The sequence below is a fragment of the Peromyscus leucopus genome, unplaced genomic scaffold, assembly GCF_004664715.2.
Source record: "Peromyscus leucopus breed LL Stock unplaced genomic scaffold, UCI_PerLeu_2.1 scaffold_132, whole genome shotgun sequence".
Classification (NCBI taxonomy): Eukaryota; Metazoa; Chordata; class Mammalia; order Rodentia; family Cricetidae; genus Peromyscus; species Peromyscus leucopus.
In genome coordinates, this window is record NW_023504468.1 from 318,531 (window position 1) to 462,709 (window position 144,179).

The following is a 144,179-nucleotide window of genomic DNA, read 5'->3' on the forward strand; positions in this document are numbered from 1 at the left end:
CCAAACCCATCTAGTTCCCAGATCATCCCATGCACAGGTCTCTGCCTCCTAAGGATATAAGATGTGAAGCTCTTTCTCAGCCCCAGGGCTTTGCACAGACACAAAAAAATGTGTGAGCCAAGTAGTATTCTTGGTCCTGCTATAAATTTCAAGGCAAGGTTCCTGGGAACTTTGGAGCTCTGAGTCAGGAAATGCTGGTGTAGGTTAATGAATGGTCTCCTCAGATACACAGAACAGATATTTGACCTCAATGGTCTGTTCGAAAAATTGACTTCTTCTTCGGGCTCTTTTGTAATCACCACCGTCCATGTGGGAAAGAATAGCTAGCCATAACCAGGGCCTCAATCATGGGCCCAACTCTTTCCAGGGTAAAGATGCCACACTCAGCCCCTCTGCAGCTGGTGTAGAGTGCGTTGCTTTATATTGAGCTACACTTGCATGAGTGAGGGTGGTGTCTTTCCATCCTGCCCTCCTATATCCCTTTGGCCACCTGTGTGTTTCACTGTGGGACACCTTGGTGCCTCAGGATGAGGGTTAGAGATAGGGAGTGCATTTGTTTCATCACGTGAAAATGCTAATGTCCTAACATGTGTCTTGTCTTTCCTTTTCCTTTCTCCTTTCTTTCTTTGGTAGGATCCCACTATGGAGCTTAGGCCTCCATCTCTCGAGTGATAGGATTTATAGGCCTGTGCCAACACACTTAATTCAGGGAACATTCCTTGGTTTTTCCCAAGCATTTCTCTCATATTTCTTTTGTGGCATCATGATGCAGGTTGGAGGTCTGAGGAGGAGACCTCCATGCACTCTGCACTTAAGATTCCACAAGGAATCCGTGGGCAAGCCAAGTCGGGACTTGAGAGTTTCACACGAACAGCCAAAAGTGACTCTCGGCATCATCGCCCCAGAAAGTGCTTTGGGGCAGCCCCAGAGTCCTATCCCAGATTGTTGGCCATTTTCTTCTTCTCTGTTTGATAAGCTATCCATGGGTTGACTCTGAGGCCTTAAATCCTTTGAACAGAAGTCTTCCCTGAGATTTATAGTAATTAATAAAAGGCACTATTGCTGATTTTAAAACAAGGCTCATGCCCATTCAAAGACAAACCAAAATACTTGTTTGCACTTGTGGGAGATTATCAGAGACCCCCGTAGTTCCCTTCCACTTCACCACGTGGTTCTTGGATGGCACTGGCTTCACTGTTTTTATGGGTTATGGCTATTTTACATTCCATTGGTCATCTTTGTTTTTTCTGGAGGCTTTAGTTTTCCTCTTCCTGTCTTTGGCCAGAAATCGCACCAGTGTATCCCCACAAAAATACTGACCTTTGGAATACATAACAAATTTTGGTAGTTAAATCTGGAGGGGGGACAAAAAAAGCTCACAGACACACAGTTCTCCAAAGCAATGGCTTTGTTTCTGAGTGACTCTTAAATCTTACAGGCGAGTGATTGCTGCTGGCATACCTGTATAGTCAATTGCTTCGAAAGACATTTCACTTATTTCTTTATTTATTTATAGACAAGTTCTCACTATGTAGCCTAGGCTGATCTCTAATTTCGTGATTTTTTTTTTTCCCTGCCTCAGTCTACTGAGTATTGGAATTGCAGGATTGCAGTGTGCTATCATGCCTGCCCGCCTAATTTTTTTTTAAGTATATTTGTTGGCTGAGATATTGGTGATGAATATGCATGAAACTATCCTATCTGATCTGCATGGTGATCTGCATGCTATGCTGTATAGCTGGGGCAGAACTTCCCAGCAAGTGCGAGCTCCCGTGGGCACTGAGAGACAGATGAAGGAGAGAGCCGTTCAGCTTCCTGCTTCAGAAAAAGCATGCGTCTCAGAGAAGGGTGGACTTGGCTGCTAGATAACAGATGAATTATTTTCCTTTGAAAAGCATCATTAAAGGTCTGTTTTGGCCTTGACCCTGAAGACCAGGAAACCTAGTGAATCCAAGTGAGGTATCCTTGTCTTTACCCATTCTCTCAGGCATCAGAAGTCAGGGTCAGGCCTGAACATGTCCTCTGTCCATTCTTGGTTGGCAGAGGAAATGAAAATGGGTGTACATCTTTAAGCCATCAAAGGTGGCTCCACAGTTCAGATGAGGCAGAACTTCGTTTCTGAAAAATGACGTTGAGACGTTGATGATTTCCCGTGCACCCTTGGCTTTCTTTGATGGTTCCTCCCTTCCCATGTGGAAGTTTATCTTATGTCTTAGCTCATTCAAGCCTGAAACAGTCTCAGAAAACTTGGTGAAGTGAGAGCTACAGGGGTTTATTTAAAGCCCATCAAACCTTGCAAAAAAAAAAAAAGTAACCTGTTTTGATTGTTTGTTTGAAACAAGCATTAACTATCCTGGGACTCTATGTAGACAAGGCTGTCCTAGAGCCTATAAATCAATACCTACCTCTGGCTCCTGAGTGCTGGAGTGCCACCACACTCAGCTTAAAACTTGATTGTTTATATTGAGTTTTAATAACTTTTGCAAAGGGAGATATTCCCTTTTTATCTATCCATCTTGTAAATACTGGAGAAAAGTTCATGCAAAAGACTTAAGGACTAGAGATAGGAGGTTAGCTCACTTAACAAGTGAGCATACTGTTCTTGAAGAGGACCCAAGTTTAGTTCCCAGCACCCATGTTAAGTAAGGACTTCACAACACCTGTAACTCCAGTTCTCAGGGACCAACACTCTGCAGGTACCTGCACTCATGTACCATACCTACCCACAGACACACATATACACATAATTAAAAATAAAAATCTTTTTTTTTTTTTAAGAGAGAGAGCAGACACTTAGGACTGACTAGGAAGGCAGGCCTAATGTCAGGCTTGTATTCTAGCTTTGGAGGTAGTTCACTTTAAGAAGTAGAAGCTAATGTGCTTAGCTCTGTGTCTTCAGAAATCAGATCGGTTTCTATAGCTAGAAATAGTCTAAACTGGTTTTACTTTTATTTCCTACATTGTAACAACTACTGGGTAATGCTATTTACCATGTTTTTGCTGTCAATTTCGAAGCTTTCCTAAGCTACCAATACCATATGGGATAGTCACTGAATGTTACTTGAATAGGAGATTTTGATCCTCACCTACTGGATCCATCTATCCTATATCCAAGTGTCTTCCCTTAACACAGGTATTACTGTTAGATAATAATATGACCATGCATTTACTTCAGGCTCAGTAGGAGTTAGATCATTTTTCACAGTTTTATAACTGCCACCCTGATGGACCCCCAGCCTCCATGTGATAAAGACCAGGCAGGTGGTATAATCTCATTTTTTTCAGATACAGAATCCTCAAGACACAAATGAGGTTGAGCTACCTAAGACCATAGGATTGGCTAGTGAGGAGCCAAGGCCAAAATGTTAATTTCTGAGCTCCAGTTCTCCAGGGATGGTGTGCCTAACCCAGGGTAATGTTTTGCCTCGTGGTTTCTGATCTTTGACTTGTGATCATTATCCTTGGTTTCTAAGACAAAGACTCAAGTCCTACAGCAGTTATTGTGTGATAGTGGTTTATTGAGAGCTTATAAGCCCCAGCCCTAGCAAACTTTCAAATGCCAGAAAGGGATTTCAGAGTTAACAAATGTATTAAGCATCCTTGATACCTTTCACAGTGATTCTTCACCATGAGAGTGGTCTATGTTTATGCCTATGACAGGGTTGGAAAATAGCAGTGGATGACTTATAAAAAGCTGCAAGGTATCCAGACTATGACAGACTCTTGTTCAGCAGAGATAAGTTTAACAAAGCAGTGGTTGAAGGCTAGAGCATCAGAAGCATGTCAGGCTAGGTGTGGGGCACCAAGTAGTATGTATGACTTGCCAAGTTATGTAACTTCTTGGAAGCTCTGTTTCTTCGTCTGTAGAGATAATAATGGCACCTACCCATGGGGTAGCTGAGGATGAATGGAGACAGTGTATATCACATACTTGGGCAATGCCTGTCAAATTGGCATACTTCCATTGCTGTTGACTACTATGTAACTTACAGAAAGGGTCCCCAGGAAGTGGTAAAATCTCAATCACAGGTCCATAGCCATTGCCATTGCTTTGTTCCATTGGGGAAGGCAGAAATTTAGTTAAGATGCCCCCCAAGTCCAGAGCTAGTGCTAAAAAGAGTAAAGCAAAGAGGAAAGGTAAACGCTTCACCAGCTCTTGGACACACCATCATTAGCTCACTGCTCAGCCACATTTCTCAAGTTCTCGGACTCAGCCCAAGGACTTAATTCATTCTGCAGCAGATAAATGAGCCATGCCGAGTATACAACGTCATGGCTATATCAGTCAGGGTCATGTCTTGTGAAGCAATCAAGTAGGGGAAAATATCTCACTTTCTGGGTTTTCTCAGGGTCTGCTTTGAGTGTTTCTAGAAGGTGGCACCACTGGGTACAAATGTCTTTCTTTGGAGAAGGATCAAAGTCCCACCACCACCCTGGCCCTAGGCTGCTCCTATGAGGAGACATTCTGGATCACAGGCATCTCCACTTCCTTCTGTCCCCCTGTCCTGTAGCTGAGATGCCCACAGAGAGGCCCCTCCAAATTGAGCAGCCCAGTGCCTGGGCAGGTACAAGCACATAGCTCACTTTCCAGGGAGTACCATGTGAAAAGCCTGCCATTCTTCTGAGTTCTGAGCGCTGGAGCCTCCTTTTGCCGAGAAGACCTCTGCCTCCTCTTCACTTATTTTCCTGGCTATATGTCCAGGTTATAGGAAGGGCCTCTATCTGCTGTGATGGTTTTCTCCAAAACCTCAGGCCCATGGTTTAATTAGGGATGTCACCTCTTATCCTTAAAAAAGTTCCCAGCACACTCCAGATATCTTCCTGCTTTCTGCAGGGTGCTTCTACTCTCTGCTGGACCCTAACCTCAGGGTACCTCTTGTCATAAAATAAGCCAAGCTGCATTTCTTTGTAAGGTCTCGTGTGGAGGTAGCAGGTGGCCAACAGGCTAATTAAGTAGTAGTTATTTTCAAGATGGACCAAAATAGCAGGTAATGGTATTATTCTTTTATTTGAGACCTGTTTCGTTCAGTTCATTAGCACCTATCACACTCAGCCCAAGATGGGAAAACTCTCCCCAAGCAGTGATCATAGAATAGGAGTGCCAGCTCAGACTCTCTTACCACAAGCATTTGTGGGCCTGAAGAACCAAACTGAGCAACATCTTAGTTGGGTTTCTATTGCTGCGATAAATACCATGACCAAGAACAACTTGGGGAGGAAAGGGTCTATTTCATCTTACACTTCCAGGTCATAGTCTCTCACTGAGGGAAGTCAGGACGGGAACCTAGTGGCAGAAACTGAAGCAGAAGCCATGGAGGAATGTTCCTTACTGGCTTACTCTGTTTGCTTTCTTATACAACCCAGTACCAGCTTCCCGGGGTGGCACCACCCGCTATGGGATAGGCCTTCCCACATCAATCAAGAAAATGCCCCCATAAGCTTGCCTCCAGGCCAAAGTGATGGAGGCATTTTCTCGGCTGAGTTTCCCTATTTGGTGACTCTAGCTTGGGTCAAGCTGACAAGAAAATAACCAAGACAGGCAGTTAAGGAGACAAAGGACTTCTTTGATGTTTACAAAATCCTTTGCCTGTGTGAGCCTCAGTTTTCTCATTTGTGTAATGTGAAGGGGTAGCCAAATGGGTATTTTGTAAATGTAGTGAGTTAGTTTCAAGAGGAGTTTAGGTGGTTTTGATGCCATCTCAAAGGGATCCTTTATGCCTGCCTCTCTTATATAAGGTGTCTTCTCACAAGACAGTACATTCTCTCTCTTTTGTTTTGTTTTGTGCCTTGGCTGATAATGGCTGTCCTCGTCCCTACCCCCCCCCCACCGCTGCCTGGAGATGGCTGGGGCCAGCAGCCACTTCCTTACCCTCCCCTGACCCCACTTCCTTCCCTCAAGCATGTCACGTGCAAACCTGCCATACCTCGCGTGTCGCAGCTTGGCAGTGAGCATCTGCCCCTCAACAAGCCCGGTTTCCTCTGTTTTTCCAGCCTCTGCTCATGTCTGCCCACCAAGGCTATCTTCCTGTTGGGCAGAGGGAGAGAGTTTTCTGTGGCTCTGCCACAAGCCTCTGACCTCCCCTGACCCGAGCGCGCCTGTGTGCAGTGTGCTGGGTTTATGAACGATGCTATCTGTCTTGGCGATCTCCTCAGAGACTGATGAGGCAGCATCTATGAACAGGGTTTTGGCATCCAGTGTGATTTGGAGATAACAGAAGAAGGGTGAGGACAGGTCAGTGAAGGGCAGGCAGATGGCGTTCCCTCGGGTGGCCAGGGATGTGCTGAAAGTGGCCCCATCTGTATAGATTACCGAAGTTAGTTCCCTTGCATTCTGGAACCAAAACAGGCTTTTCTCTTCAGTGTGGTACAATTTTTACCCATGGTAATATGTACAGATTTGAAGAGTGGAACTTGATTAGATTTTTTTTTTTTAATGTTTTTATACTTACTGTATGGCAACAGTAACAGATGAGCACAAATCTAGAGGCTTTGGGTTACCGAATTCATTGTCTCACAAGTTCAACATGAGTCTTTCTAGATTATAATTCAGGTGCCAGCAAGACCATGTTCCCACATAGAGGCTCCAGGGACACTCCCCTTCCTGGCTGTTTGCAGCTCCTACAAGATGATTATACTTCTTAGCTAGGCTCCCAGCTTCCCCCTTTAAACACACAGCAATACCACTGCTCCCCGCCTACCTCCTGGCTGCCTTCCCCCATGATGAAGGACCCTAGTGATGACAGCGGGCCCCTGTGGTGATCCGGGTTGTCTTATTGTTGACAGTTGGATGATTAGCAGTCATTTCATCTGCCGCATTCATGTCTAGTATAAGGTACAGTGCACATTGGCAGGATACGGGGATGAGGATGTGGATGTCTCCAAGAATACCCCTTGTTTGCTACATCTGTGCAACTGCCATGCTGATCACTCTGCTTCCTTCACTCCAGAACTTTCTCTTACTGCCCTTTATAGTACTTCCCATCACTACTCAGAGACAGCCGCCATTTTGATTCCTGTTGCCATCTAGTGTTTCTTGCCCTGGGATAGATTTGCATCGAAGGATTCCCTTGACATCTACCAGCTGGTATGGAGGAAAAGACTCAGAAAAAAAGTAAAATCTCCATGTGACAGCTCTTGGCCTGGGGGAAGAGGCAATTCACTGAAATAGGTTCAGGGGAGAAAGTGGACATGAGGCCAGGTAGGACTAGGTCTTTGGGGCTGTGGACCTGTTTGCTCTGGTCCTCAGCCCCACGTGGTGTGACAAAGCCATACCTTCTCTCCCTTCTTAGCACCATGGACAGGTTACCTCAGAAAGAGTTTAATGAGATAGCGAGCAGACCTGTGAGGAGTGAGAAGGGCCAGTCTCTTAATGTCTGGATCTCACCAGGGAGAAGGCAAGTGAATGGCGCTAGCTGACTCTGCCAGGTTGTCCCAGAGCCCTGAGTGGCTCCACATCTGTCCTCTCCACATGGCGCACCTCGTTGTGTGGTCGAAGGCCCACTTCTTCGCTCTCTCTGCCGTCAGTATCACTTCCCTTCTTACAGAAGATGCCACCACTTCCTTTGAGAGACCGGAAGTCTTCTTCCAGCTGTCTTTGTGTAGCTTGGTCTTTCCGAGAGCCTGAGCCTGTGCTCCGTTATGCCCTAAACCATTCCATCTGGCTGTTCCGCTGAGGTCACGGTCTTCCTAATTGTGTCGGGGGCGTGTAACATATTAACATGTGTTGTCTTTTAGGGTCCTGAGAATTAACACTCGTCAGGTCCTTGGTTAAGATGCTCCACAAAGGGCTCTTCCTGGTGCCTGGTGAAGAGGCCAGTGACCTTGACCTCCTGTGAGAGTGACTCTGATCCTCTCTCTGGACTTCAAGACCACCATACTATTACTCTACTCATTTTGCAGATGAGGAGAGCAAGACATCAGAGACCGTTATTTTCTAGGGTGACCCTGGGTAGAGGAGCTAAAGCCAGGCAGTGGGCCTGGGCTGTGCATCCACGTACAGTGGCAGCCCTTTCACGGGGTAGAGCAGCGGGAGTGTCTGAGGGACCTGGAATTGAGACCCACACCTTGGAAGAGCTTCCTTCAAGGCACTGATTGCACTTCTCTTTTTGATGAGAAAATGCGTAGCTGAAAGGGGGTAGGCTGGGGGCGGGGAGGATACACATCTCTCACCTTCTTCAGTCACTGTTTTTTCTTATTCTCTTCATAAAGCTGCTTCAGGTCCATGAGGAGCTGACCGAGGATTGGTATAAATAATGCAGAATAACAGAGTGGCCAGTTGCAGACTTAACACAGAAGCCCTTGCCCTTCTCTCCTTTCAAGAGAGCTTCCCTTACCCTGGAAGTATCAGCTAACATCGGCTGGGTTACCCCCCTGGATGCCGAGCCCCGTGCTTTGCAGCAGGCTGGCTGTGTGCCACCACTCACTGTCGGGGAAGACAGATGACAGGCTTCGTTTGCTTATATATTTTCTTACTTGAAGTACTTTTTTTTTCTCTCTCGAATGACCAGATTGTCCCCAAATACTTTTAAAGTTGCCCCCACGCTGGAATGGTAACTGCACGAATCGTCCTGAGGGCTTGCCTTCAAATGAGTCCCAGGAATCTCCCTTGAACAGCCTCTCCTGTGAGCCTGAGTGTGGGGAGGTGTTCTATGGCCTGTGTCCATGGGAAGGCCAGTCCAGGAATTAAGCAGCTGTGGTTTGGTTCTTCATCCTCTCGTGGCTCATTTTATTTGTGGACGTGTTGGCTCCAGCGAGGGAGAACCATTAGAACTTGGTTTTTGATATTTAAGCAGTTTTTCAGAATTTATTTATTGGATAGCATTTATTTTTCTCAAGTTTGCTGAATGAAAGAGGAAGCCACTGAGGGGAACTAGTCAAAAGAAGAAATAGAACATTAGGTTCATGGCATTCTTCTGTCAGATGTCTATGGAGTGCCTACTCTAGGCTGAGCCTCATCAAGGTGCTTGTGAGCTGGCTGCCGGTCACGGGGCTAAGACACCTGCCTTCACAGAGCTTACGCTTCTGCACAAGCCAGTGAGCAGGTGGACAGTAAACACAACAGAGAGATTTCAGAGCATCTAGCTCCAGGGAGAACAGAACTGGGCCTTTGAAAAGAAGCAGTTGACCTGGGCTTTGTTTAGGGTGCCTTCATTAAGAAAGGAAGTAACCCAAGTGGTGAGATCAAAAGATGAGGAGGGCCTAGCTATGGAAAGATCTGGCACTGGAATCGTCTGCCGCAGAGCTTTCTTCCAGGAGACCCTTGGATCTCGTTCCTCGGGACAAAGGATAAGCCTTCAAGTGGTCATTGGGGTGGTACTTGAATTACTGTTTCCTTTCCTCATCCAGTTTCATGGTGGGTGGTATTGGGTTCACTCCTGTTCCTCATGTACTTGACACATTGCCCAGCTCATGACAGGGTCACAGTAGCAGGTGGGCGACTGGATGACATAAGAAGAAACCAGAAAGGGATCAAAAGGCAGCAAAGGACAGTGGAGGACACTCCAGGTGTGAACTTGGTTGAAGAGGCAGGGCCATAGAGGATTCAGTGACCACACGGTCCAGGGGTAGAGATGGGGCTGGCCACGCAGGAATGCTTGGAAGGGAAAAGTCAGAATCCGAGAGTATACAGAGGAGGGGCTGATCCTGTGTTGTATACAAGAATGAACCAGAAATCAAGAACAAGGAGCAAGGAGAAGAGGACTCGAGCAAGAAAGCACATTGGACAGATGTTGGTCACTATGGTTTGTCAGTGGCCAGAAGAGCCAGGGTAACTGCAACCACCTGGTGGCAGATGGGAACCCTGTGGCTCTGTGGGATGCTTTGCCGAGTTGGGAATTGGGGATATACACGTAAGAGCTAGAGGAGTTAGGGGGTCTTCGGGGCTGAAATAGTGCTTTCCAGCATTGGAAGCCTAGGGCTCCCCTGTGTGGGAACTTCCATCTTGCCAGAATCAGGTATGAAACAGACAGAAAGAGCTCCTGAGAGGAGGAAATACATTGTCTGGAGCTGTGTCTCATTCCTTTGGAAACGAACGTATTGTATTTTATGTAAATAACTCACAACAGCGCGGTTCTTGCAAGGGGGTGAAAACGAGCACTCGTAAATGAAGGAGAGACACCATATTGTGTTTTCCCATCAACAATATACACTATTGCTTGCAATGGGGCCAAAAACAAATGCACATCCGAGAGGCAGGCTACCTGGTAATTCTGAACATCGTCGAGCTGCTCCTTCCGATCCTGCGAGGCCTTATTTGAAACTCGCTTTTTTCCTTGAAGATTTCAGGCTGCTCCACCCACTGTCACCCTCCTCTGAGTTCCCGCCATGTCATTGCATACCTTCCTGAGCACTTGACTCACACAGCGCAGTCTGGCCTGTGGACTCCTCCAGGTCATCCTTCCCTATGAATAAGCCCTATGGAGCAGACGGCGTGTTTCCGTCCGTTGTTTGTAGGGATGTGCACAGGGGTATGGAGAAGACCTTGGACAGGTGACCTCGGTGCCGTGGTCACTGAAACCCCCTCTCTGTTGTTTGTGGAGTTGCCGTATGTGTTGGGGAGCCGTGAGAGGAGTGGTTGCTCGCTGGCTGAATCACAGCCTGGGGAGGCTGCTCCACGTGCAGCAGCTTTTTGGAAGGTCCCACGTTGAAAAGCTCAGGCCTTAAACCCCAGAGGATGAATATGTATGTGGTGGTATTTAGCCCCCATCCAGTCCTCAGTCATTTGTAAGGCGCGTGACTGCCTAGGATCCCCATTTAACTGGGAGGGTCTTAAATGAGTTCGTCTCACAGGCCTGTCAGGGTGTTGAGAATCTGTCGTTTCTCCACGGCAGCACTCCTTTTTCTGCCGGTTGACGGAAGATAAGAAATCAGAGAGGTTCTTCAAGGTCTTTTATGACCGAATGAAGGTGGCCCAGCAGGAAATCAAGGCAACAGTGACCGTGAACACCAGCGACTTGGGAAACAAAAAGAAAGACGATGAAGTGGACAGGGATGCCCCATCCCGGAAGAAAGGTAATACTGTTCGTGGGGTGGTGGGACCGGAGCCTGCCCTTTGTTCTGCTGCGTGCTTTTCATGACTTCCAGGGATGCATTCTGACCAGGGCTTTTAGAAAAAAAGCCACCACTCTGGTTATGATGTCTCATTCTAAGTCGCCAAGACAAAGCCCGACACCTGGGAAGGTCTTTCATGCTTAATCAGTTCATGAATATTCCTATATATGCACAGTTTTAATTTGTATGGGTTGTGTTAGCTACTTTGGTTATTTCTGTGGCAAAAGCAGCCTGAGGCAGAAAACCATGATTTGAGTTTGTAGTCCATCGTGATGGAAGCAGGGCAGCAGGAGTGGGAAGCAGCCGGTCACATGGCACCCACCGTCAGGAAGCAGGGCAGGCGAAGCGTCTCTCCCCTTCAGTCAGTTCTCCACACCAGCCAAGGAAATGGTGCCACTCACATCTGGGACTCTTCTTCATACATCAGTTAACCTAATCTAGAAACTCCCTCACAGACAAGCTCAAAGGTGTGTTTCCATGGCAACTCTAAATCCTCTCAAGTTGGCAGTCACAGTTAAGATCCATGAATAACTTTTTTACTGTGTGCTTTTCTGCTTATTGTTAGCGAAAGTTGAGGAAATACATAGATGTCAGGTGACCTCTCTTTATTTTTCCAAACTGTATGTAAACTTTTCCTCTATAATCTCCCTTGCAAAAAATGGGATGAGGTGGGGGGGCAGGGGTGGTGGAGGAGTGATAACCCTAAGTTTAGGGGTCAAACAGCCACAAGCAAATTAATTAACCACTCTGAGCTTTACTTCTCAAGGCTAGTACTAGAGATGTCAATCAAGTACCAGTTGACATTTGGAGAATGTCCCTTGTAGAGGCTATAGGATGTTGAGCAATGTTTGTGACCTCTGCCTGTTAGATGCCATTAGCACACGCGCACTCCTAACCAAAAATGTCTCCAGGCATTTCCAATTAGCTGCTGGGTAGAGTTAAGGACCCCCCCCTCCCGCCAAAAAAAATACCACTCTATTTGAGAACCACTAGTGGAATAAAGAGGATAAAGAGGATAAACAAACAAACAAAAAACTACCAAGTCCTGCTGAGTACTGAGTGTGAACCAGGCATGCACTAACCAGTGTTCTGTTGCTGTAACAAATACCTGCGCATATAAACTTAGGACCAGGAAACGTCTGTCTGAGTAACTGAGGTCTCAGTCTGGTGACTTTGGGACCTTCCTCAGAGCAGCACATAACCAACAGAGCACATAGCAGAGGTTAAAACTAGTCCCCTCATGGCAGAGAACCAGAAGAAACCAGAAAAGACGAGAAAGTCAAACATCCTCTCCAGGGACACTCCCTTCCTTCTAACCGCTGACTACCAAGCCTCACCGCTTACAGGTTCTATCCGTTCCCATACCACTGCGGACTGGGCCTAAGCCTTTAACACACACAGGTCTCTGGAAGCCATTCCTAGATCCAGAGTGTAGCCAAGCGTTGTTCAAAGTTCTTTACCTCTGTGTCAGTTCATATAAAGCTCAAGTTATCCCTGTACTTAGATAAAACGATTATCTCTATTTTACAGATAAGGAAAATGAGGCACAGGTACAGTTGTAAACTACCGAGCCAGTGTCAGAACCCATGCAGTCTGTTTCTCCATCTGTGATGCCAGAGTCATCTCATAGGGTCATTCAGACCAGATAAGATAATACGCACAGATGCTTACTCATGGTATCTTGGCGTTTGGCAAGGAGTCAATCAGTTGTCCTTCCAGTAACATTAATTGCTGTTCTGATTAGTATTACATCAAGTCTCCAGGAGCCTTCTAGAAGTCACCAATGTACTCCTATTTTATGAAGGAAGAAGCTGAGGTTCAGAGCCTTAGGTTATGAGGTCAGCAATGCCTGTACTAAAGCTGTTGCTCTGTAGCACAGCACAAGCCTAAATGACATCTCAAAAGCACTATCAAGTTGTTCTTGCCAATCTTACAGATCCCTAGCAAATGCAGGAACCTGGGTTTCTGACTGTCCTCCGGAGTATAGAAAATAGAACTTCTGTGGATGTAGCAGTATTGACTGTCACAAGTTTGCCTTTTAGCCAAAGAGCCCACAACACAGATAACAGAAGAGGTCCGGGATCAGCTCCTGGAAGCATCTGCTGCCACCAGGAAAGCCTTCACACCTTCCGGAGGGAGGCCGACCCTGATGACCATTACCAGTCTGGGGAGGGCACCCAGGCTACAACCGACAAAACCAAGGATGACCTAGAGATGAGTGCGGTCATCACCATCATGCAGCCCATCCTGCGCTTCCTGCAGCTCCTGTGTGAAAACCACAACCGAGATCTGCAGGTGAGAGACTGAGCTGTGGTAGCCCTGAGACCTAGAGAGAGACCAGGCTGTGGGGAATTAGGGACCTTCAAGAGAAGTCCTGTGCAGAGCACCCAAATACCTCCAGGTGTAAAGCCAGACTACGGGGACCCTGTGGCCTTCAGGAGAGGGCTCTGGGTTGGGGAATCCAACTCCTGCAGGTGAGAGCCTTGGGTTGGAGGACCCTAAGGTCTGTAAGTGATTGGTAGCACAGGAAGTTCCAACATTTGTAGGCAAGGTCCCTGGAGACCTCGACACCTATAGTTGGGAGTGTGGGGTAGATTCCACCATGGTGTCCCACTTCTCATGGTTCAGCTCCTCTCACTTAGACCACCTTGTGTGAGTTGGAGATCCAGCATTACTGACTTTTTGGTTGACTGATAATGAAAATATGAATGGATGATCTGTCCCTTCCTGTCTTCACAGTGTCTCCACAAGGTCAGAAACAAAAGCCTCATTGATTAGGGATGTTGAATCCATATGTAGTTAGTATGCATCAGTATCTGTGTGTGTATGTCTTATAGCCTGCCACTCTTTGCACCAGTGCCAATAGATGTTCAGGTAATAATTGGATAGATATGGACTATTAAGTATATTATAGTTGTGTGCTGCATAATGGACAGTATAGTGTTTGGAAGATGATATATATACATATGTATATATATATATATCAGTGTGTACTACATGTTCTAGAAGTTTAGTAAGCTGGACTTGAACTTAGACATTTGGAGCTAGAGCTTATGATACTAACCAGACTCTCAGACAGAGACAAGGTGTTATCTCCCTTTGCAGTTTCTTGTTACAAAGATTGTTTAGAAAGGGCGGAGGGGTGTGCTCCAGAGATCCGCCTCTTTGTTCCCAATCTCTACCCAGGAGAAGCATCCTGGAGCATGTGGTCCTTGGTGTCCTGCCTGGCTTTCCTGTCAACTCTTGAACCTGGGGTGCCTGCCCCTCCTTGCTTGAGAGCTGTTAGGAGGGAAAGGAAAAGTGCATCAGCACAACTCTTCAATGGGATGGCTCTTCCTAAGGCAAACAAGTCTGTATTGATAGTTCTGTGTGCTTCAGTGGTGATGATGTGAGAGGAATTGACACAGGCCAGATCTAGCAAGAGGAAGGTCCCACCTTTAAATGTTTACATTGCTGACTTTATCCACCAAGGGACTATGGCTGGACCCTTTCTTGTTGCCCAGCCAACCTCCATTATAAAGAAAGGACATTGTTGAAGAGTGATACAGAACAACGAAATGAACTAGGAGAAATTTTTAACATTAACACCTCTGATTGTTTTTATTTTTATCTAATTGGTCTAAAGACCCTGAACTTTGAAAAGTGTCTAGGTTCTAATGGGTCATCAACTGGCTAATTGGGAACCAGACCAAAAAATGAAGGAACTCCCCATAAGACCTACATTTGGCCATGCTGACCCATTGTATGTCAAGGTATACGTGGTAGTCAGTGGTCCACTTTGGATTTGACATTCTGGGTGTGACCTTGTCACCATGTGGTGTGGGACTCTGGCTGACCCTTGACTCGACTGTGGCTCAAGCTTTACTGCTTCAGACCCCTGAGGCCCAGATCTACTAGCCGAGACTTGACTGGAGTAGAACAAAGCATTCCTTTCCCCAAAGCTCCAGAGCCTGGGTATTGTCTCTTTGGAGGTTATCCCTACATCTCATGGTGGTGTCAATTGTCCCTCTGTCTCCCTTCCAACCTGCCTCATTCATTGGACATGGGGGAGATCACCTAAGGAAGACTGAGTGATCCCTAGGAATCTAGGTCCAGGCAGCTCAGCGGTAGCATCTTTGTGACTAGGGGTCCCACTGTGCTGCTAAGCATAGGGATCGGTGCTCTGTACTGTTCTTCCGTATGGTGTCGCTGGCCACCACCACCTTCAGGCTCCACGGGAGAAATGGGTGCTGCAGCTCATATGCATGTGTGGTCACACGTCGCTTATACTGGAGAACACCTGTTCAGCACCCAGCACTAATGGTGACCAGACCTCCCTCATCCCTCAGATCTCAGTGTCTGGAACAGGAGCCACTTGTGCCAACCAGAGATTGCAATACAACGTGCTAAGTGCTGTAAGGGTCTGCACAGCTCAGATTTGCCGAGTCCCCAGCCCACCCACTGAGGCTGCCCTGAGTAGAACCCTCTCTGCATGTCACGGGACAGTGCTGATAGGTGGGTTCTGAGCTGGCTTCTTGTTTCATGGACTTGACTGTCTCCCACCTTCCTCCCTCCCTCCTTCTCCCCCATGCCTGTGTTCCTTGAGTGGGAGAACAGAACCAGGCTTTAACTGCACAAGTTCACCATTTCTTACTGGAAGTCTTCAGAATTATAGGCCTACACTTCTTCTTTTCATATAACTCTCCTCCACCTTATGCCCTAAAGATCCCTGGGAAAAGTAGCTTTTAATGAGGTCCTTATACTGCTCTGGGGGAAACAGCATGTGTGTGTGTGTGTGTGAGTGTGTGAGTGTGTGCGTGCGTGCATGCCTGTGTACGGCACATGTTCACATATTTTAAAAAGACCTAGCAAATCACCATTTGAAGGTACATAAGGACTTTCCAATTAGGCGATTCTAGACACCTTTTTATTAGCCACTGAATCCTTTGTTTGAAGAGAACTTGTGAAGAAATGGACTATGCTGAGCAGAACAGAGCAAAACTGCCCTGTTGAAACTAGAGTGTCCCAGAGCCTTCCTCCCCCAGCCCTCATCTTATAGGAGCCCTAGAGGGCATGGGGGTGTCATTCCTGGGAACCTTAGGTGTCTGCAGGGCCCTGTGGCACTCCTGGATCAGTGCTTTGATGGGGTAGGGTAGGTGAGAATCATCGTTTAAAAAACTCCTACGATATGTATGAAAGTGCTGTAATGAAACTCCTCTCAGTGTGGTCATTTGAAAATCAGTTTTAAAAAAATGGTCAGAAGAAGAGGCGTAGTTCCCCACAAATCAGGGGAAAACCTGCTCCACTGGCATTGTGTTTGTGAGAAAGCAGTTCTCAAAATGGCATGAAGTGGGATGTACCTCCTCAGAATGCCACCCGTTGGCAGAGTCCCTGGGCAGATGGTAGGGCCCTGGCAATTTCTCTTACGGCTGCCAGGCAGGAGTGGTCGACTCCCTTGTGCAAGGAAATACAGAGCTGCTCAGAGAGAGGAAGCCCCAGCCTTCTGAGACAGCGGTCTCTGGGCTCGTGCCAGCTTCTTGTATTTATAACCTTGACTTTCCTGTTGGTAGATGTTCAGTGCAGAGAAAGCTACTGAATTCGGACCCGCCAAATGGGCCACTGCTGCCTTGAGCAAGCCCTGCTTACTCAGAAACCTGATGGAGGACTGCCCTTTCACCAGTTTGGGTGGTTTTGAGTGTTTGCTGAGCCTCGGCCGGAGCTTCCCCTTCCTCAGGTTAAAGGCCAGAGGCTACTCGCACACAGGCCTGAAATCTTTCCCTTCCTCACCCATCTTCACCCACCCTTTGTCCTCCTGAAAAGACCAGGCTTTCTTCATGCTGACCGGACAAAGTGGTGTGTGCTAAAGGTGGACTGACAAAGCTTCCCTGGGCCGCTCAGTGAAAAGTATCTGTCTGTTTTTGTAGAAGACAGGAAGAAATAGATCTGAGTTAGGAGGGGGAAAGTTCAGGTAGACATTCGCAAAAACCATTAGAGATGGCATTCAGTGGGACCCCATAAACTGATAATTTTGATCATTTTTCTTTGTTCTTTTTTTCTATTGACTCACTTGAATTCAGATTATTGCAACCAGTTTTGATAAAGCACTTATTAGTCACCAGCCATGTAAGCTGCCTACAACTCTGAGCTGTGGCTGTGGTTCTCAGTGGTGCCAAGGGATCTCTCTAGTGTGGAGTCTGAACGGCCCACCTGGTGCATAGAGACCAGAAAGGCATCCTTCTAGGCTCCTGTCTCCTAAGATAGGGTTGCCTCAGAGGCAGGCAGGACTTCCTGGACAAAGTGACTTTATACTACATCCTGAAGGAAAAGGAGTCAGAGGAGAGGCCAGGAGAGTGTGTCAGACAGAGGAAATACTGTTTAGGGGCCCCAAGGCACCAAAGTAGAGTGCTTAAAGAATGAGTTAATTGCCGCTGCCAGAGAACGCTGTGGCAGGAGCAGTAACATCATGCAGCAAAGAGGACTATACCGGGAACAGTGATGTCACCGTATGGGCCTCAGAGGGGATGCTGTGAGTTCGCATCTTAAGCAGCCATGTCTTTTTGATGCCTAGGCTGAGGCCCCTCTACCCCTGCACATTAAGGGCCCTGCCAGGCCCTCAGACAGACAGCACTTTACTTTTCATAGCAAGGGAGAAACTGGGTGAAACCCTCCACTGGCTTCCTGTAGCCCTTTAAAAAATAGTCACTTAGCCGGGAGGCGGTGGCACATACCTTTAATCCCAGCACTTGGGAGGCAGAGCCAGGTGGATCTCTGTGAGTTCGAGGCCAGCCTGGTCTAAAGAACGAGATCCAGGACAGGCACTAAAACTATACTGAGAAACCCTGTCTCGAAAAAACCAAAAAACAAAACAAAAAACAAAAACAAACAAAATAGTCACTTACCCACAGAGTAGGACTCCTAAGTAATCTGTCCTTCCTCTGTATCCTACCAGAAGTAGAACACATGTTATTGAGTAAAAAGGACTGAGGTTAAATGGGGGATGGGGGCAGGGTGGGCTGATGAATCAGCCCTCTGTCTACGTACCCACTTTTAACCTGTGTGTTCGTGGTGCTTCTGTTGCTAAAGTCACATGAATAAGTCCTCTTCCTAAGTGTTCTAATGACGGTAAGTATTTAAATGAAAGAGTGGTGTCTCTTCCATCCACAGAGAGCTGTTCCCCGCCTTCCTTACTCTGTTTAGGAACCTTTGGTACAAATTTGAATATGTATTTCACAGTAATCTGCATGATTATAAATCTGCTTTTTGTAACCTACAGTATGACCTAGAGATCTTTCCACGTTGGCATGCCAAGACCTACTCAATGTTTCTTACTCATAACATAGAATCTTATGGGTATAATATATATTTAGCTGCTCCCCGGTTGGTGGGCATTTAGGTTGCTTCTGTTTTCTGCTGTTGTAAACATTGTTCTCATGAGTGTCCAGTCCATACTTTGTGGACAAAAGTGGAATTGCCACTTCAAAGCTTATGTCCACTTTGCCTTTCTATCTATTTACTTCCCAACTTCTAGTGTAACCATTGCCCACTTTCTAATTCTGAGATAAAGAATACTGTAGTCGATTTGTGCCTCACTACAGGAGTCTCAGACACGTGCCCTTCATCAAAACCCCCAACTTTACAGGGTTACTCGGGTTGCTTTCCGTAATTTGTTGAGGAAGGCTCTTGCTATGTGTCTCTTGGAGAATACAGTCAGGCACATGTGCATGAACACGCACATGCGTGTAGACACACACATGCACACATATTTACTCATTCTCACCCTTATTTAGTAGTGGAAATGATCAAACAAGCTAATCCAGGTTTTCTTCCTGGGGCCTATCTGCAGCCAAACTCTGTGTGGGTGGGTGTGGGTGGGTGGGTGTGGGTGTGGTGTGGGTGGGTGTGGGTGGGTATAGAGGAGGTGAGGTGGAGGTGCTTGTTTTCAGTACCAATGGTAGAACCAGGGACCTTCTGCACCTAGGCAAGCTCTCTGTCCCTGAGCTAAGCTCCAAGCCCTAACGCCAGCTCTAACCTCTCATTTTGTGGTGAACTGTACTTGTACTAGTTTGTGTGTTCAGCACACGCTCCACTCTGTCATCCTTAAATAGAACCACAACCCGCTAACCACCCAGGAAGAAGGTGGTGGGCAAGGGTAGAGGAGAAATAAGCGGAGGGGGGGACTTGGCTCAGCTGGTAAAACGCTTGTCATGCAACTGTGAAGACCAGGGTGCAGATCGATAGCACTCATGTAAGAAGCTAGGCATAGCAGTGCATGCCCGTAATCCCAGCACACAAAAGTTCCTGGTGCTCCTTGGGTAGCCAGCCTGGCTAAACTGGTGAACTCCAGGCCCAGTGAAGGACTCTGCCTCAATCAAGTGGAGAGCAGTCAAGGAAGATACCCACCATTGACCACTGGCCACCGTACACAAATATATACATGTTCACGTGCACCCATATGCGTGCACGCATGCATGCATACACACACATGAACATGCCCACCACATGTACATATATACCCAGATTAATTTTGTTAAAAGGACAAATGGAAATATGAGAATTCACATCTAAAGAACCTGAAGTGGGTTTCCAAGAGAATCCCCCCGCCCCTTTCCCTGTATCTCATACAGACACATTGGAGAAAAAGCCACAGGGTTATTGCCGTAGACCAGGGCCACAGGTTGACCATCCCTGGGCCATGGAGACTCTTCAGTCCCATATTGTACCTGTCCTCATAGCTTATTAGAGACAATCCAAGTAGCAGGATGGATGACCTTTGCCCTCTTCTCTTTGCCTTTGTCCTCGCATGCCCCGTTGCAGAATTTCCTTCGTTGCCAAAATAACAAGACCAACTACAACTTGGTGTGTGAGACACTGCAGTTTCTGGACTGCATCTGTGGGAGCACAACCGGGGGCCTTGGTCTCCTCGGACTCTACATCAACGAGAAGAACGTAGCTCTTATCAACCAGACCCTGGAGAGTCTGACTGAGTACTGCCAAGGGCCTTGCCACGAGAACCAGGTAATTCTGTTCAGACTCTGCGGTGAGAGGAAGGCACACTTACTATTTGGAAAAGTTATGCTATGCATAACATATACGTGTTATACAGAGACGCATTCAGAAAACACAGAACAACTACCCGTCAATTTTAGGGAGCGCCTAGGACAGGAGGCCCTTCTCCAGCAGTGGAGAAGTCTCCATGGTGTTTTCTTATAATCCAGAACTTTACCCAGTGAATGAGTGGGCTTGACTGTGTCGTGGCTTGGTTCAGTCTGGTTTGATTTGGTTTAAATATCCAATCATATCTTGGATATTTAGGGGCAAGTAATAAAGTGGGAATTAAATTACCACCTGAGAATAGTGACCTATTCTAAAAACCAGAAAAGATCAAAAAGTGATTCCTTGAAACTCCTTGAAACCTAGTTAGAGAGAAAGCACTTGCTTCCTGTGAAAATTTGGAAGCAAGAAGAGAACATTTGTAGTTGAGATTTAATATCATGGACTTCTGGGAAAGGAAAGACCAGCCAGTGTTGACTGACCTCCCAAGAAGTGTAATTTTGGAGTGGAGCCCAATGTTTTTTTTTTTTTTTCTTAAGTAGAATCATTGCTCATTCATGGCATCTGGAAGATTCTGTGAGCTTGCATTTCAGGACTAGAATGACTGTGATTTCTAATTCCAGATAGTAGTTCCTTCCTGGCTTGAAACGGTTAGTTCTAAGCCCCAAGGCCAGGGAAAGTATGAAGTGTTGAGCTAGTTGAGGCGGGCAGGACATTCGCTGCAATGAAAGCAGTTGAAAGTAGACAGCTCACCATCTGTGAAAACCCTGATCGTAGTGTGAGGACATTTTGGTAGATCCACTTCCTTCTCTTGGTTCTCCAGTGAAGGAGATGGTACAGTTCTAGCTATGAGAAAGAACAAAGAAACGCAAGGGTTCTGGAGCTATGGATGTAAGACCTCAAGTTTACTTTCCTGCACACCAAGGCCGATTGAAAGGAACAGACTAGGGTAGTTTGATCTGCAGTCAGGGATCCTACTTGAGGAAAGCTGGTCCATTTTGACACCACGCACACTGAGCAGAAGCTTGCTCTCCAAGCTTAAGCCTTAAGCAGAAGTACCAGATTCACAAGATGAGTGACAGAGAGAGAGCGGAACACAGTTTTAAAGGGGAAAGGGGCTCAGATCCTGGTATCAGTCACACACCATATTTTCCTATAAGAACAAAGCCGATTATTGTACGGCGCTATTTGGATTAGACTCAGCCAATTTATCAGTTAGGGTGTATGGGGACTTTCCTACTGTTTACTGTTAATTCTGAAACTAGAGATCTTCATCTGTCTTTTATTTTTACCACTTTCTCACGGAAAATTGCACTCTCCCCAGATGACATTATGGGAGTGGTGAGCATTGTGTTGAAATAGCAGTTTAGCCTGTTGCCCTTTGCCGTCTGATTTATGGCCAGCGTTTGTGTAAATGCCTGTGTATGTCTGTCTGTTTACCCAGAACTGCATCGCCACCCACGAGTCCAATGGCATCGATATCATCACAGCCCTCATCCTCAATGACATCAACCCTCTGGGAAAGAAGCGGATGGACCTTGTGTTAGAACTGAAGGCAAGTGGAGACTGAGAGCCAGAGGTGGCGGCCTTTGGGAAGAGTCAGTTTATGCTTTGCCTGGCATGTGACCCAGTCGGTGTTGTGAAACGAAATACCAAAGACAGTTCTGCTTAACTGAACAGATGACCCACATTGCACGTTCTGACCTAAAATGCAGAACTTCACTCTTTCCAGAGAAGGGCCTGGGGAGAGGGGACCAGTTTTTCAGTCAGGTCACCTGGGGGATGCAGTGCTGTCACCAGAACTGAGAAACTCAAAAAGCATCCAAGAAGGAAAAGCCTGAAATCTGACATCCAGTGCGGGTTGGGAGGGAGAAGAGAAACACCATTCCTCTGTAGTTTCTGATCTTGCTGCTTTGGGGGGAAGGGAACAGCTGAAGAATAGTACAACTAAGCCCTTCCGATGTCACCAGAATCACTTTTTACTTTGTCAGGAGACACCTTTTTCTGTTCTGCCATTGACTAGGCAGCTGATAATGTTGTCTTAAAATAAGAATGTGCCTGTACAATCCTCTATAAGTTCTTTGAATTGTTATTAATGCAGACTGTAGCTGCCAACCCTGAAGTAGCCCTAACATTTAATGCCCTATAAAAATAGTCCTGGAGTTAAATAGTGACTTCAAGGTGCTTGCTCTGTGGGGTTTACTAATTGACAGACCATTCCTGGGGGTCTATGAGCCAGTCCCCAATCTCTTGCCCCTGTTTGGGGTTTCCAGAGGTTGTCAAAGACTCAAATACCCAGTTCTGAGAACTGAACTTGCAGCCCACCCTGTTGTGTGATGCTGTTTGGGATGCTGTGTTAGCAGCTCTGAGCATGCTTCCTCTTCTGCGGTCCCATGTTAGGGCGTGTTGAGATCCATGTTCTCTCCTACCCACAGGCCAGAGTAAGTGCCCTCTCATGACTGTGAAATAGTCTTGAACTACAGAGGTCAGCTGAGAAGCTCATCTGCGTTTACTGCATGCAGGGCAACAGATGAAAGCAAGGCCTTTAGGAAGATACTAACACACTCCCCAGAAGCTGCATGGTTAATTTTATTTTTCCTTTAGTATTTAGAACTGAGAGTCCAAATCATGGTTGATTTGAGCATATGGTTTAAATGGAATTTTTTAACACTGTTTTTTCCTTCTGATAAATACTTTATGCTTGACTTGAATATCATTCAAGCTCTCGTATGGCTACCATTTATCAGAAAGTACACGATGAACGTCTGAAATAGACTGAGACGTCCATGTGTTCCTGGTTGGCATTTCAGTGCCTTTTTCAATGAATTCAGCAGTCTGGGGATTATGATAGAAATAGGTGAAAGCTCAGCCACTGGACTGAATGAATTTCTGTGACCCAAGCTGGGGAGGAAGAATGTCTATATTTCCAGTCCCAGAAGGAAAACACAAACTTTTGAGACCCATATACAAGGGAATATGTAAATTGAAGACCTGGGGCCTCAAATGAGATTAAGTCAAGAAATGCCAGGTATGGACACGTGGACATTGTTAATGTAATGGGAAAATTATGTCTTGGCGGATGGGAAGTGTTCCTCTGGGCCACTTTTACTAATAGCACATGTACTCACGATATTAGGAGATATGAAAGCTGATGGATTTTAAGACAGGGAGAAATTACGTTTATTGCCTGTCATCTCTGGCCCACAATATCCAATAACAAAATATTTAAGGGGAAAAAAATTGTACTAAACATGTATATATCTTTTACATTTTTCTTACTCCCCAAATAATGTAGTGTGAATGTTGACACAGCACTTACACCATATCAGGTCTTACATATAATATATAGATGAAGTAGACAAAAAAAAAAGATACATAGATTATATGTAAATGCTATTCCATTTTATATGAGGCTTGAGCATCTGAGATTCTGGAGACTGTGGGGTCCCCTGTGGATACAGAGCGAAGACCACACCACCAACACCCATGTGTAAAATGTCTATTTCTACTAGAACTGTTGTGGGATTTACTAGCTGACAGTCCATTCCTGAGGGGAGTGTCTTTAGTGCACTTCTGCCCAATCTCACCCCTGTTCTGGGGTTCCAGAGGTTGTCAAAGTTTCCAAAATGAAAATGCATGTCCTAACAAATACAGGCCTCTTAGACCCAAGTCAGACTCTCCACACGCTCCTAAGGTCCCAAGGAGCACACCCTCTGCCTGTTGAAGATACTCCGGAATGTACTCAGCCATGGGATGGATCTGTCTGTCAGCCAAGATGCACACTCGTGTCAGCAGCTACACACACATGTCCAGGCGGCTGCCCAGGCAGCTCCTCCATATTTCTTTCCCTGCTTCTCTCCATCTAGAACAATGCTTCGAAGCTACTCCTGGCCATCATGGAAAGCAGACACGATAGTGAAAACGCAGAGAGGATTCTGTACAACATGAGGCCCAAGGAGCTGGTGAGTTGTGACTGATCACCTGCCAGTGGCATCAAAGAACGTTAGAGCAAAAAATTGAGACAGAATGAAGGACCTGCTTCTTTGAGCTCCTGAAAAACATTCCCCAAATCAAAAGTATCAAGGATCATTTAATCCCGGCCTGTGGCTGGGTAGAGAAGTATGCCAATGTACATGGGGTGCCTCGCCTTGTCCTGTCAGCACAGACCATATAGAAGGCTCCCCCCTCCCGCTTTGCTCCCTCACGGAGAACAGTGTGCAGTGGGTGAGTCTGGGTTCGTGGCCATGGCTCAGTGCTTTGACTGTGTCACCTCAGGTAGCTCTTTGAGCTCTCTGAGCTGCAATGTCCTGACCTATAGAAGAGAAGGTAGATGACTTACATTGAAGGGCTATTTTCAAGTCTACAACACGAGTCACATCAACACCTTTAGCACAGTACCCAGCATGTAGTCCTTTATGAGTTGAGAGCCATTTTCTTCTCTTTGTTCATTATTAGTGAATGGCAGTGTCTACCATTGAGTACATACCAGCTCTTGTTTTTGAGTAGGAGGTTGAGACACAGTCCCATGTAGTTCAGGCTGGCCTCAAACTTACTGACGGTATAGCTGAGGCTGTCCCTGAACTCTGGGTCCTCTACCATCACCTCCCAAGTATTGGGGTCATGGGTTATGCACCACCTTTCCCTGACAGCCTTGGGTGTTTGAAATGATGACTTGCTTTAACCCAGCTGGCCTTAATCTCACAATCACTTTACTTCACACAGTGGGATTACAGGTGAGTGCCACCACACATAGCCCCCTGCCACATCTTTTTAGGACTTACAAGTTCACATCTGTCCTTGGTGCCAGTAATCTAAACAACAGAAGAATCTATTTTCAATGTTGATGTTAGTTTTTTGTTTTCTTAAAACATGACCTGGTTTATTTTCAAAGAGCAATGTTTGTGATGGGTTGTGACGTCCATGTTGGGAGTTGGTGTTGCGAACTCTGAAAGGAGCTGTCTTCAAGGATGGGTGATACGAGTTGAGTCTGTTTGGACTGTGCCCCATGCAAATAAACTGTAACTGACAGATTTAAATGAGGGCATTAAAACATTTCTGCCTCCCAGTGACCTGAATGTGCACTAGAGACCAGACCAAAGTCCCTTTATGTATTCCTTCAAATAAAAGTTCACAGCAGCCTGGCTCTTTGATCCCTGAGGTCAGCAATGAGTTCTCAGGAGAGACAGGAGTCTCTGCAAGTTTACATAACAGCTTATGTAACTGGGGTAACTGGGTAGCTAAGGGTCGTCATTATTTAGTATAGTCCGTGTGGCCTTTGTATAGAACCCATTCCGCTGTTAGGAACCAAGAATGTGCCCTGGCTCTTCAAGACTGTCTCCAGTAGAGGAAATGCTACAACCCCTTGCTATGGCTGCTACCAACTCCTGGGTTTCCCCCTTGTGGTTAGAGAACATTATTCTGGATCATAGAAAGGGTCAAATCTTCTTAGAGTAAACAGGGTTCTAAGAAGACAAATAGAAAGAATGTTTGGATATCCAGAACACATCCGTGTGTGCACATGATTGCATGCATATGTGTGCATGCACCTGTCCGTGACCTTAACATATGTAACAAGCTGGGTTTGGTTTTAGAACTGCTGGGAAAACAAACTCAGGGAGCGAGGTCTCATCTCCAAAGTGACATCTAGCAGCTGACCCACTGTCAGGACAGAAGATGTGGCTCTCTGCAGGCTTCACCTTGGATAATAAGAAAGTCCCCAATAATGGCTAGTGGCAATGAAGAAGATACCCCCAGGCTGACATACCTTCTGAATCATCAAGGAAATGACTAATTCTTAGTATAACTGACCATATTTATTCTTAGTGTTTGAATTAATAAATTCTGAACGATACGTTTACTTAGGGAAGCTTGGCAGGGCCACCTCTGTGTATGGTGCTGATTGCCAAGGGATAGCTTCAGATGTAAGCAGCTCCAGCCCCTGCACCCTGGGAACCACAGTGAGTGAGAACAGTCAACAGGTAGTAAAATGCTCTAAGTATACTACTAGGTTATGAGGAGTCCTAGAGTCAGGCAGGCAGCTGTGAAGGGTAGTGGCCAAGTTCAAATCCTAGCTCATTAACCATGACCTTAGCAATGTTCTTTTATCTCTTTATTTCCACCTCTGTAAAGGAGTGGAAGTTTCTGAGACCTCATAAAATGTTTGTGAGCATTGTACTTTAACAGACATTAGCACACTGAACACAGTGTTTGACAGAGCACAGGTTTTCAGGGGTGATGCTGGTTCATGAAGTTACCTTCCCATGGGGTAGGGTCTGGGAGACTTGGACTTAGAAAGTAATTTTACTACTTACCTAAAAGTTACACTGTAGAGGGTCTCTTTTTCCACTGTGGGTTCCAGGATTCAGACTCAGGTCTTCAGGCTTGCATGGCAAAACCCTTTTAGCGAGTGAACCATATCACACACACACACACACACACACACACACACACACCGTCAAGGTGTTTTTATAACTTCCGTCAGCTTCTAAAGCAGAAGGATATGAACCAGCCACTGAATGTTGGTTGGTCCAAGTGGAGTGAGTGAACTTCTCTTGTCGGTGAAGGCTGACTGATACTCACTGCCAGCATCATTATCACTGAGGAGTCAGGGGCCGTATCCAAGCCTGAGAGGCTGAGATACAGTCCTTGGTGAGCAGTGTCTGCTCCATGAGTAGGGACTGCTAAGTGCTATAAATGCCAGTCCTGCATGGGTCACCCCTGAGTCAGGAAATGTCTTCCCTTGTCCCTTCTCAAAGGTGGAGGTGATCAAGAAAGCCTACATGCAAGGTGAAGTGAATTTGAGGATGGGGAAAATGGTGAGGATGGAGCTGCCTCCCCCAGGAATGTGGGCCACAACATCTACATACTCGCTCACCAGGTACAGCCCTCCCTCTCTTGCTTTTCTAGACACCATCAGCATTCTAAGTTGCCCCACCCCGGGGGGGGGGGGGACTGGCTCTTCCTGGAAAGCTTTCTCCTAGCACTGTTTGTACCCATGTGAATATGGCTCGCAGGTGTGTTTGGCCACCTGCCTCGAGGGGCTGACTTCCAGGACGCTGCCATTTTCCAGTGTGGTAGGTCAGGGACTTGGAAATCCCCATGCTCTGTACGTGCATCTCCCCTGGAGCAGTAACACTGGGTACTTTGTCTGGAGCCATTGAAAAGGAGTCCTAGGCATTTTATAAATACTAATGAATCCCTCTTAACAACGTGAAGAAATAAACTTAAGCCTCCTTGCCTATCACATTTGGGGATCTGTGGGAACCTGTCCCTAGAGTTTCCTTTTGTTTGTCTTTCTGGGCAATACTTTCTGCCTTGACACCAGAATGCCAGATTTCATAATCTCTTCCCAAGTGGCTTGGTTTTTGAAGTTACTTCTTCTTTGGGTATACTGGTGTGCCTTCAGCTTTTGGGTGGGGATGGACAAGCTGTAGCCCAGCTGGAGGCTGACATGTCCCATTCTTAGCCCCTTTTAAACTTTAAATACAGTACCTGGGTATGACACAATGAAGGCAAGAGGACTGCAGCTGCCGGGTCCCTGCCCCTGCATATCTACTGCAGAATTTTAAACGCTCCCCTGTCCCACATCACCCCCATACTCAGCATCTAGTATCCAAAAGCATCTGAATAGTCCCAGAGTGGAGGCTTAATGGGGTGCACAGAAAACCTCATGTCCCTCCTGCCTGGTTTAAGAAATCAGAGAAAAGGGGGACCCTGCATGGGCATGAGCAGTCCATTCTTTTATGCCAGACTCCCAAAATAGCCTCTTTGCAGAGCAGAGCTGAGCAGAAGGGAGTAAGCCTCTCAGTACTGTGGCCTTTGGCTGACTGCTGGTCATTTTGCATTTTTAACTCAGAGTCAGAAAGGCTGTGGGTATAGCTCAGTTGGTAGGATGCTTGCCTGGAATGTACAGAGGCCTGGTTGTGGTGGTGTTCACCAGTAAAGCCAGAACTTAGGAGAGAAGGGCAGGAAAATCAAATGCTTAAGGTCATCCTCAGCTACGTTGCATGCTCAAGGTCAGCCTGAGATACTTGAGACCCTGCCTCAAAGAAATAAACCTCGAGTTTAAAAGTAGCTCTTTGAATCCTTGACCCCAAATTTCTCTTTGCCTGTGTTCTAGTTGGCTCGGCATAACAAAGAACTTCAAACCATGCTGAAACCTGGAGGACAGGTGGATGGTGATGAAGCTTTAGAGTTCTATGCAAAGCACACGGCACAAATTGAGGTAAAACCAAAAACACAGTCAAGGCCTGAACAGGGAGAGCTCAGGCAACAAGCCTGGACCTTGAGTGGATGGTACCCTGTATCAGGGTTGGCATGTTCTCTCTGCTCTCAGCAATAAAAATGTTGGGAGTGCTTCCTGGTTACTAGGTTCCTCTATTAGGTACTCGATGTCCAGGGGTGGCCAAAAATATCATGATTACTGCTTAGGGTCCAGATGGGGGAGACACACACTAATCAGATCCATGTGGATTTAATTACAAATTCTAGCCAGCACCTAAAACAAGTGGGTAGGGCTAAGGAGATAGTTCAGTTGCTAAAGCATTTGTCATGCAAGTGCAAGGACCCACTTCACCTTCCAGAACCCACATAAAAAATTCAGGTGTAGTATCATGCACTCTAATCCCAGTGCTGGGAAGACAGAGTTAGGCAAGTGACTGGGCTTTCTTGGCCTACTTGAAGAACTATTGGTCAATAAGAGACCCTGCCTCCAAAAAAAGAGGGGGAATGGACAGGGGGGGAAGTATCTGATAAATGATACTCAAGTTGACTCTGGCATATATTTATCAGCACACACCTGCACATGTGAACATTTATACACCGAAAGTCTAGCAGAGGGACCTGCTGTAGATTAGAGTGACCCAGGAGGTCTGTTCTGAAGAAATAGCATCCAAATAAATAGGGTGCAAGAACACAGGGCTGAAATGGGCAGTGCCCAGAGGGAGGAGTTTTTCTGATCTCCACAAGGAAGACCGCAGGTAAGGGGTGCAGCTGAAGAAGGCGTGTGTGGCTGGAAATCAGTGAGTCAAGAGGAGAATGGCGCAAGATCAGGAGAGGAGGCAATCCAGAGCATCTGAAGCTTACACACTCCTGGGAAGAAGTCTACACTTTATCCAGAGAGCATTGGAACGGCTAGCATTTCACCCATGGAGCTCCACCATCCACCATGCATTTTACACAGGACAAAACTCTGACTGACCTTCTGAAGTGTGTGGCATCACATCTGTAGCAAATGGAGGAGCTCTTCCGTAAGGCTCCGTGAGGATGCACCCTTCCCAGTTGTCAGTGTCTCTGCTGGAGTTTTAGTCCAGGCTGTATGACTCCTGAGTATGGGGTGCACTTCAGATCACCTGCATTGACTCTTAGCATCTGAAAGGAAACATGTCTGGCTCCAGGATCTAGGTAGTCAGCATGTTGTACCTTGTTTTGCTAATGAATTTAGTATCAGTATCCAAAGAGAGATTTGGAAGATCTAAGAGACTCGTTGGACAGAACAACACGTTCAGAACGTGACTGCTCGGAGTCTGTTCTTACCTGCTGTCTCAGCTCTCCAGGCCGTCCCCATGAAATGCTTCACGGACCAACTCAGCAGCCATGCTGAATGTATGTGACCACATAGTCCTCCTTTGTTGATCGTGGCCAGAAGCTTGGCCAGCTTTGTCCTCTGCATTTAGGAGACACGCTTGGCAGTACAGAATGTTAAAGATGAATAGAATCTGGAGGTGTCGTCCAACTCTTAGGTCCAGTTGGGAGAAGCCTGGAGTCTGATGAATTCTCTTACTACTAGCGGTAGAGAAGGAATGCTGTTCTGTTTCCTGAGTCCACTGCTAAATCTGCTTAAACAATGAAAATTGTAAAACTGTGACTAGCCTCCAAATCCTGCCTCAGCTGGCCAGGACCCTCCCTTTGATTCCATCGAGGGTTATGTATGCAGATCTGGGGTACTGTGTCATATAGCTGCTTGGGGCTGGACAAGCAGACTCTGGAGCCTTCACGATTCAGCCATAGAATGGAATTCTAGCCAGAGGTCTTCCTCTGCTCTCCTTTGCCTCCTGATGTTGTCTCTGTGAAGCGGATGGCCACTTCCTAGCACGTGTTTGGAACAGGTCCTTGAGCCTATGTCCCTGGCAGGTTCTAGGTGCTGCTACAGACTATACTTCCAGTCCAACCAGGTTGCTTTGAACCAAAAACCATTCTGACAACAGAATAATTCCAAAGCCCCCCAAACCTAAGCTCCACCTAGACTCAGGAGGCGCTGTTGCTGTGTTCTTACTGAGTCAGAGCTGTGAGAGACCGGCCTGACCTCCAGAAGTTTCCCACCACAACTGGGCCTGAGTCACCTCTCTTGCCCCATCAGGGAACAAAGGTATTGAGAGAAGGAGCAAGCTCTTCTGTCAAGGGCGTCAGCCTGGGCTTCACCTGACCTCAGTCTCTGGGGAAGAATAAAAGAAGGCCACGAGGCCATGTCTCTGGTGTACTGCAGCCCATGGCCCTTTAGAACTCTATCCTTGAAACTGTGACTAATTGGAACCGGACTGCTCTGGAGATGAGGCCCAACGAGGAAGAGAATGGCGGAAACCTGCAGGCATCCACCCCTGGAGCCCCCCGAAGCCAGTTTAAGGAACACTGATATCCTCCCAGACACAGTGGGCATATTGGTTCACGTATCACACATTCTGGACATTATGACAAGATGTAGGAGGTCGTTACAAATGTGGTATAAAAGCAAAGGTCTGTTCTAAAACTCCCTGTGTAGGGATAACCCAGGTTTTGCTAGCTGAGAAAAGATAGTGAGTTGAGGCTTATACTATGACCCAACATTGCTTTATCTAGTATGCTAACCATCAAGCATGCCTATTAAATCAAAATTAGTTGCAAATAATTATTCTGTTGCTAATTTTCAGGAACTATATGTGCCTAGTACTCAGTGGCCTCTGTGACTAGTGGCTGTCCTCTTGGACACATGAAGAACAGCCCGATCACTGTAAAAAGTTCCATTGTATAGTACCAGCCTCAGCAGAATGTCCTAACAAAACACAGGATAAATTTTTCCAGATGAACACTGATCATATTTAAAGGAAAAGGAAGAATGGAGTTCCCATCTGTTCATTTTCATCAACTAATTTTTATGCCATACAGTGTCAATGTCAGTTGCTACTGGGTGTTTTAACCAGGCTGAACTGGTTAGCTTGTGAAATTGTGCTGGTTATCTTTAAGCTTATCAGTTGTTTGTCCAGACAGACACTTGGGCAGTGTCTAGTCAAGGTTGTACATTGTTCATCTACAGTCTCAAAACAGAATCATTTTAAAGTGCCTTGGGAGTGTGCAGAGTGTAACTATTACAGTTTTATGATTCTAGTGATTTAAAAAAAAAAAAGATAAATATTCCACGTTACAGTCACAAAATTAAAACCAGTATTTTAAAGTGGAGAAGTATTAAGATTATAAGAGGAAAGTCAATAGTATTTAAATGAGTGGAGTATGAGGTTAGACAAATTCTTACGGACTTAACAAAACTTTTATGTCTGGTATGTGCATGCAGGAAAGCACACACACACAGAGAGAGAGAGAGAGAGAGACAGACAGACAGACAGACAGACAGACAGACATCCCAACCAGGGCTTTCAAATCAGACAGATTCACATTATCCTGAGCCTCGAACCCTGAATTCACTGCCAATAGCAAAGCAAAAGAGTCTTGGTAAAAAGCTCTGGGAATAACTGCTTACCCTCCACATATTTTAACCCTAGATTGTCAGACTGGACCGAACAATGGAACAGATTGTCTTCCCCGTGCCCAGCATCTGTGAATTCCTGACTAAGGAATCCAAACTGCGAATATATTACACCACAGAGCGGGATGAGCAAGGCAGCAAGATCAATGACTTCTTCCTGCGCTCCGAGGACCTCTTCAATGAAATGAACTGGCAGAAGAAACTTCGAGGTGAGCTATAGTACCTGGACATGCTCTAGAAACCTGCAGCTCTGGGGCTCACGCTTGGCCTGGGTAGAAGCCATTCAGGGGTGGTTGGTGATGTTCCCATCTGAATACAGACAATTTTGGTATTTCAGTGTATGGGCCTGATCTAAAGGCTCTAAATGGGCTGTGTTCGTGCAGCATTTGATTTGATGGGCCCAGGGAGCTTCATGGATGACTTGGAGTGCCTGTTTGGGTGTTTCCCTGTGGAAACTTAACTAGACACAGAAAAGGCCAGGCCCTTTCCTTCACAGGCTGGTTCCCTTGGGCTGAGAATGCAGACAGGCACACCTGTTCCTGAGACTCTTCTGTTTTCCGTCTGATGGAGCAGCTCAGGTTCAAAACTCCCAGGCATTTTACAGGCGTTGTAATTGTTTGCCGAGTAAGATGCAGCATTGCTCACCAGCAGGTCCCGTGGTAAAGCCCAGCCAAGTCAGATGGAGATTACTCTACTCGTCTAAAGCACATTTATAGCTCCCCCCGCCCCACCTCCTCAGGGCTTCGGGCTCCCAGTTTTCATTAGGTTTTAATGTGATCCTTCAGTACCAGCAGCCTGCTTGGCATCAGCTGTTGTGACCAACTTTGAAAGGATCATGCTTTATTTGTGTGTGTGAGTTGGAGCCAGGTTTTGTTTTTTGGTTTTTGTTTTGGTTTTGTTTTATTCAAAACTCTGAAGTCAAGCTCCAATTGAGATCTTGAAGGCTCTTTGCAGGGTGCGGCTGGAATAGGGGAGAGCTGTGTCAGAGATCGGTTTCCGGGACTTGTGCTATCTCTGGTCCCTGCCAGTCTGAGCAGAGCCAGGCCTGCTTTCCTTACCAGGCTTGCCTTGTGCACCTTCCTCCCCATTTCCTCCACTCCCAGAGTCACACAAAAGTTGTGCAATCCAGGGTAGTAGTGGGTCCTCAGCCCCAAGGTGAGGGAGGAGAGCAGGCAGACTAACTGTTCCAGAAGACCCTCAACCATCCGGTAGACAGTCGTAGCTGGAGTTTTCTCTCCGGGTCCTGCCAAGCCCCAGCAATCCGACAGCCCACTTATAAAATAGACACACAGACGCTTATATTATTTACAAACTGTATGGCCGTGGCAGGCTTCTTGCTAACTGTTCTTCTATCTTCAATTAGCCCATTTCTATAAATCTATACCTTGGCCACGTGGCTCATGGCCATGGCATAGTAGTGCCTTCTCTCATTTCACTGCCCTTCTGTTTTTGAAAAATAGTGTTTGTTTAGGAAGTTTAAGAACAACTAGGCTTGTCATCTGAAAAAATTTTAATTGGCTTCAAAGCTATCTACTAAGACAAAAATGGAAAATAATAAGTGAGTTAAACATTCCAAGTGCTTAGGAAGGGAAGAGATGCTCTCATTAGAAGCTGTGTTAAAATGGAACACACTTCTCTTCACTAAGTCGCTGACTTCTCTTCTACCAAGTGTGCCCGGGAGATTGTTCTGTCGTGTTTGTGAGGCTGGCTTACCTTTGGCTGAAGTTACGAAGGTTGTGACTGTGTGATAGGAAATCAGTAGCCAGTTCACCCTCAGTGTCTCTTTGGCTACTGATATGAGTGTTTCATAGTGTTAAGAAATCAGTCTGGGACTGGAGAGATGGGTCAGCGGTTAAGAGCACTGGCTGCTCTTGCAGAGGAGCTGAGTTCACTTCCTGGCACCTGCCTGGCCACTCACAGCCCCCTGTAACTCCAGTTCCAGGAATTGACAGCCTGGCCTCTGTGAGTACCAGGCACATACACACATGCAAGATAAATACTCGTATGCTTAAAATAAAGATAAATAAATCCTTTTTAGTAGAAATTAGTTTTATCTTCTTTAAGAATTTCTCGCCACAAACCCTTTCCTGCTTTATTCTTGAAACACACACACACACACACACACACACACACACACACACACACACACTCCTGTGTACACGTTCTTCTTGGCCATCCCTTTCTGCCATCTGAAGATCATTTCTGGTGAGAGAAGATTCTGGGCTGTGGTAACTAGAAAGAAGACAGAGCAGAGAGGAGCTCAGATAAAGTTGCTTATGCTGACCCTTTCTTGCTGGGAATTGTCCCTCATGCTTATCACATTAGAGGTGGAAATGCTGTTTGTGTGGAGTCTTAAGTCATCCAGAAAAGCCCAGTTTCTTTAAAAAAACAACCAGGAACCAGTGTGACAAGACATGCCCTGGATGCGGTTATTTCAATAGCTTTGGCTGTCTTGGGTGCTGGCATTCTACCTTCCTGCCGTTGCGCAGCAAGTATATCAATCCGGCTAAATTACAGTCCTTAGTAAAAGCAAACACACTGCAAGATGCAGTGGGGTTTTAGCAGTGTTCATATTTCTTCCTGTGGGAACTAACGAGCTGTAAGGAGACAGACAGCACATGCATATTTTTAAGTGGCTACAATACAAAGCTGATTACGACCAGGGCTATAATCAAGCAATGACAGGTTACAGACGTATGGGAAATAAAGACCTGAAAGAAGAAGAGGATGATGGTGACATCTAGCAGGGGCGGATGACACAGCCTAAAAGATGGGTGCAGGGTGGGGGGGGGGTTATGTTCCATTGCCTACTGCTGCTATAACACACTGCCACAAGCCCAGTGCTTACAGCAATGTACGTGTGCTATCTGGAAGGCAGAAGTCTGGTGAGGTTCGCACAGAGTTAAAACTCCAGGCATGGGCAGGATGTGTTTCGTGTGTCCTCCAGCGCTTTAAGACTCCTAAAAGCTGCCTGTATTTCTGGGTGATGAGCTTTTCTCCGTCTTCAAGCCAGCGATGCCGAGGAGAGCCTTTTCCAGGCTGTATCCCTCTGGGTCTTCTGCCTCCTCCTTCACTTAAAAGACTTTGTGAGTCTCTTTTGTCACGTAACATATCACATTCACAAGCTGAAGATTCAGGTTTGCGACATTTGATTGGGCATCATTTTGCTTACCATAGAAAGTCTATTGATTGCTTTAATCATTCCCAAAACAGTGGCTTACAAGAACAACTACTCATTGTCCTGTAGTTTCCTGTGGTCAAGAATTGGAGAGTAGCTTAGCTGGATAGTTATGGCTTAGTGCCTTTCATTAGGTGGCCACTGAGATGCCATCCAGGACTGTTGTCATCTGAGCACTGGGTGAGTACACTCCTCACTGCTCTCCAGCAGCTCTGGAATCAGGAATTCCTTTCTTCTGCACATAGACCTTTCCAGGAGTCCCGTGTCCTCACGACACAGCAGTTGCTTTCCTTAGAGTAAATGATTGAAGCGTGAGTGTGAGCAGAAAGCCACGGTTTTTACGATCTGCTCTGTGAAACCTCATGCCAGCACCTGCCGTACCTTCCACGTATGAGAAAGCACAGCACTGATACAGCCATGCTCGGGACAACAATTAGCTGACCCCCTTAGGGTGTTCCATCAAAGCTTTCTTTGATGTTACAGCAAAAGTGGAGGCATGTGTCTATATCACAACGGGGGGGAGGGGGTGCATGGGAGCTGAACAGTGTGTTCAGGGAGCTACCATCAGGTTGGGATGTAGAAGCAAAGTATGTGGGGTAGGGAAGTGGGGGGAAGGTTTGGAGAAGGAGGGGACATAGCTGCATGTACCACGGGAAGTGTAAAGGTATTGTAGGTCTCTAACCATCTCCTTGCCCTGGATAAATAACTGTTTGAGCTACAGAGTGAATATTTTTTGTTCGGAATCGAAATGACAGATAAAAAATGTTACTTTGGGAAATTGGATGTATTCGTACACTGTATGCCCTAAAGGCCGTTATTGCAGTTGTACTGAAGGGTACAATATTCCATGCGGGGAATTCTGGCTCCCATGGACCATCACAGATTTCTACTAGCTTTCTTATATCCTTCCTGGACTTCTCATGAGCTCTTGATGAATACATAAAGATGCTGTCAGTTCCCTGAACTCGTCACTCAAATTCAGCAGTTATCAGCTTTCTGCCATTAATCTCTCCAGTTCTTTTCCTATTTTTTTTTTTTATGTATACCAGAAGTGGACATCAGTCCCCAAAGAAGTGCCAATGGCTATTCCAGGCTATTCCAGGCAGAGCAGATGAAGTCTCATTTCTAGTTTGCTTCAGCAGAGGAAGGATGTGGCTCAGTTATTCAGTGCTTGCATAATGTGCATGAAGCTCTGGGTTTGGTCCTCAGCACCACATAAAACTAGGCATGGTGGTGCACAACAATAGTGAAGAAGAGGCAGAGAATAAAGTGTGAGGACATCCTAAGCTGCAGAACTGGGTTGAGGCTAGCCTAGACTACATGAGAGACCCTAGCTCAAAAAGTATGTTCTTTTTGTTTCAGCAATTAACTTACGAAATATTAAATTGCTACCTGGAAGTTGACTGGAGTCAGTCAGCTCTACTGAATGGTGACATTGCCCATCTGTCTTTACCCCTTTCACTGGCTCCAGATGATCACTAACTTGGGGAAATGAATTCGACAATACTTCCTCCAATTTCTGGCATTGGTTTCTCTTATTTTTTCAAAATGAAGAATTTCAAACTAGATGATTGCTCATAGCTCTGTAAATCAACGGTTTTGAAACATTGCCTGTGACCAAGTTCCAACATGATATCAACAATTAGTAAATTACACAGAGACCTCTTTAATTGGTCCATAACTTTCTTTGGATGGAAGTTTCCAGAGACTTGCTGCCGTGGCAGGCATCGTTATAGGATCATTGGATTTGTCATTGGCTGCTGTCCTAAAGTTAAGTGAAGATTTCATTGGTAGGGGTGGTTCACGATAGAGATCCTGGCTCACAAACCCAGTGCTTTGCTCTAGGGGGCGTGATGTCTAATGAGAACTAGCTTGTGGAAGCTGTCCCCTCCATGGCTGCCTCCATGGCCACTTCACTTCCTTCTATGACTTCTGTGGTGTAGAATCATCATCAGAAGCAATGGCTTAAGAAGGTGGCAATGTGCCAAGTGTCCCCTGCCCCTTTGTGATAGCTTTACCACATACCCTTTCTCTCCTGGAGCCTTTGGAAATGTGAACTCCGCCGCTGACCATGGTCAGCCACCTGCCGTCCCCAGTTCCTTGGTTTGAGATCAACTGTGCCATTGGAGGAAATGGCACATGACTCAGTGGTGAGAAAGGGGTAACTGTCCTGCACTGGGGAATTAATGGAGTGTTTTAAGCCAAGAAAAAGGTACCAGGCTTAGTCAGAGGCTCAGCTGGGCCAACTCTGAATGTTCTGTCTCACTGACATTTCTAAAAGGCTAATTGAATTCTTGGGTCTCTCTGAGCATCTCCTCTGGTACTGGAGGTCTGGGGAGAACCAGAACCATAGTGTGTGAACTCTGGATAACCCTCAGATTCCATAACTGGTGGAGCTGATTGGGGCATGCCGGACCTTGAGCTGGCCCAGCCTTTGCCCTTCTCTTCTTTCCTTGTACCCCAATGCATCTTCTGTTAGTGAGTTCTCCAGTGACCCGATGTCATTGTCACTGTGTGCCAGCTTTGAAACAAGTTATCGCTCTTACTGTTGTGGTCCAAACTGGAACAAAAGTGGACTTGTGGGGGGTCTGGGAGGAGGAAGGGCCCTGCCAAGCTCTAGCACTCCGACTTGTCATCATCAACAACCTCACAGACTCCGTTTGTTCCCCAGCCCAGCCTGTCTTGTACTGGTGTGCCCGAAACATGTCCTTCTGGAGCAGCATCTCCTTCAACCTGGCCGTCCTAATGAACCTGCTGGTGGCATTTTTCTACCCATTTAAAGGAGTGCGGGGAGGTAACCGTATCTTTCTCTATTCTTCAGAGGCGCAGTCTTGCTGTATAGTACAAGCTAGCCTGGAACCCAGGATGCTCCTCTCCTCTTCAGCCTTCTGGTGACAGGCTGCCTTAGTGAAGATTTCTGTTGCTGGGATAAAACAGTAGGACCCATAGCAACTTGGAGAGGAAAGGTTTATGTCAGCTTGCACTTTCACATGACGGTCCAACATCAAAGGAATCAGGGCAGGAACCTGGAGGCAGGAACCGAATGAAGCAGAGGCCATGGAAGGGTGCTGCCTACTGTCTTGCTCCTCTTGGCTTGCTCAGCCTATTTTTTGATTTTGCTAACAGAACTTTTGGGGAGAAACACAGACTTGTACTACATGTTGAGATATTCTTTTCTTAAGTAAATTAAATACTAGGTAATCCCACTGGCCTCCAGGTTAAAAATAAAATATTATTAAAATCTTATTTATAAAAAGAAGGGGAAAAAATACCCTAAAGTCTGAGAATTCTAATTCTGCACATCCAGTCAGAGATGGTTCCCTCTTCCCAAATGATTCTAGCTTGGGTCACATTGACATAAAACTAGCCAGCACACAGGTATACTCTACCATGCCTGACTCAGTATCTTTAGTTTCAAGGAAACAGCTGGTGACAGCAGGAAGGCTATGACTTGGGTCCTAGCTTCTATCACTGAAACCATTGATGCCATTTAGGACCCTAGTTACCCATTTCCAGATAAGAGGAAATAGTAGCTTTTAACCAAGATTTGGCTTTAAGTCAAACTTAAAATAGTGTTTAAAAAAAAAAAGAAGAAGAAGAAGAGAAGCTATGGAGCCTGTCAGAAATTGTCTAAAGCCCCATGTCTTACATATGGGGAAAGCATGTGTCTGAGAAGTTGAGAGAGACAGTGTGCCAAGCTAGTTAGTGGAGAGCTGATCTTACAGCATAGACATTTTGTAATCAATCCACTGTGTGTTTTCCCATACCACACTTCTGGAATGGTTTTCAGCCTAGAGACTATAAGAAACCTCTGGAATCTACTTTTCCTTTTGCAAGTCAGGGCTGAGGCAGGTCTTGAGACTGTGGCCAGTACTCCTTGAATGTTTAGACTGTGGAGAGCTGCCTGCTACCATTCATGGATTTCCCCCACCCACCACCTCCTTCCAGTCATCCGCATGAGCCCTCCACATGTTTTGATGAGAAAAGGCAAACAGGACAACATTTTTCTATTGGGGGACCCTCAGCTTGATAACTGGTGTCTGAGAGGCCCTGGCCTTATGGGGAATTGTTCCTCTTCTATTAGAGATTCTCATCCTCTTTCTTCTCACCACATTAAGGATACAATCTAAGGCCTCATACATGCTTGGCAAATGCTCTAGCGTGGAGCCATGCTTCCAGTCCCATGCATCCCAGTCTCCAGGGAGGTCCAGTTTTTAGCTAAATTTTTCATCAGAGCTTTTTGGCATACCACTTTGCCTTTAAGTAAAACAACCTGCCACCAGCATCCTGTATGAAACTTAATGGATAAAGAAGCCCCGAGTCAGACCCAGAAAAACACTGAGAATATTTGAGCTGAATATTATAGTTGTAGATTTAAGCAGCATATGCACAATAAAAGTGTATTTAAGGAACAACTTTAAAGTGATGATATGTTGTGTAATGCTACATATCCTTTCAAGGACTTAACTTTTCTGTTTTCTGTTGAAGGCATCATTTAAAGGGTCACTCCTCCCCAAAAGCATGATCTAAAAGGCCAGGGGCATTTTTTTCTTTAAATAAATGCTGAATTAAGCAACATGAGTATTTATGTTTGAAAAGATTTGATTGGAACACAGGGTTACAGTTTTCCTCTGGGGAGGTGTCTCCCTTAACCAAGATGTTAATCGGTGGAGTTAAGAGCTGTAAGGGAGCCAGTACAGACCTCCATTGATGATTTCCCAGGTCTCTTTCCAACTCAGGGAAGTTACTGTGTTCATCCAGCAGATTACCCAGCCTTTTCTTTGCATGTGCTTTTATGTGCCCTCCATCCCTCTAAAACTGATATTTCAAACAGATTTTAATGATTCACCCAACTGTTTTCTTCACTGGTTGTTGGTACCAGCATCCAGGTCAGTGTCTGGGGACAGTGAGTTGACATTCTCCCCCCCCCCCATGCTTCAGTATTAGCCTTCATACTGTGGAATTCTAGACAGGGGTTTGTTGGCCACTGGTCATATGACTCTGTATATGCCTCTTTTGTTACTCCATGATATTCCCTATATTACTAGATGCTGACACATAGTCAGGATGCTGAGGCTTTGGTGTGGCTTCAGACATGCCTAGAAGGTTCTTACAAAATAGTTGTAGAAGGCTGAACCCTTAACAGTCAAATCTGAGACTCCTTGAATGAGGTGATGGTTGAGATCCTCCCAACTCTATGGTGGTGCACTCTGGTATGGTACCACCTTCATTAGCCTGAAGGAGACAAGGTTTCCTTGTCTGATTGTGAGTCATGGATTTAGAACTTCATGCCAATGGATTAACTGGAAAGCAGTATCAGAGATCCTGGGAATAAAAGGAGGCTGATTCAACCTACAAATCCCCTTTCATGGTATGGAGACTGACATTACCTTGGAAACAGCAGTTCACCTTCAGAGTGAATTCTTCCATTTGTAACACGTGCCATGGGAATTTTCTGTGCTAAACACCAACTGTTTTTAGGAAAACGGTTGCATTCATACTGCTCAGAAAATAGATAAACCAAAATGCTCACGTGAGATTAGTGTATATTAGACTCTGTAGGTGCAGCTCAGTAGTAGGATGTTTGCCAAGCATGACCAAGGCCAGTGTTTGATCTCCAGCATTTCCAAAATAAAATTTTCTATGTATGTTTACATCACAATTTCTTACATCCTAAAAACAGGATTACTAAATATACCTCTTAGATGAGCATAATGACCTTATTTTGTACAGTGTTGTGGTTCTGTGGCTTATGAGACCTTAGCAGCCCAAGGGCAGCGGTGGCCTTAAAAGCTCCTTTTCAAAAGCATCTATCTCCCAAGCCTGCTAAGCCACATATAGGAAGCACAGTACTGGTACAGAGTCAGATACTGCTTAGTCTGTGAGCATGCCACCATGGCTCAAGTAAAGAGAGTGTGGCTCCTTCAACTTTCTAATGATTGGAATATTTTAACTTACTGTGAGTGGAAGGAAAGCATGACAAACTGCCATGTACATCAGCCCAGCTTGAACAATTAGCATTTTGCTAAACTTGTTTCCTCTAGCCCCCTGCTATATTTTTGAAACATTTTAGAAAAGTTTAGACATTTTGTTGTTTTGACCATAAATATTTCAGTGAAAACTTATAAGCATATTTTAAAATATATATAACCACCATGCCATTATCATATGTAACAAAACTAACAGTAAATCCTATAATAGTCCAAATTCACATTTCTCCAGCTGCGTCCAAGATTTCTTTCTAGACCAAGTCTCTTGGAGTCTAGCACTAGTTTTCAGTACCATTTAATAAGGAGAAGAGAGCAAGTTCTTACATTGGCCTCTTCAGGACTTGGGTGCAAGTGTTGTACTAGCCACATTTATGGTTAAGACATTAAGAATCTATTGAAGGCCAGGCTTGCTTGTATGGGCTTTTTAATCCCAGCATATGGAAGGCAGAGTCAGGCAGATCTCTGTGAATTCAAGCCCAAAATGTTTAGGCCAGCCAGAGCAACATAGTGACCTTGCCTTTGGCAAAAAAAAGGAAGGAAGGAAGGAAGGAAGGAAGGAAGGAAGGAAGGAAGGAAGGAAGAAGGAAAATAAAGAAAAGTAAGTAATCTGTTTTTAAAATGGTTTTAAACATTTATGAAAATGAAAGGTAAGTCAGAGAATGGGAGAAAATATTTCCAAAGAATATATCTGAATATATCAGGATTTTTATGCAGAATATGAACACATAAAACACTGTAATAGAAAGGATGCCCTAGTAAAAGAATGGGCAAGGTACTTGTTCAAATAAATAACAAAAGAAGATCTAAGAATGACCAATAGGTACATGAAAAGATAGCCCACATCATGAGTTGTCAGTAAATTACAATTACAACAACAGTGATATATTTCTACAAAAGACGGTCAACATTCAAGGGCTAATGAAAGGCAAAAGGGTGCAATCTCTTTGGAAAGCAATATGGCAGTGTCTCCCAAAGTTGGACATTATACATAAGAGCCAACAGTCTACTTCCCTGTTTTATCCAAAAGAAACAACAGTGTCAATTCCACTCCAAGGTTAGCACTTGAATGTTCTAGTAGCATCATTCTGAATATCTCCACACTGGGATGACCACAAATATCCATTCATTATTGAGTGAATAAATAAATTGTGGTACATCCATAGTAACTCAGCAATAAAAACAGTGAAGTAGGAGTAACCAGCCTGATTCTTAAACACTAATTAGTCATACACGAAAGACTACCTGCTAATACAGTTCTTTCTCCATTTTTATGAGAAACGCAAGATTATAGTAACAGAAAACACACTCATGGTAGCCTCGGGTAGGGATGGGGCAACACATAAACTGCAGAGAGCTCCAGGAAATCTGTCAGGGTACTCATGTTTGTCAGGGTAAGCACGTTCTGGGTCTTGATTGTGGTGAGAACATCCTATGATGGTCATATAACTATAAACTGCCAAAATTCTCGATCTGTGCTTACAGTGAATTCTTTTTTTTAATAGTAGCTAAAGACTATTAACATTAGAGGCATGTAACTTCTGGCCATTTGCTACTATCACTTTGGAGAAAATACATAAAAACTGGATTCCCTTTAAAGTAGAGATACTGCACCAACCCATAGGTTGACAGAGGGGCCGAGATAAATGATAATTGATGAGAACAGGAGAGAGAATATGATGTGTGACAGTTGTGAAATGTGCACAAAATGGTACATATGCCCCCAGAATCCACATTTTGAATTTGCATAAACTTTACGTGCCTTTGTGCCCATTTCTTTTTCTTTTATTTTTTAATTTTCTGTGTGTGTGGTGTGTGTGGTCACACGTGTGAGCACATGTGTATATGTATGCGTGTAGGGGCCCAAGATTAACATTGCATGTCTTCCTTGATCATTCTCCACTTTGTATATTGAGGCAAGGTCTCTCACTTGAGCCCAGCTTGTCTACCCAGTGAGCTTGCTTGGAGGATTCCCTGTCTCCGCCTCCCACTCACTGGGTTTACAGGAGAGCCACACCCACCCAACATTAACATGGATCCTGGAGATCTGAACTGCCCTCTTTGTGCCCGTTGTTAACCAGTTTTTCCTTCTCAAGGATACCGAAAGTGAAAAAAGGGCAAGTGGCTGGCTCTAGGGGGACAGTTGTTGAAGAGAAAATGCCTCTGGTAGATGGAACTGAGCTGGAAAAAGAGCAGCCACCTGCTTAGTTACCTCTTCTTGGACTGTGCTGTATGGCTGGCCATTCTAAAGAGGAAAAGCTCCTTTACATAAGTGTCCTGAATCATGTGGCACTGCTTGTTTACATCCGAGGGAGACTCAAAATGTGACAGCATTTGCAATAGGGGTGTTTTCTTTTTTTAATGAGTGTTTTACAGAACTGTATTTTTAGCCATGTTGGCTCGTGTTATGTAACCAAGACATCTCGTGGGACACTCTAAATAGAACCTGAAATAGCAAGAGATGACAAAAACTGGTAGAAGCTCCTTGACTGCAGGGGTAATCTAACCGGAGATGATGCCCAAGAGCCAGAAGTTGCCTTCCCCTTCCCTTGCGGAAATCAAGTTCAGCCATGGAATCTGTAGTTTTCCTTTGCATGTTTTTAATAGAAAGCAAGCAAAGGCTTCCAGTCTCTCCGTCCCCAGAAGTAAATTATGACCCGTGGGTCATTTTTATTTGTTGAATAAGTATCTGGTCTCTCCTCTGTGCCAGGTACTTTTCTCAAGAAACTTGGAGTCTAAACCGAAAACTGACAGACAAGTAAAACGATGGTTAGAAAATAGCAGCATTTGGGGCTCGGAGCATGCTGACTGCTCTTCCAGAGGACTCGGGTTCAATTCCCAGAACCCACATAGCAGTTTACAACTGCCTGTAATCCAGAGCCAAATAATTTGATACCCTCACACAGACAGACATACATGCAGGCAAAATACCAGTGCACATAAAATAACTAAATTTTAAAAAAAAGAAGGAAGGAAGAAAGAAAAGAAAAGAAATGAGCAGCATGTGAGCCAGGAATGTAGCTCGGTGGATAGAAAGCTGCCCTAGCATACCAGGCCTACAGGAATGACCAGGACGTATGGGGAGGAGAACACTTTGCCTGCTCTTTTTTGACTAGGAATGACTTGTCAAGATTGGTAATATCTCAACTAACCCAAGAGACACAGGAGGAGCCGAGAATTTTCCAGGCAGAAGGGACATGTATGATGGCTTGGAAGTCTAGAAACCTTGAAACTTTGAGAATTTGAAGTGAAAATCAGAACAACATAGTTTAGAGAGGAGACTGAAGAAAATCTCGTCAGACCTGCCTTCAGCTGTCACCTACATGCCATGAAAGCACACATTCCAAAGAACTCTGTTTTGTCTTTCCAGGAACGTTAGAGCCACACTGGTCAGGCCTCCTGTGGACAGCCATGCTCATCTCTCTGGCAATCGTCATTGCTCTGCCCAAGCCCCATGGCATTCGGGCCTTAATCGCTTCCACAATCCTACGATTGATATTTTCTGTTGGGTTACAGCCTACACTGTTTCTTCTGGGAGCTTTCAATGTAAGTATGAATTGCTTTATAGCGCAATTCTTGTTTGTGAATTAATAGGAATGTTTTCCATTTGGTCCCAATCATCTTGGTCTGTGTTTTTCAGTCCAGAAAAAAATAAATAAATAATGTTGTTAGATTGGCATCTTCCTTTGACCTCTTCAGAGTAAATTGAGTCTCCAAGGGCATCATTTGGGCCTCAACAAGCTCTTTCCTTGGAAGTAGCCTCTCAAGAGCTAGACAGTAATAGTAGCAGCAAAGGAAGTTCAAGTTGGTTTGACCAGTCAGGCCAAAGGTTTGTTTGGGCTGTAGGTTTTTAGCCAGTAAGTCAAATGATCAAATATTAACATAGCCCTCACTTCTCAAAGGCTCACATAGAAAAGAGGGGAGAGGTTATAGGAGATGTTAAAAAAATAAAAAATAAAAAAAAAATAAAAAAAAATTTAAAAAAAAAAAACAAACGGAGGAGGTGGGGAGAAGAAGAAGAGAATTCAGGATCGCTATTAGCTGTCAGTGGGAACACATGGGAATGTGGTCATTATAGTTGAAGGATTCCAAGGGTCCTTAGGAAATGGTGGTGGCTGAGGGAAGGCTGTAGGTGGCACAGGGCTGTTGGTGGAGGACAAGAAAAATTCAGACATGAAAGGGATTATGGGAATCTAAAAGCACCTTCCTTTGGTTTGGGTTTCTATTCTAAGCATATAAGAAAAGCTGAGGTGGCTGTACAAATCATGGAAGTGTCAGAAAAATAAAGGGTAGTACATAACCATGTCATGGGGGTTCATACAAAGCAAAAGCAGCAGGATTCTGGCAAGATCAAACTCAGAGAAAGCAATCAGGGTTGAAAAGTGTTTTGTTGCTTTGCTTTCGGCTTTGAGACAATCTTGCTGTGTAGCAAGGTTAGTCTATGTAGCCCAGCTGGTCTTAAATTCACTACGTAGCCTGTGCTGCCTTAAACTCATGATCATCCTGCCTCATCCTTCCAGAGTGATAAAGATTAACAGTGTCTGCCACCCACACCACTATGAAGTTGTGCCTTAAAGAATAGGAAAGAGTGAGGAAGGAAGTGCCAGACTCAGAAAAGCATCTTGCTATCTTAGGCCTCTAAGACTGAACTGGAACAACAGACTGGAGGCCTGTGTTTCGGTGGGGACTAAACCCTGGATGGGATTCCTAGAAATCCATCTAGGACCACCTCATCACTTCCAGGTCTACATTTATTTCCAAAACAATCCAATCCATGAGGGAAATGTTAGGTGTGAAATTTAAAAAAAAAAAAAAGGTTCAATGGCAAAATCATACAGGAAGTACTGGGTTCAGCAAAATCAAAAAAGTGTTGTGATTTTTAGGATTTGTCAGGGACCTACAGAAATGATCAACGAATCCTCTGAGAGAGAGAGACCTGCATAGACGTGTTTCCAAAATGCTTTAATCCATAGTTTTTGTAGATGTGTCAGTTGGGAATAATTTTATATGGAAAAAATATGCTGGGAGACTCTGTTCACCTTGGAGGAAGTGCTTGCGGTGTTTGGACAAGGTTGATTTGTACAAGGCATTCTAGAAAATTCATTCATCCGTGTTCTGTAGAACTGGGGTGGGAGGTACTGTAGGCAGGGAGGCCTTTTGGGGCTCTGCGGTGCTTTGATCAGGTGTGGTAAGTCTGAGTCATCGTGCAGACATAAGAAACAAGGTAGAGGTATCACGGGTGAAGGAAAGAACATCACAGGGTAGGCAAAAAAGGCAAGAGCCATATCCTTAACAAACTGTGGCAAAGTCTTTTTCTTTAAGCAAGAGAAGCATTGCCGTCTTCCGATTGGTGTGGGTCAATAAAAGGGACAGGTTTATTAATGGGTATTAATTGCCTTTCAGCTGCTGTGACAAAAACCATAACTAAGGCAACTTATAGAGCCTTTAATTGGGCTTAAGGATCTCAGGAATTGAGTATCCATTGATGGCAGAGCAAAGGTATGCGGCAGAGGAACCGCTGAGAGCCCACAAATTGAATCCCCAAGGAGGAGAGCAGAGAAGGCCAAGCGGGAATGGCCTAGTCTTTGGAAATCTCAAATCCTCTCCCACTCCCATCCCCTGCCCTGAGATGGTTGGATGGGATGGATGGAACTGACAGATGGATGGACCTCAAGAAATTGCCTACCCGTATACTGTAGTAGTTTTTTTTTTTTGCTCTGTCCTTAAATCATTCCACAGAACAACACGTCTTTAACACAAAACGCACTTGCAAGGAATCCTCAAGTTAGACAGTTAATTACCATTTTGTAATGCATTAGCTGTGGAGGCCAGGACAGCTATCATAAATAACCACTTAGAGGTTTGTTTTTTATATATTTTTATTATTATTATTATTATTTTTAGCAAGAGACACCACCTATACTATATGAGGAGAAGGAGAGAGTAGCTGAACAGACAGAAGAAGGCGGAGGAGGAGGCTAGGTGATATCAAAGGTAGAGCACCAAGGTTAAGGTTAGGACCAGGTGATGAGTCTTATGCTGAAAGAAGCTCAGATAGATGCGCTCAGAGCATAAGCGAAGATGTGAGATATATGGGCAGAATCCCTTGGAGATGGAGGAGAAGCTAGATCAAAAGCTGGTCAGCAGCCGGGGCGTGTGGTAGAACTGCATCATCAATTTAGCCGCAGCACTCAGGAGGCAAGAGCCAGGACAAGATCTGCTGTGAGTTCGAAGGGTCTAGCCTGGTAACACCAAAGAGAAGCGAGATTCCAGAACAGGCAGGCACGCTCCCAAAGGCTTCACAGAGAAACCCTGTCTCAGAAAGACAAAGAAAAAAAAAAAAGCTGGTCAAGCAGAGTCAATATGGAGTAGGGCAATGGCTGAGTCCATGAGCAGGAGATACTTACTGGGGAAGCAGTGAACGATGTTAAAGAGAAGAGTGGGGTGATGTGGATTGTCGGCCTCTCAGATTTTCTTTTCTTCTTTTTTTTTTTTTTTTTATTTATGAGTTTTTTGAGACCGGGTTTCTCCTGTGTAGCTTTGCGCCTTATCCTGAACTCACTTGGTAGCCCAGGCTGGCTCAGAACTCGACAGAGATCCGCCTGGCTCTGTCCCGAATGCGGGATTAAAGCGTGCACCACACCCCCACACATACCTCCACACACCCCACCCCGGCCCTCTTCAGATTTTTAAAACGTGGTATGTTGGAGGTTCTGTGACATGAACTGGATTATGATTGTCCCTCGTCTCTCCAAACCCCCCCTCTAAAACTCCATCCAGAGTCAGCCATGCTTGGCTACCCTCTGAAGACTCTTACCCACAGGGTTAGAACTCAGGGCAAACCTGGCCTATTGTATTTGAGCCTGCTTGAGAAAGCCAGAGGTTCTCTGTGTGGGCTGGCGTCCTCACGTATCTGGTTGTCAGGGAAGCTCACTTACACTGGCCTACAGATTAGCTGGCAGGATAGCTGTGCACCTGGTGCCAGCGGAGCTAGAGTAGACGGAAGACGGCTCTCTCGCGAGTGCATTCGAAGAGCTTTCCTCCTCAGCCTTTTCTGTCAACATGTTACTAGAGATGGACTTCCAGGCACGGGGTTTCTACCCAAATACAAGTGTCTTAGCCAGTAGCTAAGTCGGGGTCCCTGCAAGTAGTCGGTGTCAGGAAGCCCATGCTAGCTGAAGCAGAGGGTGCAAATGCATTGGTTCCTTTGGTCGTAGAAATCAAGGGCCTGGCTTCAGCGTAGCTGAATATGGGGCTTGGGTAATGGCATCAGGGCCTAGTTCCTGTGTCCCTTGGTTCGGTTCTGTGTTCTCTGTACTGTTCTGGTTTCATGACTGTGTGGTACAGTAAGAAGAGGCCAGCAGCCCCAAGCTCATATGCCTTTTCAAGGTCAAGGTAAGTAGAAAAAACAAAATTGTCTTTTACTATAAGCCCAGGGTAATGCCCCTGGGTGTTCGTTGGCTTCATTTGGTCATGTAACTACCTTGAACAGTCGTCATACCAGAAGAATAGAACATTGTGATTGGCCAGGATGAAAGCTGCTTCTTGGAAAGAGTGGATCCCCATGGGAACATCAGAAGTCTTCCCAGAAAGAAGTCCAAGAGAAAGAGCTCATCCTGGCAAACCTTATTTTTGTTTCTCAGAAAACGCTCGTCTTACTTGTGAACATGTCAGGGAAAAAAAAAAAAAAAAAAAGATGAGAATTGTCCACTTCTCATTAAGTTCCACCTCTGTAATGTCTGGAATGGAGCTGGCTTAGACAATACACGGTATCATGCTGATCACTGAGTTCATGGATAGAGGCAACTTCTGTGTTGACTGACTCATATAGGAACGCTAGAAATGGTTCATTTCGAAGAACGGTCATTCAGTATGTGTTAATTTTGTTTTTGCTGTACACAAGTGCTGCTTGATTACTGGTGCACATGAAATGACCTGAACTACCACGTGACTTGTAGTATGCCTGGAAAGCAAAGGGATGGGAAATGACTTAGAGTATTAGGACAGTTGTGAGTGGCATGGCGGGCACACGGCGGTGAAGCCCCTCTCAGGTTCTCACGCACAGCTGAGCATGGTCTGCACCTTCTGACTCTTCCCTCCACCCCTTTCTCAGGTCTGCAATAAAATCATCTCCTGATGAGCTTTGTGGGCAACTGTGGGACGTTCACCAGAGGCTACAGCCATGGTTCTGGATGTGGAGTTCCTCTATCATCTGCTGTACCTGCTGATCTGGTGCCATGGGCCTCTTGTACACGATTCTTCTATAGTTTGCTGTGAGTGTATGCTGGTGTTCACGTATTTCTCACATGGAGAGCTTATCTTCTCTATCACAGCCCCCACACTGTCTAATACAGCTAGTGTGCCTGGTCCTGTAACGTCAGAGCCCAACTTGCATCCGGTCTTGGAGGATCTGAAAGAAAAATGACATAGGGAATCGAGGCAGTCTCCTGGGATCCTGATAGTACATCTATCTATGTGTCCTGTGTGTGGCACATCTGTAGTGTTCCACTCCCTGAAGAGGTGGCGCATGAGCGCTAAGATGTTTTTATTATATTGTCTGCTTCTCTGACTCAGGTAAGCACTTGCGCGACAGATGTGGAGATTGAGTAACTGAGCGGATCCACTACACAATCATACCACACTGTGAGGGTAGCTGAGTCTTGAAAACGATTCTATACACGATTAAATCAATGTGCGAAGAGAAAATATATTAGGGAGCATCATGCAAATCGCGCAAAGAGCGGCAGCATGGGGACAAGAACCTTCCTGAGTCTAGAGAAGAAAATATAGATTTGTTACCATGCGAGAGAGTCAAAGTGCTAAGCGAGAGTCAGTCGTTGGAAGGTTGTTCTTGTACCCCCCTTTGCTCGAATCATGAGGTTCACCTTACAGAACCATGAATATGAGTTAATGACAACTTTACGCAGAGGAATTAACCTAGAGAATCTCAAAATATGGACTTGTCGTTGATTGTCAATAATAATATTTATACATGCGTCTAACCGAACAATAAACACGGCAATGAAACCAACTAAACGTGACGACACTCATTGAACATACTACAAAAAGTAAAAGAAAAAAATACTGAAGTAATTCAAAAAGTCAATTGGCTCACTCAGTACTCTTGCGCTAAGCATCATGGAGGAGCGAGAAGGGGATGAGGGAAGGTAGGAAGAACGGAAGAAGGGGAGGAGTACGCGCGAGGGAATAGGAGGCGATGCAGAAGCGATTATATAGAAAAAGTATATAGATAAGCATCACAGAAGGACATATGCGGAAACATTGTTCAAGCAGTGCACACACTTCTATGGCGAGTGCTATCCTGCTGCTCGATGCTCGCCTCAGTTACATCACTCACCGAATAGAGTAAGGTCTGTAGAACCTGCGAAGAGTTCAGACCTCACTGTAATCAGTACACAATAGGTCAAATCACGATGGCCTACTAACCTCTGAGCCACCTCTCTTCTGCTCACATGCAAACTAGCGCACATGATGAGAGGACTATATCACCCAGACTCATCCAATTAGTAGGTTGTTTTGACAGACACTAAACAGATATTTGCTATTTCTTCCTAGTTCAGAACCTCGGTCGAGCGGAAACATTCTTGCAGGTAATAGCGCATCAGGTTCGGCAGCACATTCTTACTCGTGATGTCCGCATTACTGTCACTGATCTATATGATATTTCCACATTTTAAGAAATCTCTAGTAGCCCCCGTATTATAAGTTCCGGAATGCGTCTTTCCTGTGTTCCTTGGCACAACATACGGCCGGTCTGAAACAAGAAGCTATCGCCCTTGTGATCCGTAAGGTAGAACACCCACATAATGCAGCCGAGTCACCAGCAAAATCACTCACTGTCACATTCATATTAGCCGGGCATATAGCAGGTAGAAAACAGAGACACAGGTGTGGCTCCTCATGGACGATTCGCCATAGGCGGTGGTGTTGGTGAGAGTCGCTCTCCAGAAAGGGACAGCAACACTAGCACTCCCTGGGAGCCCGAGCGATGCTGCGCAGTGTGGCTGCCACTTGTCTGGTCCCCCTCTGCAGATTATCTTTAGGTTCCATTCTATACTAGCACACAATTAAGCATACCAATAGTACTGTCCGCAGTACCGAGCTGAGTACTCAGCCAAAGGCCATTGCGAAATGCGGCACACATGAGCAGGATGAGGGAATACAGAATAAGCCTACTTATACCGATCATACCCTTCACATTCACCATTCTGAAGGGCAGGTAACTGCTCTAGGCGCTGATCCTGTGAGTTCAAGCTGCACAAGATACGTACGGTTATACCACGCCGGACACACACGCTGAGCTTTGAGTGAGTAGCATCCACACCTTCTAAGTTCACCTACGCTACGATTCATGTAGATAGCACTACGATTAAAAGGTGAGAGAAACTTCTGCCCCTAGAAATCACAATCTAGTAAAAACATGAGCAATATCCCGGACACAGACAATGAGGTCCCAGAGACTCATTCATGGCAATGGGAGAAGCAATGCATAGCTCCGGGTGCCCTTCATGAAGCGCAAGCTAATACGAGCAGGTATACACAATAGCGTTTCCAAACAGCTCACATTACGTAGGCTCATAGGAAGCATCAGTGGCGCATAGATCATTACCAAGATATGAAATACTTTCTCCTGGTGCTCGGGAGAGCCTACCAGCTGACCTTGGGCTGTCGCCGCGCGCACTTGGGGTTTTTGACCCCCTCGAGGTTCCCGTGCTCCTCTCTTTATTTCCCTATTTTTTTTTGTTCTCTCAATGAATCTAAACAAGGTAAAAAAAAAAAAAATACAAAGCCTCCACATGAGAAACCCAAAACCATAATACTCTGTGGAAATCGTTCAATTATATATCCCACATAGAGAAAGCTAAACGCAACTCCATGTTCAAAACACAATACCTGGGTTATGTCGTAAACACACCAAAAAGACTTCCAGCAGATGAAAGAGACTTCAATGTGAGCCGCACGATCGTACAGAGCTTCCTACATCTCATAGACAACCCAGGAAGCGGAGAAGAGCAAAGGGAGCAAGAGATCCCTTGCCTAATTAAAGTGCCATCCCCCCCCCCCCCCGGAAGAGCGTAAGTCCTGACCCTATGCCGCTCAAGCCTAGCAATCTCGAATTGTCTGACATGCGTATAAAGCTCTAAAACGAACTATGAGCAGTCAGATCTACAAGCCTCATACATTGCGGAGCTGAGGGCGACGATGCACTACTCCAGATTGTCTAGCGAATATAATCTGACTAAAGACGACATGCTACCAGTGGCACATTCTATCTTTCCAACAAATTCTCCATTCCCTAAGCAAGCCAACATCCTACGACAAGACTCATATAACAGCACTGAGGGCGCAATTTTAATAACTTGTTCACTTATGAAAGGACTCAACCACAAGGTTAAAAAATCAATCAATAATCCTGTCTGGTGGCCAGAGTGACACAAATGTTATAGATTTTATTTATAAATTGATACAGCATGCTGAATGGCAATAGGAACTCACACTTGAGTTTCTGCCTACAAAATTAGACAAGCCATAACATTAGGTGGCCAGCTCAGTGCAGATACAAAGAGGAGCATATCACACATAAACTACATCACACAGATGTGATAACACATTATTGGATAACACATCTATATGGCTATAATAAAAAAGGAATTATATGGGTCAAGTACACCTATTTGTTAATCGACAATACGTAAGTGAGACAAAATTCAGTGCATGGATACATCATTTTGATCACATGACACCACAAAGGGGTCCGAAATATTGCGTCAAGAGAGTGCACATGATCAAGTGTGACATTAACAGACAATCACTATCTCTAATATCTATACATTACATTTTTTCAAAAGGAGTAACAATAATAATTGATGTCTGTAAGTGATGAAATTATTAGGTTTTTTTTTCTTTGACTGTTTCTTTCTAAATTTTCTACTTTAAACATGGGTCAATTTGTTGGTTGTTTAATTAAAAGGTTTCCTTTTATAAATAGTAATGTTTTAATGTTAAAATTCAAAATTATTTAAAAATAAAACCATAATATTCTTCTCTCACCGTTAATCTGTTGTGTCTTCTGGACCCCCACCCCCGCAGAAGACGCAGTACCCTTTGTTCATTTGTGACATGCCTCTTAGTACGAGACAGGGGGCTCAAGTACGGCAGATTTAGAGAGTCACTAGAACAAGCTCACTTAAACGCACCGTCTAATGGAGGACCAGTCGTCTTGTCATTTTGTTGGATTAAGTGTCTACCCCATCAGAGTCCAAGCTTACTTGTTTTATTATTATTTAAGGCTCGACTAGCGATTACCTCATTGCGGCAATCACGAGCACGAAAGTACAGGACACAGATAAAGGCACTTAGGCAGAGGGGAGAAAAATAGTTATATTGAGCGAGCGAGAAAATATAGACCCTCAAAGGGATTATAACACAATTGCGAAAGCATAGTATAAGACACGATGAGATAGGCAGGGCCATTCCCTAGCACGTCATTTACGAGGAGGGTACCGCAGACGAGCAGTCCTGAAGGCTCAGTCAGCATCTTGTTGTAAATCCAAAAGATACAGAGGTCTCAAGAGACAGCCAGATACTATCACCATGAAACAGTGCAGGGCGGACTGCAGAGCGAGTATTATCGCATGGGAACACAAAAAAACCAGTAAGAATTGACCAAACCTTGTAGGGCTGTCCTAACATAGGACAGGGGGCACACTGATATACAAATAATCACCCACAAAACTGCTCTAGCTCTTTCATCCATGCCACACGTACAGCAATAAGTGCCTATCAAATCCCAGACACATCACAGAAAGCGAGACGACAGGAGAGGTAATACAAGCAATATCATACGGGCCCCAACATTGGTCAACATCCAAGAGAGATGGCTACTCAACCTTAAAGATAATACTACTAATAAAGGTTTTAAGTCCAGGGAGTTACTCCATGAGCGCTGCTCTAGTGCTTCTCCACCACAAAATAGTTACATATCTAAGACAATACAATAGTCAACGTCTAATGCCCATACATAGAATTGTTCAAGGATCCTGTCCTCCTCATGAAGAGAGAATTCTCTTAGGGGTCAGCCCAATGTATGAACCACAGTGACCTCAAAGTTCCTCCTTAACAGGGAGGAGATTAAGGAGGGTTAGGCCCTCCTGGTAGTCATCAAGTGATATCCTTAGCAAGAACTATGTGACTCTGCTCCCATGTCTCTTCATTACGTAGAGGGTAATATGAAGTTGCCTTTTAAACGAGTACTTGGGTTGAGCACAACATAAAGGAACGCATTTTGATAAGCGTACTCGGACTATATCCGAGCCTCGTTTTACTTCTTATGCGGACGAGTTCTTCCATCCTCTGCAGTCCTCTAAAAAGACGAAAAGCACGAGAACTCCAGGCAGCGTTGACACAGTAAGCAAGGAAGCCCAAGACCTTAAGTGGCAATTAGCATAGCTATTAGACAGTAAGGGGAGAAAAGTGATACTAGAGGTGAGCATCAGCAGCCCGAGAGATATTCAATCCTCTGCACTAGCATGTAACATGCATATGCCTGTCAGCCACTGATAAATACTTTGCAACTAAAAAATCGCTGCGACGGAACAGAATAAGACCAAAGATGATGACTCGGTCCCTTGGGATCAAGCTCAGAGGAAGGAGATATTCAAAGATAAAAATGTGCACCAATATCCATAAATCCATCCTCCACCTGCCCTAACTCCCAGTTCCTAGTGCGGAAAAACACCAGCAACACAATACCAGTGTCCATCTGTCTTTCCGCGTCTCTTAGATGGCAAGGTACTGGATACCACCTGAAACTCCAGAGTCCCTCTCCATGTTTATTTCCCATCTCAGTTCTCCACTGGGACCGACAGAGCAACTATAGAAATGAGGCGTTGTTAAAATATTAGAGATCATCCTGACATTTCCAAAGAGAGGTAAAACTGAATGCCGTTGCTATTCAGACTGGAAGCGCTACTAATAATAGATTAACCTAAAACAGCGAAGGAGAAGTAAAGAGAGGTTCCAAAGTTTTGGCGAGCTGAGCTATGTGGAAAAGCTTAAGATAGAGGGCAAGAACTCAGAGAAGAGAACTATTGCTCACTCGTCATCCAACGAGAGTACCCTAACCCCACGAAATGAGACTCGGCCCATCCCTCAAACTATGATCGTACAGAACAGTGCACGCATACAGAGAGATCCCTGGTTGAGGCCTGATAATAAAATAGTAGGAGTCACAAACATTTTACATCTATCTGTCTTCTCAAGGATTGATCTTAGTGCTAGAGAAAGTTACCACCAGCTGCCACATATTTGAAACATGCTTTCCACTGGAGTTGGAGGAGCGAGGAAGTACCCGCCTTCGTTTAGTTAAATGCTAACAGGATTATGATGGACTAGAAGTAAAGATACAATGAGCTCTCAGCAGAAGACAGAGATGACGGCAACACTAAATGGAAGGAGTGAATATTAGGATCATTTTTCAATGTGATAGACTCAAAAGAGCGATAGCCTAAGTACTACATAGGTTGTAATATAGGGGAACAGTGATACATAAGGTACTTCATTGACACTGTTGTTCTGGTACACACAATCACTGGAAGATAACATTCTATCACAGGAGGTCTGAAGACTTTGGAGCAGAATTAGAAAGCGGTCGCGAAAGCACGAAACCACAACACGGATAAGAGGCTCTCTAGCGAGCGAGCGAGACGAGAGACATATAAATGAGATAACTCTCATTAGAGATAGCACGATCAATTCATTCAATCAAGGGGTATGGTTAAACACACTATGTCTCACAAAGCATTAGACTGCTCAGATGTAATAGACAGTACACCTGAGGCGAGAAGCGAGCGTTCCTAATTTATACTATGCGTGATAGGACACAACCTGCTACAGTGTGTGAGACCATAAAAACAGTACATGCAACACAGACGCATCTCACGAGAGTTGGAGCCATACTTACATACTACAACCTCCACATAACACACCTCGCGCAGCTGGGACGAGGCCGCACACCTGTGAGGGGCTAGCGCGACACACACAAAGGGCTATCGATTCGAGAGAGCGCGTTTCTTACGGGAGCGATGAAACACTGAAGAATATAGTAACATGACAACACACACAGAGAGAATTAAAGTCGTCAACAAGTAAAGGAATTGCAGGAAGTTCTTAAATATTGAAAACTTTTCTAATTCTGTTTCTCTTCGCAATGGAGTCCTATGATATGTGTGAGGGACAAGATGTCGTTATGTCTGCATGGAAAAGAATTGCTGCCTAAGTAAAGCCTGCGAGCTGAGATAGGCCATATAGAGATAATGGACTTGAGCACTCTGCGTTCATTCCTGTACTACTACAACACTTCTCTTCAGAGAGTGCTCTGAGAATTAACTAGTGCACTAACTCTCAGCCGTGACTTGATCTATATATTAATAAAATGTCACACAACACACCCACCAAACAACGCAATCCTATGCATATCTCTACATCACGGCTTTCATTGTTAAGTGTTAAGATTCTCACAAGTGAAGAGACGCGTGTATTAGTATAACAAAACGGAACACTGAATCTAGTGTCTCATTATGCAAATGACAAACAATGATCAATAGTTAAATGACTTGCCTAGCGTTCTCCTTCTCCCCAAAGTATATAAAAGCGAGTACAATGACTAAGTCTCCAAAGTCAGGCTTTAGCGACAAGAAGAGCGACCCTCAGTTAAAGCCTGAGAAGGTCCAGCAGGAACTGTCACTGAGCTCTCACTGGGAGACTAAACAGAACGAGCAGCTCCCCAGAAAGAAGCAGCAAAACATCACTGCTTGCGCTCGTCCTATCAAGAAACCACAAATACTATGTGTATCTTGACAGGGGACTTCAGCTTTGATGCTTGAATACAAGTGTGCATCTTCAAACACAAAGTGCGACTCCATATATCGGACGCCCAATTGCGGGGTGCCACTGCCTATCACATCTCACAATGATAAGAATACGCTTTCAGGCATGATCCAAATCATGCCGGATAATCGTAGACAGGCAGTCAAAGTATCGGTCCTCTCACTTCGATTCTCAGCGTGCTTTATGTCTCACAATAAAGTCAGAGAGGTGTATTTAAGTTCTTGTGATACAGGGCTTTCCCGTTAGTAAGCCTCAAAGATAAGCTTTGTGACATTGTCGCGCTTGTCCTCTTTCCCATCCAGCTCCACTACTAAATAAAAAGTGGTAAATTGCACTGTGCTTATGAAATTTATATGCAGAAATTGGAGGGTGTGGACCGGGGAGGTAGCTCCAAATGATGTGGAGATTGAACGAGGCAGGCTGTCCCGGATTCCATAACTCGGTGGAGCGGTCAAACCTACGATTATAAGCCATAAATGGTCTCGGCAGAATCGTATCACTATATTCCTGAAGGCAACTCATCTACAAATCTACCCTACTACTATACTCCCAATGTGAGAGAGCGGCACCGAAGATGTCGGACTTTTGAGCGATGTATCCTGTAGTGTACAACGTCTGCATGGAGTGGAGACGGCGAAGATGAGTCTTCGAGTATTCTTCCCTGCTAGCTCACAAAGTAAGCATAGGACTAGTTGAATCCAGGATCGCTTCAAGCATCTCCCACAGTGAGAGATTAACTACCTCTTGGCAAGCGTGAGCATGCGAGGTGTCTGGAGACGAATGAGAGAGAGAGACACACAGAAATACTTGGCGTGTATGATGTGCAAAATACATAATACTTGCATCCGGAAGAAGAGAACAGCAGCAGGTAAGAGACGATGAGAAAAGTGAAGTGAGAGATGGGGGAGAGAAATGAACAAGTATATCATGAAACCAAATATGCTATATAAGAAACTAAGCTGTCACTGAATTCTGATGTGCTCACTTGTGGACATACGCCCACTGTAAGTTGATCTGTTAAGGAGAACCTTAAGCTAATGTGAGCCAGAGGGAGAGGGACTAAATTAAATAGAGGGTAAAATGGAACCAAATGCTGCTTTCTGTACAAGGATTATTAATCTACGAGACTGATGGCAGCCGAGCCAGAGTATTTGAGGAAAGGTGCCACAGGGTTATACATTAATCAGGGAACATCGAATAACCAAGAGAGTTCTCAGGCAAGGAGGGGAGGGGGGTATTCACAAAGTCTAATGGTAAAACTTCTCCAAAGAGATAATGGCCATGTGCAAGGGAAGCAGCAAGAGATGATTCCAGAAAGACCCTCGATAGATCTTATGGCAAGCTACATGGGTGAAATGTTAAAGGATGCCCAGAGCTACAATCGGGTGCTGCTGGCGATTCACCTCAGTGGGAGAGCACTGGCTTACCGTGTGTGAGGTCCTGCCTGGATTCAGTCTCCAGTAGTACAAAATAAATAAACAAAAATGACAGAATAAGAAAGAGGTCTGTGTTTCAGCAGTGCAGTGAAAAGGAAGCAGAGCAGACTGCAAAGCGGGATAAACAGGCTCTAATGTACAGCCATGGATGCTGTGGCCCCACTGTGAGATCCAGCCATGCGTCTGTCCTCTGAGCATGCGCAGTTGGGAACCTGGCAGATAACTCACCTGAGAAGCGAGACGCCTTCTTCTTAGTTTAGGCCAAAGGCTGTTGTTTTGCAAGGAGGACTACAGTGTACCATCTTCAAACAATAGGGGATGTGTGAAGCTCCGTAGAGCAAGGACAGTACTGACATAGCTTGAGAAGTTAGCAGGGCTGTGTAGTGGGAAGAGCGCTGTTCGAATTCTGACAGCACACGTCTGACTCTTAATTCCTTAGTTTTATTTCTCGGGCCTGCCGGCTAGAGAGAGATGGCATTTGGAAAACATCATTGTAGGATCGCAGTGTCTCTTTCCCCTCCTGTCCTAACTGTGTTGTGACTCGCCTGCTCACAGAGCTGCTCCCTGCAGAAGAAACGGAACAGGACAAGGAGCACACGTGTGAGACGCTGCTCATGTGCATCGTCACTGTCTGAGTCACGGGCTGCGAAGTGGGGTGGAGTAGGAGATGTGCTCAGGAAGCCATCCAAAGAGGTAAACGGATCCCAAGGGAAAGAAAGGGCACAGGGGTGTGCGCGGGGGCAGGCAGTGGGGGTGCACTGTGGTGGTGCTGAGTGTAAACTGTCAGTGTGGAGGATGAGCTGGGAGTGTGACAAGCCACTGTGCAAAAGCTAGTCAGTGCCCCTCCCCTCCCACACATGCCCACTAAAGCATGTTAAGGCTCCACGACCGCTTCATGTTTCCCTACTCCCTTGACATAGGTCTGCTTTAATAGTAGACCTGGCCACCCCAACACACTTACAGAACCTTCCTGGTTGTGTCCTCCAGCACCTGGAGAATTCACAGTACAGACCAAGGAGATCAAAAAGACATTGTTGGTTTTAAAGTTTGATGCCCAATGTAACCCCTGCCTAGTGGACAGCTGTCCAGCTGGGGCTGGAGCTGACCTCTTCAGAGCGAAGGGCAGTGAGGGCCCTGCCTGAGTGTGCCATCTCATCTGCAGGAGCCTCTGTTTGCCGCAAGGGTGATCTACGACCTGCTGTTCTTCTTCATGGTCATCATCATCGTCTAACCTGATTTTTGGGGTCATCATCGACACCTTTGCTGACCTGAGGAGTGAGAAACAGAAGAAAGAAGAGATCTTAAAGACCACATGCTTCATCTGTGGTGAGTATCCACCCCACTCAGGCAAGCATGCCACCGCTAGCCTGGCTGAGCATGGTGACACATGGCGACGGAGTGGGTACATAACAGACTCTGGGCTGGGACAGTCACTTTATTCTGTCCCATCTCTGCCGTCTCTTGGCAAACAGTAGAGTTCTGTTAGGCCTCTCTTCTGCTGGGGAGTCTCTGGAAAGCCAATAAATTCTGTGCAGTCGTTCCCAGTTTGCCTTAAGGAATTAAGTTCCGGAGAGTAGAAATGTATGCCATGTTCTTTCTGTATCCAGGCATCCTGAGAGTCCCCTGGTCCAGTTCTAAATCAACTAGAAAAGGAGAACTGTAGTCCAGCTGCAGCCTGAGAATGTCTTCTCTCCTGGCAGGACCAGGCTTCAGTGGAAAAATACCATCAGAGCTGGGCATGTTGTCACCTGCCTGTCATCATGACACTTGGGAAGCTGAGGCAGGATGGTTGCTGTGAGTTCAGTGCTAGCTTGACCTCACTGCAACTTCCAGGTCGACTGAGACTACCTAGTAAAATCGTGTCTTGCACATAACTTGAATTCAACTCCCAGCATCCAAATCAGGCAGTGGCTCATACGAACTTGTAACTTCAGCTTCGGGGATCCAATACATCTGGTCTCCATGGACACCTGAACTCATATCCACATACATATAAGCAACACCTATAGACTCAGTAGGTTGTGCCTATATATTTTATCATATATGGATATGATGTGTGTGTATGTGTGTGATAAGAGCCGTGAGTTTGAGGGATGGTGTAATTTTATTTGAATCCTAGCACTCAGGAGGCAGAGGCAGGCAAGCCTCTGTAAATTTGAGGCTAGCCTGGTCTACATAGCCAGTGAGACCCTGTCTCAAAATAAATAATTAAATTAATTTAATTAATTTTTTTAAAATTAATTTAATTAATTTTTAAAAGGAAGGAAAGAAGAAAAAAGGTCTCTTATAGTCAGGTGAAAGTTAAAGGCTTGGACTTGGTGTGTCATACCTGGCTCTCACCCAGGCTCAGCAGCCGACTGGCCATGCACCTGTGTCCCATAGTTCCATAGTTCACACAAAGTGGGTGGTGTTCCCATGCACTTCTCTGTGTCACTGTGAGAATCAGGAGGGAGGCCTTGGATAGGCTCCTGGCATAGCCCCCGTCACGCTGCCGGCTAAGTAGGGGACTGCTACATGAAACAATTGCTCACACCTGTAATTCCAGCACTCGGGAGGAGGCCGAGCCAGGAGGGTCATGGGTTCAAGGCCAGCCTGAGCTATATGAGACCCTTTCTCAAAAATAAAATAACATAAAATAAAAATAGGTTCCTGGGCACCAAAAATGTCACTAAAATTATAACTACGGGGAAATATATGGAAATGCAAACTAATCATGTGGGAATCTAGAAGCTGAGTAATTTCAGGATTATTCATAATATAGTTACTAAATTTATGAATTCCTTCCAGATATATATACCAAAAAAAAATGAACATTTTTTTCTTTTGAACATTTAAATTATTTAATTTTTAGCCTCTTTAAGACCTATTTTTTAAGCTTTTTATTTTAATATAATTTTAGTTACAGAAAAGTCATAAAACTAGTACAAAGAATTTCTCCCTGCTCTTAAGATTCCCCAAATGTTAGCACTAGTTCTCCTTAGCTTTTTTCACACACACACAGCACACACTCACACACAAGCCAACCCCCACATGCACTCGGGGGCACACACACACACACACACACACACACACACAGTTTTTCTGAGTCATTTCAATGTCAATGGCTGGCACAAATGTTCCCAAACATTTCAGTATGTATTGCTAAGGACAAGAACCTTTTCATACATGGCTGCAATGTGGTTACTAAAACTAGGAAATTAAAATAGAGACAAATCTGCCTATCTAATTTAAAAACTTCACCCTTCATTCTAGTATCCTTGGAAAGCCCCAGGACCTGTATGGCTTTCTGCCTTCAGAACCCCTCTTAACTCAGGGACATTTCTGAGGACTCTAAGGCACTTACTTTATAGGATGTCCCTTGATTTGGGTTTCTTGGAAGCTCCTTGTGGTAGAGCTGAGCTTATGCATTTTTATGCGACTATCAAAGACATGCTCTTCTATCCCTCTCAGTATGCCAGACCAGGGACACATTGAGCTGTTCCTCTTAGTGCTGCTGATACTCACTTTGATCTCTTGGCTAAGGACATAATTGGCATATTTCCTAGTCAGAAAGTCACTGTGTGGCAGGATGCTTGGAAACTTTGTAACTAACCTCAGTATTCCACACATTGGACTTTCAGCCCAGCTTTAGTATCCAGTGATGAGTCCTGCATTGTGTATTTATTTTGCTATTATTTATTCAATTCATTGGTTTTGAGATAGCATCTTACTATGTAGCCTAGGTTGGCCTTGAACTTGTGGTCCTCCTGCCTCACCCTCCCAACTATTGTGATTACAGGTAGGTGCCATGTACCTGACTCTATTTTGATGCTCCATTTACCTGGATTTGGCCAATGAGAACCATTCAGGCTGGCTTCTGTGTTCTGTCATGTCATATTTTTTGTACATTTTATATTTTCTGGCAGCTCCAGAATTTCTGGTCTCAGACCTGTGCTTTCCCTGACCCAGCCATACAATCAGCCATTTCTCCATATGCCCCGTTGTTCATAGTAAAATGGGCATTTAGTAGTCATGTCGGAGTCCTCATTCCCATTGGTGGCCACTGCTCCAGGCCTAAGCTATAGATCTATATGGGCTAGGGTATATGTATACCTTGGTGTGTGTGTATAGAGACACATGGAAACAGATCTGCACACACACCTGCATCTGTTTCTTTAGTTTCATATATATATAACAAAAAGATGGCTACCTCTAATTCTAATTCAGCATTACAGTGTTTATAGCATCCTCCTTACTCTGTATATATGTTCCCTTCTTTTAACATGAGGAATCCAAATCCCACTAATGGCCTGAAATATATTTCTTTATTTCCCCAACTCTAATTTCATGATGGCTAACCTAGACCTCTGCAAAATATAATTGCCATCCAGCATCTGAAATTGCCTTAAAGTTCCTTTGCCCTGTCTGCATTTTAATATTTTCCTGGGAGAAAGGAGAAATTCACTGATCTCCTCTGTCTGAGCCCCAGGTTCTTGTCCCATGTCCTCACCCTGGAACCTGGAAGGCAGGTTTCCCATGCACCAGTGAGGCAGCCACGCCACCTGAAAGTTGCCAGTTCAGTAGCCAGTAGCAAACGTAGAAGGGGTTTTCAGACCCAGCTGGGATCCTCACATGGTATTGCCTATGTGTAAATCCAGCACTTGCAAGTTTGAAAGCAGGAAAACCAGGAGTTCAAGGTTATCCTCTGGCTACATAGTGCATTTGAGGCCAGCCTGGGCTACATGAGACCCTGTCTCAAACAAAACAAAGAAAAATAAGCCCTGGTGAGTCAGATCATAGCCTGGGTCCTTGTACTATGATGAAAGTGCCCTTCAAAGCCAACAGACTCCAACTCGGCATGCAGATAAATCAAGACAACTGGCTGTATTGACTTTCCTGTACCATGACTGCTCAGTTGCGATCTGGGATGTTCTGTCTCCTGTGCAGGCTTAGAAAGAGACAAGTTTGACAATAAGACTGTCACCTTTGAAGAGCACATCAAAGAAGAACACAACATGTGGCACTATCTGTGCTTCATCGTGCTGGTGAAAGTGAAAGACTCCACAGAATACACCGGACCAGAGAGCTACGTGGCCGAGATGATCAGGGTGAGTGAAAAGATGCCCTGAAGGGCCCTGAAAGCAGGGCAGCCATGGCAACCACTGCTCTGTCTTCTTAGCTCACAGTATGGTTCTGGCACCTGTAGACAAACACATACCCAAGACCTATTGACTGAGATGTCAGCACTCTGTACAGCCATGTTCTCCGAGGCTCACCCCGAGCTAACCATGGTCCATCTGTTCCCAAGGAGGAGACGCTGAGACTTGAAGAAAATCAGCTCGGGGCTGTCTAACACTGGGCTGGGGTCTCAACCCACCTCCTGTCCCACCTCCCAGCTTAGTATCTGTCAGTCTGCCTCTCTTCTTGATATTATTAGAGTGTCTTACACGCCTAATGATGGGGAGGTATAGTTTTCAACATGACTTGTTTGGGCTCAACCTAGCCTTCTCGGAAGTGCTCTGCTAATTATCTGGGAGGGATCATATGAGGGAAAGAATCTGAGCCGCCAATGAATCTTCCTGCTGATAGGAAGTGTGTATTTCTGTGTCCAACAAGGCAGAAAAGTGGCAGCTGCAGGTTTTTAGACCACTCTTCTCCAGCAGGGCTCTGAGGAGTCACCAGATGTGTGCTATGAGTCCCCAGCCAGCTGTCCTTTATGACATGTGCTTTCCAGATTCATTAGAATGTGCAGGGGTATGTGACAAAGTGTGGAGGCATGAACTGTGAAAGCAGGTGACCCTTTGTGGATGAGCCTGCGCTCACGCAGGAAAGGGGCCTTGTTGGGGCGTTGGCTCTTGAAGAGGCTCCAGGGTTGGTTGCCCTCCCAGTTGCCAAGGACTGGAGTGCTCTGCCTGACAGTGAATTTCCCTGACCGAGCTCTGCTGTGGTTTCTGTGTGTGTGTGTGTGTGACGTTCAGGCTTTCCATAGAATGATGTTCAAATCAGTCTGTCCCAGTAAGCAGCGGCACTCACACACTAGCGGTGGTGAGGGTTTGAGCCGTACTGCGTGAAGTGCCACAGTCACTTGGTAATACTTCCTGTATCCCAAGCCTTACAAGCGCCAAGGCTTCTTGGAGCGGGAACTGCCATATGCACCTTAACATCCTTAGGGTCTGAATTAGTTACTCCGTTCGTGACTGATACCAAATACCTGAAAAGCAGCAGCTTCAGGGAGGAAGGAGTTCTTTTGGCTTACAGTCCTTCATGACAGAGAAGGCATGAAGACAGGAGTGAGAGGCGACTGGTCACATTGTACCCACAGTCATGAATGCTGATCTCTGCTTGCTTTCTCCTTTTTTTATTCCATCCAGGACTTCAGCCTGGTGGAGTAGTGCCACCCACATTTAGAGTGGGTCCTCTGACCTCATTTAACCAAGTTTAGAAACTCACTCACAGGTCTGTCTTCAAGGTGATCTTAGATCCTGTAGTTGACAGTCAGTATTAACCACCACAGGGTGTAATCCACGTTTCGTAAATTTTAATGCACTTAGAAATCTTCTGGGGGTACAGTTATAATCCCAGTTCTGACTCAGCAGTCACTGCCACGATTTTTAACCTCTACCACCAGCCTTCCTGGGGCCAGCACTGGAAGTCTGTGACTCACCCTTTGAGTAGTGAGACTCTAGCAGAAAACAGAAAAACACTGATGTAAGCAGTTACCATCGGAGGGCTCGGGAATTGGCTCAGCGTGCAAAGTGCTTGCCGTACTGGGTTCCTGAGCCCAAGTTCAGGCCCAAGCACCTGTGGAGAAGCCAAACCTGGCAGCCCCAGCCTGTGAACCCAGACAGGCAGATCCCTGGTGCTCCCTGGCCAGCCAGTCTAGGTAACCAGTGACATCTGCACTGAAGAAGAGCCTGTGTCTCAAAACCTCGTGCAGATGCTGGCAAGATGGCTCCGTGGGGAAAGCCACCTGCCACCGGGGTGGATGACCCGAGTTTACTTCTCAGACCAACGTGGTTGGAGGAGAGCTGATTCACATGCCATGTGCACACACAAAGTAACTAAACAACTAAATGGTAAATGCATGTTTTTAAGTAAGAGATGAGGGGCTGGAAGAGATGGATCTATAGTTAAGAACACTTGCTACTTTGACCTGTAACTCCAGTACCCGGTGGGGATGGATCCAGTGTCCACTTCTGGCCTCGAGTACCAGGTGGGTGCTCAGACAGACGTGCAGGCAAAGCAGTCATACACATAAAAAGGAAGAAAAAGAAAGTAAAGGATGGAGAGCAATAGAAGGTACTTGATGTTAACCTCTGACCTGTATATGCACACACACGTGCGCACACAGAGACGACAATTGAGGCAGCCCATGTGACTGCTGAAGGAAAACCTCGCCCATGCTTTCTGTGTGCAGCTCTCACCATTTGTAAGGTTCTCGCACGTCTAGCATTGGATCTGGTCACTATAACTACCCTGCATGCGGCACTGGGGTGGGGACTGGTCTGGGGTGGGAAGAGGGGGAAAAAGCAGCAGAGCATGTTTCTGAAAAGGAGGAAAGTTAAGGAGAGAGGAGCCCTGGGTGAGCAGAGGGAAGGGACGAGCCCAGGAGTGAGGGTTGGTGTGGCTCGTTCTGTCTGTCCTCTCAGTAACACATGCCTGCTAAAGAGCCGAAGAAGGGGTTTGTTTGGGCTCCATTTCAGGTGCTTTGGTCCATGGCGGCGAGCTGGCTCTCTTGTTTCTGAGTTGTGGTGGAGCAGAGCGTTGTGGGGGAAGGGTATAGCAGAGCAAAGTTGCTCACCCTGTCCCCTCGGAGGCCAGAGGACAGAAAGAGATGCCATCTTTTAAAGGCCAATTCCGGGCCCGGAAGGTAGCTCAGTGAGGAGAGTGCTTACTGTGCGAGCCTGAGGACCTGAGTTCAGATCCCGGCACCCACATTAAAAGCCAGGCTCGGTGGGGCGCACCTGTAACCCCAGGGCTGGGCCACCGAGACAAGCACCTCGCTGGCGCTTGCTGGCCGGATGGGCTAGACAATGATGAGCAGCAGGGTCCATGAGAGACCCTGGCTCAAAAAAAAAAAAAAAAAAAGTGTGGAGAGCGGTAGGGGACACCGTCCCGTTGTCTTTCTGCCAGCACAGACAAAGGGGAGGGCTTCTCCGGCTTACACTTTCAGATCAGTCCGTCATTGAGGAAATCAAGGGTCGGAACTCCAGCAAGAACTTGAAACAGAAACGAGAGAGAAATAAGTGCTGCTTGCCGCTTTCCTCAAGGCTCAGACTTAACTAGCTGTCTTAGAGCCCAGGACTACAAGCCAGGAATGGGTGCTGCTGAGACCTCCTACATAAATTAGCAAGCAAAGAAAATGCCAACTGGACCTGAGCAGTTCCTCGATTGGGACTTCCTTCTCAGGTGACTCTCGGCTGTGCCAAAGTTGGCAGCTAGAGCTAGCTATGGCCACACCATTGACAACCTTCAGCCTCCATGTGTACATGCCCAGGTGAGTTCACATGGGCAAACACACACACATAAGAGAGAGAGAGAGACAAAAAATACAGTGAAATTTCCAGTGACCTACTTCCTCCAACTAGGCCCTACCTCTGGAAGTTTCGACCTTTAAACGATGCCATCCAAAGGATTGATCCATTGATTAAGATAGTGCTCCTAACTGCAGCCACTTCTCAATGATTAGATGTTTGCAATTGGGGAACAAGTCTTTAGCACACGAGCCTTTGGGTGGCACTTCATTGGTACTAGAACCAGGACAGATGTAGACGAAAGTAAGGCTGGGGTCAGTGCCTGCCCACACCTAGCTTAGAAGGTGTTAAGGCAGGTTTCAGAAATCACCTCCTGTAGCACTTGGGTGGGAGGCTGCTGGCAGAGTGCTGGTGAGACCTGGTCAGGTGGGAGCAGACAGACTCAGAGCCAGTTCCCACAGGGTCAGGAACTCTAATGGGACATCAGCCCTCTGATTCTCTTCCTGCAGTGGTTGACACTGGCAAATAAGCCCATGTTTTATCAGCCTGCTCATTGCCACATGCATGCATGGTGACCTGGGCTTTTCTTTCAAGTATCTGGCTGTGTTCGGTCTTTACGTCTTTCCAGGGCTGATTGTGAAACTTTCTGTTAATTACCTTAGAGTATGGTCATAGAAAAGTCTGGGGCCCTTTGGGCTTCTGTCTCAATCATGGAGACTTACTGACGTCTTGTGAGTAGTCACTTGACTGGGATTAAAAGCCAGAGTGACTCCTTGGCTGCCACACAGCCTGGTCAGAGTCCTCTGCATTTAATGCTCGGAGGACCGGGGCATGCATTGTGCTTTCTGTCTGCACCATGCTTTGTCTTGTCAGAAAGCATCAATCTAGCGCGTCCAAGGGTTCTTAACTCTGAATGTCAGCACAGCCGGGGAGCCTGTTGTTTTGGCTCTAAAGATGGCACAGAAGAGTGTTAGAGCCCCCAGCCAAAGCCTTTTGCCAGTGCTGTTTGTAGTGGTGATCAGCTTGGTGCCACATGAATTCCCTGACGTGGAGAGTTAGACATAGCAGGACAGGATCCGAGAGAGCTCAGCTTCACCAGACCGGGGTGTCAGTCTCCTGGGCCCTCAGAGCTATAGTGCAGCAGGTCATAGGCCTGTGTTGTAACCCCATGAGCTCATGCTATGTGGAAGCTGCTTCAGTCAGGAGGATAGGCTTCCCCAGCGTCTCCTCTGAGGCAAGCCTCCTACTCACTGATCCTGGGCGGGAAAACCAAGCTGTGTGACAGGTCAACCCTTGGACGCTGTTGTTACTGCAGAGGAAAGGACAGAAAGGGGACTGCTGTCAGAGATGGAAGGTAAAGCCTGGCAGGGCCACTCCCTTCTGTACACTGCATGTCTTTGAAGGAATCCTTGAAAAAGGCTCTGTAGTGGTATGTGGTCAGCAAGAAGGACACCACTTGCTGATACGGGAAGATGATGTTTAAATCTTCCTGCTCTCCTTTAGCCTACTGGTTAAGATTCCAGAGCTTCTGGAAGATCTGCTCAGTCACAGCTGCTAAAAGGCCATGCAGGAGACCAAGTGGAAGTCTCAGGTGGACATTCAGAAGGTAAGAACTTCCGGTACCTCAAGGACTGCACCTTTCAGACAGAGGCAACAGACCTAGAAAGGGAGCCTCGTCTCCCAAAGCTAGCATCTGGTTAGTGGGGTATGATTTAGGGAGAAGGAGAGTTGACTAGCCATGAACGAACATGGATGGGTAGGATGAGGAAGTTGCCTAAGTGCGGGCATAGGACCCCTCTGCCTACATGCGTGTCCCAAAGGCACACATTTCTCTTTGGTAATAGCCAACCTGCATAAAAAGTCAGCTAGGCATGTGGTGGCTCACACCTGTAATCCAAGCCCTCAGGATGTGGGAGCCAAGATTTCAGGAGTTCGAGGCCAGCCTGGGCTACATGAGACCTTTTCTCAAAATAGACAATCCCCCAGGAGACAGGCTCACTGTGTCAGCTCTGTCACCTTTTCTAGTTCAGTCAAGAAACGGCCCACAGTCAAGGTAACAAGACCTGTCCTGTCCATCAGGAGCAATTGTGCATTTCTTGCTATCCCTAGGGGAAAAGAAACAACTCTATCTTGCAGTTGAGAAGTTCCCAGCCATTCAGCCATAAATTAAATGTCACTCGGGCATCACATGACATAGGTCCTCATCTCCCTCCTTTTAGTCATCAGTTCTCCCTCTCTTGTTGCATGAGTGCTATTCCCACAAAGCCATCCCTCCCCAAGGATTGGATCTGGGGACGGAAGCTCCTGGTTTGAGTGCCAGCTCTGCTGCTTCATAGGCATGTAATCCCCAACACGTCACTGGACCTCAGTGCCCCATTGAGCACCTGGTACATAAATTCATTGATGCCACCTCGCACATCCATCTGGGGCTGGACAGATAAGGCCAGAAGGGTGGCAGGAGGGTGTGGAGGGCAACAGCTGGCGGGCAGGCCTAAGCACAGCAGCCAGCAAACAGAGGGAAGGCCACAGGGTGACAGACAGAGGAGCTGCCAGGAGCGTTCTTGTAGTCCCATCCGTGTGGGAGATGCTTGGCTGCCGCCTTCGTTGTCATAAGCCATGTTGATTTTCATAACGCCCTATGTGGAAAGACCCCTGTGCCTTTCCCTTCTCCAGTGTCGGTGGGGCTTCTGTGGATTCAGAGAACAGTCCACGGATTCTGGGATTGAGTCCTGGGATCACTCTTGGTTCACCAGTAGACCTGACCCTTGGTTACAGCCCTGTGGGAAGGCGGTGCTGTGACTCCAGGGGCTGGAGAAACTTACTTTCTTCTGTCCCGGGCCCCCTATGATGCAGATGCAGCTTAATATATAGAAATGATGTCGCCTCCATCACCTCCGTTCCCAGGCAAGCTGTGACTGCAGAGTGACCTCACATAGCCCCTGGCTGCTCAGATGAAAAATAAATAAAATAAAATAAATAAATAAGGTTGCCTTTTCTCCCAGGAACTCCCAGTCATGGTGATGCCTAAGGAGTTTGATTAATCTTGGTCTATGCATTTCCACAGTCATACACATGCTACCTGCCCTTTTGTGTAATTTTTACATCAGTGCTTTGTTCTGGGCCTATTGAACCGAGGATCCGTGCTTGTCTGTAGATGTTAAGTTGAAAGGCGGTGACATTGGATAGGAATCCACTCTGAACTATCTGCCCAGGAGGATTTAAACACTACATAAATGGGAGCATTACAGGTAAGAGATAAAATACATGATTCCCAGAAAGACGCAGTAGCCCATTTTTCTACTGTATTCAAGAAAGAAGCCTGAATTCTTCTTGAATGTTAGAAGCACAAGAAACATTAAAAGGAAGAGTGCTTTTTAAAATAAATGGATTTGTTTTGCTAGCTAAACATAGATTTCACTTATGTGTCTTGAAATTCCGCCTCGTAGTCTTGGTTTTTTTTTTTTTTTTTTTCCAGAAGTGTTTCTGAGTGAACTAAGTACAAGTGGGGTGACTGGGTAGAGTATCCTGGGATGTTCTGAGTGCTTCTCTCTCTCGTGATAGATGGCATGGTCCAGGACCCGGAAGTGGCTGAGGAGGATGTGTTTCGCCAGGTGTCTTGAATGGCTGGAGCACACTGATGCTGCTGGAAGGGATGCTCTGCCCTGGCAAAGGCAGGGCTGACTGGCTAGCCATTGCCTGTCCTAGGTTATCACTAATCAACTTGTGTGAGACGCACACTCTGTATCCCCCATCTTGTTCATCCTTTGCCAGCAAGATGTAAACGGTTCACACCTGGGAACCTAAAAGCTTGTACAGGTAAACCAGCCTCTGCAGGGTCCCAACGACTGGACCAGAGATGCTGAGCCACAGTTCAGCCTCCGGTTGCCCCAGGCCACACGTCCAGGGACACTTGCAGGTAGGATTGTGCGTGCACCTGCACACGGCCCTGGGGGTCAGGAGCCGACAGCCTTTGTCACCGGGGCTTCCTCATCTCCCTAACACATGGAATTAATCATTTTTAAAAGAGGCAGAAACAGCCCCATGGGGGATAGGGAAGAGAGCCTGAAAGAGGATCTCCTAGGTAATTGCTGGCTGGCTAGTGCATAAATCAGCAGGCCTAGAGCTTGTGGTTAGATTGGGGTTTAAGTCTCCAAGCTGTGGACAGCCAGCTACGGCTCCCAGGTGACCACCTGAAAGTGCCAGAGAGTGCGGAGATGACAAGAGGTTGGGCAGAGAGCATACAGCTCCTGTGAAAAATTCACTGGGAATCTATGCTCACAACCTCTACCCTCGCTTCCACTTGACATGGAAGAATATTCCTTGGTGGCCAAATCTGGTGGAGAGAGAGAGTGGATTGTAAAGACAAAACCTCGCGACCACCAGGCAGACAGCTTTCCACACCCAGGTGACTCACGCCAGGAGCTTCACTCTAGTGACAATTAAACAGGAGAATGTCTCATCTGACATCCCTTAGCCCCACGCTGACTCTTTCTCACAGCTGTGGACTCTTCTCTGGTAATCCCCTCTCAGGTATGGAGTGCTTCTGCCCGGCAGGGGAGGGGCTGGTAGCTTTGCGTTCTTGGAAAATGCTTCCTTAAAAGCCTAATGCAATTTGTATCCAAAAAGCAGGGTGAGGATCTGGGTTTTGTTTTTTTTGTTTGTTTTGTTTGTTTTTTTGTTTTTCTTTCTTTCTTTCTTTTCCCCTGAAAAGTGTCTGCTCCTTGAATGTTGCAAGCAAATAAATTGTATTTAGCAAAGTAATGCGGCATGAAAGGTCTCTGAGGGACCGCGGTGAGATAACGCGTGAGGAGAGCCGGGCCCCTGCTTGTTTGTCTGTAGCTGATAAGAAGACACAGGAAGTAAACAGTCAGAAGGCAACTGCTAGCAAGGTTAAAAGATGAGAATGGGAAGTGAGTGTCAGTCACTCCTTGGCTTGGAAAGCAGAAGTGGCCGAGGCTTGCACTCTGCTTGACCTGAGAGAGTGGGATGCTCTATAATCGGCCGACGGGCACTCTTCAGTACAGGACAGTAACTTTCTGCCAAGGGGAGTCCAAGGGCTGGCATGGAGGCCTTTTGTGGATCCTAGCTAGGTAAAGATCAAGCTTCTGGATGTCTGGAGGAAGGGCTGCCCAGCATAAGGATATGTGTAATAAAATGTCACAGCATCCAGGAAAGACTCCCTTAGGGAAATCAGAATTAGAGTGCTTAATAGTGGAGCCCCTGCTAGCCATGGAGAGGGAGCAGAGCCTGAGGAGCTTGCAGCCAGCTTCACCCTGACCTGTGGTGCCTGCGTTTTCCCCAGCTCTGTTTGTCTGGCATTGGTAAGGTGGCATTGAAACCGCATTGCTCATTTCAGGCATACAGTAACAGGTTTGGACTTTGATTCTGGAAATCAAGGGAGGATGCTCGGAGGAAGAGAGTGCCTTGATAAATTCCTGGGCAGCAGTATCAATGTTTCGGGATCCCAGTGCCATAGCAACAGTTTGGTGCCTAACCTGGGAGGCCATAAGCGTTGTTGGAAGCCCTTTAGATGCGTCAGTGAGGAGACAGCTTGTGCCGCCCTCTAAATACGATTCCAGAACGCCTCCCGGGGTTAGCTGACACCATGGCCATGTTCAAAGAATATCAGGGTGAGAGAGAAGTGGAGAGGGATTTGGCACCGACTCCCCGTGGCTGGAAACTGTGTGTCAGCACCACTGAGTGGGCCTCCCAGCCAGCCAGCTAGGCTCTCACCCCACCCTCTGCGCCTGAGCTGGGGTTCCTGTTGGTGGCAACTTCACAAAGCCCTTGCTGAGCTTAAGTTCCCCCACCTAACTTTCCTAACGTGTTCTGTCATCTGGGGTCGAGGGGGTGGGGCCACCGCCTCCCTCCTGTGCATTTTATGGACACCTTTCTGTGTGTTGGGAAGCACGTGGCGTCCGGCCTGCAGTTCTGTAGGCAGCTCAGCGATGCCCTGGATTTTCCATAGTCTGTGTGCGCTCGATGGTTTCTGACAGAAAAGGGAGCAGAACCATCCTCTGCCCTAAAGGATATGGAATGTGCAGGGGAGCTGGGGATGGGGACCACCTGACTGAGACTCTGCTTCCAGGCTGCAGAAGTGGGGAGTTGTGCCAGCAAAACGTTCGATAGAGCTGTGGAGAGAGTGTTTCACCACCAGAGAGTGACTGCTTATATGCCTACAATCGGTATTCATACACACATAATCACCCAACAAGACAGAGCTAATGAAGCTCCAAAAATGGACTCAGCCACCCTCTGCTCGCTCTCAGCAAACAGTCCACAAGGCTGTCGCTCATCCTAGCTGCTTTGTAACTCATTCTTGAGGATTATAGTACTGACTTTGGCTGCTAGAACCAGGCAGTAGTGTCGTTGCTTACCATGGGTGTGTTAGCCATTTAAAAAACAAAAACAAAAAAGTCTATAAAGAGGTATAAAAGCTCCACTGAAAAATTGCTGCGAAGTGGATTGTCTTTCTCTAGTGCATACACTGACAGACCTTTAAGACCTGTCTTTGTACAGTGACGCTTCCTGGAATGCCTGCAGAGATGCTCATGGGAAGGTGGAAGGACATGTGCAGAGATGGATTATACAGGTGGATGGGACTCTTGAGTTGTCACCTTCACGGACCTTCCCGCTAGTGTCTGTTCCATAAAGAAGAAAAAAATGGCGGTGGCGCTGGGGGTGGGGTGGGGTGGTGTTCTTATGTGGTACTTGTTTTACCTTCTGAAACTCCATAATGTAATTATAAAGCTGCTGTCAGAGACAACCTGTATGGATCAAGCTTGTGACTCTGGAGGTTGGGAATATGCATCGGATAGGTGAGCTTGGCATTCTTCAGAGGGGGCACCTATCTTTGCAAACCACTTTTGGGTCAGTAGAACACACAGCTTCCTTGAGAACTCTGTGGGCAGTAATAATGGTAGCACGTTCCTTCGCCTGCCCTCAAAGTATCAACAAAGCATGACCCTAGACAGAGCTTAAGTCTTTAGTTTTCTGTTCTGTAAACCCAGTTGAAAGAGCTCCGAAAGAACACCATTGTTCTATTAGCTGGGTGTGTGTGTGTGTGTTGTGTGTGTGTGTTGTGTGTGTGTGTGTGGTTGTGTGTGTGTGTGTTGAGACGCAGGTCTCACTATGTAGCCCCAGCTGGCCCAGAACTCACTATGTTAGACCAAGCTGTCCTTGAACTCACAGAGACCTGCCTGCCTCTGCTTCCAAGTGCCAAGATTAAAGGCATGCACCACCACACCCAACTGTGTGTGCTGTTCAAATGCAATATAGAAGCGTGTCTTTCCCCTGAAACAAAGCAAAGGATTTTTAGGAAGTTAGTTATCACTGTAGGCATAAACAAAACAAGAAAACACTGGATTCAGCTAACTATGTCAAAACTGAAAACTCATAGACCCTTGAAAGAATGTGAAAATTGCCATGATCTCTATATACAAACTATAGGAATGTTCTAGTCAGTTCTCAGCTAGTGGAAAATGCAGGGAAGCTGCCTGAGTAGCATTTCAGAAGCAGCTGGATGCTGGATTCAGGAAAAGGGAATTTTGCCAGATCGTTTCTTATTAAGTCTCAAAAGGGCAGCCCTGCTTGCCTGGCACAGGCAGCTGGCCCCCCTCCCTCTCTCGCTCTGACTCTGGTTTTTGCTCAATACGTGTGCAGCCTGGGTGCTCAGGAGTGTCACTCCAGTGGTGAACTCTGCCTTCTCCAGTCCCCTGGTGCCAGGGAGCCCTTCACCTGTGGCCCCAGATTGACTGAAAGGGTGATTGCAGTGGCTTGCTGTCGGTAGGGATTTCATCAGAAATGGGTGCGGTTCTCTCTGCTGGCACGAGCTGTCTTTGTTGTGCTGTATCATCCAAGAACAACTCTTGACTGAGTTAGGAAGGGTAATAGGTCACCACAGCCAGCTGAGGATTATATAAGTGCTAGTCTTGGCAATGTCACTCTGAGCTCAGAAGCAGACAGACTGACACTCACCTGGTGAGCAGCTGGGACAGCCCTCCTGATAAAAGAGAAAACAGGGTCTCTGAAACCTTATCCAAAGAAAGGAAGTAATTTAGGTGGGAGTCAAGTTGTTATCTAGGTTACAGCTTTGGCCTCCAAGGGAGCTTCGTGACCTTGGGTAAATGGCATTATGATTTATAATGATTTTGCACAATACTGGATAGTTTAGGGACACATTCACAGCCACTTTTTCTTGTAGTCACCAAGTACAGTAGCTGGTGATCTGTTTTTAAAAAAAGAAAGGGAGAAGAGAGAGAGAGAGAGAGAGAGAGAGAGAGAGAGAGAGAGAGAGAGAGAGAGAAAACCATGAGTTAAATGAGCTAGCTCACTCTGTGCTGTGTGCGTGGAGAAAGTCATCTGTATCTCTGCCTACGTTCTGATCCAGTCCATTGTTCTTCCTACAGTTACAGACCTGTGGTAGAAGTGTTTAGAAACTATGAAAGAGCAATGTCAGTGTGGTTTGGGTTGACTCAATTCTTATTGGTAGCTTATTTGGGGTAGCAATTGAAATTCCAGGTAGAAGGTCAATTTTGTTTTTCAGTTAACAAACTTTATTTATTTATTTATTTTTGAGCAATCTTAGGTTTACAGAGAAATGGAGCAGGAAGTGCATTTTCCCATGTATCACTTCTCACCTCCTCTCTTTCTCTTCCTTCATTCCCTTCCTTCCTTCTTCTCTCCAGTTAGCCAGTTACCAGTGTGTGCTCCTGAGGCACACATGTGGCAGCTGACATACAAATACTAGACACTGTTGTGAAAGTCACGGTTTGCATCAGGAGCACTCTTGGTGTACACACCAGCCAGTGTGTTTAGACAAATTGTGGTTTGTAATCACAGAGTCAAACAAACTACTTCACCGTCCTAAAAACCTCCGTGCCTCATCGGCCTCTCCCTTCTGAGCCTGTAGCGTCCACTAATGTTACCAGCACCAAGTTGGAGTGTACCTTTTAGGGGTTTTTAATATATAAATTCCAAAGTCACCAAGCATTAAGAGAAATGCACTCTAAAGAGTAGTTACTTTCTTCTTCAGTATAAACGACCCAGCCTTGCTCACCAAGGGGCAACTGATCCCAGGTCTGCTGGGCACCCTACATGTCTGCTTTGGCAAAATCATTCCCTCAGTCTCCCTCCTCTCTAAGCAGCCTGAGGGGGTGAAGACTGAACTCCATCCTGGCCCCCATACCTTCTTTTAATCATGTCATTCCTCTTGTGTGGTAAAATACATAGAGATGCAGCTGCATCTGGGTTGAAGAGATAGCCTTTGCATCTAGAATCTTCCCAGACGGGTTACTTGGGAGTAAAGCAACAGTTCCATTTTCTAGAACTTGTCCTCTCTTCCATGACCCATGTGCTGACCTTCATCCCCGCCTCCCCCCGCCCCCATCATGTTGTAATCTTTCTATAAAAGAACGAAGAGTTTGGGAAGTAACCTTCCTTGTTTAGTCAGTAAACAGAATTCTCTACCTGAGCAGGCTCCCTCTGAGGAGGTGATGGATTCTCTGGAGTCTTTCTCAGAACAGCATCTTCACTTGAACCTGGAAAGAAACACTGCTTCTCAGAACAGTTAGCATCTGCAACACACAGTCCATCCTCCTGCACTCCCGACTCTGCCTTCCTCTCCCTGGCTCTGCTCCCACCCCCATACACACACACACACTCTCTCCCTCTTTCCAGTCAAGGACGTGTTGAAGTGGCCGGTCAGTGCCACCCCGTGTCTAAAACTTCAGTATTTCTTCTTGCAGGGACTTTTCCAACTTTACCTAGAAAAGAACTAAGCAGAGCCTGAGCACTTGTGGTCAGCCCGCTTCCGGCTGTGGCTTCAGTTAGTCTGTGTTCTCTGACGGAGGAAGTATTTGCAATGATGGGAACTGCCTGACTGGATTGTGGGAGGACCAGGGCAGACGGTGCCTCATAGCTTTGGCATGCGAGATGCCAGCAGCAAGCCGAGTGAGGAGAGCAGAGAGGGATAGATCAGACCCAGAGTGGCAGATGCTGTGTGCTACCCCCACCCAACTACATACATTCCCAAAATTCAAATTTATTTATAAACTGAGTGTCTTGGCCAAAATGGCTTTCCCAGAAATGCAAGCAAAAGCAAGACAATGGCATGTTTTAGATCCTGAGTAGACTTCGGGTCGAGAATCTGCAAACAGGGATGTATAGACCTTCACACACTGGCTGGAGAGTTGTGAGTGACAGGAGTTGTGGATGACAAGCTAGTAATGACATAAAAAGTCTCAGGATTCAAATTCGCCATCATCACCACCCACTTACTCCCCCGCCCACACACCCCACCACACACACCACACACACACACACACACAGCACCTTCACTGTGATTGGAATATCCTGAACATTTTCTTTTCAGGATATGATTCTTCATGTAGATCAGAACCCTCCTGGTGAGAAACTCTACCCCAGCAGGAGCTTGCCCTGCTGAGCCACATGCAAAACCACCTGGAAATTGAGAAAGAGTTTGGCTAGAATTGCTAATTAATTTTAACTACTGCGTAATTGGAGATTTGGCCTAACAGCCAGGTGATTAATTAAAATACTGGGGATACCAAAGATCTCACATTTGAGGATCTGTCCATTTCAGTGCAGAACAGAACAAGGTCTGCCCACCGTGGAACTCGGATTCTGTTCCACTGAGCTTGTCTTGTGTGAGTTAGAATTTTAGTGGGGTTCCTCCTCAAGTTTCATATTACAAATTTAAGGAAGCACCAAAGGAGAATTTACAGTGAAGAGGTCTATCCCAGAAAACTTTTCATGCTTTTCCCTGCTCTTGTTTGGAAGACCTCCTAAAGAAATGGAGAGTGAATGTTATTCCAGGGTCAGAACACCTGACCCATAGTAGCCCACAGCAGATGCATGGCCTCTCGTGCCACCTAAGTTTGAAAGAGTGTTCCACAGCACTCTTTCAGTTTACTGTGGTTTAAAGATGCATTGTCTCTGTGGGTGGGTGGCTTTATGGACTCTTGAGTAGGGCCTTCATGTCCCAGGGTCACAGGTGTTCCATGTATGGAGCAGGAAAAAGGAGGTGGGGAGGGAGTAAAAGTTCAGTCAAGGATTCTTAGGTGGAAAAAGTGTGCATTTTGCATGTGTTCAGAGACCTTCCTGCAGTCACAGCTGGAACTGGGAGGAACGTGGGAGTTTGCTGTAGCACAATCTCATTGTAATCTGTCATTGTCCAGTCAGGTGTTACTGTTCCCTAAATCCAAAGCTGTGTGCACACCTGTGCATAGATCTTCCGGAGTCTTTTGAACACCTCATTTACATGGACTCTTTGGAAATTTGTCTTCTGTTTTTATAGAAGGCTTGCTAAGCAGATGACCAGATGGGGGATTTGAGAGTGTGGCTTAGATGAGCTCACTACCAGTTTGGCCTTGGAGCATCTATTTGCTCAGCAGTAATAAGTTAATCACAGATGAGCCTGTGACAACTCACTGTGCATGCCCCCATCTGATAAGATGGAGTCTCTTCTCTCACATCTCCTTCCCTTTTTTTTCCTTCATTTCCTGCTCCACACTCTTCCTATTCCAGACCTCCCCTTGTGCCACTGGACCGCTACAGTCCAAGCTACCTTGCCTGTCTGCCCTCATCTCCTTCTCCAGCCACACTTACGATCCATTACACCTGTGCCCTGTTCTAGTGAGGACATCTTCATGCATGCTCCCTTCAGAGTCTGACTGGACTCCTTTAGACCTCCTGTGCAGAGCATTCTCACCAGCTGGTCCTGTGGCAGACTTTTCTGTCCCCATCAACTGCTCCCCAAATAACCACACAGAGACTTATTATAATAATTATAAATGCTTGGCCAAGCTTAGGCTTATCTCCAGCCAGCTCTTACAACTTAAATTAACCCATTCTATTAATCTATTGTACTCCCCAAAGCTCATTTACCGCATCTGTGAACTTCCTATGTTGTTTCCTCCTGTGTGCTTGTGACTCTTGGATTCCACCCTTCTTCTTCCCAGCGTCTTCCTAGTCTGGCTTTCCCACCCAACTCTTCCTGTCCAGCTATAGGCCAGTCATCTTTTTATTAAGTAATGAGAATAATACATATTTACAGTGTACAAATATTGTTCCACAGAAGGTTCTGTTCTCAATATTTCTCTCTGCTGCTCATTTGGCTCAGCACAGCCTGCTCTTTCTTGCCTAGACATCTCCTCTCTTCATTTTCATTACAGGAACCTGGCAGTGAAAGCCCTGCTCCCTACTTAGGTGTCCAAAGCAAATATGTCTACTTTTAAAGAGGTCCCATGATCCAGATGCAGTGTCCATATCTGTGTGGCCACTGAACCACCGTCAGTGCCAAGCTTGTGAAATAAGGGCTCCTACAGTCTATGTTGAATTTGTTAGACTTTTAAAATACTTTGAATGCTTTTACATACTTGAGCTCCAATAACTATAAGGTGCCCCCATATACTCAGTTACAATGACACGCAATTTGTAAATACAAGTTAATTCTTAACATCTTATTTGACAAATGGGATTTAATCCTGTCTCCTACACCCAAGTCAGAACTTGAGTTGCTCACATATGTGGTGGTGAGATCTGTAAACCTCCCACCCCCAGCCCAGCTGACGGTGTATCCGTGCATCATTCTTCAGAGCTTGAAAATGACAGCAGGATTTGAGATCTTTGTTCTCCTTCTCTGGGATCATTCTGCAAACATGTAAGGTAGTGAGGCTGTTATCTGGGGCTTGGGCTAAGCGGGACTTCTGTGGGCTCCCTGTGTCCTTCACAGGCTGGTTGGCACTGGTGAGAGAAAGTTCACTACCCAGCAGCCCCATGCTGCTGTCTTCTGCAACATGGGCTTCGCTTCTCCCTCAGCACTGCAGCCCTTGATTGTGAGCTGCGTCCTTGGTAGGAACACGGAGCTCTGTGTCTAAATGATGGACACAGGTATAGAATCTCATCAATGGCAGGCCACTGAAGCTCTTTGTGGAAGACTGATTACTGGCAGAGAAACTCCTGATTTTCATGCTAGTGGCTTGAAATGGTGTGTTTTATGGCTTTGATTTTTACCTGTTGAGAAATTGATTAAAATAAATATAGGGTGCATGAATGTTTATCATGGGGTATGGCAGGGTAGACACTGCCATTTTTCTCTCTCAGCAGAAAAGAATAATTGAAGCTCATGTGAGTAGAGTCCATGAAGGATCACTCCATCCTCCCAAACATTGGCTGTCTCCGGTGGTCTAGTCACTTTAGAGCTGTTGCCAGCCCTCACCTTACAGAGTAGTGAGTTCCTGGATTCCTCTGGTGTCTTGGGGTGTGACTGAGCAGGGGTGTAGCTCAGTTGGTAGAATGCTTGCCCAGAGCCACCTGGACATGGCGGTACATATGTATTCTTCTAACAGTCAGGAGGTAGAGGCAGGAGGATCATGAGTTCAGGGTCACTTAGCCACACTGTGAGTTTCAGCCCCACCCCACCCCGTCCCCGTCCCCAAAATAAAGGTGTGCTAGCATGTGTTTGCCTTCTTTAGTCTACCCCTGGTCCTTGCATGACTCCTCCTGCAAGATCACCTTAGAGGAAGACACTTGAATGGTCTCCGTTGATGTGTCGTGTCTAGATGTGAGTCTCACAGAGGATTGAGTTCTTTATTGGAAGCGTACTAACACCCTCTATTGTGTACAACAGAGGTTGGCCAACACAAGTCCAAAGTCCAAACCCAGTGAGCCACCAACATTTGGAAATAACATTTTATTGGCATACAGCTGCATTTTTCTTTTGCATAATGTCTATAGCTGTCTGGGGACGTGGGCAAGGGTAGTTAGAGCAGAGACCATATGGTTTAAAGACAAAAATAATCAGTATTGGAAAAGACTGACTCCCAGAAAAATGCTGAGAGCCAGTAGTAGATCAAAGCAACAACAGTACATTGTTCTTTCCGTGGCAGGGGTGTTTTGAAAAGTGTATGCAGTGTACACTGATAAGATCAAAGTGGTAGGGAGAATGACACTGGCTAGATCCGAAATGAGTCAGTTCCCCTGGATCTCGCCCTTCATTCCTGCCCCTCTGATCAGAACCTGAGTATGAGGCGTGCTATTCAGGAGAAAGGCATCATGGGCAGAAGGAAGTGGGGTGAGCGAAGGAAAAGTCCCTCTTTGCTAACCAGAGGTGAGAAAGACCATTCACATGCACAAGCTGTAACATCAAAAGGATAGGGTTGGGTGGGGCCGATGGCCCTGCCTTGTACAGTGAGCAGCATCCAGCTGGAAGGGGCGCAGAGACACCTTCCTTCCATAAGCTAACAACCTGGAAATGGATTGAGGAGCCCATTCCTCATCCTCAGTCTGTTAACAGTCCCTTTCCCCAAACAGATTCACACATCTGTCCATTCCAATGCCAGAACAGGTGAGAACTTAACATTTGTTTCACTTTTAGAGGATTGAAGATGGTTTTGATTTTCCAGTGTAATTCTCACGGAGCACAATGTGAGGTACCTAGAGCAGTCAAAGGCTCAGAGACAGACAGAACTAGATGGTGGCTTCAAGGGGTGGGGTGGGATTTCAGTTGGGCAAATGAAACATTCTAGTATAGGCTTATGCAGCATGTGAATTAGTCAGTACCCGAGTGCATGTAACTTAAATTACTCAAGTTTGTTAGGCGTGTTTTGCCCCAATCTGAAACCAAGCTTGTCAGCCATATAATTTGTAGAGACATGGACTATGGTGACAACATCAGGAGCCACAGTAACAAAGACAGAAGCCATAGTGGCGGTGTCCATTGCTGTGGTTAGGACTTGACATTGGAAGCCTACTTTCTGCTAATATTTAATTTTACAGCAATTTCCTCTTGTAAGAATTAAGAGTTCCGTTGTGTTCATTACAGCTTTTCCAGGCTAGGGAGTTGCTCAACCAGTAAAGCGCTTGCCACACAAGCGTGAGGACCTGGGTTTGGATCCCCAGACAAGGTGGCACATACCCATAATCCCAGAGACGTGGGGAATCCCTAGGGCTGGCTGGCCAGAGAGTCTAGCCAAGTTGGTGAGCTCACATGCAGTGAGACATTTTTTTCTCATTATAATAATCTCAGCATTTGTGAATCAGAGGAAACCAGATCTCTGTGAGTTCAAGGCCAGCCTGGTCTACCCAGTGACTTTCGGGCCAGTAAATACTAATGAGGCCTGTCTCAAAGAAAGGGGGTGGAGCAAACAAGGAAGACTCCTGACATCAACCTCTGGCCCCACATACCCCAACTGTTATTAGTTCTGTCTACCACAGGCAGAGCTGGCAGCATGAGAGAAGGTCCGTGGGAAGGATGCCTTGAAAAGATGACTCTCCTTGTTTCTACTTTTCGAAGTAACTCCCACTTTTTTTCCAATGTGGATCCTAGGAAAGAAACCTCGATTGGTTCCCCAGGATGAGAGCCATGTCCCTGGTCAGCAGTGATTCTGAAGGGGAGCAGAACGAGCTGAGGAACCTGCAGGAGAAGCTGGAGTCCACCATGAAGCTGGTCACCAATCTTTCTGGCCAACTGTCGGAACTAAAGGACCAGGTAAAGGAGGGAAGCGCCACCCCCGGGCCCGACCTGTACACATTCCGCTCACTGTCACACACCCCAGGGCTGGTGGGACGATGGGCCGTGTTCACGTACAGCGCTGGAGCACTTCACCCCTGCGCTGCTGTGTCACAGTTTCTGCGCTGCCGAGGGTGCAACGTGAACACGTAACCGGCGTCAGTGAGGCACTGAGCGACAAAGACGACACTCTGCATAAAGCTGTACCCTTAGGGCTTGACTCATGGACGAGAGAGTCTGCGCTTAGTTCCCCTATGGCTTCTTGGCCCCGTGATTTCTCAAGTGTTCACCCAGGGTTTTCAAACTCTGCATCCTGAGAGAAGCCGCCAGTCTTAGGAAGCCTTTCTAGTCCTCTCTCAGAAACCAGCTCCCACTCTGCCCCTTGGAACACACAAGGTGTGTTGACAAGAGGTGACGGATTTACACCACCAAACCTAGCATATTGTCCTACCACACACACACACACACACACACACACACACACACAACACTTTGATGCCTTAAGAACACAGCAGTCATAGGTGATGTAGTAATAGGTGCCGCTCTGGGTCAAGGCCTTGAGCCAGGGAGAGTGAGCAGCCTCACTGGGATAACCACACACAACTGCTACAGCTCAGTGTCTTAGGTTTCTGAAGGCATTTCAATCAGCACGTAGATAAGATGGTATGTTTTTCACAGCAGTGGGTACCAGACAAGCCCTGCCTGTAGGTAAGGGGCAAGGTGTGTCCACAGATGACTTAGTACTTGTATATACTTCATAACTAGAGAAGAGTAAACATTGCTTGAAGACAGTTTAGAGAACATTTTTAATAATTCTGCTTTCAATTATATTTCTTGGCCAGTTGAATTTTGACCATCTATCCCTAAGATACCATTTGGCCTCAGGTTCTTTTCTTTCAAATGCACTAAGATACAGATAATAAAGGACCAATATGAAGACGTGGCCTTATTGATGAGAGCAGTGTACAACACAGAGCTTGGCAACCACCTAAAATGAATAATCATCTAAATAAGTGAACTAGTGAAGATTTAACGAAAACACGTGGCTTTTATTAACTGCTCACCCTGCTGCGAGACATCTAACAGGTGTTTTACAGGACTGAGCTGACTCATGACCTCCTCAAGGGCTGTGTCTGCCTCTGTCCCTCCAGCCCCTGAGAGCTCTAGCAAGCTTTTTTCCTTCCACGTGGGATAGCTGTGGCATGAAGGGGCACCGTCACATCAGATGTTCAAAACTAGATACAAAAAAACAAATCTTAGGTGCCAATGTAAGACACTGAGACACAGGAGCTAACCGTGATGCCTGGGCCATTTTTCAGAGTTTTCTTGGCCCTCATGCCCAGGGTATCAGAACTGTTACTGCTGAGGCCACCTAGCTCTGCAGGGCACCTACCTCTCATCTCATTTCCTCCTAACTCTTTCTCATTATCATCCTTGGAAGCTCTGTAAGGCCTGCTCTGTTAATGCGAACACCTGGGTGGTTCCAGTTGGCCGGGGAGTTCCTTAAAATACGTCTGAAACAAAACTGTTGTGTTTCTGAGCATCCTGTGGTGGTCAAATCAAGTCAGCCCTTCCCTTCGGGCTCCGTTGAGAACCCTTGTCCAGACAGTGCTGACTCTGCCATTCTCCAGTTATCACCGAGGGTGACTCAGAAGCCGCTTCAAGCCCAGCCCCACTTCACAAACCAATGAACCATGTCCAAGGTGTGAGCTGGGCTGAGGAAACACAGCAAGAATGGCAGGCGTAGGGAGAGCCTCGGGAAAGCATGGGTCATCGTACAGTTCCTGTTTACCAGTTCCTGGTTTTCTTGATGAGGACGTAAAAGAGCACAGAAGGCCCTTGGGAAATTTATCCCCCGGCACATCACAGCATGAGGGTGTGAAGCCCTAACCCTCCAGTTTTGTTGGCCTGCTTTGATGTGATTGAGTAGTTTGGTTTTGAGTTTGTTTGCTCTGTTTTGTGTTCAGTTTGCCTTCTTGTGATTGACTTTTTAGATTTCCTTTCCCTTTCTTTCTTTCTTTCTTTTCTTTCTTTTTTCTTTTTCTTTTTAAAGGAAGAACCTTAATATTTTCTGGTACTGAGGATGCGTTCACTGTCGTGCGCAGCTGAGCACAGGAGGAGCTCAGGTTTTGAAATCTTGGGTCAGGGTAGAGCTAGTCCTGTTGAACAAACATTTCACCAAACCTAGACTAAGATTCGCGAACTCACCTCAGACCCTGTGTGGTTTCAGCTGTTCAATTCCCTGCCCTTCTTGTGTTATTTTTCAGTTTTCAAGTTGGCAGTTGGAACCACTCTTTAGAAAGCCCTTCCCTGTGAGTGATTCTGAAATCGAACCATTTTTTTTTCTTGGAAAGTGTTATAGGCTACAAAGAAGCATGGGAACGCAGTAGCACATTTTGAAGTTCTTCTACCAGGATTAAACTGTTCGAGTTTCGAGATGCTGAAATACAGGGAGAGAAAAATAGACCATAGTAGCTTTGGGGGTAGGGAGGGATTGTTTCATTCCAAAGGAGGTAGAAATTGCTTCCTTCATCTGACTTCGAACAAGCCTGTGATGCATCATCTCAGAACCAACCTGAAGAGTTTGAATGTTACTAGGTTTGGTGTTAGGAGAATTTTAAACATTTTTTAAGCTCTTGTGTGTAAGAACTCAACAGTGGCATATTACAGATTTGGTCTGGTCATTGTAAGAATTCCTGCCCACAAAAGGCAACAAAATGGATTAAAACCTAAAAGCCCCACAAATGATTCAAGAACAAGAAACTGTCCCAGACATTTTTTACGACAGCCATGAAAGACTGCCAATTTACTGGACAATCCATAAATTGCCTCATCCCTTAGCTGTTCTGTAGGTGGTCTGACCCAGAAACCAGCAGCAGAGAGATGGCCATTTCAGTTAGGGATGAGTTTAGGTTTTAATCGTGGACTTTAATAATGGACTCAGGTCTTTGCTGGTTGTTTTTTCTAAACTACCCACTGGGGGAGAAGGTCCTTGTGAGGATATAGTAGTGAAAACATGATTAGTGGTGTCAGGTGTTCAGTCTGACTGGATTGCTATTCTAAGAATTACTGATGCATCTCATCTCCAAGCTTCCCCTCCCAAGAGATTCTGAATACTAAATATGATTCTCTTACATCCTTATTCCAAGGAGGAAGACTAATGTAAGAACTTCATAATTATTTTTTTTGCATGTTTCCTTCATAATGCAAAAGAGCAAATACTAAGCAAAAGGTTAATTTTCTTGAAAATGTGACTGGCTTCTATAAGGCAGCGACCTTATCTGTCATGCTAGGAATGTAAAAAGTGCTTGAACATCTAAATTACATTAGCATGTTGCCTTTCTCATGAAAGAGAGCCAAGACATCTGCCTTCTGGGACCCTGGGTTTAGCAAGAAACAAAGAGAAGGCAGGAATGAAGTTCCAAGGAACACAGGGGGAGCGGGCCCACCAGTAGCTTACAGTGAGAAGGGGTGTAGCGTCTGTAACCATCCAAGCAGGTGGCTTCTGGGCTGGCAGAGAACTCCAGGAGCGGCCCTTCCAAGAGGGGACGCAGCATGGGCAAACGCATGACAGCGCATGGCATGCTCGAGGAATGGCAGTAACATTCCGGTGTACCCGACTCCTCATTTCAACCAACACTCGGAGGCCACGGAGGCCCACACAGCACTAGATACCCAGGATACAGAGGCAGAAAGGACCTAGTGTCCGCCTTCTAGAACTAGCTGTCTCCCGCCGAGACAACAAGCAGGTGAATGACACTGGAACACAGTGTGGTGCAGAATTCTCAACTGGTTTCTGTGGGAATGGACAAGGGCAGTGAGGCTTTCCTCACAGTGACCTAGAGGAAAGATTTCAGTCATTGCCCCGGGGCTATTCAGTCTTCCTTCAGAGCTTGAGAACGTTTGCTAGTGAGATAGGACTAAACAGGTTACGGGGGGCCCTCTAAGGGGCCGAGCAATAATATACAAGCAGTATAATCGCATTCAGCAGACACTGTGTTTTGGAGGTTTTGTTTTTGAGGGGTTTTTGTTTTGGTTTTGTTTGTTTTAACTTCTGAGTGTTTGGGGCTCATCATTTGAGCCTGGCTGACTCTACCAGAACCATAGGAAGGAATTCTGCTTACTCGACCTCACTGGCTATTTGGAACCTCAGTAACTAGAATGCTTCTCCATGTGTAACTAGAGGCTTTTCAGAGAGTGTTATGATCTGTTGAGCCTGACTAAGGTATCAGTGCACTGTTGTGAGACTCCTCCCTATGCCAACTTTTAATCACTTCATGATCCATCCGTGCTGTGTCTAGTGTTCTCAGGCAAGGTCTTTTTGATGTTGCTTCCATCTGATTTATAAAGCCATTGACGAAAGCCAAAAGACAGCACAGAGACATTCGGGGTGATTTCTGTATTTGTATACCTGTGAAGCACAGCATTGTGTCAGCTGTCCAGCTAAGTGGAGACTCTCAGAATTTTTAATGTTCTACAACTAGGACATTTTCCATGACGCGGGTACTTGAGGTAGGCATCTGATGGAGACTTTTATCAGGAATCCATTTTGCTTTGGATATCCAGTGAGTACAGTGTGTGAGATTGGGATAGATTTTGGTCATGTTTATATTTTCTGACACAATAATGGTTACACATAGTGAGTGGGTGCCTCATGGTAAGATAGGCAGACAGGTTGTATATGTGAAAAGTGTGAATGGAGCTAGTAAAGACAGAAACTATTTGAAAACAGGCAGGAATGGTAGGAAAGCTAGGTAGCCAATACTGTTGGCCTTGGTTCCTTTCCAATCAGATTTAGTCCTTAGCTGTTTTATGGCTTTTTGGGGGGATTGTTTGGTTTTCGTTTTGTTCTTTCTTTAACTCCTTTCTAGTTGTTACTGAGTGATAGCCAATTCTTCCAGTGGCATTGGTTAGACGGCTTCCTCCTGTCTAAAAGGCTAAGGCTGATGCAGATCACAGTCGAAAGGTATGCTATTGTATATGTAGTTGCAGAGAATCCTCTCTATGACCTGTCTTCGTGTAAGAAAAAGGAAGCAGTGAAGTATATGAAAACATGTTCAAAATGTACATGCCCAGCTCTTCAAAAACAGGCCAGCAACATCTTCAACATCCAAGAACTTGTTAGAAATGCATATTCCCAAGCCCCCCACAACAGACCTGATAATACCAAACTGTTTGTGGTCCCTTTTGTCCATATTTTTATGTTTTTTACTGGGTGGTTTTGGTGCTGAACCATTTATAAACCACTCTTATGGAAACAATCAAAAATCATATACATATGTATTAGGTACTTGAACTGATAAGGGTTTAAAGAATTGGCCACCAACCTACAACACTGTGGACCTTTATGGTTTATGAGGGAGCGAACATGATGTGCCAGCCAGCTTGAAAGAAACAAAAGGAAGCATGGACCAAGAGGGAGGGAGCCGTTCATGTCTCTCAGTGAAGGCAAACAGTCACTTGCTAAATGGCAGAAAGCTTACAAGTTGTGAGTTGAAGACAAAGATGGAATAACGGACTTACTGAGCAGGGGTGAGGCCGGTGTTGTGTAGAGTTTCTCTCTGGTCCCAGCAGTTACCGAAAGCGTTGTGGAGAAGGTTGTATGGGCCAGCTTTGAGCTGGAAGATGTCAGCAGCTTCCCGTGGATGTTTTAGGAAGTACCCTTTCATAGGTGGTGAGCATGCCAAGATTTCTAAATCCATTTAAATACTTGAAATGATCAAGATTACGAGTAGATTCCCTCAAAAGACTGCTGTCTAGAGAGCCGTTGAGGAGAACAAACCCGAGCTACCATAACTGAATTCTCAATCAGTAAGATGAGCAGGTAACTAGCTTGTTAACCTAACAATGAATGCATTCCATGGGCCATGTGAAACGCCTCCTTCCTGAGATGAACTTGTGGATGTAAGCTTTGGAGACTGGCTAGAATATTTTCATTCAGCTCCTTACAAAACTTTCACTTAAAACTGCCACATGGAAGTGCTAAATCTTAGTTCATCTTTTCGTCTAAATTATAATCAAGTATTTTCCATAGGAGCCCCAAAAAGTAATATCTTGGCTTAAACTGTTAAGTGCTCTGCTTTGAGAAAGAAAAATATAACCACTTTAAATTTGAACTAAAGGAAGTGTACTAGGTATGCACCGGAAATCAGTTGAGGTGAAAACTGAAACTTAAGCATCCTGTATGTGACACTGTACTGAGACATCTACATATGTGCCCTTAGCTGTCTCCCCACCAGACAGGAATTACTTCATTACACAGACTGATGAACAAATTGGCAGAAGATAAATAACATTTTAGATTAAGTTAAATGGCTGTCTGATTCCAAAGTTTATATTTTTTACTATTCTACCCTAAGCTTATGCTAGTTGCCATAATTTCATCTAGTATGTGTTCATACAGCCTTTTATCTTGGTGAACGTGTGAGCCTCAAGTCCAGAAGTAGTCCTACATTGCTAAGAAAACTCTCAAGGCAGAGAACTGGGTCCTAAAATACCCAGGAGGAAGCTGGAGGCCCAAAGTGAGAGCTCAGCCGCACAGCCGAAAGAAATTCTGTCTCTCACTTTGGCTGTGAATGCATTTTTTCACAGGACCCCACACTGAGAAATGGTCTCTCCTGTTGAGATCCGAAATCCAGTGCTGTTCACAGACTGGTAGCCAGATCACAGCTTATATAGCGTTAGTTACCCCTGCATCTTGGGGATCTGAGGATCTCTCATCTTTCCTAGAAGAACCAGGTAACTTTTTTCTGACCTTTGCAAAAACACTGAGGAGAGGAACCCAAGACCCTGAAGAGTGTGGGCACAAAGTGTCAAACCCAGGAATTCTAAAAACACCGCTTTTCTATATAGTGATGTGTTGTAAATCAAAGCAAGCTACCATTTTCCAATGAGTGTGTACATCATTTGGAAATGGTTTTCAGAAATAATCCCGAAGCCTGTGCTCTTCTCTCTTTTGTTTCTGTATGAAACAAGTATCAAGCAGTACTTCTGGTGAATGTCACCTGCATGATGGGCCACAGAATTAATTCCCTGCTCTGTGGAGGAAGATGCCCTCTTTGAAGCTCGCTCTCTCTCTCTCTCTCTCCTCTCTCTCTCTCTCTCTCTCTCTCTCTCTCTCTCTCTCTCTCTCTCTCTCTCTCTTCTCTCTCTCTCTCTCTCTCTCAGTACACTATTTGTAGAAAGTGGGTTTCAGTATAACCCATAACCACAGAGGTAAATAAATCTATGGCTCGTTGTGTGACCTGACGTACAGGAAGTGTCTGAGTGTAATGATGAAACTTTGTAACTTCCAGATGACAGAGCAGAGGAAGCAGAAGCAAAGAATCGGCCTTCTAGGACATCCTCCTCACATGAATGTCAACCCACAGCAGCCAGCCTAAAGCCAACAAGACGGAGGGACTGTACTCACCTTTCTAAATTATTATCGGCGTGGGTATGGCTCATTAGTTCTCATTCACCCACTAAGGTTACATGTGCGCTTAGTAACATTTGTAAATACTCAGTTTTGTATTGTATGTATATGATTGCTACTCTCAGAGGTTTGGACTTAACGTATTGTAATTAGCTCTGTTGGCATGGTGACCTGTCACTGGGGCCAAAAATGTTAAAAAATGCCTTTTTTGGAAGGACTCCAGAAAGTACCTGATTTGCACTTGAACCAGATTATAGATTTAAAAGTATATGACATGTATTTTGTATTTAAAGCTAGAATAGCCAGTATTTATGTTTTTATAAAAACTGTGCAATACAAATTATGCAATCACCATAACTTTGTAACTCCTGGTGTCCTCAAGGAGTGCGCGTCTCTGAAGCTGATATGTTAATACTGATGTAATAAATGGTTAAATATCGAATGATGCTGCTGCCAAATTATATTATTAGCGAGTTTCTGGCCCTCTGGGCAACTTTGTACCTTGTAATTATCCTACAGTTATGCTGTTTCTTCGTTGCTAATGGCATTGGTGCCCCTGTCTCCTAGTGATAACTCTAGGTCTGTGAACTGTTCAAACAGCATCCATTTAAGAAAAAGCAACTTTAGTTTCAAGGAGACGTTTAAGCTTCAAATTAATCATTTAAGGTATTTCTTTAAGAGAGCCACGTTAAGCTTCAAATTAATCATTTAAGGTATTTCTTTAAGAGAGCCACGTTAGAGGCTAATTATAGGTTGCAAAGAAATCGATGAATTTTTTAAGGGAACTTTTTACATGACGTTGGAATAACAGCACATTGCTGGCTAGTAACTGTCATTTCCCTGGTGAATTTTGATGTCACATTATGGTCAAATGAGTTAGCTGATGGTTTCTAGACTTTCTTCATCTGAACCCACATGATACACTAGGTAAGAGGTTATTACAAATTATATATATATATATATATATATATATATATATATATATATATTATATACACATACATACATACATGTAAGACAGAGTAGGAGCTGCCCCTTAGGATGCTTAGCTGCCCCTTAGGGGGCATAGTTGAACACTGACCAATGCTGTCCTTCTGAAAGAGCACGTTTGGGTTTTCTTTCTTCGTCACGTGCTTTCTTTTCTGGTGGTGCAAAGTATAACAGGAGAAGTTTTCTACCTGTTGCCTCGTTTTTGTACCTGGTCTCGTTTACTAGGCCATCTCTGCACAAAAGTTTAAAAAACTGAACTGATAGCAGAGTTTTGGAGCAAGTCAAGTTTGTAAATGCATACATAAATATTTAATAAATGATGCAGAATACTACATGGCGACTGGCTGGTAGCTTTCATTTGGCATTTCTTTGTGACTTAGGAGCGATTCCAGAGTTAGACTCTTCTTCCCATTAGGACAGAGTTAAAACTACAACTGGTTTGGTTACCAGATTAATTCAGGAACTGCTGACCTGATTTTAGAAAAAAACAATGGTTTATATTCAGTGGGAAACGGATAGAACAAATATTGGAGGGTACTGCATACAGAATTCATTCTTCAGGTGACTGAGTGCCACCAGGCTGTCCCAGACACCTGGCAGGCTGTGACAAGATCCAGGGTGCTCTGTTTAGTGTGGGGATCTTTAACTGGGCCTCTACCAGGTAGAAGTATCAGTAACCGTTGGAGTTTGTTTGGACCCACTCCCCAGGTCAGGGTCCCGTCATAGACCGTTTATGATGTTGGCTTTGCTGCCTTACTCGTCTAACCAAATGTAGAAGAACTTGTCCCCTCCTGAAGCAAAGCTGGCTTTGGCTGCTCTTTTTCGATGCTGATCTTCTCTGTGCTTTAGTAAACAGGACTAATTCCCACCCAGCTCGGAGAACTGGGTCGGGATGAAATTCCAATTTAATGGGTAGTTTCATAACTTCTACATATAAACTGGGTAACTTAAATCAATTTTCCAGTCAGTTTAAATTTTTCCATCATATGGTAAGCCTTCAAGAGACACGTGCTTTTTGTCTGAAACCAAAATGGCCCCTGTACTCCGTCTCCCAGTACCGCACAGCAGCAAGGACTTGTTCATTCCCTTGGGCTTTGCCTTTGATCTCCCGAGCTGCCCAACACCCAAGGCTGGCGGCGTGTGGTGTGCCTCCCCAAGTCCCATCCAGTTCACTGGAAGTTCTGCATTGACATGTTTAGGTGGCAGCTTTTACAGGTTTGTCGTGTCTCATTTGAATCCTGTCACCAAGATAGAAATCTTCATTCAGCTTGCCAGCTTCAGCAGAAAATAAAGGAAACTAGAATGTCACTCTGCTTACATGCGGCAGGTCCTACCCTGGGAATGTGGGTGTCAACGCCAAAGCTCCTGTAGCTACAACAGAATGTGCAGGTGAAGCTCCGGGGGGCTTGGCTAGGTCGCTGTTTGTGCTGACTTCTCCACACACGATTTGTGGCACCTCTATTTCAGGGATCAAGGTCCAGGTCACCTTTAAAGTTACCTCCGCAGATGAATAAGGAACATAGCCAGACTAAGTAGGAAGTATGGCAGTCCCGTGCTCGTGTGCAAGAAAGCCATTGGGGCTTCCTGGGCTTAAACACCTGCCACCCAACCAAAGCCAGGTTTGGCTTTGTTGTGGGGGGGGGGGTGGCAGTTGTTAGTTGGTTGGTTGGTTTGGCTGGTTGGTTGTTGAGACAGGGTCTCACTTGAAAGACAACATGCTCCATCTACCAAACCACACAGCAGGAATGAAACTTAAACAATGAGACCTGGAGACTCAACAGGGAGAGTCAATTCCTGAGCACTTGCTCCAGAATAAACAGACATCTCCTGACTTCTGCAAGACAGAGCGAGTTCTTCCCAAGTCAGGTGCTTCCTGCCTTCCAGAACAGGGCTAGCCTATTTTAGCAGTCATCCCCTTCCCACCCTTATTCCTGCCTGGGAAACACTGCCCATTGATCTTATTTTCAAATCTCTTTCATAAGAGGGTATAAGCTAGAAAGGACAAAATGTGGATACTGTGTCAAGACCGAAAACCCTGTGGCAAAGATAAGCAACAGGTAAACAGACCTATCTGCCTTTCACACTAGACGGCTAGTACCATACCTCTTGCTTTGCCACATCTTTCAGAAGCAGGGCCAATCTCCAGCAATCAAAGCAGCTCCCTCCAGATGACGGTACTCACATGCGCTGCTGTCCCATCCTGTCCCAGAAGTCAGTGTTTAGGCACTCCGCTTAGGTCTCGTTCGCTCCGCTGATCACTTGCTAACCAACCGGGATGTCGGAAAACCCCCATGAAGATTTCGATTTTACAGAAAGTACCCAAAATTCCACTGATTTTGCATCACAAAGTGGTGGTTAGAGTTGAGTTTTGAGTAAAACGCCATGTGTGTGGTTTTTGTGGGTGGCTTCAGCTAAGCATGACTATCAGAGCTCAATTACCTGAGGGGAGAGAGCTGTGACGGCAATTATAATTAAGACAGTTACGATCATAACAAACACTTTTCCACCCTTAGCAATGGAAGCCATGTGTAGCATCCCACAGCCAATTCAGGAACATAACCAGCTTTCAGCTCCACATCCCCAAACCTAACAACATGGAGAATTTAAAAGGACAACACTGGCTTGTACACACCACAGCTCAGACCGTAAGATGAACTCCCTTAATGCTGGTTCTCTGAACTCAGATGTAAAATTACTGGAGGTATGACTTGAAAAAATAGTTAGCAAGTAGGCTACCTGAAACCCTTGAAGGTCAGGCTAAGCCAGCGTGGAAGAGAACCCTAACACCTAGAAGTGAAACTGCATCATCCACCCAGCCTGGAAAGAAAAAAAAGAACTAGAAAACCACCAGAGAGCAAGAAGGCAGCGCTTGAGAAACCCTAAGGTGAATTCTGAACAACAACAAAAGAGTCCCACAACATAGTGCGTGCTGTATACAGGAACCACTGGTGGAAAGAATTCGCCAGCACTTCTGTAATCACCTCATAAGAGAGAGAAAGAGAGGCGGCCCGTGTTGATGGAACTTGAGACATATAGTCCATCCACAGTGGGATCCAGGAATTTAACTCTCTCGTTATTGGATATTCCCAGTCATTCCATCCCCTTTCCATGTATTCATCACTTACAGTAAGTAGCTCAGAAAGCCTCTTCAGACACTTTCTGTAAAAGCTGTCTGGAAGATTTGGTGAGATGCTGGGCAAGAAGACTGGAACACACAAGGCTTGCAGTGGTCATCAGCTTCCTAATTCTGTGACCCTTTAATACACTTCTTCATGTTAGGGTGACCCCCCAGCCATAAAATTATTTGCTACTTCATGACTGTAATTCTGTTAGTGTTATGAATTGCAAGGTAAATATCTGTGTTTTCTATAGGTCTTAGGTGACCCCCGTGAAAGGGTCATTTGCTCCCCCATGGGGTCACAACCCACAGGTTGAAATCACTGGCTTAGAGGCTAAAGGTTACCTGATCCCCCCCCACACACACACAAAATAGTGCAGGGTCCTTGACAATGAGAATCTTCATGCTAGCTCAGCCACCTACATTTTTTGACTCTGAGAACGTCACTTATTTCAGCTTTTCATTCTCCCCATTCTAAGGTAAAGATCCTTCCATTTCCCCCCACAGGGGTAATGATCACGAAGATGCTATACGCCAAGGGTCTGCTCTGTCCACTCCATCCATATTGCCCATGCCTTATGCCTGACATTTTCTTCTCACCTACTTACACTCTCAGCTAACTATTGCGCAACCAAGCCACTTTCTGTTCCTACGAAATTGCTCTGCTGTTGTTACCGTGGATCTTAAATCTTTATGTCTTCACATGACATGTTTGGGTCACATCCAGTCATTTTATTTTAACTATGTTGTAACTATCAGTTTGAACTGAATAATTCATTTAAAAAAAAACTTAGTCATAAAGCTCCCAACTTCCGGATAATCACTTGCATATTTGTGCTTAGTGTTGAATTTAAAATCTGAATTCTTTTTTGAAAAATATCTGAAGATATTAACATGTGAGATGTGTGTTTCTTTAGTTTATGAAGTATTTTTCATTTAGATTAGCATTTGAACCTCCCAGCCCTACTAATGATACATTTCTCTTGCATCTGGATCATCCTCAGTTTTACTGTCTTTCACTTGACATTTCAATATAATTCTATGCCATACTACATGTAACTGTGGAGACCCAGAATTTTCCGTAATGCTTTCAAAGAGCCTGAGAAAGTGTTTACACTCTCTTGATGACCCTTGCCACTTAGATCTGAAATCCTGACTCCTATTCTAATGGTGCCTGTGGCTCCTATGCTGAGGGGGTACCCGTGATGTTGGGGTTGAGCCACACACATTTTTTGCTTGGTTGTCTTTGGGAAGAGGGTCTTGCTATGTAGCCTAGGCAGGCTTCACACTTGGAATTCTCCCATCTCCATCTCCCTTAGTCTGAAATTCCCAGAGTGCACCACCACGCCTGACCTACTTTTAATCTTTTTTAGCAATATTAAATGTGCACACTTTTTAACTACTTCAGAGTTGAGAACAAGAACCAAAAGACTTCTTGCTAGAGAATCCAGTAGGATTGTCAATGAACTGCAGGGAGGGAAAGTAGGAGGGAGGGAGGGAGGGGAAGGAGGGAGTGAGAGGAAGGGAAAGAAGGAAGAGAAAAGAAGAAAAGCTGTGCTCTTATTTCAATTTTTGTAATTGTTTTTTTTAAATCCTTGCAAATGTATTTTACGATAATTTCCTCCTGTAACAAATGACCAAATAAAATAGAGGCTAAGATACTATGGTAGTTTGAATAAGAATGGCCCCCATAGGCTCATATATTTAAACGCTTAGTCACCAGGGAGTGGAACTGTTTGAAAAGATTAGAAGGGTTAGGTGGTGTGGCCTTGTTGGAGTAGGTATGGCCTTGAAGGATGTCATTGGGAGTGAGCTTTGAGGTTTCAAAAGCCCATGACAAGCCCAGTCTCTCTCAACCAACAGATCAAAATGTAGCTCTCAGCTACTGCTCCAGCATTGTGCTCCTCTCCATGATGGTCATGGACTAATCCTCTAAAACTCTAAGCAAGCCCCAAATTAAATGTTTTGTTTTATAAGAATTGCCTTGGTCAAGGTGTCTCTTCACAGCAACAGAATCCTAACTTTATTATTATTATGTCAATATGTTATCTCACAATCTGGCTGTTAAGACTCTCCTGGAGGTTCTAGGAAGAAAACCCATTCTCTGGCTTTTAACCAACTTCTATAAGAGTCCTTGGTTTGGATTCTGCTTCTAATTAAAGGCAGACATGGCCAGTTGAGTCTTTGGCACAATGTATCACGGACTCTACTGTTCATCTCTTTCATCTTTCATGACCCTGCTCCCCTCACCAGATAACTCAGGAGATCTCTGCATCCCAAGCCTTACTTCAATTCCATCTGCAAATCCCCTTTCACCATATGTGGTAACATATCCAACATATCCACAGGGCTCTAGGATTAGGACGCAGATGTCTTAGAGCGGCCACTATTGTGCCTACCACATTTGACTGAGCAAAGTCTAGGCAAGTTATTTTTCAGACAGAAGAAGAAAATCATGTGTGTTTTCAACTTCTAAGAGATCTGAATGCAACTGGAACATCACATTTTCTTATGGTCCAAACAAGCTGAACAAGTCAGGTCATAAAATAATCTCAGAAACGGACAAAGCTATAGACACCTGAGTAAGAATCAGTCAATTCCTTTTACATTCATTATTGATATTGAAAAACTAGGGAGAGAGAGAGAGAAGAGAGAGAGAGAGAGAGAGAGGAGAGAGAGAGAGAGAGAGCACAGATTTCTCCCCCTTGGGTGGTTTTATTTGTGAGGATTAACATTTTAAAAATAAGTAAGACTGAGGCAGTTGCTGACAGATCTCCTGCTGAGCCTGCCCATTTCTGAGTTCTAAGTCAATATCATCACCTTTCCTTTCCCACTTCTTCTCTCTCTCTTAGCATCCTGGCCCAAATCCTAAGCATGCTTGCCCTGCCCCTCTGGACATCCACATCTTTCTCTGAACTCCCCTCCCCTCCACGCAGTGCTGGCTAAGCACCACTGCTGAACCTGCCTTCTCTCTTGAGCCCTGACTCAGTTGAAGACACATCTTGATGTCTCTCGTTATCTCAGTCTCCTCCGGCAGCTGCTAAGCTTTACAACTTGTTGGCTTTGTTATTTCTCCCAAACTCTAATACAATTATTCTCAAGCTTTAACAAAAGTAATATTGGATAAAGAAACCGCATGACAGAGTGTTGTTTGGTCTTTCGTCTTTTGGGGGGGCCACCACCTAGCTCCCAGATAAGCCACACACAGAGACTTATACTTAATTATGAATGTCCAGCCTTAGCTTGGCTTGTTTCTTGCCAGCTTTTCTTGACTTGCCCCATCTAACTTTTGACTCTGGGCTTTTTCCGTTCTTACTCTTACTCTGTAGCTTGCTGTGTGGCTAGGTGACTGGCCTCTGAAGTCCTCCTCCTTCTCTGGCTACTTCTTTTTTTCTTCCAGGTTTCTCCTTCTCTGTATTCTCTCTGCCTGCCAGCCCCACCTATCCTTTCCTGCCTTGCTTGGCTGCTGCTCAGTTCTTTATTAGACCGTGAGTTGTTTCCGACAGGCACAGTAACACAGCTTCACAGAGTTAAACAAATGCAACATAAACAAAAGTAACACGCCTTAAAATAATGTTCTACAACAACACAGAGAGAACCAAGAAGCAGGACTGGGCATTCACAGAGTACTAATTATTTCAGAACCCTGGTTTTTAAAAAAAAAAAAAAAAAAAAAAAAAAAAATCAGCCCAACAGAACACAGATGCTTTGATCGTCCCAAATGATTCCACATGAGCTTGATACCACAGGACCCAGCTGGTCTCACATCTTTGATGAATATAGTGTCCCTGGTGAGTCCTAGCCACACCCCTTGAGTAACATGGGTGAACTCTGCATGCCCTTGACACCATAGGATCTAGCCAATTCTGCAGTATCAAAGGAGCATCAAGAACGACTGTGTTTACCCACAAACATCATGAAGAGCTTGAGGCTGCATTCAGTCTGATAAAAACCTGCAGAAGGCGCTGCCTTTGAAACTCAGCCTAAGGGAGATTACTGAGGGTTGGCTCCAAGACACGTGGGTCAAACTGATTAAGCAGCAACAATAACAGTCAAGAACGGAACCATCCCGGATCGTTCAGCCCCAAATACGCCCATGTCATCCAGAATGTCCACCCATTCTTTTCCCCTGCGGCTTCGAACTTTCGTCCCTCCCTCCATCACAGCCTTCAGACTCTCCAATGGTCAGGGGACGCTATCTTCACAGAGAGTCCCATCAGTGATCTCAAAACGCAAACAGGATGGCACGCCTGCTGCCTGGTGCTCTGGTGCCTAGGATGCAGCCCATGTCATAGAACTTTTCAGTCTTCCTGATGAGGGTGAGATGCTCTGCTCTCCCTCTCACTGCCAGTAACAGGACCTTTCACTATAAAGTCTCCCGCTGGGACAGTGCCCTTCAGCCCCTGTGCTGGCCCCAGTGTAGGGCTATGTAACCTGATCAGCATGACAAACCAAGGCTTTGCAGTTTGTAGTCTAAGAGAAGCCTTGGATCCTAAGATAGATTTTGCATTTGTCTGGCCAACGTACTAATACATGCCAGATCCTTTAGTGGGGAAAAAAGAAGGTACATCAGCTAGTGGGGAGCTGAATAGGAGAATGCTTACCCAACATCGGTGAGGCCCTGGGTTTGATCCCTTGTGCACACATACGTGTACACACACACACACACACACACACACACACACACACACATCCTGGAAGAAAGCATACAGGAACAGTTTATGACTTTGCCTTCTCAGTTAATTCTTCAGCATGGCATTAGAAGCTGATGTAACCAAAGCAAAAACAGACAAGTGAGTGTGCATCAGAATTAAAAAACCTTCTACACCACAATGAAACAGCAAACTACAGAATGGGGAAAAAAACATTTGCACACCAAAAATCTCATAAGGGGCTAATATTCAAAGGTATAAAGAATTCCAATAATTTAACTACCAATAAAAAACATGAACAAACCTTCAGGATGGACGAAAGCATGCAGAGACATCTTTTCCATTAACAATACACAAATGGCCAGTGGGTGTGTGGAAAACTCAGTATGATCGCTAATCATGGTGAAAATGTGAATGAAAGTCACAGTGAGAGAACACCTCACACCTATTAGGTGAACTATAAAAACAGTGACAGAGACAGAAAACAGGAAATAGCAATTATAGGCGAGGACAAAAGTCCTTCTGTACCATGTGTAATAATGCAGGCACAACCAAAATACAGAGGTGCCTCAAAAACTTGAAAACAGAGGCTGTGGTGATGGCTCAATGCGTACAGGTATTTCTTGTGCAGGTCTGAGGACCTGAGTTCAAATTCCAGCACCCTCATTTAAAAAAGCTGGGTATAGCTGCAAGCACACCTATAACCTTATTGCTGTGGGGTGGGGGTGGGGTGGAGACAGGAGGATTCCTGAGACTTGCTGACTGCCAGGACAGCTCTAATTTCAGTGAAATACCCAATATCCTCTGACCTCCACCTGTATGCACATGGGCATGAACACCAGTATACATATATGCTATACACACATACAACACACACACACACACACACACACACACACACACACACACACCCTAAAAGCAAAACTACTTAAAATACAGCTAACATATGATGCAAAAATCAGACTTCCAACTTATTTATCCAAAAGTACTAAAGTCAGGATTTCCGAAAGAAACGTACACTCTCACAATTATTGTAGCATTCTTCACAATGATCATGATGTAGAAACAGCCTCTATGTCCACTGATGGGTGATAACATAAATAAAGATGAATATTGCATATGTGAGTACTACGCAACCATGAAAAGGAAGGAAATCCTGTCAATGTACTGCAGCATGGATGAACCACGAAAGCATTCCACTAGACAAAAGAACCTAGTCACAGGAGAACAACAACTACAGGACCCTACTTACATAAAGTATCTAACACCTCAAACTCATAAAGAGCAGAAAGTTCAATAGTGACTTGTAGGGCTAGGGGGGGGTTCCTGGTCAAGGCATAAAAATATTCAGTCATGTAAGGTGAGAAGGGTTCTAAACAGGTAGTATTTATGTTGCTTTTTTGTTGCTTTTAAATGTGTGTGTGTGTGTGTGTGTGTGTGTGTGTGTGCCATGTATACACGTGGTGCCCATGGAAGCCAGAAGAGGGTATAGGATCCCTTGGAGCTGGAGTCATAGGCCATTGTGAGCCACCCAATGTGGTGCTAGAAATTCAGGTCCTCTGTAAGAGCAGCAAGCACCACCACCACCACCCCGCCCCAACACACACACACACACACACACACACACACCGTAAAACAGGGTTTCTCTGTAAGCCATGGCTGCCCTGGAGCTCTCTCTGTAGACCAGGCTGGCCTTGAATTTAGAGATCCGCCTGCCTCCCCCTCCTGGGATTAAATGTGTGCACCACCATGGTCCAGATGCAGTAGCAAGTGTTCTTAACTGCACCTGTGGCTTGGCCAGACTCTGTGGCTCAGCGGAGCTCCCTGGTCTCGATAGCTGCAGGCTTAGAGCAGCTGGAGCCGCTCCAAGAGATCGCTCCTGTACAGCCCGCATATTGAAATTTACATCTGCTTCCTCTTTTCCCCTCTTAAGCCTGTCTACACGTTTATGAACATTATCTTTCAAATACCAGCTTTTGGTTTTAGTAACTTTTCCTGCTTTTCATGTCAATTCTACTTCTGCTCTGCTGGGGTGGGGTTTTAATTTGCTCTCCTTTTTCTTTTCTTACGGTGCTGCCTTAAACATTGGTCTAAGACCTTTTTCTTCTCTAATCCAGCATTTCATGCCGCACGTGATTCTCTAAGTCCTAGAGTCGAGGCTCTGCTGTGGCTTAGTTCCACACGCTTTAATGTAGTGTGTTGTCATTGACATTCCAACTCAAGAGAGTCTTGATTTTCTTGTATTCCTTTCTCTGACTCATGAATTATTCAGAAACATGGTACTTCATTTCCAAATATTTTAAAGCTATCCAAACATCACTGCTGATTTCTAGTGTGATCCTTTGTGATCGGAGAACATAGTTTGACATTTATTTATTTATTTATTTATTTATTTATTTATTTATTTTAGTAGGGGGAGGGGCAAGCACATGCTACAATGCCTGGGAGGTCAGAGGCTAACTTGTCAGAATCAGTTTTTCCATCCATTATGTGGGTCCTAGGGACCAAAAGCCAGACTGTCTGTCAGGTTTGGGTGCAGGCACTTTTAACCACTGAGCTATCTCCCCAGTCCAGGGATCATAGTCGAAATGTTCCCAATTATTCACATTTGTTGATGTCTGAATATGGATCTAACTTGAAAAGGAGATGTATTCTGCTGGGTGTTTGGATTCTACCCTTGAAAGAGTGTATTTTGCTGGGTGTTTGTTTGTTTGTTTATGTGAACATTCTCCAAAAAAAAACACTCAGGGAAAGCTGATAGTTAAGGATACTTAGGGGTTTCTGTATTTCTGCGGATTTTCTGCCTGCTCATTCTGTGAATAATCAAAGAGAGGTTGACCACTTCAATTAAAGGGTTTATCTCTTGAATGGGCACTTGCCAGTGTGCTAGCGCATTCAGAGTTAGGACTGTCATGACGTCATGATTTAATTGATCCTTATTGATTTTGCAAAGTCCTTTGATTCTTTCTTCATTATCCTTATCTCTCACCACTTCCTCTTTCACGAGGCCACTGTCCCCAACATGTGCTCTTACACGCACACACTTGCCCGCATGCACACACACCCACACACCCACCCTTGTAATAACCAGCACTGTTTACCTCCCAGTCCCGGGACAAGGAGCATTCTTTCACCAGATGTCTTTCACTTGCTGTTTTTTCTTAGAACATCCACCTCCCTCCTTTACCAACTTTGACTTTTCCTCTAGGTCTGTTCCAGTCACTTTTCTCTCAGAAATGTCACATAATTCCCCCCTTTTCTCTCCATCCCCCCACTGCACTCTACTCTCCAAGAGCACTGGGGCTGCCCTCCTCCTCTGTCTTCTTAGCACTGAATTCATCATTGCTAAATTCAGTCATCTCTCTAGCTTATGCAGAGAAAAAATTGCAGCAGGAAGAAGTCAATGGAAAAGCAGGATTCTCCTTCTGCCCTCCTGACTCTCAGCCCACTGCAATGGCCGTGGCTCCTTCCAGAGTGTGCCTAGTGATCGAAATGCCTTCCTGTTGTGTAGGACACTCTAGACCTAGACTCAGAAAGGTATCGATGTTTCTCTTCACCCTGTCACCGTTTTTTTTTTTTTTTTTTTTTCTCATTTCTTAAGGATTAAGCATATATTCAAAATCAAAACAATTCAGGAGAACTAGATGGAGACTGACCAGAGGAATTAAATTTTGTAATCTGAGCAACGATACCCAACATAACTACACACATATCATTAAACCTTGGTGCTAAAAGTCACTGTCAGACCATTTTAGCAAAACCCTACTTAATGTCTCTCACCACCAGTTCTTCATGTTAATGTAACTTCCTGTACTTCCAAAATTTACTTATAGCACAGGACAAGCCCAAAATTACCATTCCTTTTCTGAAATCTAAAGCCCCCTTATTTAAAAAACCAGCATCATCTTGATACCAACAGCTTCTCAGTAGTTGTTAGGCTTTAAATTTAAATTCTTCCACCCTCAGTCAAGCGGTTGTGGCACATGTCTTTAATCCCAGAACTCAGGAGGCACAGACACATGGATCTCTGTGAGTTCGAGGCCAGCCTGGTGTACAGAGTGAGTTCCAGGACAGCCAGGGCTATGAAGAGATACCCTTTCTTGAAAAAACAAAAATATTCTCCATTCTTTTTACTCAAATGAAATTTAATGGTTTTTGTAAAACACTGTCAAATTTTCTTTAAAGAAAAAAACAACAATAACAAAAAGAAACAATTGTGTTTCTTAAAACATTATAATTACCAGACTTTATAACACAATTTAAAAAGTAGAAGTCACTGGAGATGTACTCAATGACAGAGTTGTTGCCAGCAAAGCCCCGGCCCCCCCCCCCCCCCCCCCCCCCGCCTTTATACCCAACACAAGGTGGGGTGGGAGGTAGCATAACTTTACTGGAATAATCTTTTAGATACAGTAATGGGCTAGCAGTGATGGTTCAGCAGTAGGCTATTAGCCTAGTGAATACAAGGTCCTGGGTTCAATCCCCAATACTACAGAAAGCAGGGAGGTGGGTAAACAATGCCATAATGCTTAAGGAGTGATTGACACTATATATAGATATAGCCATTATGCACATACATCACACACTAAATGGAATGATGTATTATCAAATATTCACCTCACACACACACACACACATATATATGTATATATATATATACAGTAAGTGTATATATGAACATTCTTAGTGAATATAATAATAATGCCATGCTGATGTAGCATAGTATATACTTCCTGTTAAAAAAAAAATGTATGGTAAACTGAAATGAGACCAGAGACAGACAGCTGGCTCTTTATATCTATCTTAAGAGCCCAAAACATTAGCAACTAAACTCACTTTTAAAAAGATTGAAATAAAAAAATATGCTAAATGAAAATGTTGAACCCCAAATTCTCCGTGTTTTAGTTATTTTTAAGTTATTATTCATACATAACATTAACCAAATAGCTACTGTTTTCTAACAAGGAACTGTTAATATGTGTGACCAGACCATTGAGTTCAACAAACGTGAGGATCAACGGGTGGGTCTCATGTATTTTAGATGTGAGGCATTACACAGTGTATTGTCACCACCCTAGACTTAGGGAAGCTAGTCACGTCCTGGCCAAATAGGTTGCATGATAAACAGATCTTAAACAGAAACGGCCACTGGCAGTCAGACGCAAAAGCCAGCTGGCTTTCTTTAGCCCCATCCCAGTTTCAGCTGCAGGTTTTTTCCAGAAAGAACAGAAGTTTGATTTACTCAACATTCTGCAGAAGTCAGGGGTGTGGTAATAACTCATTGCTAATGGGTTTTCCCTTAATTCTTGTAGCAACAGGACCTTAAAGTGGCTACTGACAGGGAAAAAAAAAAAGGTGAAATTAAGGTCAAAACAGGAGTCTACAACATCAAAATAGAAACAGCTGTTGAGACCACCTAGCAGCAACAAGGCAGGCAGTATTTTTTGTGTTACTGCTAAGGCACAAAGTAGGAACGTCTTCCAGACTTTGAGCCGAAAGCAACAGCAATCTGGTTTTACCAACTCTGCTATTAATACTGGCAAGTTCATCCCCAAGTTATTCTGATAACACATCACCACTGATGTAGGCCAATCTTGCTTACAATCTTATAATCTTATTCATTAGAAAGTGTGAATCGGGAGAAACATCCATGTACTATTCACTGGGCTTTTTTTTTTTTTTTTTTTTTAAAGCAGAGGTTGGACTAGAGATGGGAAAGCAAGGCTGAGAAGCTTTGCTAAGGCAGGAATCAACGGGAGTGTGCTTAATGAGTAACTGCATTCCTTCTTGGCTAGCCAGCATCGTGGAAACTGAGCCCGATCTGCGCTGTGCACGCCAGCTTGCGAGGTCTGTTTCCATTTTCCCAGACCAGGCTGCACTCAGAGGATCAGCTGTCTCCAAAGCCTCTGTGCAGCCGGAAGCCTTAGCTTGGGTTAGTCCCTGTGCCAGGACTACAGGAAGTACGTCATAGACCTCGCCTCTTCTCATGACCTTTGTAGTCAATATGTCGTCCGGTGAGGGACACTAAGGTCAAGCCTGCTCACTGCCCACTCCGAGCGCCAGCACCTAACTTGCACAGTGCTGGCACTAGGCACCAGAACTCCAGGATCAGGACATGGCCGAGTATCCTAAATACTCACTAGACATGGAATGAATGTAATGTGACATGACTTGTGTTTCCTTCTTGGCCACTTTCGGGCCTCATCCCCTCAAGACAACTGAGGAAAGCCCCAGATCAAGTGACTTGGCGAAAGTCACAGGGCAGATAGTAGACAGGAATGAGCCTGCAAAGTCTCTTTGAGTCTCTCCCTGCTCCCAAATAGTAATGCTGTCCAAAGCCTCTCTGCCTCACATTCAAGGTCCCCAGCGGAAAAAGCCTAGGGGCTCCCATCCCCAATCACTTTCCGGTCAGCAGCTCCCAGCAGGCAGGGCGACCCCACCTCCCGCCAGCTGCAAGGCACAGCGCCAGGCGCACACTGACTGTTCCCAGGCACTCCCTCGCCCCAGCCCCGCTACACCCGTCTGCGAACTGCCAAGGGCAAGCAGGGGAACAGCTCACGTGGGCCCCTGCTGGGCCAGCCAGCTCAGAAGTTGTCACCACGCCCTCCAGGGCACGCCCCCGGGAGCACTCTGAGACCCCCCTCTCCTGATCCAGATCCAGCAGAGTAGGCTCCAGTGTGGGCTTGTAGGGATTTGAGGAAGTACGTGGGTGGTGGGTGCCTTTAAGGCAGCAGCGCACGCAGATAGCTCTGGTATAAAGGAGAGGGTGTCTAGGTCGGCAACATTAGCAGAGAGGGCGTTTCTGCAGAAAAGGAAGTGGGTGTCAAAAGCCGCACACACATTGCCCCGTGGGAGTCTTGTGAGAGAAGTCGTCAGGACCTGCTGCAGCCTCCCACTTCATGGCTGCATGACAACACTCTCAAGTCCGGCCGTTGTCACAATTCCTGTGACTTCTCAGCGTGCAGCAGCCAGTAATGATGAGCATCCACTGTGTGGGGACCCCCTGGCCAAGCTTCCCCTGGCCAAGCTTCCCGTGGTCCTGTTAGGCCTTGTTGACTCATAGGCCAGGCTCCTCCTGTGTCTGAACACTGAACACCTCTCACCCTTACTACTAACTAACTTAAGGTATGTTCATGCAGTTTCCTAGAATCCTCCAGACTGCTTTGATCTATTCAAAAATCCCAATCTTAGTCATCTGGTGCTTCTTATTCCACAGACACTCTATAAAGCCTGTGCCTTAAGAACAGGAAGTTTTTCTTGGTTTGGTTTTTCTGACATAGTCTCATGTAGTCCAGCTGGTGGTTTGAACTTGCTAAGTAGCTGAGGCTGCTGTTAGTTAAACCCCTGATTCCCTTGCTTTCCAGCTCCCAAGTACAGCGTGCTGGGATTACAGACCAGGCTACACACCCCACTTTTTTTTTTTTTTTTTTTTTTTTTTTTTGACATTAATTGAACAAGCCATGTGGCATTTAGTAGGGTGAGGCGTTCCTGGAAAGGATTTAGACCAACAAGTGTCCCACATTCATCTCCTCTGGTAGCATGAAGTTTTGCTTTGATTGTCAGTTTCTGAACAATTTTGTTGTTATATGTGGGTATACCTACCCCAAAAATTTCATTTTCTTCCTTTAAAAAACAAACAGGAGATTAAACCCAAGTCTTAAGTCCTTACCCATGCCACCAAAATACTCTGCCACTGAGCTGTGTGTCACCCGTTCCTAAATTTTTGTCTTGACCACTCCAGAAGTTCCACTCCCTGTCTCGTCTTGTGGGACTAGTTCTGTTCTCCTGAATACTATAGTCAGAAGGCGTGCAGGGGGAGAAGGAAGGACTGCAGGGCAAGAGCCCGACAGATTCAGAAAAGCCTTCACTGCCTTCTTTGTACCTCTAGTACCCTCCCTACACACACACACACACATACACACCACACACACACCACACACACACACCACACACATACACGACACCCACACACCACACACCACACCACATACAACACACACACACAATTACCACACACCACACACATCTACACACCACACCCACACACCACACACACCACATCATAACACCACACACAACCACACACACACACCACACAAACACCTCACACCACACACACCACCACACACCACCACACACAACACTTCACCACACACACACACATCACAGACACCACCACCACACACCACATACACACCACATACACAGCACCACACACACACCACATTACACACACCACACACATATCACACACCCACACACCACACACACACCACATTACCACATCTCTATCTCTTATTTCACACGACACACACAACACACACCCACACACCTTACACACACATATCACCACACACACAACACACACACCACACACACCCATACATACACCACAACACACACCACACACACACTCACACCACACACACAACACACACACTCACACCAACACACACATCACAGACACACCAACATACACAGACAACACACACACACACACACACACACCACACACCACACCACACACCTGGTTTCAGACTGACTGCTCAGGGATTGGTTTGATTCACCTCTTAATTCTTAACATGTAAATCGGATATGGTTGCTTAGGCCTGTAATCCCAGCACTTAGGAAGGGAGGCATCATTCAAGGTCAGCCTGAGCTACACAGTCTACACAGCTAGACACATGTCTCGAGAAAAACAGCTAAAAGAATGTCTTTCCTTAATTTGTATAGACTATGTGTTTTCTTTTGTTTGATGAAGATAAAGGTTGTTTTTCTCGGTACACCAGTGCTAGCCTCAAACTCATTAACCTTCTGCCTCAGCTTTCCAAGTGTGGGATTGCAGGACTGCATGTCACTGAAATTTTGACAAGCCTAGACGCATTGGAAATGGAGTGAAAAAGGAGGAAGACTGTGTTTTTGGGGAGATTTGGAGGAGATCCAGTAAAGAACTTATAAAAAGAATAAGGAAAAAACAAGAAACAAACAAAAACCCCACCACAGTCTACCAGCTAGTCTTTAATAATTGCAGTAAGTTTAGTTCTTGGCCATAGAGGATTTATGTATTTTTTTATCCCGTGTTCTCTTTTGGGGAGCCATTTTGTTTATAGAGGGTCAAGAGACCCTGGCAACAGAACAGGAAGGGCTAGGGACCAGGTGGTAGTTTAGTGCCCGAACAAAATCTCCTAGGATCTGGTGGATCTTGGTTTCACAGAGTTTTGGTTCTCTACCATACAGGTGAAACTAGTTAGAGCAGGCATACACGAGCTGCCAGGACCTGGGCTTGGTGCTGAAATTCCAGGAGCAGGTGCAACCAGAAAGGTCTTGATTGCTGGTACCTTCCTTAGATCCACAGACCTGGAAGGTTCCGGGTCACTTACTTAACCGTCCCTTGAGAAGAGACCTCAAACTGAAAATCACCAACACAGCAAAAGACAGTTCCTTCAAATGATTTTTATAGTATGCCGCCTGAAAAGAATTATACATTTCAAGTTATAATACATGAAGATTATTAAAAAACAAAAAAAGAGCTATTTCAATAAATCTAGGCGGCTTTCTTGTAGTGGACTACTCTAACTTACATAAACCAGCCTCCATGATTTTTCATGCTCTAAAGCCTCTCATGCCCTGTAAAAGAGAGCAAAACAGAATGAGACGTTATTGGGTTTCTATCCTGCCAGAGGCTTTGAAGAAGACTTGGACAGTGCAGCCCTCCAAGTCTGGAACGGTGGATAAGAACGCTAAGGTCATGGACCCATGAGGATGTCACTCAGGTCCACAGCTCACATGTTAAACAATGCTCAGACTAACCACCACCCAGAAGGACATGAATGAGTATTTAATCCATCCAGCACCTGATGATAACCACTCTTTTCCCCACGCTCGCTAAGCTCATGTATCTCTACCTTTTATCACCGTAACTTTTAGAACAGGGCAGGGCTCTAGCCTAAAGACAGTCCAGGCTAGAGACACTCTCCTGGGCCAGCATCAGTGGCACACTTCGGTTCTCAGCTCTTGGGAGGCTGAGGTAGAGGGTGGAGGGTTTTAAACTACCCTCGGGCTGTACAGTGAGCTCCAGGCCAGCCGGTGGTACAAAGTAGGGCCCTGGCTTGGGGAGGAAGGGGTGCTGAAGGAAAAAAAAATTCATTCTCTTCCAGCTTGGGAGCTATAATCCCAGAACTCAGGAGGCTGAGAGGCCAGGGTTGCTGTGGTTTAAGACCAGCTCAGCGCAATGTGAGGCTGTCTATGAAAACAACAATTACCATCCTTTCCCTCCCTATTCCAGGGCCAGCTGTTCTTCCTACGGCCATCTCAGTTTCCTTGTCATCCTGTGTAGAATAATAAACACACCCAATCTACAGAGCCGGCAACACTTTTCTCAGCCCTTGGCTTGATCTGTGACGTCATCAGACCAATGGGATGCAGGAAAAAATGAGGTTGAGAGGCTGCCTTGCTCGAACTTTTAAGAGATCTGGTCGCAGGAGCATGAAGACCTGTGTTCAATCCCTAGAGTGGCTAGTGGAGAGAGTGGCTAGTGAAAGACGTCAGAAGCCAAGAAAGAGCATGTGATGTGCTTGCAGAGGACCTGGGTTTGCTTCCAAGCACCTGGTGGCTCACAATCATCCGTAACTCCAGAAGTAGGGGATCAGACCCCCCTTTTCTGACCTCCATAGGCTTTGCATGCGTGTCGGTACCTATGATACATACTGTCAGTGGTCCCAAGGGAACCTGGGACAAATGGCTAACTGTGGTGCCTATTAGCATAGCACAGCATCTCCTTGGCCTCCAGGCTCGCTCAATACCAGTGGCTCCTCTCACTTCGCCCCCTGCCTCCTACCCTGTACTTCTCTATCTGGGCTTTGCCCTTCTTCCCCCAGCTCTCTTTCCTATAATAACCTTGCCATTTTGGCCATGCGCTCTCTGGTTCTTCTCTCTTGTTTCTCTTTTGCTCTCTTGCGCTCCTATCTTGGTCGGCTGCCCCCCCCCACTCTCTTCCTCTCTAGCTCCCCCACCCACCTCTCCTCTCAATGGCTGGGTTCAGTCTGGACTTTTCCAGGTACCTCTGGCTTGTACTCACCCTCACATCTACAATAAAAATTGTTTCCTTCAACCCAGACAGGTAGAACGGTCATATCCACAGTTTCACTCACAATACTTGGCAAAAATATTCATACATGCTGAATACAAATAAATAAAGCTTTTAAAGCAAGCATGGCAATATTGGAAAGAGAGAGAGAGAGAGACAGGGGTGCCTCAGCCCTGGAAGCCAGGTCCTGGGGACCTGACTAGGGCTGGTGAGGGAATGAAGAAAGGACAGACAGAAATGCTGGGGTCAGTGGGCGGAGCATAAGCCCATAGAGTGGCACAACCCAGAACCCTAGCAACTGTTTTCTGCACAGCCAAGAGGGGAGAAGTTAGCTCGTCCCTGCAGGAGGTCTCTGCACGGAGAATCCTCAGGCTGTAAGATCCTGGGGCCGAGGGAAGCTGCACTCACTAGTTTTTGCACATCCTGCCAACATTTGCATCCAGACCCAAAGAAGAAGGAGAAGACTTTGCTCTTCCCGTGGGTCTGAGGCTTTGGTCCTTAACATGGTCATGGCTATGAACAACGATACACATTGACACAGGACTTCCTTGCTCCCTGGGGGCTCAATGACCATCCAGTCCAGCCCCAATTAACGAAACTCCAGGTTCATTTAGAGATGTTGTCACCCAAAAAAGAATTGAGGAAGACAGCCAACACTGACCTCTGGCCTCCACGTGCGCTCACACGCGCAAACACACACACACCACACACACCACACACACCACACACACAAACTACAAATGAGAACTTCATGTAAAATGCTGTGTTTACAGTAGTTATATTTTATTATTTAGGGAATAGTGGCGACAAAAGTCCTATGAATTCAGTAAGACATCTTTCCCAGGTATTTTTATTTTTCATATGTACTTGGTTGACTCCATGCACTCAGAATCCATGGATATGGAGCTTGCTTCCCCAACTCCTTTGCAATTTGGGCAGGGCTCCATGGAGACAGGTGGTCCTGTCCTCCACACAGCATCAGCTGCGGACTGCCTCAAAGTGCTGGAGGGTGACATAATTTGAAGGCTGGCCTGTTCTCGTGTCTGGAGCTGCTAGTGGGAAGAAGACTAAAACAAGGTAGGCTAGAAGGCTGAGCTCCTAGGCATCTATGGAGCTTTCCATAGGGCATCTCCAGCATGGTAACTTCCGGCTGGCTGACTCTTTTAACATGTCAGCCGGGGATCCTGGGGAAAGCAATTTCCGGGAGAAGCTAGCATCGATTGCTACGACTGCCACTTTGTAAATCTTTAACACTCTCCTTTCTGCCCTGTCATCGGCCCGTCCACATCCAAAGGAAATGGAGTGCAGGACACCTCTTTAGAAAGGAGGGCCAAGCCGGGCAGTGGTGGCACACGCCTTTGATCCCAGCATCCGGAGGCGCAGAGCCAGGAGAAATCTCTGTGATTTCAAGCCAGCCTGGGCTACAGAAGTGAGTTCCAGGAAGGCACCAAGCTACACAGAGAAACCCTGTCTTGAAAAATCTAAAAAAAAAAGGGGGGGGGCAATTCACACTGCCTAGAACTGTGGAGGGGCTGGATTGGATCTGTCATATTTGCAAAGCAAACTCTATTTCACCCAGGTTCTGAAACTTTATGTATGCATTTCAGGCTAGAGATAAGAAGGGCTAGCTCAGGAGGTAAAAGTGTTTGCCCACAAGTCCCCAATCCTGAATTTGATCCCCAATCCATGATGGAAGGAGAAAACCCAACTTCCAAAAGTTGTCCTCTGACCTCCATGCGTGCATGCACTGTAGATGCATTCGTGTGTGCTGTCGTGCTGTGTGTGCTGTGTGTGTGTGTGTGATGTTGTGCTCACATGTACTAACAATGGAAGGGCGAGCGAGATACCTTCATTTGGTAGAATGTTTGCCTAGGATGCCCAAAGCTTGAGTTTGGTCACCAGCACAGAATAAACCAGGTATAGGTCTGGTAATCCCCACACTTGGGAAAATAAACGGAGGATTAGGCAAAGTTTGAGGCCACTTAGATAATTGCTCTGTCTCAAAGCAAACAAATAAAACATTTGATAGAGAAGCTAATATGGGAGCTTTGAGTAAAATAATAAAACTAAAGTTGCGGATTGCAGTACGTCAGGAATGTGAACGCACGCCCGCGTCAAAAGTGCCTTGGTTAGGGCGGATTCAGACTTCCTTTGCACTTTGACGTTGGTGGAATATGAATAGTCTATTATTACTGCCATTTCTGTAACGCCCTCTTTCTTTAAGGCGAGTATGTTTCTACATGTGTGTCTGTACACCATTTGCATGTCTGGTATGTATGGCGCCAGAAGAGGACATCGGGTCCCACAGGCCTAGAGTTACAGACAGCTGTGAAACTGCTGTGTGGGTGCCAGGAATCAAACCCAGGTACTCTGCAAAGAATAGCCCAGTCTCTCAACTGTGGAGTCCTCTCCCAGCCCCAAACCCCTCTCTCCAAAAAAGATTCCAAGTCATTGGAATGACATGTTTTTTAACTGTTTACATTTATTGAGGGAAGGGCTACATGAGCGTGTCACAACATGCATGTGGATGTCCGAGGACTACTTACAGGGAGCTGGTTCTCTCCTTCTATCATGTGGCTCTGGGGACTGAACTCAGGTCATTAGGCTTGGCAGCAGGCACCTTAATCTAACTGAGCCCATCTTGATACCCCCCCTTCCAATATTTTTAATTTCACTTACTGAATTTTTATTTATGTGCAAAATGTATTTCATGTGTGTAGGTGTCCAGGGAGGACTGGAAGAGGGGATCATATTCTCGGAACTGGAATTACAGGCCTGTCTATGATGATCCTGACTTGGGTGCTTCGAACTAAGCTCAGGTCCTCTGGAAAAAGCAGAGCTCGTTCTCTTTTAACCACTGAGGTCGTTCTCCAGCCACTAATTGCATGGGAATTTGCTTGTCCTTAGTGTTTTTGAACAACAGTGTCTTGACATGTAGTCCCCGCTAGCCAGGACCTCACTGTATCAACCAAGCTGGCCTCTCATTCAGAGACCCATCTGCCTCTTGCTTCCTGAATACTGGAATGAAAGGCATGCAGCACCACATCCATCCAAAGTATAATTTTGGAAGAACAAAAAAAAAAAAAAAAAAAAAAAGGTAACATTTGCATTCTTTCGAAATGCCCCCGGCCACCTGCAAGCTGAAGAGGGGCCAGTATGCCTCCACAGCCTCCCTGTGGACATTTTGTGAGACAAGTGATTAAAACTCTTACAAGTACTAAAATACAGGAGAAGTCCAGCAAAAATGATCCGTAAAAGGCCCTGGCTTTAGTTCTCAGGACTGCATAAATCAGGATGATCCCAGCACTGGGGAGGTAGGAGTAGGAGACTTAGAAGTTTGGGGTCATTCTCAATTACAAAATGAGTTGGAGTCCACCCTGATCTACATGAGGGCCTCTCCTCAAAAGGAAAAAAAAATCCTATATTCCTTGATGATTATGGTGCCTATGTGAATGAAGTATTTCTCTATCTGTGATCCAATCTCTAAATCTCCCCCACCCGGATTAATTTTTTTCTCTAGAATTAAGCTGTTTTCATCATAACCTATAGATATGATTTTATAATTCTTTCATGTTGGTTTTCCAAACTATCTTAGTCAATAAACTTCGAAGTCTGCCAAATAGCTATGAAACTGGGAACTTTAGGATGCATCAAATGTTTGAATTTTAATTTGTCTTCTCAACAATGTTACTTCAGAGATTTTTTTTGGGCCAACTGACTCCTAACATTTCACAGATCTAAGTCAAACTTATCACTAACAAACCCATATGTGAATAAACATTTCTTTTATACAGTGAATGATGCCCTTTGCAGGATTTACTGGGGAATTTTCATTTTCATCATTTACCTCTCTCAAAGCTGAACACAAAAGTCACAATTATAGAATGAGGAGAGAGTCTGTTCCAAACTCCAACATTTTAACACTTTGGTTCATTTTTAAAAGCAATGGGTCGTTTTTAAAATGGTTTCTCACGGGGAGGGAGGGTTCTTAGAAGAACAAGAACGGTAAAAGGACAGTGGGAGGGGGGCTCTTTAATGCAGAAAAGAAGATGTCATTGCTGAGTAGAAGTGACAGAGTCACAAGCTCATGAGAGGTGTCAACACATCTCCCGACCAAATAAGGCAAGGGCCAGCCAGCACCCCGCGGTGGGAAGGCTTCCGTATGCCCTTTCTCAAAGCCACAGTAACTAAGTCGGGCTTTCAAAGCAGCTTTTTACAGGCTGCACACTCACAAAAATGTGCAGGGGACTACTTTTCATTTGGAAATGAGAAAGTTTATCAGAACCATTACCAGTACAGTCTCACTACCTCTTCATCCCACTTCTCATCAACATAAAAAAAGAAGGAAGAATGACTTGAGCCCTCCCTGCTGATTGATGCTCAGCTCCCTGGAGCTTTCAGACAGTGGTTACCTGTGTGAAGACGTCGAGAGCTGACAGGACCACATGGGGTCAGTTAACCCCACCAGAGTGGTTCAGCTGGTAGTTCAGGTTCGGGTTTGCCCCACCTTTCAGGAAGATCCCAGGGAACTCGCTGGTTGCTTTTTCCAGTCCTGGCAGAAATACTGCCAGAGTCACCCTGTCATCTCACTTCATCTCTAAGCACAGTTTCCCCTTTGGGGAAGTGACACTAATCCCACATGCCTTGCTTTTTCACAAGGAAAAAAAAAAAGTCGGACAATAAGTAATGCTATGAAACATTTCCCACAATCTAACAATGACTTTGTGACACCAGGACTGAGATGAAGCGGAGGCTAAGCAGAGGTCAACACCTCGCCCTCTTGGTGTCTTAGAGTGGTACAGCCATATTCCGAACTGATGTCAAACCACTAGACTATCCCACCACCAATGCTACACGCAGGAAACAGCTATTAATTGGTAAAATGCTACATAAAACATCAGATGCTATCGCCATCACTACAGCCTCAAAGCTGTGACACTTTATTTTTAAAATTATAGTCTGGAGCTGGGAGACAGCTCAGACAATAAAGTGCTTGCATACTACCAGAGGGACCTGAATTCAGATCTCCAGCGCCCACTTAAAAACCCGGACAATAGTACTATGACCCCAGCACTGAGAGTAGGGGTGTAAAGTCAGATGGTCCCTGAATGTCTCACTCAATTAATCAATAGATAAGGTGGGAGCTGAGCATGGTGGCATATGCCTTTAATCCCGGCATTTGGGAGCAGAGGCAGAGGTAGGCAGATCTTTATGTGTTTGAGACCAGCCTGGTCTATGTAGCAAGTTCTAGGTCAGCCAGAGTTACATGGTGAAGACCTTGTCTCAAAAAAAAGAAAGAAAGAAAGAAAGAAAGAAAAAGAAAGGAAGGAAGGAAGGAAGGAAGGAAGGAAGGAAGGAAGGAAGAGAGGGAAGGAAGGAAGAAGAAAGGAGGAAGGAAGAAGAAGGAGGAAAGAAAGAAAGAAAGAAAGAAAGAAAGAAGAAAGAAAGAAAGAAAGAAAGAAAAGAAAGAAAGAGGGTGGCGGGAGGAAGGAAGGAGAGATAGTGGGGGATGGAGAAAGGAAGGAGGGAGGAAAGAAGGAAGAAACAAACAAAGGTGAAGCATGACAGAGCGAGGCACCCCAGCATCAACCTTTGGTCTCTACATACATAGGCACACATGCATCTGTGTATACACAAACAAGAACCTGTATCACACACACACGCGCCACACACACACACACACATTATATTTCTGTGTTTATGTGCATCTATCATTTTTTGAGCATTTTCATTTTTGCTGACTTGGGGAACATAATGTATTTTTTTCTGATTGTTACAGTATTAATAATACTATGTACTTATTACAGAAAATAAGGAAAACCTAAGCTAAAGGAATAAAAATATAAATGGAGGTCAAACAGAGAAATATGTTGAATAAGCCCAACTCTATTTCTCGTCTTAAGAAGGCATTTGAGTACCAAGTGGTCAGTAGAAATGCTATTTGTTAATGAAGGGTCGGGATGGCATACAGATTATATCAAGCAGTCATAACTTTTCAGCTTTAATTAATCAAAAGATTTTTAAAGAGTCAATTACTAAGCCACAAAATACCAGTCAGAGGAGGATGCCAAGGGTATTTTGAGCCTCTCAATGTGCTCAAGATTGTCCCCGAGGCAATAGTCAATTCTAGAAAACCTGGTCTAGAAGAGGGACTCAGCGTCGCATCATTTACAAAGGATGATTCAGAATGTATGCATCTGCAAAGAACTGCCTGGATGTCTTGATTCAGGCAAATATTTGTTTGTGGAAACCAGCACAGAGGGTCAGGAATTCCTTGAGTTCAGAGTGTACCTTTGTCTTAGTTAGGGTTTCTATTGCTGTGATAAAACGCCATGACCAAAAGCAACTAGGGAGGAAAGGGTTAATTTCAGCTCACAGCTCTACATCACAGCCCATCACTGAGGGAAGACAAGGGAGAACTCAAACAGGGCAAGAGCCTGAGGCAGAGCCATGGAGGAGGCTGCTTACTGGCTTGCTCCTCATGGCTTGCTCAAGCTGCTTTCTTAAAGAACCCAGGGCCACCTACCTAAAGGTGGCACCACCCACTATGGGCTGGACCTTCCACGTTCAACCTTCAGTCAAAGTAATGCCTCAGAGGCTTGCCCATAGGCCATCTGGCTAGGCCATCTTCTAGCTCGTGTCAAATTGAAATAGAACAAGCCAGCATGACCGTGGACTCCAGGGTTGTTTGAGGCAGAAATGAGGGAAGAATGCGGAGAGTGGCCTCTAGCCTTGAGCACGCTCTTTCAAAAGGAGAGACTGTGGCTAAAAACAAGTACTGAGGGGTTCATGTCTGCCATTATGCTGTGAGCTATGTACTGAAGGATGAGATCTGAGATGTAACAGGAGAATCTGAGGTCCCACGAGAACCTATCCACATACCCTGATGGAGATCTCAGAACCGGTTGCCATGGCTTCCCTGAACTCTGTCCACAATGGCGACGGACACTCTGCCTTTTCTGGGCTGTACTAGACTCTGCACTAGTTTCAACTTCACACCTGACATGAACAAACATTTTCATGTCATCTTCCTAGACAAGTGCTCACCCACAAGGCCTCTCCTCAGATTTGGGGGCTGTGATGAACCCTCTACTGCTCCTCAGACCTAAGCTAGCCTTTCTCCTTGCTTTTCTGTCTCCCTCTGTGTCTGCCATCTCTGGCCATTTAACTTAGGAAAAGACAATTCCAGGGAAACAGTAAAAGATTGCGAGTAAAATACAAGGGCACCCTCAATGTATCCCCACAACAAGGTAAAGCATTATTCCGTGAAGGTTACGTACAGCGTTTCTCAAACCGTCCCCTCCTCCCTGCCCTTTCTTCTTCTCTGATCACAATCCGATTCTCTGGTCCCCAGCCAATTATATATGGAACATACTGAAGGAGAGAAAAGAACTAATTTTAGCCTTTCAGGAAACTTGCCTATGCTGACAGTTCACAGTCTTCTCTTTTTGAAATTCTACGACCCGAATCATCTCTGACAGTTGCTGTACAGGCTTAAATATTACATATAAAGGAGGATTAAACTCATCACCCAAACAAACTACTTCATGGCAAAAATAGGGATCAAGGCTTATTTCATTAGGCATGAAAGACACTTGATAAATCCACCATAAACAATAACACAGGGGCAGAGAGATGGCTCAGACAATTACCGCTCTTGCAAAGGACCTGGGTTCAGTTCTTAATACCCATGGGCAGCTGACAACAGCCTATAATTCTAATATCAGGGAAACCGAAGTCTCTTCTGACCTCTGTGGGCTGCTGCACCCATGTAATGAACATATTCAGGCACACACACATACGCCTAAAGTTAAAATTCAAGAAGCCTAGGATGTGTGCAGTAAATACAAGAGGGGGTTTTTAAATGAACAGTTACCTTCTCTTTGATCTCAGGTGAGTCTCACTCTTTAAAAAAAGGAGGGGGTGCCTTTCAAGTCTCATTTCTCACATGCAGTTTATGAGGAACCACTCAAAAGGAATCAATCGAACAGAGAGTCCCACTCCTTGGACAATAAAGTCAGCAAGCCATGAAAGCCATACCAGGGACTGACACTTATTAGAAAACGTAGCTTTAACTGCTGCCTTTGCTGCTTTGCTGGGAAACGTTCACCTGCAGTCCACTCTCCCTCATCTGTATTAGCGCCCTCACAGCTGCCCGGTGGCTGCCCCGCAGCCATCATGTCTTCAGTCATCAGCAATGACCATCCGTTCGTCCTGAATCTCTCCATCCATTTCACAGTGATGCAGGCAAACCCAACAAGATGAGAGTTTTTTAAGGTATTAGCGGAAACATTTCCAAGGATTTGGGGTTTAAGTCATCCCAACGTCCAGTCCCCGCTTTGTATTTTTGTTTGTTGTTGTTTTGTTTTGAGACCAGGTTTCTCTGTGTAGCCCTGACTGTCTTGGAACTCACTTTGTAGACCAGGCTGGCCTTGAACTCACAGATATCCAGCTGCCTCTGCTGGGATTAAAGATTTATAGTCCCAGTTTCGATTCACTTATTTCCTCATTCTCAGAAAACCATTTAACACGTGTAATTTACATTTAATTAACTTTATTTTTAAAGAAAGATTTATTATTTTTAATTTATGTGTATGTGTGTTTATCTGTGTGTGTGCATGTGTATGTAGATGCCTACTGAAGCCAGAAGAGGGCGTCAGATCCCATGGAGCTGGAGTTACTGGCAGTTGTGAGCTGTCTGATATGGGTGCTGGGAACTGAACCTGGTCCTCTGCAAGAGCAGCAAGTGCTCTTAACCTCTAAGCCATCTCTCTAGTCTTTGCATAAATTTCTTTAAAGGAAAATTGAGTATTTCCTTGGTTATGATTCTTTTCCTGTTTACAAAAAGTAAAGAAGTATACTTTGTACTGTTTAAGTCAGCATACAAAGTAATATGTCAATCACTAGAACCATACATTTACTAAGCAACTGTTAAAAATTAACTTTGGCTTCACTTAGTTTTATTTGTATACTATGTCATTCATAGGCAAAAACTACTCAGTGTAAAATTAGTAAAGGTTCCCTGGGTGATCATATTATATCTCTAATGAAGATGACAGATTTGTACATTTGAGATACTTGCTTTTATTTCAAGATCGTATTTGCAAGAAGAAGGAAAATCTAAACAATTTAGACAGCAATTTTTATTTATTTCAATCTCAAACGTACCATATGTCTAAGTTCTACTACACGGTCTGATAGTAACCAAATTACTTCAAGTACACAATTCTTCCCTAGGGTGTCAATGGCCATTGAATTCTTATAAAGGTCTGTGTTTAGCCGGGCATGGTGGCACATGCTTACAGTCCCAGCACTAGGGAGTCTGAGGGAGAAGGACTGCAAATTCAAGGCTAGCCTGGGCTACACAGTCCCTGGCACATCCCCACCTCAAATAATCAGGTTTCTATTCGGCTTCATACATGTGGAAGAAACCCTTCATTAAAACTGGTGTAATGTTAGTGGTGACAGCTTCTGAGGAAGAAGAAAGAGCTGAACTTGGTCTGAGCAATTTATAATGGGGGGGGCATTCCTGCTCCATGAATTTCATTTCCTGAACACCTGACAGTCTGCCTCTCTTTGCTTATATGAATACAAATCTCGTGCTCCCCCAATGAACCTTATGTAAGAATAGAAAACCAAGAACGGAGTGTGCATAAGCAGTCCAATAGCAAAGATAGTCTATGAGCCTGATGCTCCAATTGACTTGCATGATTCGGTTGTCTAAAAACTATTTGATCTCATATGCTCAGCCGCATAGGCCTCCAGGTTAAGCTAAATCAGGGATAATCTGTGCATACCCCACAGAAAATAAATAACGGAGCAGACATCTCTCTGTCCCTTCCTTTTTTGATACACAGTGTTGCATGTGATTACCCCTTGTCACAATCTTGCAGTTCCAAAGATTATGTAACCAACTGCTGTTGTTTCCAATTAAAACACTTTGTCAGTGACAAAACCACCTTACAATAAATGTAATATTTCTAGCTTTTTGAGACAAGGTTTTGCTATGTTGCCCAGGCTTGTCTTAAACTCAAGATCCCCTTCCTGAGTCTCCCAAATGCTAGGATTACAGGTGCACACCATCTTGTCCAACTGGTACAATTTAAAATTAATCTCAGGGATTGGAACATAGCTCAAGTGGTAAAGTGCCTGCTTGGGGGTGGGGACTGAGTTCAAACTCCAGAACACACATATAAAGTCTTAGGCACAGTGGATTGGCACTTTCAATCTCAGCATTGAGACTGTGGACAAATGGATTCCTGAGGCTCACTGCTCAGACAGTCTAGCCTAAACAGCTAGCTCCAGGCAGCAGAGTCTCTCTCAAAAAATAAGGTGAACAGTAACTGAAGAACAGCCAATGTGGATCTCTGGTCTCCACATGCACACACAAATACATGCTTGTGTACACACACACACACACACACACACACACACACACACACACACTAGTAAATTAATGAAAATCTCCAGCAAATCACACTGCAGATTCTGAGGTGGATCTAAAACACTTTCTTCTATCAACTCATTGCCCAATGGATCCATCTTTCATTGCAAAATACATAATACATTAGTGTGTGTGTGGTGTGTGTGTGTGTGTGTGTGTGTGTGTGTGTGTATGTTCTGGTCTAACCGTATGGACTTTTCAGTTTGAATTTCAAGAGAATTTCACTTGAAATAGATGTGTCTTCTTCACGAGGTTTCAGCTTTTGCAGAATTAGCTCTGATATGAATAATATTTTCACATAATTGCAAACACATTTTCAGTCCTTATAAGTTTCTAAACATGTTGCCCAAAGAAGCAACTAAAACAAACTTTGTTAACAGGAAAAAAAATATCATATGAAATAAAAAGTTAAACCTTGCAGTCACCTCAAAGGAGGGCAAAAGCAGATGCCACATGGGAGCATTTTTAAAGAATTGAGATGTGTAAAACTATGTACGTTAAAAATAGAAAGAGAGAATAAGTTCAGACATTATCCAAACAGATATGAGATTAAAAAAAAAAACCAAAACTGTAGCTGGGCATGGTGGAAATGACTGAAATCCAAGAACCAGGGAAGCTAAGGCAGAAGGCTGCTTGAGAGAGACTGTATAGCAAGACCTTACTGAAAGGTAGAGTGGGGGGAAAAATGCAGACTGAATGAGAAGGAGGGAGGGAAGGACACTGAATGGGGGTGGTAGGTAGGGAAAGAAGAAAGTTGCATCATAAATCAGTGTAGAATAGTGATCAGGACAGGGATAAAATCTTTCTTATCCCAGGACAAATTTCAAACATGAGCTGGCAAGATGGTTCAGGGGAACAGGAGCTTATACCCAAACCTGAGGACCAGAGTTCAACCCCAGAATCCACAGGTTGGGAGACAAAACAATTCCCACATGTTTTCCTCTAACCTCTACACAGTGCGCTCTCTCTCTCTTCTCTCTCTTCTCTCTTCTCTCTCTCTCTCTCTCTCTCTCTCTCTCACACCACAACCTATTTAAAAATTCTAGCCGGGCGGTGCACACGCCTTTAATACCAGCACTCGGAGGCAGAGCCAGGTGGATCTCTGTGAGTTCAAGGCCAGCCTGGGCTACCAGTGAGTTCCAGGAAAGGCGCAAAGCTACACAGAGAAACCCTGTCTCGAAAAACCAAGAAAAAAAAATTCTAACAGCTAAAATGTTAAGGTGGATAGTTAAAAACTACCTATTTTATAGTCTAGAAGGAAAATGACATATCCTCACAATGAAATGAAACATAGTGTTTTTTAATCTCCTAACTTGAGTTAAGTCAAAAGCCACACATGAAATTTTTGTTAAATTCAACTATGAAAGAATAAACCCCCTCTCGGCAAAAGTCACCAAGCAAGTGTTAAGTCCAACAGTGATACACAATTTTTTTTGCAACTTATAATTAGTAAACAAAACCTAGCTCCCTAAATATAAAAGAAGGCCTTTTTAAAGTTGAAAAGAAAAGAATAACAGAGTACAGAATCACATGAGAAAAACAATGGAGAAATGAGACCTCTGGTTTCAACAACTTGCAAAAAAAAAAAAAAAAAAAATCTGAAAGCTTGGTAAACACAAGCAGAAAATAATTATTTTTATGTATTCCTGCTGGAAATATAAATTATGTCAACCAAAGCTGGAGAGCTGGCTCATGGGTAAAGATGCCTGCTATGCAGGCTTGAGGACCGAGAATTTAGATCCCAGAACCCAAGTAAGTGCCAGGTTGGTATTAGTGACCTGCCTGTATTCCAGAGTGCACAAGCTGACATGGGGATCTCCAGAACAGCATGGCTAACAAGACTAGCCCATCTGAGGCTCTGGTTTGGTTCAGGGATGCTGCCTCAGTGCATAAGAAAGGAAGAGCAGTAGAGGATGATCCCCCACGTCAGCCTCCAATCTCCACAGGCACCCGGCACCCGCACACGCAACACGCATACATTCATGTGCCCAGTGTACACACAAAAATGAAAACAAGATTGAATTATAGAAACCTTCACGTAGATAACTTTGGTGTGATTATTCCTTCAACTGGGAGTTCTGCTTCTGTGTGGATATACTTGTAAAATGACCGTCACAAAAGTTATTACTACTGAGATGATTACCAGGAACAAACCAAATATCCAACCTTGGAGACTAGTTAGATCTTTCATGTAATGGACTACTAGTTCGCTGTGGTAAGAGAGAGAAAATGGAGGGATGGAGGATTAAAAAAATTATCTATAAGATGCAGTAAACATGTTTCCAATTAAATCAAAAGTAACCACTTTTACCTAACCTTGACCTATGTTGATTACATTTACTTTACTCCTGACTATACATTCTTTTGAATTTCTCAAACTGCAAGTTGTAATAACAGTTTTTAAATTAAGTCTGGTTTAAATTCATTATTGAAAGACAAAGCTGCAAAAACTATAATATGAACTTGACTCTCCTTAGTCAGTTTCGGTTTCTTCCAACATCTCAGTTATGTTTTAGCTTCAAATATAATTATTCTGCTTTGTGTAGAAACGTGTGATAACCCTATGAGTTATTGGTTAGAGAGGCCCCCAAAACAACACAGGCCTTTGCTTTTGGTTACCCACCAGACCTAGATGGTTAGACCCTATTGCTAAAAAATACCACACACTTTTTGTTGCAGGACATCAAGAATCAAGCTGGAACTGACCTGAACATTTCCTCTCTGGGGGCTAGCTTTCATAGTGTAGGAAGGTGCTACACAGTTCACTGGAGAAGAAAGCACACACAATCGTATTAACCAGGAGTGAACTATGTATGCTATAATACCAACCTGCCAGGCAAGATGTGCCACTGGTACAATGATGGCACAACAGTTATGGTTACAACAAAACTGCATTTAGATTAGACTTAAGGTCTACTCCACAGGAGGGAATTCATGCCTGGGTACTGTAAACCTGGTCAAAGGCCCATGGTTAGGGTTGATATAGGTAGAGGGGAACCTACTACTGTCGTTTTTGCTAATGGAAATATCTTCAAATTGCTTTCTAAATACATACATTTATATTGCAGATTGGTGCTACTCTGTCTTATCCAGAGAAGCATCTCTCTGCAACTGGGCAGCAGTTAATGTAGAGACTCAAAGCTGACCAGAGAGTGATGAGAATAAGTGGCCATTGAGTACTTAGCCCTAAATGGGACATCTATATCAGCACATATCCCACCCAAGGCTCAGGGAATGTTGTAGATGAGAGACAAAAAGAATGTAAGGATGGAGGGTAGGGAGGAGCACTGTGAAGCGCTGTCTTCAGGACATGACATGGGCCACTGTTCTCATGAACTCACTGCAGCTCTGGGCACCGGGACAAGGCAACAAGATCTGTCAACATTCCAAAAACAGTGCTAACTAGACCAATCGAAAAGACAAAAGGGGCAGAAGAGGAACTGGGGGTGACTGAGGGGAATGGGGGTTTAGATCTGATAGAGACATATATTACAGGTATGAAATTTTCAAAGATTAAAAGATAATCTATCAAAAATAAAAGGAAATAAGTGAGAACATTCCTTGGTCAAGTATCCAACCTTATCACTGAGCAATTCTTAGTCAATTTGATACTCTTCTTAGTGTGTAAGTCTCTTACAGGTTTTTTTAATATTCATAGCATCCTACTTCTTTGTGATGTGGATGAAGGTGACGGCTGCTGAGAGATTAAATAGTTGAGCGCATCTGGTCTGGCGACTATGTGCGTTATCTGCGCATCATATATTTGTCTTTTGAGCTGCGCGGCTATTCGGTTGGAGTGGACGTCGGAGCGGCTTATACGGAAAAAGAGAGGTATATACTGCCTAACACCAGTTTAAGTAGACCCTACGTATTGTTACACTTGGTTCGGGGTTGGTGGCTGAGAGGAGTTGCGCATGTAGTTATAGAGGTCGCGCACGCACTAGGAGGCAGAGGCATGGCAGGATCATATGTGAATAGAGTATGTGAAGCGCCGTCTCAGTGCCACCCAATGGTGACAGTTTCCAGCCAGCCAAGATTATATGCTGAGATCGCTATCTCAATCATCACATCCATCACAGCACGACGATTCATCAATTATCATCGGCGTACGATGCGTTCCGTCTGTCCGTCAGACCCGCCATGAAAGCCGCTCTCAAATGGTTCACCTAGATGTGCCATGCGACTAGGGCTAGTCGAGGTGATCAGAGACTAGGCGATAGTTAGTCCGCCGTGATCGTCATGGTACCAAGTGTCGAATCTGTCCGTGCGCTCAGCACTGCTCGGTCGAGCTAAAGCCGGTCCTGCACCGACCGGCTATGGCCGCATGCAATTCCTCTAAACTATTCTGTGCAAGCAGGCGGTTGCATTGGCAGCAAGAGCGATTATCGCGAGTGTGGTGCTACGGCCCGCTCTCGTAGGTAAGGGCTAAGCGTGCAACAATAGACCATACAGTTAAGAAGATGAAGGTGCACGGCCCAGCAGCCGAGTTAAGTCATGTCTCGCAGAGTGTACCAGACAGGTACATGCTCTGTTGCATGACTACAACGGCCTGCTCCAGTCGTCCTCCGATGGCTCAAGTGTAAGCGCGAGCATGGTTCAATAGGGATCAAGGCTCACCGAAGGGCGTGAGGGTATTACGCGATGACGACGCAGCTGCGGTACGTGCAGAAGTAAGGGCAGGCGAGGCACGCGCATGGGCCGACGGGGTAGACTGGCCCGGGAGGCTGAACGGCAGTGAGATGGAAAGTCGTCACGTGGCTGTTGGGCGGAGAGGCCGCGTGGCCTACGGGGTATCAACGAGGCGAGGTTCGTTACATCGACAGACGGTGGAGCGCTCGTGGGGCGAGTATCCCACTTTGGCGCCGGCAAACACCCGAAGTGGATGGTGGTCGTTTTAGTGTTGTCGTGGTCAGTGCGGGCGGTGGGACTGTATAGGCAGAGAGGCCGTGACGCGCGTCGCAATCCGGTACCCGCGAGTCCGATCGGAGCAAAAGAGAGCTCGATCCCGTCGTAGTACGCGCCCGCCTGCTCGCCCCCTACTGTCACGATTATGGCGTCGGAATGACTGCATGTAGCCGGCGTAGGCCGCAGATATGAGGCTGGATGCTTGTGTTGATTCGACTAGAACTTTCGGCTGCAGTCGACATGGCACGAGCAGTTTCCCCGTCGGATAGGCCGGCCTCAGGCAACGTGCCCCCGCCATCAGGAGGGAGACCGCACGCGGTTTACTTATGAGCCATAGCTCTCGTGTCAGCTGCGGTGAATTGCGGTCTTGAAAGTCTAGCGATCGAGTGAGTTTGAGACTGAGGTTCTCGTTCCGAAGTCAGGCTGGTGGCGTAGAGATAGGTCACGTAGCTCAAGCGAATAGAGAATCCGATGTGCGGATTATAGATCTGGGAAGCGTTTCACACAAAGCACTTGGTATGAGACTAGCTCACTCGCGCAGTGAGGCTGTGACAGAAGTTATTAGCTGTGCGATAAGGCACATCACTCCGAGTCTTAGCGCGAGTGCATATGTGGCAAGGTCGAGGAATTACACACCGTCGATCAAAAAAAATTGCTAAGATTGATGTTGAAGCACCTGTAATCCATACTGGGGAGGGAAGATGAAGGAAGAAGATCAGAAGTTTTGAGTCCAATCTTGGAGATAACAATAGCAAGTCTGAAGGCCAGTCTGGAGTACCTGAGAACTGTCTCCGAAAAAGAAGATTTTTTTGTCTTGTTTTCTTGTTCGTTTTGTTCTCTCGCGTTATTGGTATGTTGCTTGAGACAGGGGTTTCTTCTGTGTAGCTTGTAAATACATAGCAAGTCTGAGGCAAGTCTGGAGTACCGACTGAGCCAGACTGTCTTCAACAAAGAAACCTTGTTTTTTGTTGTTCTTTGTGTGGTTTTGTTGTGTTTTATCTGTGAGACAGGGTGTTTTTTCCCTCTCGTGTAGGTCTGTTGTGCCGCTCGCCTATCCTCCTCTGATCTCACTCTGTAGCCCCAGGCTGGCCTTGAACTCACAGAGATACGCCCACTCTGGTCTCTGCCCTCGCGAGTGCTGGGATTACAAAGGTTGCACCGGCCCCCAGACCTACCCGACTTCCGTACGAAACTTCAATAAATCCTTTATAAGACCTGTACGTGCGAATCAACGATACTACACCGCAACCCCACGGCCTGCAAGTAGTCTTTCTAGAATACCACCAAACTCAGATAGCTATTAAGTAGTTTACTATACATTCAGAGTACTCGTCTCATGTTTACGGTATGTCTATGCAAGGTCATATGATTGCCTACTAAGACGCGAGTTAATATAATGGACACATTGCGATGTTAGCTGTTGTCCACAGTAAGATATCCGAGTCATGCCGGACACCGTTGCGAGTATCATAGAGTTTGGTATCGCATCTACCCACTTGACACATCGAACTATGTGATCACTTTAACATCTTCACTGTAATGTTACAAGTTTGCGTCTTGAGAGAAGAGTTCACGAGCTTGTAGTGATAGGTCTTTATTGATTTATTCTCCTATTTTTTTTAGCCTTTAATTCGATTATTAATGTGCAAGGGAAGCTGTCACACTTATTTTGAACTAATTTTGAATCATTGTAAAATAAACTAAAATTGAATATTTTCATAGTTTTAAATTCAACAAACCAAGAATTCCTTCCCAAAATACCTATGCTTGATTTACCACCAATTCCAAACAAACAATCTTTCTTAAAAAATATTTGGAAAAAAATTTAATTTGCATTACAAAAAAGTTGAGTCAAGGATAAAGAGAAGTCTGCTGAGTTTGGACCAATTTTCCCTATTTTTATTTCTTTAGTGCACTTAATTTTATAATGCAAATAAAGATTTGCTCTGTATATAATGCATGATGTAACGATAATACCAAGTATTATTTTTCTCATGTCCTTCAAAAAAAAAAAAGTCCAAATGAAGCTACGCTATGATTACAACGACATCTGTCTCACTAACGCTCATGTGGGTTGCGAGAACTCAGCTCAGAGATTACAGCAATCAGTAGCGACTCGCTCACGCGCTATACACAGAGAGTTCTATGGGAGGTCGTCAGCACAATCTACAGTGAGACCCGATCGAGGAAGTCGAGATAGATGTGGTCCAACAATGAGACTTCATCGCGAATTCTGGAAAACAATGAGAGAGGTGATGATGAGACGGAGGTGCCGAAGTCGGAAGCAGACTCGGACTGAGAACGAGCGGGGGTCTGATTGTTACATATCTGATAGAGGACAGAGAGATCTAGTGACGACGAGAGGACCGAAAGGAGACAGTGACTGAGGGAGGGACTCTACGGTCATGTGCATCATAGCCTGATAGCAGTGAAGGAGTGATTGACCTAGAAGCCGCCTACAGAGTAGATGAGCAAGAGACCTGTAAGCCTCATTAATTAGTCTAGTGAGGTCTCTTGTACCATCAAAGCCTATCTATCTTCCATTCAAAACCACACCTGAATTTTTTCCTTGGGTTATAGTAATGACTGCTGCTCCTTAACCCGATCAGATAACAGATTTTTTTTCTCTAATATAATCACCATTTCATGGTTTGTTACAAGACATACCTTTAGTACATCCAGATTTTCATAACCCATCAAACAGTTTTCAGTATGTGTTATGGCAGGATATTCTAGAACTGCCAAGAAAAGTAAATTCACAGAGCCGCCTGCAATTCAGTAACTATTGCAAATTAGCATAAATAGCCCTGTTTTAGAAGGAACGGCTTTTGCAAGTCATACAGGAAAAATAATGTGGCCTTGCATTTTATATCATTAAAAACTGCCTGTGTACAGCTTCGCCATGAATATTAAACACAGCCCAATCATCAGCACACTAACTGGGGTGAAACTCTTTAGTGAACATTTGGTTATGATCACAAGACTAACTAGGAAAACTAGCTAACAAGCACCTATTTTACGGATTTTTTCATCTTAAAGGAAAAAAATGCATATCAAATAAAACTCTCACACTTGTCAGCTCTCCTGTGAACATACCATATAAATGGACGGGCACCGGCTGCCAGGAAAACGAAAGGCCAAATTACACTCGTATACCCATGCTGTCAAGTTCAGAGAGAAATCTGTCCTAGACCCAAGCCATCCACACGGGCATACAATGAGTCTGTTAACAAGAACTAAGAATGGATAAAATTCTTCAGATTTCTTTGCATAGATCTTTCTTCATCGCCATCATAATTTAAAATGCCTCTGGCTAGTTGCTCAAGGCACAAAACAAAGGTACTTTCAAATAGCAAATGGGCTAAATTCTATCTGTTCCAACCCAAACTCCAAAAAGTGCAGAAAACCATGGCTTACCTAGGTGCAAACACGTCCACGGGCTGCTTGCAGGCTGCCAGTGGGATGCTCAAGAGTTGTGAACATTACTAGAGCAAAGAAAAAAGGGGAAACACATTAGAGCCAGTTTTGTACAATACTGCTTTGGACGGAGACTTTTTATAACCATCTGAGGAGGATCTCCTTTCAACACAGTAGCCCTGAACAGTGGTTCTTCCCGATCCCCAGCTCTGCCACTCCTGAAGGGTACTGATGAGCCAACTTAAAGAGAGGACAGGAGAGCCTAGGGGCCAGAGGCAGGGGAAAACGCATGTGTGGGCAAGGCAAAGGGGTGCCAAAGGAGTGAGGTTTAAGAAGAAAGTGCCAGGGTGCGGGCACATGCTGTGGGTTCCAGCAATCAGGAAGCAGAGCCTGGAGGTCTCTGAGTTCCAGGCCAGCCTACACAGGAGCACCATGCCAGCCGAGACTACACAGTGAGACCTTGTCTCAAAGAAGAGCAGGAGGGGAGGAAGAGGAGTGGGGAGAGAGGAGGAGAAACTTGTCTTGCACTTGCCAGCAACCACCTGGCTCCTATTTCTCAGTGGGAAGCTGCATTTTCATTTCCACGGGCGTTTGCTGCTTCCTCTAAAATGTCAGACTCATTTTTCACCCAGCCACATAACCCCTTGTATCTTCCCACTCTTGTTCCCTATTGTCGTCAGCAGGGTGATAAATTAGCCATGCTGGGAACCTGGAGTATCTGGACGAATCCCCTTTTCAATCGGACGAAATATGCTTCTTGAAATGTTCCCAATTGCTTGTCCTTGAAGGCAGAGCCAGGGCTGAAACTCAGGCCTTGAATATGCTAGGCAGGCCCTCAACCCTAAACCTACATTCCCAGCCACCTAATTCAGGCCAGTCCAGATTTGAGAATGTCTTAAAATTCTCTCTCTCTCTCCTTCCAGATGTAGACTTTCTGATCCATTTTTTTTTTAATACCAGCATCCATCCCACCCCACCCCCCATCCCCGCCCCATCACCACTGACCAAAGCATGCCAAGGTTAGTATTCACTTTGGAGTCATATGCTCTTCCATATATTTTCTTTCTTTTTATTAATCAAACTTTTTTCATTTATTTTACATCCTAACCACAGTTTGCCCTCTCTCCTCTCCTCCCATTCCCCTCCCTACCCTGCCTCCTCTCTACACCCCCCATCTACTCCTCCTCTGTTCAGAACTGGGTAGGTCACCCATGAGCCCAACAAAGCATGATCCTACATCCATTTGAGGCAGGACCAAGCTCTACTCTCTCTACATCAAGACTGGGCTAGGCAACCCAACATGGAGGATCGGTCCCAAAGGCAATTCAAGTTCCAGGATAGGACTGATCCCATGGAAGGAGGAGCCCCACAAATAGACCAAGCTACACAACTGTCACACACATGCAGAGAGAGGGCTTCGATTGGTTCCACCACAGGCCCCCCCTCCCCCTGTCATGACTTTGACCCTCCCAGCTCATACAATCCTTCCTCCCTCGATTCAGCAGGACTCCCAAACCTCCAGCTAGTGGGGGTAGGGTGGGAACATGAGCGATTCGGTTAGGCAGGTTGGGGGCAGGACAGAGGGGAGAATAATGAAAGAGGATCTTGAGGGGGCGTGCGTTTCAGGGTTAGAGAGAAACCTGGTGCCAGGGAAACTGGCAGGAATCTACAAGGATGACCCAGCTAAGAATCCTAGCAATAGTGGAGAGGGTGCCTGAATTGACCATCTCCTGTAATCAGATTGGTGACTGCCCTAAGTGTCATCAGAGAGCTTCATCCAGTATTGTGTTTTCTAAGTTGAGGTGCACGGGAAGAGTGAAGTGCTGGATAGAGCCCCTGGCTCCTCCTGCTAGCCAAATGCTCGAGCGTTTGGAGCTGCGCTCTAGCTATTCTTAATCTGCAGCCAGGGCACTTGCTTCCTGTTTCTCCCTGAGACTCTTTGGTGCTCAAACTTCAAGTTGCTCTACTTTGGGGTGCTGTGTGTTGGAGAGCACCGTGCTGGATCTAAACTTGGGAGTGCCAGATTTATATTCTTCTCACTGCCAGGTACACCTTTCTCTCCATTTCCCCATTTAGTTCTACAGCCTCATTTCCCCTTTGTTTTGTTTTGTTGTACCTCGGTGTTGAATCTCTTCTTCCAGAAGTTTCTTGCCTCCAATGCTAGGGAGTGTCCATGGTGCCCTATGCATGCCAGTGTCGTAGCATTTAGGCTGAAAATGGATGCTCCTTCCAATGACTGCAAGCTCTTTGGACAATTTAGACACTAGCTAAATATATAGGTATCAGGATACAACCTGACTGATGCATTTCATGCAACTTGTGCATAAATAAGGGAAGGGTTCCAATAATTCAATTTATTGTAAGTTATAAAAATCACCTGGCTGGGTATGGTGGCACATGCCTTTAATCCCAAAACTTGGAGGCAGAGAAAGGCAGATCTCTGTAAGTTCAAGGCAGTCTGCTCTACATAGTGAATTTCAGGCAGCCAGGGTTACATAGAGATACTTGGCAGAAAAAAAGGAGGAGGAGGAAGAGGAGGAGAAGAAGAAAAAAGAAGAGGAGAAAAGGAAGAATCATCATCATCATCATCATCATCGAGCATTAGGGATGTAGCTCAGTTGGTAGAGTGCTTGCCCAGAATGCTTGAAGCCCTAGATTTGGTCCTGAGCACCACATACAGCTGTGGTGGTTCACATCTGTAATCTCAGCACTTAGAAGGTAGAGACAGGTAGATCAGAAGTTCAAGATCATCCTTTGTTACATAGCAAGTGTGAGGCCAGTCTGGACAGCATGAAATCCTGTCTCAGAAGCAGTAAACAACAGCAATAGCACATATGCGGAGGGGGGGCGGGGGAAGCGGCGTGTGCGCGCGCGCGCCGCGCGCGCACACACACACCACCACATACTCATATGCATGTATAAAATCACTATGAAATCAAATACTTCATACATTATATGCCAATAAAAAAGCCATTGTTTAAAAAGCATCATCTGAGTGATTTGCAACAGTGGAACCCTTTCTCTGAAAGACACACAGAGACTAGTATAAAGGTAAATGAATCTGTAGAAAAGGACTTACTGTGAACCCTCTCACACATACCCCACAGGCCTTGTGCATGTTAAGTAAGTATTTTACCATTCAGCTGTAGGCCCTGCATATGTATCTATCTTATATATTCTGGATGAATATATAAGAACAGGAATACTGATCACCCTGGAAGGTAAATTGAAGTATCAGGAAGACAAAATTGGAGAGATATCTTTTAAAAGACATTATTTTAGACTTGTAGAACTTTCAATCATGTTGAGTGCATATGGACAAAACCTTACAAAGGAAAACATTTTAATTAGGCCTGATTGTTTAAGCTAGAAGTGGTCCCAGAAATCCACACCTTCAACAACCTCTCCTAACACTGACAATCATATAAGGTTGGGAACTGTGCTAAGGTTGACCATAGAAATCTAATTAAGAAGTTGCCAAACCAAAAGAAGAAGAAGAAGAAGAAGAAGAAGAAGAAGAAGAAGAAGAAGAAAGAAGAAGAAGAAGAAAGAATGCTGAAACCTAGCATCATCTCTTATTTAATCAGAATACTCCAGAAGGGGACAGAAGACCAGTTATTTTCCATAATATGGAGGTGCTGACTCCAGTTTGCTTGGATACTGCTGATCAAGCCAACGCACGCAACATTTCTCTCCTCAGTCACGTTTGCATGGAAACATCCTGTCTTGGAGCAACCAACTGCAAGGGGCCTCTAACAATTGCCCCTGCTGTTATCTGAATGCTATGTGGTTCCCTCTCACATCCATAGCCAATAGGCTACTATAGAAATCACGAGTTAGGCTGCAGACACGGCTCAGTCACTAAATTCCTTGCTCTGTAAGCATGTAGATCTGAATTTGGATCCTCAGCACCCATGTTACAAGCTGGTTAGGGTGGCATGGGCCTATAATCCCTGCACTGGGGTAGGGGAAAGGCAGAGACAGGTGGATTCCCTGGAGCTCAGCAGTCAGCCAGTCAAACCAGTCCGAGAGCTCCAGGTGTATTCCCTGAGTGCAATGATGGCATGTGACCTCTAACTATAAGGGATACTGTGGCTTCAGTCTTGCTTTCTCTTGCCTTGTCCATTCTGGAGAGGTTAGGTGCTGTGCTATAAGGGCCCTGGAAGAGACCAAATCTTCTATAATAGCCAGCACTTAGGTGCTATCTAAATGAATAAGCAAAAGGGCATCCTTCAACCCCAGTTCAGCCTCCTTTTATCTATCTATCCATCCATCTATTTATCCACCTATTCCATCCATCCATTTATCCATCTAGCTATCTTTCTATCTATGTATTTTTATGTGCATTGGTGCTTTGCCTGCATGTATGTCTGTGTAGGGTACAGATTCCCTGGGACTGGAGCCAAAGACAGCTGTGAGCTGCTATGTGGGGGTGCTGGGAGCTGAACTTGGGTCCTCTGGGAGAGCAGTTGTGCTCTGAACTGCTGAGCCATCTACCCAGCCCCTTATCTATTTATTTTCAGGCAGGGTCTCTTGCATCCCAGACAGCCTCAAACTGTGCTTCTTAGGATTGACCTTGAACACCCGATCCTCCTGTCTCTACTCCTAAGTGTGGGCAATGTAGGCAGTGCTGGGACCCAACCCAGGGCTTTGTGTATCCTGGCAAATACTCTACTAACTGAGCTTGTGTCCCAGGCCCAGAGTCCAGCCCTCTGAAGACAGCAGCCCTGGAGAGACACTGACACACACAGAAAAGCATATACTAAAGCCACTCCAATTCCTGTCCCAATGAGACATCGTGCAATGTAATAAATACTTTTTGATGAATTTGTCCTTTCAAACAGCTAAGGTTTTTTGAGGGAGAGATGAGACTGAGCCTCTTTACACAGCTAGGGGAAAAAATAAGGTTATATTACATAATCTGATTTGCCTGTAACTATACTTGTTACCAGTGGCCCCACTTCCATCTTCATGGATAAATTTCACAGTTATGTCTTCAAACCAGTAAGGAAGAGCTGAACTCCTCTCTTTACCCGAGGAAGCATCAGCTCTGAATACATGTGGGGCTTACCCATCTTCCTTCCTTTGCTTTTCTGAGTCTGGGAAAAGCAGATGGGGAACTCTGATGATCTTCTGAGTAGTGACCTGTATTAGTTGTCTGTTGTGGAAACAGAGCTGGCACACACACACACACACCACACACACACACACACACCACACACACACACACACACCATGCCATCAGAACTTCTCTCTGACAACTCCCTAAACACAGAAGCAAGCAGATTAGAAAACAGGCCACCTGGGGACCCAGAGTCCATTCTTCACTTGCTACCAAATTCTCCATCCTGACCTGAAAACTTTGTCCTCGATTTTGATAGGAGATATACATCCGAGTTTCATTTCATAAGTTATACATATACAACATCACCAATATCAGGAAACGTACTTCCCATGTTTCCTCTACATCCTTAGAAAGATGCCAGCTCACTCTCTGACCTTGGGGTCACCTGCAAAGCTAGAATGGCAGGGATCTCCTTCTGTACCATTAAGGAGTGATTGGTCAGTCTAAAAAATGCATGCACTTCTCTCTCCCATCCTTGCTCATCCCATTCTCACCTGTCACTGATACCTATGGCCATTTAGTTCGGGTTTGAACCGATACCCGAGTATCTCACAAGTCAAAATCTGAGCGCTCTAGTGTCGTTCTGCCTGCAGATAAAATCCAGAGTCCATTTGTGAACCATCAAACAGAATTAGGAAAATGTGGGATGTGTGTTGCTCAATGTTGCCTAGCAATATGGTTAGGGCACAGGAATCACAGAGAGGACAAAATTCACACCCACGAGGGAATCATATGCTCTCCTCTCCTCTCTCTCTCTCTCTCTCTCTCTCTCTCTCTCTCTCTCTCTCTCTCTCTCTCTCATGAGACAGATTAGACATGGTCTAAACTGTGAGGACAGAGTTACTGTGACAAGGAGGACGAGTTTCAAAGCACTACAGAATAAACCTTTCAGGTGACTGTATTTCAAGGTCTATGTGAGCCTGTGACTCAAAGGAAGAGGTCTTCATGCTATGAAGTCAACAACACCATCCCACACACAAGTTCTCCTCAACATAAGCAAAGTTACTTTTTAAAAGAATGAATATAACAATATTTAAAATTCTAGGAGACACGTATTTAATATACAAAGCAACTTTAACCTATTAATCTTTACTTCAAATATTTGCCTGCCTGCTCCCCTCCCTCCCACACTCCCTCCCTCCCTCCCACACTCCTAACCTTCTCTCTCCCCTTTTCTTTCTTCCCCCTTCTTTCCTGGGCAGATGACTGGATTCAGGCCTCACACACCTTACCACTGAGCTGTACCAAGCCATGGATTTTCATAAGCTCTCAGGGTAACAAATATATGACAGGATCCGAGTCAGACCCTTGAGGGCTGGGAAGACAGTTCAGCCAGTAACAGGTATGCACAAGCCCATTGCATCATGAACATGAGTCCTTGAGTTCAACCCTAATCCCCGCACGGAAGCAGTTAATGGTGACAGACAATTCAAATCCTGGCAATGGGGAATCTGAGACAGCAGATCTCTGGACCAGTCAGCCTAGCTTACTTGGTGAACCACAGGTCCCAGTGCGAGACTCTGTCTCTAGAAACCAGATTATCTGATGACATCCGAGGAAGGAGACACCTGACTGCTCTGTGCACAAGTGGCCTCTGACTGCTATATGCACAAGCACACATGTGCTTGCACACGCACACCCACCCCTGACATCCCTCATGTGCAAAGGCAGGCTTTTGGTTCAGAGTCTTACTCTATCACTTGCCCTTGACTGAGTTTTTGGCTGTAAGAGGGCTGGAGTGGTGATCAGAACTTGTGGTCTCTCATCCTTCCTAAAAGGAAGGGTGACAAGCCACCCCGTAACCAGCCTGGCAGACACGAATTCATTCTAGACTCTCATATCCTTCAGCTGACTATCAGACTACTAAAACAATGGACCAAAGAAACAGAAGTTTCCCCCAGGAACTGCAGGCTTAGAGAGGAAACAGTCTGACGTCTAGCACAAGCCTGAGGAAGAACCTGTCCCCAAAAAGACTTGACACACTTCTAACAACTTGTCAGGTCACCTAACAGTGATGGTCAATGGAGGGTGGGACCTCACCTCTACTGGAACAGCTTAGAAGTGCATATCCATGGCCATCTATTAATCTCTCTTCAGGACCAGAAGATGAACTCAGGGTGCATGCCAGGGGGCCAGGGGGTGAGGGTGGCAGGTCACTGAATCCCTTTGTCCCTCTTCACAGTGTGGACACATTGAATTTTTCTGACTTTACTATTAATTCAACTATTTTAATTGTTTTCCAGAGGATGGGTGGCTGAAGCCGGCTTCTTGGGGTACAGACTGCGAACCTAAGTTCAGTAACAACCCATCTCCTCTTCTGGCCCATCATAGGTTCACTCATTGAAGGAGACTTCCACTGCCCAAGTACATCCCCAGCTCTAGGCTCCCTTACCCACACTATTCATCCTTATACCCTGCATGTTCTTGGGTTTACAAAGCCTAGGACTCTTTTTGAGAGGGTCACCCTTCCTCATCTTCCAGTGGACACAGAAGGTTGCTAATGGTTCCCCCCCCCCCCCCCCCCCCGCTGCTTTCCCAGGTTGTCACAGGAACGGCAGGTAGAAGCAGGTGGCAACATTAGATGGTTCTTCTGCTTGAGCTGAGAGCTCTGGTTCCTTTCCAAAGATTTAGGTTGGAACGAAGTCAGGAGATGGGAGCTGCCAGCCTTCCTTGAGGGAGGGTTAGTGAGAAGTAGAGCACCACAGAAGCTACCTACCTGCATGCCTGACTAGGGAAAGCAGCTACATGCATGCCTGACTAGGGAAAGCAGCTACATGCATACTGGACTAAGACAAATTAAGAAAAATAGCTGCATGCATACCTTACTAACCAAATGAGGATGGGGCTAGGCAGTAAGTAGATCAGTGGTAGAGCATGTGCCAAGCACACACAGGGCCCTGGGTTCAATTTCTCCCCAAAGAACCTCAAGGGTAGAAAAATATAGTTTTCTGTGGGATGGTCTTATGTCAAAATGCTCTGATTGGTCAATAAAATAAAAACACTGATTGGCCAGTGGTCAGGCAGGAAGTATAGCCGGACTAACAGAGAGAGAAAGGAGGGAACAGGAAGACAGAGGAGACACTGCCAGCTGCCGCCATGACAAGAAGCATGTGAAGACATTGGTAAGCCACGAGCCAAGTGGCAAGGTATAGATTATGGAAATGGATTAATTTAAGATATAAGAACAGTTAGCAAGAAGCCTGCACAGCCATACAGTTTGTAAGCAATATAAGTCTCTGTGTTTACTTGGCGGCGTCTAAGCAGCTGTGGACTGCAGGGGATAGAGATTTGTCCTGACTGTGGGCAAGGCAAGAAAAACTCTAGCTACAAGTTTATGCCCTAAAACCAAATGTCAGTCAAGAAATAATTTTTCATAGTTATTTTATTTTTTCATAATGTTATTTTGCTTACATGAATTTTGTGAAAGGTCCCCCTCTCTACAGCACATAGCACCTACAAATTGCTTTGGTCAGAAGTAAATGACGAGTTCTTAATTGTAGTTAGAGGATTTCATTTGACAGAAGTAGTGGCGCACGCCTTATCCCAGCACTTTGGGGCAGAAACCAGTGCTCTCGAGTTTGATGCCAGCCTGCCTGCAGAGCAAACTCCAATCAGCCAGGGCTACATAGTGATAGCTTGTCCTAACAAAAAAAACATAAATAAGTAATAACGTCTTATTTTCTTGAGACAACAAAAAAGGCTTGTTTGGCTTCTAAGAATCCTGAAATAATATTAGATTAGAATAGAAAGAACGAACCATCTATATTAAAATAAAAAAACTATGTCCTTAGAAACAATCTGAAGAGGTACGCCATGTGAGGAAGATTTCAAATGCTACTGAAGGTCATAAATATTTTGGACAAATGGAAAGATTTACCTGATTTTAGACTAAAAGACTCAACTATAAAGATGCCAGTCCTTCCCAAATTAATCTACAAGTACAAAAACTCTTTGATTTAATAATTAAGTTTTTAAAAAATTGATATAAAGTTAAATTCAGGTGAGGTGACGCATGCCTGTAATCCCAGCACGCAGGAGGTGAGACTGGTGGATCCGGAGTTCAAGGCCATCAATACACAGCAAAGCTAGTGGGCAGCATGGGCTATATAAGATCCTGTGTCAAATACACAAAAAGTGCCTATGTTCATTTTAACATTAATATGGGAAAATAAGCAAGATTAGACAAAGAAATTCTGAGAAAGAATGTACTCCCAGCAAAAGGAGTACAAACAGGATAAATTCCTTCTGAATATATAAATCTTTTTTTTTTTTTTTTTTTTTTTGGTTTTCGAGACAGGGTTTCTCTGTATAGCTTTCGCCTTTCCTGAACTCGCTTTGGAATCAGGCTAGCCTCGAACTCACAGAGATCACCTGGTTCTGCCTCCGAGTACTAGGATTAAAGGCGTGTGCACAGCCTGCCATCTTTTTAAAGAATTATTTTATGTGTCTCTGTGTGAGTAGTGTCGCTATGTGCATATGCAGTCCAGAAGACGGCGTTAGAGCTCCTGGAACTGAAATTATAGGTAGTTGTGTGCCGGGAACCAAACTCTGAACCTCTGAATGAGCAACAAGTTCTCTTAAGTGCTGGACCATCTCTCAGGACTCTGAATGTATAGTTTCTACTGTGACATGAATCTGTTTTAATTTTCCAGGTGAGACCTGGTACCAGGTAGGCAGCATTCCAAGACGGCTTCCATGTTCACTGAAGTCTTATTAGAATGCAGCCAAGTTCAGTTGCTCATGCACAATGTATGGCTTCCTTATGTGAGAACACAGAGCAGGTGAGAACCTACAATCTGGACTGTCTGTTCCTTTCCAGGGTGTTTGCCAAGCCCTGGCTTAAACCATGTTGTGTCAGGTCTTCTGGGGTCCAGAGTGTTCTCCTCAGTATGGACAGGACCTCTGAATACAATCGGACTATTGTTCCCTTGAGGTTACATCATAAAAAATCTTCAAAGAGAGCCATTTTCCGACTGGCCTTGAATAAGTGAGGCGTCTATGAGGCAAGTAGAAGACACAGAATCTAAGGGCTCTCGGGAGCCGCAAACCGTCCCACGATGACAACTAGCCAGAAGAAAAGCAGAGACTTCTATCCTGTAGCTACAGGAACCCGAAGTCTGCCAACAGAATCCGTGATATGGTTTGTGTGGTAATTTGCCACACAGAAACAGGAAGTGAATGCAGACATTGTTATAGGTTGCCAAGCTGAAGACAGACGCCCAGGCACACTCACCTCATCCTTCTCAGTTTAGGAAGTAAAGTTAAGTTTGTTAGGGGGCTGCTAAGGAAAATTTCCTTGCTCCTCAAAAGAAACACAAGAGACTCTTGTGTGCTTTTGAACCCTGCTCATGAAGGTGTGATATGTGGAGCGGTGGGCATCTCATCCTGGAGGGATCAAAATCAAAGTCACAGAGGACACAGAGAGGAGCAGAGAGAAAGAATTCAGATCCTGAATGGAACCATGGTGCTGCAGTATTGATCAGGTCCTGGAACTTTTTGTTACTTGTAAAAAAGAAAAACTTGCTTGTTCAAACTGGAGGTCAGGAAACCTTCAAATCTAGCCTACCATTTGTTTTGTGAATAAAGTTTGATTAGAACACTTGTCCATGTACTGTCTATGGCTATTTTCATGTTTTAAAAAGGGTCAAATAGTGAAGATGAGATGCCACATGACATCCAAACCTACCATTTTCCCTAGTTCTTTTCTATAAGATATAGGTGATACCTTGCCTTTATGCATACATGAAACTCCACATTTATACATATGTGAAACCCTGCATTATGCATATTAAACCTTAAATTTGCATCATTAAAGGGCTACATTCTATTAGATATTTTTAAAATGCATGGCATTCACTTCATCTTTTATTAATTTTTATTTTTATACGTATGGGTGTTTTGTCTACATGTGTGTCTATGTGGTGCGTGCATGTTTGGCCAACAGAGGCCAGAAGAGGGCATCAGATCCCTGGGGACTGGAGTTACAGATGGTTGTAAGCTGCTATGTGAGTGCTGGGAATCAAACCCTGGTCTTCTGTAAAGAGCAGCCAAGGCTCTTAACCACTGAGCCTTCTCTCCAGCTCTACATTCTTTCAGCTTCACACAGATTCTTCTATGTTGAATGTGGTTTCATGTCTTCTTTATATTAACCTTGTTTAAAGACTCATCAGCAAGTTGTGGTTTAAAGGCATTTTAGACTTCTTTTTACCAGCAACTGAAAAACAGACATTAGATCTTGCTCTCTTTCAGTCTACTGAACAGTGCAAAAGTGCTGCCCTGTACCTAGAGACTTATGGTTTCTTTCTGTTTGGGCCATGTTGTGATATCTTTTCGAATACTGTGTGTGATGTGTCTCTGTTGAACCTCACTCATCTAAGGGACCTTCTGGTTGTTAATAAAGAGCTAAATGGCCAATGGCTAGGCAGAAGAGGATAGGCAGGGCTTCTGGGCAGAGACAGGAGAAAAAATGAGGTGGGAGATACACCAGCCAGATGAGGAAGAAGTCAGATATACGATACTGAGGAGAAGTAATGAGCCACTGCAGCAGAACATAGATTAACATAAATGGGTTAATTTAAGTTTTAAGAGCTAGTTGGGAACAAGTCCAAGCTAAGGCCAAGTTTTCATAATTAATAAAAAGTCTCCTTGTCATTATTCAGGAACTGGCAGTCCAAAGAAAGACCCAATATAGGGCCATAGTTATAAAAGTACCGTATATGGGAAGACCTAGAAACAGACATTTCTTTCCTCATAGTGAGGGAAGCTGGGGGTTGGAGAACCATGTGCTGGCAGTTCTGAGTCTGGGAAAGTTCACTTACCTGGTTCAGAGACAACGGTCACTGTTCTGTGTCCTCACAGCACAGAAAGTGAAGAACCTACCCTGTCAGTTTTTTGACAAGGACACTGGTTCCGCTCACGGGACTTCCACCGTCATGACCCTCATCAGCTCTCAAAGTTCCCAATTCCTATCATCATCATTACCTTGAAGGTTGGGCTTTCAGTGTATGAATCTGCAGGTGATATGACCCACACGTATAGCCCATAGAAATGATATGCATGTGTGTATATAAGCACCAATGTGTGCACTCATGTTCACACGCATGCCAGAAGTCAACCTCAGGTACCACTCCCAAGGTGCCAATCACCTTAAAAAACATATTAGTGTGTTCGTGTGTGTGTGTGTGTGTGTGTGTGTGTGTGTGTGTGTGTGTTGGTTGGGTGTGAGTGTGGTATGGGTGGGTGTATATGTGGGAGCCAGACAACAGCTTGCAGGAGTTAGTTGTTAACCATTAAGCCACGTGGACAGCCCTCGCCTCATTTTACTTTTTGAGATGGGGATCTCTGACTGGCCTGAGACTCACCTATTAGTCTAGTCTGGGTAGCCAGTGAACCCCAGAAACCCACCCATCTCTACTTCTTTAGCACTGGGATTATAAACACAGGCTACCACACTTGGCTTTTTACATGAATCCTAGGGAACTGAACTTGCAACCATCTGTAACTCCAGTTCTACGGGATCTGACACCCTCGTCTGGCCCCTGCAGGCACCAGGCATGCAGATGGTACACATACATACACGCAGGCAAAACACCTGTATACATAAAATAAAAATAAAACACAGAAATAGATATATGAAGATAGACAGGCCACCAAGTGGTTCTCAGCAAAGAAACATACACATCTAAGAAGCCTGTCACCACTGGGCCTTGCAGAATGGAGCACGCCTAAGAACCCCAGCTTGCACTCCAGATCCAGTGTGACTGTGTGTCAAGATCCCCCATGTCCTTCTGATTGTTTGAGACTGGCTCTCATGGTGGCCAGGCTGGCCTCAGAGTTGTTATGCATGTTGTCCAAGGTGACCTTGAAGTTCTGACCCTGCTGCCCCTACTTCCTGATTGCACCACCACACCCAGCTTTAGTGCTGAGGATCCTACCCAGGCCTTCAAACACGCTAGGCAAGCGCCCTGCCCACTGAGCCCCATTCCCAGCCCTGTGTTCTGCTTTCATTAAAGACTTTGGTGTCTCCCTCAGTTGTAGCCAGCCAAAGGCAGAGCCCATGCAAAGGCTTGGCTGTGGAGCAGAACTTCTGGCAGGCAGAGCTCATCACAAAGAAAGACACAGGACAGGATTCTTTCCTCTGCACTCAGCACTAAGTAATACACAGAACAGAACGGGGCAGATTATCCAAAGCTTTGGAGAAATGGACATAGGACAGTGCTGTCTCCCATTAGTGATGGCAATGATAACAGTAAGAAGCATCCTACCTCTAAGTTAGAAACTACCAGCAGGGGTGGTATACTAACAGCTAACCTGTAATCCCAGCACTCCGGAGACTGAGAAGGGAGGACTGAGAGAGAGTTCAAAGAAGACGGAGTGGAAGAGGAGGAGGGAGAGGGAGAGAGATCATAGACTGGTAGATGCGGAATACTTTCAGCAGTCTTTGAACTTTGCATCATTCATCAGGGCTGACAAGATGACTCAGCAGGTAAGAGCACTTCCCGTACAAGCCTGGCAACCCAAGTTTAATCTCTGGGACTACTCGAACAGTGGAGGAGTCCCAAAGGCTGTCCTCTGGTCTCCACTAGAGCACCGTGGCACGTGTGCACACCACCGCATACAACAACCATAAATACATCACACATAATCATTTGATTCGCAAAGCTATTATGTTCTGATTTTAACTCTGATCATCTCATTCCACCCCTCCAAAAACAACAACACACACAACAACAACAACAAAATATTGAGAGAAATGAAAATTTCTCCTTTTAGGGTCCAGAACATGTTGAGAAGTTTCTACAGACAGATATTAGGCAACCGATGCTGTGCCCATTTTATAGCAGAGGAAACTGAGACAGTGAGCAGGTGGGGCTGGATGAAGGTCAGCCATTTACTGAGTCAGGGACAAACTCAGAAGCAGAAATGCTACATTCCTGGCACCCTCCCCAGGCTGGGCCACCTCACTTCTGTTTGTACTGCGGTTAAAGAGGACATTCAAGAGTTCCGAGGAATAGATTGTGACTCTATTTGTTAATGGTGACTGCACACAGTAACAGTGTTTATAGATTTGTAGCTAAAAGCTACTGAAGAAATGTTCAGCCTACAAGAGATGAGGCTCATTTTTCAGCAAGTCCGTGTGCTTCCTGAGACTGTGGTCATATCAAACACCAAGGGGAAATGAGAACTGTTGTCCTTCCGGGGCCCCTAAAGAGCTGAAACTGCCTAGCAGTCTCCTCCTAGGACCTGCTCTCCACCTCCCTGCCTTCCAGTGAGGCACGCAACCTTACTGTTTCCACAACTGGACTCTCCATTCTTTGACCTCTGTCTACACTGCCCACCTAATCCTTCAAAATCTCTTATCGTCAAGGTTCATCTTAAGAATGACTCCCGAGGAAGCCACTCCCTATGACCCCACCACCCTGGCTCTCCTCCTTTGAAGTCCTTATCTAACACCATCTTCCCTTCACCTCTTGCTCACTGGTCTCATGGCCTTTCCAGCCCCGTGGGACAGGGATGGTTTTACTCACCTTCACAACAGTGGGACAGGGATGGTTTTACTCACCTTCACAACGTCTGACAAGGGAAACATGCTGCCCTTTTGCGGAAGGGCCACTGTGCTCTACCACGGTGAGCATGCTTTTGCGGCAAAGGATCAGCCAATATTTTAGACCTTGCTGCTCTCAAATGAGTTCTGTGGATTCTTCGTGATCCATTAAAGAATGACTGGAGTGCTGAGGATTAAAGGTGTGCACCACCACCACCCGGACAGAATTTTTTAAAAGATGTGTTGTAGCCCAGATAGATTTTAAAAATACATTGTTATTATTTTCAATTGTGTAGATGGGTGGGTGGATGTGGTCTGCATATGGGTTTGTGTAAGTAAGCACAGGTTTGCCCAGAGGCCAGAGGTGACAGATCCTCCTGTAACTGCAGTTCCAGGTGATTGGAGCTACTTGACATGGGTGCTGGGACTTGAACATGGGTGCTGGGGGCTGCGGGAGCAATGTGTACTGCTATCCTCGTCACTGTTCCCGCTTCTAAGAGAATTTTCTCTGAAATTCCATAAAGTAGCATCTGCATTGTTTTTGTTTAAAGTGCAAAAATGGGGGCTAGAGCAGTGGCCCAGAAGGTAAGAGAGCATATTGTTCTTACAGAAGAACTGAGTTTGGTTCCTAGCTCACAACCACCTGTCATTCTAGCTCCAGGGGACCTGATACCTCGATGGGCAACACATGTGCGTGTGCACACACACACACACACACACACAACACACACACATACAGACACAGACACAGACACACACACACACACACACACACACACACACACCAAAATAAAATATGAAAGTCATGGGGATACAATTCAGTAATGGAGTACTTCTTTAGCACATGTAAGCGCTTAGGTTCAATCCCTAGCACCATGCCCTCCCCCCCCAAAAAAAAATCATCATCATAAAATAAAAGATGAGAACAGAGAAAACATGGAAGAAAGTCATCACTTATATATCAGGAACTCTAAACTTGCAAAATCCATGCATGCATCCTTTTGCGTCATTAAAGGTCCAAATTCCATCAGTTTTACGAAGGTTTCCATGCCTAACGAATTCTCATGACTTTTTAGGAAGGGGTAATAAAGAGCTCTGAGATATTGGAAGGATTGCTTTTTTAAAGGTGTTGCAAAATGTTTCACCCATCCTGTCAACGATTGCCATGGAGCAAGA

The 144,179-nt window shown here is 45.2% G+C and overlaps 1 protein-coding gene across 1 annotated transcript; it reads left to right on the top strand.

Moving 5' to 3' along the window:
* The first annotated feature begins 26,871 nt into the window (after positions 1 to 26,871).
* Positions 26,872 to 89,715, top strand: LOC114689564 (inositol 1,4,5-trisphosphate receptor type 1-like). Its single transcript, XM_028863860.2, is given in 13 exon segments — positions 26,872 to 26,956; positions 28,199 to 28,303; positions 31,830 to 32,022; positions 37,663 to 37,785; positions 44,349 to 44,524; positions 49,092 to 49,114; positions 58,960 to 58,973; positions 58,976 to 59,016; positions 59,486 to 59,550; positions 59,552 to 59,649; positions 63,250 to 63,410; positions 82,126 to 82,287; positions 89,604 to 89,715. Coding segments are annotated over 12 exon segments (1,218 nt in total). The 5' UTR covers positions 26,872 to 26,956; positions 28,199 to 28,228; the 3' UTR covers positions 89,691 to 89,715.
* The last annotated feature ends 54,464 nt before the right edge of the window (positions 89,716 to 144,179 follow it).